The sequence below is a fragment of the Numida meleagris genome, chromosome 2 (genome assembly GCF_002078875.1).
Source record: "Numida meleagris isolate 19003 breed g44 Domestic line chromosome 2, NumMel1.0, whole genome shotgun sequence".
Lineage (NCBI taxonomy): Eukaryota > Metazoa > Chordata > Aves > Galliformes > Numididae > Numida > Numida meleagris.
In genome coordinates this window covers 26,886,779-27,030,957 of record NC_034410.1, presented here as the reverse complement: position 1 = coordinate 27,030,957, position 144,179 = coordinate 26,886,779, and the positions used below count along the sequence as shown (strand labels likewise).

At 35.6% G+C, this 144,179-nt stretch overlaps 1 long non-coding RNA gene across 3 annotated transcripts; it reads right to left on the bottom strand.

The window, feature by feature from the left end:
* Window positions 56,381-95,587, bottom strand: LOC110394618. 3 transcript variants are annotated; one of them, XR_002435748.1, is made up of 5 exons: window positions 95,314-95,587; window positions 94,240-94,338; window positions 61,673-61,783; window positions 57,557-57,631; window positions 56,381-56,739 (listed from the first exon to the last, which is right to left on the bottom strand). It is a non-coding gene; the product is annotated as an uncharacterized LOC110394618 (long non-coding RNA). The 3 variants fall into 3 exon arrangements; XR_002435747.1 differs by lacking the exons at window positions 56,381-56,739; window positions 57,557-57,631; window positions 61,673-61,783 and adding exons at window positions 78,241-78,511; window positions 79,514-79,651; window positions 90,509-90,651; XR_002435749.1 differs by lacking the exons at window positions 56,381-56,739; window positions 57,557-57,631; window positions 61,673-61,783 and adding exons at window positions 78,241-78,511; window positions 79,514-79,651 and having other exon boundaries at window positions 95,314-95,580.

The window sequence follows — 144,179 nt, the reverse complement described above, 5'->3', positions numbered from 1 at the left end:
AGGGACATGGTTTCGTGACAACTATTGGTGATAGGCGGACAGTTGGGCTGGATGATATTAGAGGTCTTTTCCAACCTTGGTGATTCTATGATTCTATGTTATTTTATCAGTAAGAGATGCTGGCTCTTTCTTCTCACTATATATGAAACTCATTGAGATGTTCTCAACTTGATCACATTTAGCTCAGACCTGATGAGACCCAAAGCATCAGTGAACTAACCAACCAAGATACATACTAGGAGAATCAGAGTCCTGAGTTTAGTAGGCTTATTAAATTTATGTTGCACATGTGTGGCCCAGTAACAACATGCATCTTTAAGCGCCCAGATAAACACAGTGAGAATATATATGTTTTTGACCCTACTACATATCTGCAGTTCACTAAAATCTCAAAGGAAAATTTTGGAGTAGACAAATATATTTAAGATCCACAGAAACTCAGTAGGCCTTTCTAATCTAAAAGATATGTCTTAATCCTAACTTTGTGATGCAACACTGCTGATTTCAGTAGAATAGTTCACAGCTGAAATCCAATACACAGTTTTTTGTACTTTTTTGAACTGCGGCTTTCTTATATTCATATTTTATAAAAAAATTGACATTAGTTTGGGAAACCTTTACATTTGCATTCAGAAAAGAATCTGTAGATACATATATTCAAATCACTAACAAATTAAGGAGCTTGTTTCTTGCTTGTTGATTAACTTAGGTTTATCTGATAGTTTTTTGATATATATTTTTCTTTGCACTTACTTTTTGGTATTATATCTGAATGTCCTTCATAAGTGCATTAAGCAGTATGGACTAATCTCTGAAATACAGTATGTACTCTGGAAAAATTTTGCTTTGTATATGGAAAAAAACAAAACAAATTACTAGCATGCAGAAAAAATCTAATCAGTATAAATCCCTCACTCTTGAATAGAGTTGACAGGAAAACAAGTATTATCTTTTGTGAAAATGCCAAGATATTACAACTTGTTTTATCTTCCATTGGAACAAAGAAAACTAAATACAGCTAGATAGATCCCACCTCACCTTATTCAGGAGTGTGTGTGTAAGTAAAACAATTTTAAACATTCTCTTGAAAATGAGAGACATAGATAAAAATTCCATAGATTAGCTACCAAAGACAAAAAAGTTTCTGCTATGAAGTATATACACATCATTCCATCATTTCACTGCTTTTTAAGTTCCAGTCTGAGGAACGAGCTCTTTGAATTCGTGATGGAATTGAAACCTCTCCTGTGGTCAGTCTGCTCCAGAGGATGTCATCTCTCTTCTCATGTGGCAGCAGCACAGACAGAGATAAGGAAAAGCTAAGACCTCAGTATATTTGGAGAAGTTACGTATCATACAGTCTAAAGATGAATCATGTGTTAAATTATCTGAATATATTAGTTTGGGTGCCTTGTTTTTTTAGTTATCTACTACGATTCTTTCCATTTTAGTCTACACATCAGCTAATTGAAATAAAGTAAAAAAAATTATGTTTAAATTTTCTGCTGAAAATGTATCTGTAAAGCAGTTTGGAGTATTGGAACACTTATTTCTGTTGGAAATAATAAAGAGAACTTTGAATTTTTTCAACAAAAAATTCTTCTAAAATATTTCGCTATTACATATCAAGTGTGAAGCTAAAGCTAACACAAAATTATTTGAAAGTTGAAAGAATATTTAACTATGGGTTTACTTGTAATCAAAGGAAAAGTTTCATCAAAGACACTTTTACTACTGACATATTTTAGGCCAGAATCTTATGCTTTAATTTGAATAGAACAGATTATTTGATTGAAGTTAATGCTTTTAAAGCCCCAGGTAAATCATTTAATCTCATTTTTCAAGTGAGAATAGGCTGATCTATATTCTGTTACCTGTGTGTATCTGTACCCATTACTTACAATTATTTTTAACTTAAGGAAAGAAATCTGTCTGTTAGTGATTCTCAGTACATGGTCTTTGAAATCTCAAGTTGTCCAAGTGCCTTCTAAAGGTGATTCTAAAGCTTGTTTTCCTTTAAAAAAGTAACAAAGAAAATCAAGCGTGTTGCCACATTAGGCTACAGCTCAATGTAAAACAATTTTCTCTGCTCAAAATATAGGGATTGGCAAACTGGTTAAGGTGTATACTGTTAATTTGCAAATTAAAATGTACATATAATCTGAATTTAATTCAATTCCAAAATGAATTCAGTGGCCTTCTCATTTTTTGTGGTGTGCTATTAGTTTCAAACACTTCTAATAGAACATTAATAGAGATGCTAAAAATAATTATTTAGTCAAAAATATGCTTTTTGGTATAGTGCACTGATTTTTACTCCTTTAGATAAAGTGAATATAAAAGCAATATAAACGTAAAAGGACTTAAATCATCACAACAGAAATAAATATCAAATAAGAATAACCTATGATTGTGTTTCATAGGGAAAGGAGACCTGAGGTGACTGGATACGTACCCACTAGCTAACAGTGTATGACAAATGAAACATATTTAAGTAGCCTAATTTTCTTTCTGATTTAATAGGATCCAATAAATGGAAACTGTATGGCCAGAATAATGAAAAGAGCACAAAATTTATCTCATTTTGTTGCGTCCTCTCTGTGTTCTTTTGTCCTTTGATTGCACTGGTGGATAATATTATTTTGTTCCCAAGGAAATATGTCCCTTTGATTAGGTTGCAGATATTCTCTCATTTGTCACTGTTCTATCAAGCTATGCCATGTAACAGCAGGAACCCTTGATTATTTAATTGCTTGTAAGAACTCATTAAATCTTACTATCAATCATTGGACATATGGCAAATATCACCCAATGGCATGAGAGGTTTTAACAGTGATCTGTCACTGGGGCATACCCTTTCTTTAGTATCACAGGCCCTTTGTTTAGTTCTCAGATCATGATAATTTTTAATTAATATTGATTTGCAAAAGTGTTCATGCAGTGGCCTAAATCTGTGAGTACAAGGATAACCTTCTAATAGGAACATTTATAATTCCATATAAATAGCCAGAAACCCCATATAAGAAAGTTGAAGCATTTTACAGCGTTTTGTAGATGGTGTTAGTCTGATGATAATCTAATTTATTCTTCAAAATGGTTATGGCTCATTAAGAAAAATATGTCACGCAATAGGCATTGCATCAACACCTTAATGAAAGTCTATGAAGTACCTGTGACGATATGAAGGAAAACATTTTATCAAAATATGGAACACTATAACCGTAGCCAGTAGAGACAGCAACCTATACAGCTACTTATTTTGGCTATAACAAAAAGAAAGTCAAAGAACTAGGAAGAAATCATGTCAAATACTGTTCAGTTTCTTCACAGATGCCAAAGCTTTAGAGATTATATAGAGAGAGATGGATAGAATTTGAATCATGAGAAAAATCTGTGTAAACCCTATCCTGGGTTCACATGAGCAAAATTTAGACTTCATTCTTTGTAATCAGAGCTCTATTGGCAATTAATTTTACCTAAAGAGACACAAAATAAGCAATGCCCTAAGGACAAATAAAATTTCAGTGGTGAGATTTTACAGCCATTGTCAGGCGAGCTACTTCATATTTACAACCATAAAAATTAGAGTAACATTTGAACTTCTTTTTATGATGAAAACTCTACCTGCCCTGGACCCAAAATCTTTGAGTATTCTTTCTTGTTTTTGTTTTGCTTTGTTGTTCTTTGTAGTATTTACTTGAAAATCACATTATTAGAAAATCAAAGGAAGGAAAAAAGTCACCGCAAACAAAGAGTAACAACAACAAAAACCCAATCAAACAAAAACAAACAAACAAACTCTTATTTGATCAATATATTCAACAAAGCACTTGCCTTCATCTTCCTTATTTTGGCTATGCTCTTACTTGTAGAGAAACCCATGAGATCTAAGCAATTACTCTGTAATAACTTTGTTTTTTTATTTTTTATTTTTTTGACTACCATGTTTACAAAACATAAAGAAAAATTAAAAAATATAGAAAAACAGCAACTGGAAGAATTCTCTGAGTCAGGCTTCTATTCATGTATGCTGTATGTGATGCATTATGCTCTTTATTTGATGTGTGGCTCTGTATCTTTTTCAGATGACACGTAGGTTTTGCCATAGCAACAATTTTGGTTTGGGCATTGAAGGGTAAATTCTAAAATGTTATTTGAAGGTTCTTGGAATAAATTTTTGGATATGGATCACAGCTGGTGTCAGTTTGGTTTGTGGTTTTGGTTCAGTGTGTGAGCTCTATAAAAGACAAAGTGGAGATTTGAGTCACCATAAATAGTAAAAAGCTGCAGACATTTCGCTTTAAAATACAGCAGAAAGGAAGTTGTGAGAAGAAAAAAAGAGCAGCAGGACCTAATTACCTGAGATACGTATCTGCTTTTAGGCATGTAAATGATGAAGAAAAGAGTCAGAAAAGGAAAATAGACATTTTTGTTTTGTTAATATTTCAGGCTGCATTTTCTTTTAGTTCTTTTGTGAACTAAAGCTTCTGTATGTTTCTGTATATCCATCTCTGTCATGGTAATAGCAGTATTGCACCAGAAACACATCCGTCACTTGTTTTATGGTATGCTGTTTAAGGATTATAGCACAGTTTTTGCTATAAAAAATTACAATTTTTGCATTTTTTATTAGCACATGTTAAGATTCCCATGTTTTCAAACAATTGTAGTAATCTAAAACATATATTTATAATGTTAATAATGTTTTACCTTCTTCCAAAGAGCATTTATCTTGTCTAAATAAACATATGTAAAATAGAATTATAGAATGGCTTTGTTCTTTGTTCGGAAGGGACTTTAAAGATTATCCAGTTCCAAGACCCTGCCATGGGCAGATTTGTCAACTAATAAATCAGGAACAAGATCAGGTTACTCAGGATCCCATCCAACCTGGCATCCACAATTTCTCTGGGCAACCTGTACCTCACTGCTCCCTGAGTAAAACATTTCCCCTAGCATCAAACCTACCCTCCCCCCCACCCCCTTTTAGTGTAAAATCATTCCCCTTTGACCTATCACTATCAGGTTATGTGAAGTGTCTCTCTCACTCCTGTTCATAAGCTCCTTTTAAGTACTGAAGTCTGCAATTAGGTCTTCCCAAAGCCTTCTATTCTTCTCCAGGTTGAACAAGTCCAGCTCTCTCAATCTTTCTTAATAGGAGAGGTGCACCAGACCTCTGATCATCTTCACGGCCCTCCTCTGGACCCGCTCCAATATCTCTGTGTCTATGTGCTGGGGTGCCCAGGGCTGAATGCAGTACTCAGATGGGACTTCGCAAGGGCAGAGTAGAGAAGGACAATCACATCCTTCTCCTTGCCGGTCATCTCTCTTTTGATGCAGCCCAGGATACTGTTGGCCTTCTGAGGTGCAAGCACACACTGCTGACTTATGTCCAACTTTTCATCCACCAGAACCCCCAAGTCCTTATCTTCAATGAGTTCTCCCAATTTAGAGATAAGGATGTAGAGCAGGATCATGTCAAAGGTCTTGCACAAGTCCAGTTAGAAGACATCAGTTGCCCTTCCTTTGTCCACTGATGCTGTCACTCAATCATAGAAGGCCACATAGAAGATCAGTCAGGGATGATCAGCCCTTGGTGAGGCCATGCTGGCTATCTTGGATCACCTGCTCATCTCATGCCTTAACATATCATCCATGATCTTCCCAGGAACAGATGTGAGGCTCACCAACCTGTAGTTCCCCAGTTCTTCCTTTGTCCCTTAAAAGTGGGAGTGATGTTTCCCTTTTTCCATTTACTGACAGCCTTGACTTTTCAAATATGATGAAGAGCATCTCAGCAACCATATCAGTCAGTTCCTTCAGGACCCTGGGATACATATCACCCAGACTCATAGATTTGTACGTATTCAGTCTCATGAGGCTGTCAGAGACTTGATCTTCTCTTAGAGTGGGAAGGATATTCCTACCCTGACTGTACTCTCTAAGTACAGATTATTCAGGTGTGTTTTGTTCTGTACTAAATTAAACTCTATTTCATTCCTCTGCAGGGAAAATTGAGCCCTGAAAGGCGAAAATCCTTCATGACATATATTCAGCAGCACCTAGTATATGCTTAACAACATTGTAGTAGTCTAAAGAATGTAAAAGAGTCATTCTCAGAACAACTTTCTTGGAATACTCAATTAGACGGTCTGAATATTCCTCTTAGCAGTGCTACCTATGGAAACTATCCCAAGGAGCAAACCATAAACCATGGCTCAGGAGAGGCTTGTCTGGAAAATCTTTCAGTGATAAATATCTTCAATTTACATGTTTTGTTTTGTTTTGTAGTTTACACAAATCCTTTGAAACAACAATACAGACACACTAATCGCAAATTTAAGTGGTTTTATAAGCATTCAGTTCATAATTTTCATCCTTATTCTTCCCAGATTCCTTCGGAGTCTAAGATGTCAAGCAAATTCAGGTCTTCTGTTTTAAATTCTGAACATACTCAAGCTATTTGCTTTTTTCAGAATTCAGAGTAAGAATTTCCATTGTGTCTGTCAACGGTTTACGGGCAGGTTCGGCACAATTCTGTGACAAATGGGGCAGGGGACCCACGAACTCACACCCTGGAAAAGGGAAAAGGGAAAAAGGGTAGGGAGATGGGCCTGAGAACAAAACAGGAGCAACAATCTGAGGAGAAACAAACTAATTTACTAAATAAGATACCGGAATGCAAAATAACACACTTTAATACAATATAATTACAATTTATGCTAATAAATCCAATAAAATGAGAGAGAGTGTCCAAAATTAAGGTAGGCCTTACTCTAGTACTGACAGTGAGACGGCTGGGGAGCGAGATGCTGCCAGGACAAGAGACAGGATGAGAAGAGGGAGGTCTCGTGATCTGCAAGTTTCTATCTTTCCCTCTGATTGGAAAACGGTAACAGGGTAGCGAAGTTCCCTGGGGAATGTAGTAGTTCTTCTCTTCTGAGAACCAGGTACATACGCTACATGATGTTATGATGTGGAATACCAGTAACCAAAAATCATAAAATCATGACAGTGTCCCATAAGCCTTTACCTTTATATTATTGCTACAATTTCTGCAGGATTTTTTAACTGACAGCAAATTCTGAGTATCAAAGACAGGTTAATGAAGTACTGCTTGGTATTATAACATCATAAAAATAGTTACGATTGAAGTTCTTTTTAATTAAAACCAAGCAACCAACCAAACACCCAACATGATAACTCTCAGATTTTGCGTTATAATCTCAATATACTTGTTTGCTATGTCTCAACACAATTGCTTCATTACTGTCTATGAACTGGCCAAACTTCTTTCCTTCTGTGTAAAACAGTCAAATAGATCTTTGACAAATAATTTGAGATTATGCAAAGTACTTCCTTAACCAATGAGAGCAACTGCAAAAAGCATTACTTTCCTGAAAAAAATATTTTAACTGAAGAACTTCACAGACTTAGTCTATAAACAAGAACTATAATAAATTACAGTAACTTCTTCACTTCCAAGATACGCTTGAACAAAGCACATCAGCTCAGGAGTAATGAATGATGCTTTTGGGTAATAGAATTATATATGTCCATAGTGATATTTTGGTGGAAGCGTACTGAAGACGCAGTGAGACTATGCCACGAAGTACAGAAAGTCTTCCAGGAAGCAAATGAATAAGCTTTGCTCTGTGAGTGTAGAATAAAACCCATTAAAACCCATTAAAGGAACCCAAACTGTAGACAAAAGGTAGGGGAGGATTGATTTTTTATAGCTGTAAAGGCAATACAATGTCCATTTATTAATTAAAAGTACATTTCATGTATTGTGATGTGATAAATAGTTTGACTGTTTAGGTTAATTCCCTCAGAAATACACTGAAGGCTATTAACACTGATAAATTATGCCCTACTACTTTTTACATTTCTGATAGACAGTCTTCACAAATATGCTCCATTTTATTTTCAGTTTTAAACAGCAGTTTTGTCTAATCATATTTGACATTTGACTATTGCCACTAAAAGCTTCTTAGCCAGAGGAAAAAAAAACCTGAGCTTTCACAGTTTTAACTCTGCTCTTTTTCTTTGTTTTCCTGTCAAAATTACATACATATGAAACAGTTTCCTGTTTTGAAGGACTCCACTAAAAAGAAATAATGTACTGTTAACTTTATATTCTCTTGAATTTATACTCCTTTAACTTGAAGATCACAAATCAAGTAGCTCCTGCATAGAAGAAATGTTTAAATTATGATAATAATATTTTTAGATATAAAGAAGTAGAAAGAGAATACTGAAGGTATATGTGCATGAATAAATCTATGTATTCCCACATCAAAGTCCCGGGAAAAATATATCCATCTCCTTTACTTCTTGTAGGATATTAACTAAATCAGCTACAGGTGAAAAATAAAATAATTTTCAGAGAAATTCTGTTTCTTTGAATACATAATGTTTTAGGTCAAATATCTATATTTTTACATGCACATGTATAAATACAGTGTCTGTATTCTGATATACACGTATCTATATATATTCTGTGTATTCTGAGTACTTAGTACTAAGTCTGTTTCTGAATAAACAGGCATCTATGTGATACCCAGCTAATAAAAAATCAATATATTTGCATTTTCTATATATTTGAATGCTTGATCACAGGTATACTTGAGTGTGCACATATGGCTATGTTTGTGTGTGTGTTCCAAAAAATAGCTTTTTATTGTCACACTGTGATGGTGGTGATGGAGGGATACCTTTCTTTCTCCATAATTTCTAGATGCATTTAAAGGGTTTGTTGTTTCAAATCAAACAGCTATTCATAATAACTTCCAATAAAATGCAATCCATCACAGCTCTTCATGAACAGAAGCTTTCAGCTTGTGCATATTTTGTCAGGAAGGCAATTTAAAGCTTATAAACACAAATCATATCTTTGGGTTTTAACCACAAGACATTTACAAAGTACTGACTTACCACCTTCAGTGTCTCAATATACAGCCAAGAAATAGAGCACTCCACCTGGAATAGCAGGAAGGAACATGAAGGAAGGACTTGGAGACAGTGTTTCTTTTTTTTTTTTTAAGACAGATGTTATAGAGGCATCAGTGTATGGATAATGAATACATGGATATAATTCCTGAATCCCAGTCATGAAGATAGCGAGAAAAAGACATTAGTTTCCTAGTGTTTGTATCACAGTGTTTATTAAACATAATAGTGAAAAGAGTCATTTTGGTGGCAGACATAGCTGAAGTAGGTTTCTATATCTAGGAAAAAAGACCTCTGGATCTCTTATTTATCCCTTTTTATGCATACATTCTATAATTGTGCTTGTTAACTAATAACTACATTGACCAGGCCCACAATTGCTATAATACCATAGTATCTCTGCTCAGTTGATAATTTGGTTTAGTCTGTAAAACAAAAACAAAACAAAAAAATCCCTAGTGCATAAAATGAATGACTCTTAGGAAGAACATAAAGAAATGTTTACACCTGTTTACCAGGGGAAAATTGGAGCAGAGATATTCTATTGTTTACGAATATTACAGCAGTTTAAGTGACTTACTCAAAACAGTTTGAACCAGCTCTCTCAATGGGGTAGCCTACCTTGATGAGAAAAGATTGCTTTTTTTTTTTTTTTTTTTTTTGCAACTCCTCTCTTATTTCCTATCTTGCAAAACTTGAAAGAATTGAAAGATTCATCTTTCCAGGTAACTAGAATTCATAAATTCATTAATCATTGCATAGTCTTAGCTGAAAGGAACCTCTGTAGCTTGTCTGATCAAACCACCTGTTTGAATCAGGGCCAACCTAGAAGTTAGATCAGGTTACTAAGGGCATAATCTTACTGAGTTTTGCAGGTCTTGTGGAAAGTCCACGACATGGCAGCCTGTCCAGCACTTAGCTTTTCTCATTGGGAAATCTTTTCTCCCTGTAAGTCCACATATAATTTCCATTGCTGCATCTCGTAATCACTGCCCCTTCTCGTTTCATTGTTCATCTCTGAGAAGAGACTACCTCTATTTCTTCATTATCATTCATTGTGCAAGAAAGCAAAGAAATCACCTTTTTCTTCCCCCAAAAATAGGGTAACAGAAGATTATTTGAGATAGAGTTAGTTATATTTTTGGAGAAAGAATATATTCAATGTCCTCTTAACATGAGACTACAGTCTAACAATTACTAAATATCTTCAATTTCCCATTAAGATTAAGGGAAATTTCAGCTTACAAACAAACAAACAAACAGAAAAATGATTAGTAATAGAAAACAAAGTAACTACGTAATAGAAAAGTAGATAGTTGTTGTAATGTATAGTGAAGTATTCATTAAAAAATGGCATTGTTTGTCTTTCCAAAAAAATTCCAATTCAGCAAGTTGATATCAAAATGACATATTTAGCATCACCTATAAGTTGAATCTGTCTCTGGGAATTATAACTCCCCCGTACAACTGGCTGTTTCCTCCTTTTAATTCATTATTCTCCTTTTTTTTTTTTTTTTTTTTCCTGGCCATTTTTGCTCCATGTGCCCTTTGGCTTTTCTAAATGGCTGCATATTGATTTTGGAATTGTCAGCTGTTACTAGTTTGTTTGCAGAATTGAATCAAGATCCCAAATGAATATTTTGTGTTATGAAATGTTTTCCAAAGTATTAAGCAGCCAACCAAAAATGAAAAGGAATGGCTATTGTAAAATCTTGTTCTCGTTCAATGCTAGCCAAATTATTTTAAAAATTCTAAAAAAAATGGAGCCTGGTGCCAGCTGGAGTGTTTTTAAAGCATGTATAACTCTAACCATTCTTAATCTAATCTAAAAATGTTTGTGGCTCTAATTCAATCCATGGTGATCCTGCCATGGATATGCGGGAGTATAATGTTTAAAATAATAATAATTCTTTTCTCTTTCAGAGAGCCAAGTATAGAAAAGAAGAGTTCAGATTATGTCCGGAGAAGAGAGAAGAAAGGCCTGAATTCATTCAGTTTTTGGTTTTTTTTTCTAAAGTGGAGACACATACAGAATCAGTATATTCACAGTGGAAGTTCTGAACTAGAACAGATGAGCTGATAAATAAAGGAAAGAAAGTAGTCAGAGAAAACTGAGCAACTTCCATGTTGTAGAACGTAGCTGCACAGGGAAAAGACAGTGACTTGTTGCCATGAGAGCAGGGATAAGGATAGCTGGTACCCCGTATGCAGCAAATGGGGGACAAAAAAAAACAAAAAAAAGAGGAATAAATGTTGTATGTATATAGAACATACTCTCTTGTGTTTCAAGAAGCCTGATTTGTCTTATTCTTAGTTTATGTAATCAGATATATAAGAGGTTGTCAATGGTTTATGGGCATTCGGCCCGGTTCCGTGAAGAATGGGATGGAGGACCCACGGACCCACACCCCGGGAAAAGGGACAAAGGGAAAAAAAAGGGTAGGGAGATTGGCCTGAGAACAAAACAGGAGCAACAATCTGAGGAGAAACAAACTAATTTACTAAATAAGATACCGGAATGCAAAATAACACACTTTAATACAATATAATTACAATTTATGCTAATAAATCCAATAAAATGAGAGAGAGTGTCCAAAATTAAGGTAGGCCTTACTCTAGTACTGACGGTGAGACGGCTGGGGAGCAAGATACTGCCAGGACAAGAGACAGGACGAGAAGAGGGAGGTCTCGTGATCTGCAAGATTTTATCTTTCCCTCTGATTGGAAAACGGTAATGGGAGCAAAGTCCCCTGGGGAATGTAGTAGTCCTTCTCTTCCTAGAGCCAGGTATATGCAGTACATGATGTTATGATGTGGAATACCAATAACCGAAAATCATAAAATCATGACAGAGGTGAATTTGTAAAACTCTGCAGAAAGAAAATATTAAGAGACAGTTACAGAAATAGTTGTTTTTTTCTGACCAGTTCAGAATTCAAAGCTCTCTCTTCCCTTTGCACACTTTTAAAAATACACAAAGTACCCAAGATGCAAGGTGAATATCTGTACTCAGTCACTGGTATTTTGTGGATCACTACGAAAATGATAGATGCATTTATCCCTGGGAACAGAAGATTCACAATTTCTTGCCCTACTAAGACATAGGCTGGCTCATGGGAATGTAGTAACAATTCTAATATTATTAGGGTTTAATTTAGGAACAGGTACTATTTCTAAAAACTTTGCTCAATACTAATGATAGTTTTCAGTAAAATATAGCAGAAAAATTCAAGTCATATGCATGGACACAACAACAGTTCAGAAGGGATAAATTATGCTTTAGAATTTCACCACGTATATTTTAGTTTTAAAGTAAGTTACTTCTAATTAGGTTGTCATTTTCCACTATCCCAAAGAGCAGGCATTAAAAAAATATATCAGCTAAAAAATAGAGTCAGAGGGGCTATAGTTTATTATATTTGGTAGCTTAGTTAAACACCAAACTTTGGATCTTCTGTCACACAAATTACCTGCAAGATCTTGTTCTCTTTTTTGTCGCATAAGATTGTCTTGCACTCACCAAATCTTTCTCTATCACCTTATGGCATGATCTAGTTCTTCAAAATCTGTGAGCAAACCCCCACTTTGTAACCCTTTCTAAAAGAGTAAATAAATAAACACAAGCAGGACTTCTCAGTGCAGCTTAAAAAATAAAACTGTTATATGCAAAGCACATCTTTAACGATGATTAAAAAGGAGCTAAACATCTCTATGGGAATTCTTAAAACACTTATCTCTTAGGCCCTTATTTAGTTTTGCAAGTCTTTGTTGTTTAACAAGCTAGAGAAATGGGTCATCTAATGTTATATTAATCAGCAAATTAATATTTTAATTTGATTTTCTTTATAGTTGAGATGCTTGCGGCATCTTCAGTGTTTTCTCTCTCTACATGCTGATGTTAAGCACTGTCATTATCATAATGTACCTTGGGGTTGTGATATAACAGGGTCCAGTGATAGCTCTATTCTTAGGAGAGTGGGAGGTTTATGATGACACTTATACATTTTAAATGACATATGGAGGCTCTCGTGTAATGAAATGTCTTACAGCTGAGTCATAGGCTTTTCTACATTGCACTTTTCTGTTCGTACACTAGAAATCACAGTTTTAAGGTCCAGGAAGGTGATACATTTTGTCAATCTTTTGATAAGATCTTTATATTGTGTTGAGTATCTCCCTCATTCATTTATTCTTTTAATGAATAGTTGTATTTTGAAGAGTTTTGATAAATTGCAAGAGATGACTGTGATCAGATGAAAAAGATAGAAAAAAGAAATTATTTCACTGTTCGAGATTTAAGTTCTAGTTTAATATATATTTTTTCAAATAATCAGTAAAGCAAATACAGAAGAGACACAAACTGTTATGGAGGACTGTGAGCTCTAATTACTTTTTGAGTTCTGCTTGGAAAAAATCAGAATTTGTGATTAGATTGGACCAGATTGTCTCTGGCCCTTCTGCATCTATACAGCAGATGATAGTGAATACTTTTCTCCTATTTGCTGTCTTATTTATGACCTTATAACAGGTCAGAATAGTGCTGACAGAAATGGTCCACAGGTCACTCTTAGGTGAGTACAAAGGAAGAAACAGTCTTTGTTCCTTTTACCTCCTTAGACAGTCACAATCTGACCTTCTGACCTTCTCCTTTCCCTCTAGACTTCATAATTGAGGATATTTACTGCATCAAAGATCTCATGCCCAGTACAGGCCCCCTACCTCTGTTACAAATACACAAATCACATGTTCCAGTGCATGTTTGCTTTGGTCCAATGGTAAGTTATATGTCTGAGAGAGAAAAATATATACTTGGTGATGCTCTCACCTATCAAGGTCAAAGAAAATCACATTTCATATTATAGTCATTTTACTGGCCTTACTTCAGCACATCCACCACAGGCAGATATAACTATAAAATAGACAATTATTTATAATTTCTTGAGTTTCATTGTCTTGGTAATGCAGTCATTCACAAAAATACATTCAAATTCAGGTTCTACTTATGTTCACAATTATTCAGTTACAAAATGGGCTCAACAGGAGTGCAAGCGTAGTGACACTTTCCTTCTCTCCCCCTTCTCCATCTTTCTCTTTCTTTTTTAAAATTACTTGAGGCCTGGAATGTGAGATGACATTTTAAATATTGCACAGTGGTGGACATTGGCATGGGGACCCAGTCATGGCTCTGAATATCTCACCATACATAGGTCCCGTCGTCAGATTTTTCCCATTTCAGGATACTGCACCAACATTCCTGGAAGTAAGCGTGCCTGGTTTCAACCAGCCTGAGATGAAGGTTTCAGAGACTGGAAATTATGTGTGGGCCATTGGCTGGATGATTCTTACCAAAATATTGTGAAGTTAAAATTAATTCAAGAACCTAAATGAATGAACTTGTACAACAATAGTTAATACGTAATCAGATATGAGATTTATGAATATCATGTGTGGTACAATGAAACATTTTTCACACTGGTTTTGATTGGTACTGGTGTTTTCTCCAAGGGAAGTACTATTTCACTTTTTTTTTTGTCTTTTTAACAGAAGCTTGTGAGTAGGATAACAAACCTCTCAGTAGGTTTTAAACAAGGATGAAGTTCTGAGCCAAATCCAATATCAGAATCCTTTTGAATTCAAGAGTAGGTTTTACTGCAGTTTTAACATAGTAGAGTTTTAAACAACTTCAGAGGTGTTTGGCTTAACTGTGAACATTTCTTGCATCTCCATGATAAGGTCAGTATTTACTAGTACCAACAGAACTTGCTTCTGCTGCCAGTCACTCATCGCTGAAAGTTGCAGGGACAGGTTTGATTTCCTATACGACCTTTAAGCTCGTCCACAACAAATAACATCTTTCTTCAGAGACAATCTGACTAACATCCAGAACTTCTGAAGGAGAATGTCAATGGACTGCTTGAGCAGAGACGGAAAAGATATCATAAAATTATGGGTGCTCCAGAAGTGAATATATGCAAAAATGAATGAAGTGATTTGCTTAAGGAAAACAAAATAACCTAAGGGGCCTGGCTACACTCCCATTTTTACAGTGAATACAAAAACAAGTTAAGAAGATGCTTGCTTAACCACTTAAAACAGAGATTGAAATTCCAATTTTTCTGTCCCAGAAGCAGAGCAATCTTTTTTTCCCCTATTGATTATCATTCGACTTGAGTTGAAACAGTCCTGACTAAGATCAAAATCTCTTTGAAAAGCTGATTTTAAACCTAATGAAGTACCAGCACCATTGCACTGTGCTATCATATAGGTATTTTTGGAAAATGAAAGTAAATCAATATTAATAACACAAACCAGAATTTGATTGATTTTGCCATTAAATTATGTAATGGTGAAAAGCCCATATCTAATGATTTTTGTTAAAGTCTGTAAGTAACATATTAATTAAACTGGACACATGAAAATATCTGAAGACATTTGTAAGACTTACTTGGGTCAACCAATTTTTAAAAGTAAAAGTTATACCATTAATAAATTGGAGAAGGAACATAGTCATTAAGCAACAGGGATGAAAGTTACATGAAAGGATGATTATGAGAAATTCAGGAAAAAAAAGAGAATTTGCAGCCTCCATCATTCTCTGTCCCTTACAGTCTAATAAGTTAACTTATACTGACTGGCAAGAGAGGCGATAAAAACTGATAATTCTTTAAATGACACTAATTCCAGGATGTATGCAAAGCCTCACCAATGCCTTAGCATCTATCAAGGACATATTAAATAACTCAAGATAGTGGATTAATATTGTGTAACTGTCTTCAGAAATTCTAAACCATCCATTCCAACATCCTTACTAGCATTGATTATGAACCATTGAATCAGTACTTTATGTTCATTTCCTTTATTTTACACCAGGGAGTATTTGCATTTGTACTGCATTCCTGCTTCAAGTCAAGCACACTTTAAAATTCATACCTGCCTTAATGCAATAGTAACTTTGTAGCTTATTTTTATCTTTGACAACTATGTCTATTCCCCCTAAATTACAAAAATGTCTGTGATTTGATAACAAAAGTAATATATTAGTAGGTAACTGGGAGCTAATTTCAAATTATCTTCTAATATATATAAATAATGTTCCAGTAATGCTTTCCAAAATAAAGTTAACAAAAGCAGCACCAACAAAGTAAGGAGTTAGAAAACACACTACAGTAATCAGTAAATCATTTTGAAAAAGAATCAAAATCACTATACAAAAGCAAAAACCACTAAGTCAATCCTTATTGTCAAGCTTAATGTGATCCAATGTACTGTAGTGAGGGAAGAGGAAGGAAGTGTCTACACCACATGTTGAATTAAAGGGAATCAACCAGCCATTTACTTTCATTTATTTAGTAACCTTCATGATGAGATCATCAAATATATCAACTCCTCAGGAGTCATAGAAGGCTACTATCTCATTGTCTTTTTTTCTAGCCCACCCTTTCCAGTCTTATTTTACTGTCAGACTGTTCAATCTGTTAGCATGGGTTTGTCTGTCTGTTTTTTAGGGGGAAGGATGTTTCTAGTCTCTACATAGTAGAAAAATATGCATATAGATAATATTCTAGCAGATTAATATTAAGTCACTATGAAGGATACTCTTATTGGATCCCTGAATATTACAGCAACATGCTTGTAAAGTGTAATACTATTGTTAGTTAACTAGGTTAACTGAGACCAATAAGAAATTATTTTACTGTAGGGAGCAAATACAAAGAAGCAAGATGTTTCCTGATCTGCAAAAACAAAATCAAACACACACGAAAAAACCACTGTGTTAAGCAGCCCCTTGGTATGCAAGTCTTCTGCTGTTGAAGTAATTTTCTGCCTATGATGGGTCAGACAATCTGCATTCATCTTTCTTCTTTCTCACTTCCACAAAAGGAACCTGAGGCAACAGCCTGAGGTGTAGATTCATATTCTGTACTTACCTAAAAGTAAGTGAACTGAATCTCATAAAGGATAAGGAGACTTCTGTTCCCTAAGTTGGTTATTGTAGCCAAAAAATCATTGGGACGCAGGCATCTAAATGACTCAATGGGAACCTGCAGTTCAAGATGAATGATCTGTGCTACCTATCATTGACTTACTAAAACTTACACAAAACTTGTAAGAACATCCACAAACATTTTCTTTTTGTCACTGTAGTCCCCTTAGTACTCTTACTTTGCCTAGACAACACTTCCTATTGTGGTTTTGTAGTGAATCATATTCACTCTCCAGGTGTTTATGCATGTATTGAAAGCAACATATTAGCTACTTTATCTTTGCAGTTTCCTTCATCTTCTTCAAATCTACCAGAGTTCTTGTACATTCAAAAACCTGGCTATTTTTCTCAGCTATGGAAGTTGGTCCAAGTACAGATACTATCACACTTCGCAAATCTTATCTCAGCAATATCAGAACACTGTGGCAAGTGTTGAGAGTGTTTTCCTCCTTAGTTGTGTACATGTAGCAAGATTAAATTTGCACTTCATATTATCTTTAATACTTGCACTCCTACGTAGTTTAAGATGATCTATTTATTGAAATGTGAAAGGGATAGCAGAGATAGTACATCGAAGAGATTTACTTATTTTTTTTAAGAACTGTGCTTAAATTATCTTTCTTCTCATAGGAATAAACTGGTGGTATGAGTTCTGTTCCTTAACCACTTTCATGAAAGCAGCAACAAAACCTCAAACTTAAAATTCAACTAAGACAAAAATTAATCAAAATAAAAGTTAAAAATGCATCATGTTTTTGTAACCCAGGTTATTTTATTATGGAAGAAAGTCACAGGTCAAGTTCTTCATTTCTTTTTTGGAATAATTTCAGGGGCTTATTTTCCTCTCTGAAAGAGCTTCTGTACAATTCTTTGTAGTTTTAACTTGGTAGTGGTGCTATGTGTAACTGAACAGAGTTGGATTTTGAAAAAAAAAGTTAATAGAATTTTCAATTTTTTGACCAAACAAGGCCAAATTATTATTTTTACTTTTTAACACAGAAAACTTCCAATTAGTGAGAACTGAATTATTCATAGTGCGTAAATTATCTAAAATAGTATATTATGTTATGCTATTCCAGATTGTTAAAGAACTTGAGTTCCTATGAATTTATTCATTGTTTTTATTAGATCTGTGAAGTTTATGTACTGAACGTCCATCCATGGGGTGATTTGCTGACAATTTACGTTGACTATTCACAATTTTGTTGAGCAAAACTGCTAGCTAAATAATTTGCTTTGGCTTTCTAAGTAGGCAAATAATTTTTAAACACAAAAATAATAAATATTGCTCAGCCAATAAAAAATAAAAAGAATTCATACTCTTTCAGTGATTTCTGATTCCCTTCTTCCTCATATTTGTGCAACAAAAGATGTATCAGTGAATATTCAAAAATAAAAAAAAATAAAAAGCACACAGGAAGAATGGATTTTCAATTGGTTACTTAAAAGTCTTCCGTTAGGTGTCAGCTGCTTACATTTCTAAACATTACATCCCACAATAATGAATGAAAGAGTTCCTAATAAAAGAAGGCTTTTTAGAGTGAATGTTATGAGTACCTACTGAAGACTAAGGTTAATTTCGTGCCTTGCATGAGCACTCTGGCTTGTAGATACAGAAAGAATTTGATTTAGGAATGGGTCACAGTCCTCAGACATGCAATATCCATCTGTCATATGAACAGTCATACTCGAGAGTGAATGAGATTTCTCTGACCAGATCAGAAGAAAATAACTGAGAATTTTTTATATATTTGATCTCTCCCCCAGCTGTGACGACCTATTGAAGCAGTTCCACTTATAATACATTTGTCAGAATGCTAATTGGAAAAATGACTTCATAGTATGAGTCATCCAGTCACCTCTGTGGACCTCATTAGATGTAAATGAGCAGGCTGAAGGCCTGACTGAAGAGCAATCACTCTAAGCACAACCATATGTTGGTGAAGATCTCTCAGAAACAGGCTCATAGCCAACTTTGGGTGCTTGCAAATGACTAGATGGAAGATGGAAGTCTTGTTGGCAGGAAATACATTAGAAATACTCACATATGAACAGCGTTCCCCTTCACAACTAAGGACAATTTTAAAATATATCTTCTTTTAAAACAGCAGATTAGCTAGCTAGTAATTTTTAAATCACTTGCAATGTTTTGAGGACAATAATTTGGCATGTAGCTGTGTGGTTCTTTGTAGGACATGTCACAGAACTGGTTAGAAATGTTTAGGAACACAACACGTTTTTTTCTATGCAGTGATGTCATTGTAGATAGACGTCAAAAATTATCAGCAACAATCATAATAAATTATTAGTTGACAGTGATTCACTTTGAGAAGCTAGATTTATGGAGCTTCTGACCTCCTGCATTTTAGAATTAGGTAGAATTAGGTCAGAATTAGTAGAAAATGAGAGCTGTTTCCCACCTGACACTTCAAGATGTGATCTCCAGCTACAGAACTAGTGCAAAGAGAAAAACAACCTATTGCTTCCTTTACTTACTTATTTCTTTACTTAAATCAGAGAGATTCCACTGGTATTACAGCAGATTCAGAATGGTTGAGGTAAATACTATTTGAAGACAATTCACGGTAAACAATACTTGATACTAAATGCTAAATAGAAGCAACAAGGAATAGTGAATAATGACTTTTGAAGTCATCTAGATTTAATATAAACTTGGAATGAGGTTGGAGCTTACAAATTTTGATTAACAAACGGAATTAAATTATGTTTACCTTTTCAGAGAAGTAAAAAAGAAAGAATGCAGTCATTAAGATTTATGGAATAATCTCATCTAAAAGTTATTGAGCTACAAGATTTTTATGATTACAGACATATCTTACCTTGACTATATATTTTTGAAGCTACAGATTAAAGGCATTTATGTAGTTTTGAAAATATCACCAGCTTGACCTTTATGAATTTTATGTCAAATACTCATATCTGACTGCACTTCAGAAAAAACAACACATTTTGCTTTTTGAGTTAATGTGAACACAGTTCTTCTATTTGACTTTGAAATAAACAACCATGAAGAAAATATTTTCTAAAACTGACATTTATCTACAACTAAGCAGAAATAGAACAAGAGACTTTTAAAAACCTACATTGTTACTACAACATCTAAACTAGCAGGTGAGGTTCAGAAAGCTATTTTAAGTAGAACTGCAAACAAGAGTGAAAAACTTGACATTCCCATCATCACTTGAGACAGAGTTATATCTACTCAACTACGCCTTTCTGCATGATAAAAAATAAATCTGAGACATGACCTCAAAACACAAACCCCCCAAAAACCTCTGCTCATGTGAGTTATGTTCTTACAGAAGTGCTTCTATTGCTCTTCTCAGTGACATAATTGGTAGGACAGAAGTGAAAACCATCTCAGAAAAATGGCCACAATTGCTAAGTTCCCATATAAAAAGCATACAAGTCACAATGAATTTGTAACAAAACAAGAAGAAAAAACTAGGAATCAAATGCATAGGCCATTGAGAGGCAGAGGCCTCACATCCAACCAGCACATGAATCTAGCTATATTTTACTTACCCAGGAGATAGAAACCAGTGACTAGAACACAAGACTGAAAAAAATCAATTTTTGAATACAGATAGTAGCCTACATATTTGCACCAAAACACTGGATACTTAGAAGTTCCTGCAATAAATTCATGAAAGTATTTGGGATTCGCAGGGGATACTTCGTTTTCATTTTTCCTAAATATCTGAACAGTTCCTAAAATAATCTGCTATTTCTATAGTTAACTATGGAGTTAAATATAGTTATGTCACTAAGATGACTGTTATCACCTAGGCAGGTACACATTTCTAGTCTTCTCTTTCAACAGTAACAATTTTTCACAACTGTAGTGAGTCATCTCAGATATAGTATGGGTCAATGGGAATGTTTGCATAAACAGCCTGTACAAAGGAACTTGTGATCAACTGCATAATAGTCTAAACAATGTCTCCTTGGGGACATCAAAAGGCTATCACATTTACAGATTACTAGCTACTTGAAAGATGTGTAGCTTTGTTCTCGGAACCTTATGTTATAGATATATCTCATGTCATCCTGTCAATCGTGAAATTGGTATGAAGCCTTGAACTCATAAATAGAGCATCCTAACACCAAATTGGGTTTTGCTTTCACTGGCTGGTCCAGGGGTGCTAGCTGGCAAACAAGACATCTGACATCATGATGGAGAATATGAGAAGGTGACAAATGTCCCTACTGTGATTTATCAGTGACTAAAATTAATCATTATCAATACTGTACCTTGTCTACATGGCCAGTGTTTTTTCTTTTCCCTTTGTTTAGGCTTATATTTTTAATATTCTGCTTGGGCTTAATTATACAGGTAATCAGTGTGTGTTACAATAAAATCAATCATTCTGTGGTCTGTTGTCATTTTGTCATCCAATATCTGAAGAATTTTGTCCTGTGAAAACAACCAAATTACCAAGCCAAAAAGTTGTCATCTGAGTAACGGTTTCTTCCTTAGTTTTAAGTCTCTTTGCACTTAGAATGCTGCTTACAGAGTAAATCTGGCATGCATAGCCAGTTTCACCCTGAGTGTTTCCAAATTTGAGATTTTTCTAGAAACAGACCCAGGAATAAACAACATTGAAGTTTATATGAAAAAATTGTTCATGTCAGTACTACAACATTATGGTGATATCACTCACTCAAAGCATAGTATCACAACCCTTCTGGATAAAAAATTCTTTGACCTTGGTATACCAACAAATTTGTTTCTTCCTTCCAGTGTCTGTCTTTGTGTCCATCGTGAAATTATTAACAACTCATGCAGTGTCTCCCTTGAGTATACAAAAATTATCTACCACTTATTGTTACACAAATAAAAAAATGCTTTTTTCATAATCATATTGCTAAAGAAAAATGTAAATATCTGCTTGGTACAACCTTGTTATTAATGAAACACTGATTCAAAAGCAGAGCTGTCCTTTCTTGAAGTGGATTTACATGTTTAATATCTAAATTTTTCTTTAAGTAATCAGCAGAAGTTATTGGAGAATGTGTTATTTTCTAAACATAATTTGTCACTCATATAACTTTAGTTCTGATAAGTATCAATAAAATGGAACTGTGACCATTTGAAAACACAGGTTCAAGCATCTTCAGTGTTGTGTTTTTTCCCATTTTTCTTTTTTGTTCTTTTAGCAAGAAGTACTCTTAATGATGAATCTCCCCAGCTTTTTATCAAGCAGGATAAATGGCAACATCAACATGGTTCTCTGAGGCAAAGTTTAGGATTATTTGTTCCCCAAACTTTGTAATAGGTAACAGTACAGAAGGTAGTTATCTGTTTACCAGCTAGCCTTAGTAAACTTCCATGTTTTTTTCTGGAGTTATCTACTTTTTAATAGCCCTGTTGCCTATATACATATTCTTCAGGCATATTGCCACTTATCCAGTGAAGAAATGACATTTGAAATCAGCAGGTGGAATTTAGCCCCCCAGCTACAAATATGTAGGTCTCTACTCAGCGCACTGTATCTAAATTTCTAAACTTCTGACACTACCAGTGTTGTTCAAAGCCCTTGAACTAAGTATAAATTTCCATTAAATTGAGACATAATGCTGTACATGAAAGTGGATCAATTTTTAGAGACTAGCCCTTACAAATAGTCTCACAAGTCTCACATTGCATTAGACACAGAAAATGAACTCTCTCTCTGATTTGAAGTTTTCTTCAGCCTGATCACTGTCTCTATCAAATTTAAACAAATAAGGAAATGGAATGCAAGAAGCTAAAACGTCATGCACCATTAAAGACATTAAGTAGTTCTTTCAGAAATTCTGATTTCTTCACGTAGCATATACAGTGGGTTTAATTTAGTATTAGTTATGTTATTAAATTGACTGAAAATGTATCAGAATGCTTGAGTAAATCTATTTTAGATGTAAAATACACTCTTAACTGCAGACCCACAAGTGATGGTTTCATGGTGTAATACAGACATAGACTACAGAATTAATGTACATTTCAAGTGTTCATAACATTTCTAAACTTTTGCAAATTAAGAGATGCTAAGATATTATTTTGATACACACACACAGCAAAAAAATATGTAGCTTCTTCAAAGTTTCACATGTCATACTGCATTTCAAATAACGTTCCTCTTCATAACCTTAGCTAAATGCTTTCAAGTTCAAAACAGTTAATTTTCTGTTAGTCGAACTTATTTCACAAATCTGCAAAATGCCTCACATAACTGGCAGGCAGATACTACAGTTGGTATTACATACATTTTACTTTACCTGTCTGCTTGTTGTCTACTGAAGAACCAACATAGCACCTATGAAAATTAATCTATGGTAGATAAGGTTATTCCCTCAATTCATCCACTTTACCGCATGGAAATAAAAGATATTCAGTACTGAAATCTTGCTCACCCTAGGTCATGAATATTTCTATGTATATATGTTTCTACATGTATTGTTTAACTCCTGCTTTGTAGTAGTTTTTGGTAAAGTTTAATTACATAGTAATAATTCTATTGATATATCAACATAGATTTCAAAAGTCTCGGAAATACTTGCTGTAATTAATAAAAAGTGTTTTGCAACATTGCCTTTTTTCTTGTTTCCACATTACAGAAATACCCCAAACAGCCACTTTCCCCAGCTAATGTCAGTTGGTGTACTTCCAGACCTGTGGTGGAGGCGGTTTGGTCCTGTTCCCCAACTGGCTGCTAAATCCTTTTCCTTGCAAGCTCCACTCCTCACACCCAAGAGCTGCTGCACACATGCCTGCCTCTTTATTCAGCTTCTCTTCTTCCTACTCCCCATCTCCCTGCCCTCCCCACTCTCCCCCCCCACCCGCAGCAAAGTCCATTGGTAATTATTTGGCAGAGCAAGGCTTGATGAGCTCCACATATCTGGAGCTACAGTGCGGGGCACAGAGCTGGCTTTAGGCTGCAAACTTCCACTGAAAACAAGGGGATTTCTTCTGCCAAGTGGAAAGCATGCAGAAGAGTTTTCAGGATCAGGATCTAACGTACCACACAAGAGCAGAAAAAGGAAAATAGAAATCTTTCCAATGAGTCTGTTTTCTTTGTAATATAAATCTATATAATGGAAGTACATTCACATCATTGTAATTTTCTAATGTTTTGTACTTTAGTCTTATTTTTCATAGCTGTTCCTCTGATTTATCCACTTCAATTTTTTCTGTTATTTCTTTTTTTTTTTTTTTTTTTTTTCCCTTTTTTTTTTTGGCATATATTTTTAGTATTTTTCCTTTGGATTTTTTTTTTTTAAATTGACAAGATTTCATCTCTGTTTGTTAAAGAGAACCAGCTGTTTTCTTCAAAGATAATTTTCTGAAGCTGTTGTGCGCCATAATTACACTGCAATTACACAGCAATATCCATAAAAGAAAATGAGGATTCTATGTGTCCTTCTGACTCATTAGAAGTTGCAAAAATGATGGATGCTGTCTTTTTAGTTTGACTATTGCCCTCTATTGGCAAACCCAAGTCTTGTCACGTCAAGAAAGAATGAAAGGTTTTCTCTTATCCCCTGCTTTAAAAGTGGATAAATTTCAATTTTGGTAATGGGAACACTGAAACAAAATTGAAGTTAAAAAATATTTTCTAAGTGCATATAATGGAGAACATTTTGAAAAATTTAGTTAATGTTAGCAATAAATCAACATTATATATATTCTGCACTCTATTTTCTGACAAATTATTTTTTTCTTAAAGGTCAATTATTCGAGCAATCCTTCTTTTAAATCAGTCTCAGATCCATGTAATTTCCTTATGAAAACCTTCAAACAGTTGTTTGTTTCCAAATATGTAATCAGATTCTGTTTAGTTCTGTTCAGCTGTTCTTAAATGCATTAGTTGCTAAAAATTGAAAATATGTTTCTATGGGTTTGGAATACCTAAGACTTTAATGCTGTCTATGTGGAGATAAATAAAACCAGTGAGCTTTTTTTTCTTCTGATCAAATCTATTTCCATCCAAAACAACAGTCTCAAAAGAATTTCAGTTTGAAATAAGTTATCAAATCTTTGAAAAGAGAGAAGATAAATTTTGATTGGGAGAGAGTAATAGGGAAAGTTTGAGGGTTTTCTTGTATTGCTTTTTTGTTGTTGTTAATATTGACTCAGAAGAGCTGAGTTTTCTAGGTTCGTTTTCTAGTTTGGGTTTAGGTGGGTGATTTTAAAAGATCTTGCATGATGAGCCTGAGCCAAGGCCAAGAGAGGCAGTGAAAAAACCTGTACTCACTTTCAACACACTCTTATCCACTCCTGTCACAGCTGACATTGAATCATCTCTGACCTTAACTTGTAAGAGACTTCTGGATGGGGCAGAATGTAAAAAAAAAAATAATAATGAGTTTCATTAGGACCTTGTAAAGCTTAATGTGAGTTGCAAGTCAGGAGAGACCTATCAGCACATTCTCTTGCATTCTTTCAGCTTTGACCAGAGATGGATACTGATGGAATTTCAAAACATTTACTTTGGCATGGGCCATGGGGAATATTCTGCTTTTGTAGCCAACTGATCAACCACAGCATAAAAGTGATTATTAGTCTTCTAATGACTTTTAGCAAAGGGATCTTGTTTAAATATCAAAGTTAAACAAAACTCAGTTGGGAGAATTAAAATAAAGAGTGAAATGAACACATTTTCAGCTATATTTCTAACTGCTATACCATCTACAATGCATCTGTTAGCTTGCAGATTTTTTGTAGATACTCAGAATTAAACTCCAGGTAAGGGTCAGATTTTGTTAAGGTTAACTCAATCAGAGGGGTATATTTTCTAATATACTCAGGTTTTTTGGTATTGATAACTTAGGAAGCTTTATAGTTCAATTGCTTCTTGTTTAGCATCACCAAAATGACCTGAAATTATTCTGTTTTACCACTTTCCTTTCTTTTCAGAAACAAGTCATTAATGTTTCTTAGAATTTCCCCATGAATTTAGACTTGTGCACTAAGACACAATGAAATTAAAAAGAGACCTACTTGAGAAAAAATTGAATTTTGGACAGATACTTCTTTTTAATACAAAGAACTAGCTATCTTTGTTCACTGCAAATATACCGTCAATTTTCTGTTTCTGTGTAGGGTAGTGGTTCTTCCAATATATAAGACAATTGCATAATTGCAGGACTCAGCTTTTCTTCCGTCTAGTGATTGTTGATTGAACTGTCTTGATTAGCTTTCAGTACAAGGTTTGACAATGGTTCTACAATCATTCCCCACGGCTCAAACCAAGCAGTATCTTTCTTTGTTATGAGAAATACCTGATGAAGTGAATTGTTGCAGTCACAGTTTTTAATCTGCTAGTCTTGTAGAAGCCACCACTTTTGGTGCTGAGTGAGTTTTCTGTAGTTCCTTTGCCATTTGCTTCTACAACCACTTTTTATTCAATACTTGATTTGGGGGAGTTTTCTTTTGTTAGCATAATTATTTACAGAAACAAAAGTAAAACAACAACAGGACAAAATAAAAAGATTTTAAAAAACACTTAAAACAGTATATTCTCTGGTCTGTCAAATCTCCAGTAACAAACAAATAAGAGTCACTTTCCTCTGCAAGCTCAGTTTGAATATATTTGGCATTGTATACACTTAAAAATGAATAGATAGGAAATTATAATTCAGCCACCAGTGTCACAATACATTTTACAATGCATCATAAAAAGAAAAAAACAGTTGCATAAGTAAGAAAAAAAATATGCAGCAATTAGACTTTTCACTTTCTCCACATTCACAGAAACTACCTTTTCTTTCTAATTGTAAATAATTAAAACATCACCTGTAAATACTCATCAAAACTGAGCTGAGAAGAGGTTGATCCAAAATGCCTTTTAACCATCAGTATCTGATGCAAAACGACATTACAGTTAAATGCAGCTGTTTTAAAAAAATACTGAAATGTGTTTAAAGGCTTCTAAGTTATCATAAATCCTCATTTTTTGTTTTCATATTTTGCATACATCTCAATATAAGAAATTTAAGGAAAAGTGACTGGGAGATATACACTCTTGTTTTTGTATAGACGATCAGTAAGGGTCTTCATTCCAGAGATATGAAAGGACACCCTACTGCTCTAAGTATCACAGGCACTGGGGAGCAGAAATTCAGGCTCACTGCCAAAGTAAGTGATGTTTTATATTTTTCTCTGGTTGTACTGAGATTGATATACAAATAGAGTTTTTCTGGAAAACATCTTACAGAAAACAGTGTCGTCTAAATATTAGAAACTCATTTTGACAGAGTGCTTCTGTATCCCCATACCTGAAATCCTCAGTGGAAATCATTTGAAGATGGGAGCAGTAAAATTAAAGTGCCAGATGCTTAGCTGATACATGTCACTGTAAGTCAATTGACTTGGAACAAGTAAATGCCAATTTTCACCATCTTAAAATGTGGTGAAGATCCTCCCAGATAGTTACATACCTAAAATCTGTCATCTATACCCATAAATTATCTGCTTATAAATGAAAGATACCTTTTAATCCCTTTTAAGTGGAACTAGCAATGACTCTTCCAGATGTATGACAATGTATATGCTATTCAACAGTTCAGGATACTCTAAAATATTTTACTTTTCCTTTTGAGAGTACATAATTCACACTAAATTTTTTACTATTTCTGCCATCAGATTATTTTCAGTTTCTTTCTAAACTCTCTATGGCACTAGTGTTGTGTATTTAATGATGTTATATATATGTACAGTACATTGCTCACAAACACCATTAGTTTCATTATTTCTGATTTAGGGTTAAGATTTGTCTTTCAAATTCACAGTTTCTGTCAACTGCAATCATTTTCTGCCTGCCTTTACACATAAGATCAATGCTTTTAGAGTTCAGGTTTCTGCGAATGTCATCCTGAACTTGATGGTATTTCTGGTTCTTTATTGCCTTCTGACATATCAGTACACTTATGTACAATTTTTCTCCAATGCCTGAGGCTGAGCTGAACTGAAGTGGTCCTTCAGTTGCATTCTGTCATCTGTGTGTTGACCATGACCTTCATGGTTTATTTATGATCAGGAGGTTATGTCTTTCCTTACTCTTGCAGTGCTATTATGCTCTGGTCCTTTACAAAGTTTCTTACTTCTGCAAATAATTTGCAAACTTGCAGGCTCCTTTGCAATATTCTCCAGGAAATACTGGGAAGCTGGCCTGAATTTAAAAAAAAAAAAAAAACAAAACAAAAAAAACATTTCTACATATATATGCAGTGTTCACATGGTCAGCTGCCCTGCAAAATCAAACTGATAATGAACTTTTCTCTTTGTCATCTCCAAATCACATTGCTGTATGATGAGTTCTTAGATGAGGTCTTACTGTGAAGTCTTTTCTGATTTGGTAACAAATCTTCTCAATTATGTATCACCAGCCTGAAAGAGTTACTTTCTGCCTGGTAAATACTGAAAAGCTATAACAATTGAGTTATGTAAACTTCTGCATAGGTGTCATTAGTGTTTCAGTCTATGTATGGAGCTGAGTGCATTTGAAGTTTCATTTGGGATTTTTGCTATTGTTTAAACTTACATTTTACTTAAACTTGAGGAATAACGCTTCCTGAGGCAAAAACCCTCAACAAAATTAATAATATAATTCATGATAAATTTACTTTATAGTGTATTATTCAGATCAGGATTTTTCCATCAAAAGAAAAAGGACAAGAGTGAATAAAAACTTGAGAAGATATAGAAGTTACTTGTCTGCTCAAGTAAGTAACTATGAATAGCTTTTCACTCTTGCACTTTCACACAGACAAATAAGAAAAATCTGTAAAAAAAAAAACAAAACTGTTGATGTCCTAGAAAGACATACTTCTTTATAGATAATGTTTATAAAGCTAGTAGATCATATCTTAATGTTGCCTCCAAATTATTATATTTGGGGATGTTAGGTAACGCTAGTGCTAAGACCTTTACCTAAGCATTTTTTCTGCATGCAAGTTTTTTTTTATTATTATTATCTCCTTTATGTGGATGTTTTGTACGAGTGCTCTGCATTCCCTTTAGCAGTACTGAAAGTAAACTAACCACCAACTTAAAACTAAGTAAGCTGGCCACAACTCTGCTATGCTTTGTTCTATGCACTTTTCCAAGTTCACAGTGTAATAACCTCTAAATCTTGCCTCTCTTTTTAGAGAGCATTTCATGACTTTTCAAACTGTTATTACTCAAACACTCTGCTGAAGATCTATAGCACACACTTTGATATTATGCTAGGTCCAGTTCAAATGAAAATCAGTAAAAAAATAATATTTTTGAGTAGGCATAAAAAGAGAAGTTAATCTGGCAAAGGATATAAAGGATAATAAGAAAGGCTATTTAAGCATACCAACAGTATAAGGAAGACTAGGGAAAATGTGGGTTCCCCTGGTAAGAGGGGATGCCAAGAAGGCGGAGATACTGAACACCGTCTTTGCTTCTGTCTTCACTGCAAAGACCCCCCTTGGGAATCTTGGACGCTGGAGGTAATTGAGAAAGTCTGGGGAATGGAAGGCTCCCCTTTGGTGAGGGAGGCAATGGTCTGAGACCATCTAGGCAACATCAACGTACATAGATCCATGGGCACTGATGGGATGCATCCACGTGTGCTGAGAGAGCTGGCAGAGGTGGCTGAACCACTCTCTATCATCTTTGAGAGGTCTTGGACAATGGGAGAGATGCCTGACGACCGGAGGACAGCCAATGTCACTCCAGTCTTCAAAAAGGGCCAGAAGGAGGATCTGGAAAACTACAGGCCAGTCAACATCACCTCCGTCCCTGGAAAGGTGATGGAACAGCTTGTTCTGGATGCCATCTCCAGGCAACTGGAAGAGAAGAAGGTTATCAGGAGTAGTCAGCGTGGGTTCACTAGGGAGAGGTCATACTCGACCAACCTGGTAGCCTTCTAATGATGTCATCACTGGCTGGGTGAATGGGGGGAGAGCAGTGGATGTAGTCTACCTTGATTTCAGCAAGGCATTTGACACTGTCTCCTACAACATCCTTATAACAAAGCTGACGAAGCGTGGAATAGATGAGTGGACGGTGAGGTGTGTTGAGAACTGGCTGACTGGCCAAGCTCAGAGCGTTGTGATTGGTGGCACAGAGTCCAGTTGGAAGCCTGTATTTAGTGGTGTTCCTCAGGGGTCAGTGCTGGGTCCAGTCTTGTTCAACATCTTCATCAATAACCTTGATGAGGGAATGGTGTCCACCCTCAGCAAGTCTGCTGATGATACGAAGCTGGGAGGAATGGCTGACACACCAGAAGGCTGTGCTGTCATTCACTGATACCTGGACAGGCTGGAAAGTTGGGCAGAGAGGAACCAGATGAGGTTTAACAAGAGCAAGTGTAGAGTCTTGCACCTAGGGAGAAATAACCGCATTCACCAGTACAGGTTAGGGGATGACCTGCTGGAAAGGAGCTCTGCAGAGAGGGACCTGGGTGTCCTGGTGGACGACAAGTTGGCCATGAGCCAGCAGTGTGCCCAGGTGGCCAAGAAGGACAATGGCATCCTGGGGTGCATTAAAAAAAGCATGGCCAGCAGGTAAAGGGAGGTGATCCTCCCTACTTTGCCCTGGTCAGGCACCTGGAGTACTGTGTCCAGTTCTGGGCTCCCCAGTACAGAAAAAGGCAGGGATCTCCTGGAGAAAGTCCAGCAGAGGGCCACAAAGATGATAAAGGGCCTGGAGCACCTTTCTTATGAGGAAAGGCAGAGTGACCTGGGTCTGTTCAGCCTTGAGAAAAAAAGACTCAGAGGGGATCTGATTAATGTTTATAAATATCTTAGGTGCGGGAGGCATAGGAAAGAGGCCAGACTCTTTTCAGTGGTGCGTGGCTATAGGACAAGGGGAAATGGCCACAAACTGAAGCATAGGGAATTCTGCACAAATGTGCATAAGAACTTCTTCACAGTAAGGGTGACAGAGTGCTGGAACAGGCTGCCCAGAAAGGTTGTGGAGTCTCCTTCTCTGGAGACATTCAAGACCTGCCTGGACACCTACCTGTGCAACCTGGTCTAGGGAGCCTGCTTTGCAGGGGAGTTGGACTCAATCTCTAGGGGTCCCTTCCAGCACCTACAATTCTGTGATTCTGTGAAGTCTTCCTAAAGCAGGAATATACATTAAGGTCCTGGTCTGGCAGCCGGCACTCACTTAACAGAGCATATAAACCACGATTTTACTTCTGGCATGTTAGCAAAATTCCACTGAGAGATTTCAAGAAAAATTAATGTATGTCTTTCAGTTGTGCCTGGAGAAATGAAAGCTGCAAATCAAAATGCCATGTAGAAGAAACAATCAATCAACACCATCAACAGCTTCAGGAAGGTCATCTGCAGACTTGTCTTGTCACTAATTCCTACCTCTTCCTCCTTCAAACTTCAGTACAGATCAGTGCTAATCCTGCTACAAGACTTGTGTGGGTGTGAACGTGTTTTTCTGAGGATGAAGGCCATACCTCTTTCTAGAGCAGCTTCCATACATCTCTCACAGGAGTACCAGAAACAGATCTGCTTACCTCAGTTTATAGATCTTGAACTTTATCTGAGTAAACTCATCAGTGGTTAACTCTTCCCATACCATACTGTCTGAAAACAAAGTATTAGGAGCTATCTGCTTATCTGTAATGCGGAAGTAATGCTGTCTTAAACTCTTCCACTTTCTACACTGAGAAGGTAAAGCACACCCACCAAAAACGCATGATCTCTCAATGTGAACATATTTATTAACAAAGAAAAACTGAAGTGACAAGTCCAGTAACATGTGTCTTAGTCTAAAGTACATAAGCACAGCTAATTTTTAAAGCTGTTAACACACATAACATTTACTATCTTATTTAAAAATCTAATGTATTCAAAAATTTTAAGGAGAGAAAAAGTCAATAATATTTGGTGATTCATTAGTCTGAAAGACATACGTGCTCCTTCTTGTTAAGACAATTAAAGCTTTGGTCACAAATCTTTCTTTGGTTTTATTGATTTGCCAGAAATCATAACTCCAGCTCATTTTACACTTAATACTGAAGGGCTCTGAACAAGCGGGAAGACAGCACAGAATAATTACTTAACCTATTTATATTGACTTGATCCTTCTGTTTTGTAACACAGTCAGTGTTCAAATGCTGTATTGTGATATAATGTGGCCACATCAACTGCCATTCACCTTGCTCAGAGAGCAAACAAAATTTCTGTATTAATAACTTGAAAAGTTAATAGGATGTAATGACATTTTTGTGCAGATTTCTCAGAGAACACCCTTCTACACAGTTGCTTTGATTTTTTAGTCATCTAAATAAGTAGGCTGCCCCAAAAGTAATGTCTCCTATTTATTTCCACAAAAACTACAACAGACAAAGTACACAATAGCACTATTTGATAGAACAAATTCTCAGCTACAAAACACTATTTTTCAACACAGTCACCACCATTAGCCAAGTACTTTCACCAGCAATGAACAAGAACCTGCATTCATAAAAATCTGCACCAGCAGAGGTGACCCACAGTTTCACAGCTGTTATGGTGTCATTATTGTTAGGAAAACATTGCCCATGCAGTCCATCTTTCATTAGCCCAAACAGATGGAAGTTAGAAGGTGCCAAATCTGGACTATGCAGTTGGTGTGGTAAGACAGTCCTGCCAATATTGGCAGTGTGCTCCATGGTATTCAAACTGGCACAGATCCTGGAGTTATCATGTTGCAAGAGAAAGTTAGTCTTCTTTGGTCTGACCCTGGAAGTTTGAGCCTTCATCTCAGTCAGGCTTACAATGTAGCAGTCAGAGTTCATTGTTTGTCTGAATTCTAGGAAATCCAGAAGGATGATCCCTTTCCTATCCCAAAAGACAGTGCACATCACTTTATCTATGGAGGGCTGCATCTTGAGCAACTTCTTCAATGGGGAATTCACACGTCACCATTCCTTGGACTGCCCATTTTGTCTCTAGCTCACTGTGACACCACTTTTTGTCACTAGCAATGATGTGATCCAGGAAACTGTCACCTTCAGCCTCATGTTGGTTCAATCAATCCTCACAAATGTGCATACAATGTTCTTTCTATTTCTACGTGAGTGTCTGTGCAACCCACCTGGTATAAACTTTGTGCCTTTCCAACATTGTCACCATAATTTCCAGTTCATTGAAGCAGATAATCAGCTCTGTACACAGTTCCCCAGTTGTAATTCACCAGTTTGTGTGGATGAGCTGATTGAAATGCACTTCATGTTGTGGAGTGACTGCTGTGCATTGCTGTCCAGAACATGGCTTGTCTTTCACACCCTCACCAATGCTAAAGTGCACCACACACCAACTATGCTCACATCCACTGTTCAATCTCTGTAAGTGTTCAGCAAGCTTGGATATATGTCACTGAGCACAATTTTTTCCACACAGAGGAATTCAACTTCTGTGTCAGATGGCATTTTTTCAGACTACTCCTCTGCTGCCATCTGTCACACAGCAACAAAATATAATGAAATATTGGTGGAAAGGTTCAACCTCTACTGCCATACCACCAAAATCCACCTCTGATGTCATGGGCCACTGTAACAAAATAGGAGGCATTACTTTCAGAGAAAGGATATTTCCTTTTCATAGAAGGTAGAAAGCATTACTCACAGTGTGCCACTTTACTTTCTTTGTAAAACCACTCCAAATAAACTGCTGAAATATACCTTGCAGTCACTAGATTTTACTTACGAAGGGGTTCTATATTTTACTTTCTGTAAGCTCTGTGTTGTCTCAGGCAGATGAAAAATTCATGACTGAGAGTTACTACTCAAGAAAGAGAAGCCAGAGCCATCATGGATACCTGTAAAATCATAGGCTCAAAGTTCAACAAATGTCAAAAAAAAAAAAAACCAAAACACTGGGCATCATTATGTCTTTTGAGAAAGGACAGAAATTGTCATATTGTCACTACATGACTGTGCACAGTACTGATCTCCATATCAAGGACATAATAAAGTTAACAAAGGTAAAAAGATGGACAAAAAAAATGGCTGACAACATAGTGCAGGTGTCTTGACAGATAGACGGTCCAAGAAGGGTTAGGACTTTTCAATTTGGAGAGCTAAGGATGAGCAAGGATATGATATGAGAAGGGCTGTGATAAAGGTAATCAGAAAGATGAATGCAAAAATACTGAAGGCGTATGGCCTTTTATTGCCTGTGCTGAACAGTGAGCAAGATGGACTTATGGATCAGTCCTGCTCAAAAGCACATTTGTTTGAGCAAATGAAGGGATATCTTACAGTCTCCTTGATTCTAGAATATTCTAGAATTAGATTGACTCTAGAATTCCTTGATTCTAGAAATATTTGTGCTTCCTGTCCCAAAAAACATACATTCACTTCAGAAAGTTCAGTGAAAGTAAATTTATGCCATGCTTAAGCAGATTTCATAAGATACATTTTGGTACTAATTTCTACCATTGAAACATCAAATAAATTAGATGCGTAATGAAATGTGTACAAAAAAAGCAAATCATTTTTGACAGTTTTGTCCTTTCCTGTTCATTTTCTATCTTTTGTTTTCACAGTAGTATAAAATATGATTGTCAAACTATGACAGTTTAAGCAAGCATTAGGGACTGTTTTAGGAAATTTGAAATTCACTACTTCATTTTTATTTCTTCCTGCAGAAGCCAGTTGCTAGATGTTCTATTCAGAATATTAAGAAAACAGAATAGTGTTTTCTAGTGAGGGGAATCTGAATGTTTAGAATTAATTCGAATTTTTTAAAACAATCTACAATCTCATTATTTAAATTTTGGCTAAAAACAATGAGCTGTATCCAGGAGAAAGACAATTCAAAACGGAAACATTTGCTGTTTTTATCTCCTGATTAATTTGTTATGGATTATGAAGCTAGTTCTAAACTTATTGTGTGAGAAGTGTTTTGAATAGAGGAAACTGGCACTGTCTAAAATACTTGTAATTAAAAGTAGGATATGCTTCATTTTAATTAACAACTAAAATTATTCCATACCAATGGCAGGGTCTTTACCAGCTCAAGAAGTATATTACCTGAAACTTCGAGTACTATCCAGCCTCAATATCTTAAAATAAGTACGAACTTTGTCAGAAGAAAAAAAAAGTGGAAAACTGCAAAATTTAGGAAATAGATGCAAGAAAATGTCTCTCAGTTCCTTTGTATTGACACTGTATATCTATTTTGATTTGTACTTAAACCACATTTCAGGATTTACCAGTCCTTTCCTGTCCCAAATAGTTTTACAAGTCTATTTAGAGCCCTTATACAGATTTGTCCACAGAAAAAGTCTTGACTTAATGATCACCCTGATGCTGTGTTTGCCTTTCATGAGATGTCACAGTGACAGTAATAAGTGCTGAGTAACAGCTTTATTCATGTTCTGTAAGAAAAGACAAAGCTGCCTGCTTGTAAGAGTAATAGATTTTTATCTGAAGACATTGTCATGGCCAGGTAGATAATTAAAAACTAAGTTTTCCAGAGGATAACACACCAGTATTTTAAACGTAGCACTAATCTAGTTGTATGTTGTGAAAGATTTGCTCATGTGATCAAGTTTTCTTCTACATATACATTTTACAGGAGCAGCTTTACAAACAACAGCTAATGGTAAATGTAGGTAAAACTAGGTAAAACATGCATATGAACTGAGTTGCATTAAAAAAAAAAAACAAAATAGCTATAACTTAGCTGTCAGAAGGAGATGTAACAGCAACAGAGATCATATAAAAAAATAAAAAAACAAAATACTTTCAATTTCATTTGAATTTTGAGTTGTATATGCGTAGAAGCTCACTGAAAAAATTTTGTCTCATTTGATTTAGTAAAGAGGCAAAAAACTTTTCAGAGACATTGCATATGCTGAGTACCTCTTACAAAAAAAATCTAGAAAATATTTGAAAAATGATCTTAAGTGATTTCATTTATCAAGACTTACTTTCTATGGGACATCAAAATCATCCTTGTGTGGATTAACATCAGATCTACAAGAACTGGAAGTGCACATCTTATTCTTGTCCTCCTTGTCCTTTTTAAATTACTTTCTTTCTGATAAAAGTCATTATTTATTTCTAAACTTAATTGCAAAGAAATTATCATTTCTGGCTGCATCCTTTTCAAGGGCTATCATCATCCTTTTACACTCGAGCTTGTGGCTTGCATTATTGTTTGGCAAAATTATGAAAAATTGGAAACGTGTCTATAGCTGAGGATCTACCATACATAAAAACTCATTCAAAAAGACTTGCATTTCAGTTTTGCCATTCTGTCACTGTTTGAGTAAGACAAGATGATTGAGTGGCAGATTACTTAGAATTAAGGCCTTCTCAGTCTCTAGGAGACTGCATAACAAAGCTTTCACCGGTGCTGGCACTTGGACTCACCTGAATCTTTCACAGGTCATGTGAAATGTTCGATTAGTTGGCTGCAGAACAGCTATTCCTCTTAGTTTCTTATATACAGCTTTCCAAGAAGTGAAACTGGAAGAGTCTCACAATAGCCAGTAAGTCAAGCACTTTGCTTCAAGTATCACAAACATGGGTCTGGACAGTTGGTTCACAAGTTTATCTGACTTGATCAGAGCAACAGCTTGAAGATTTTCTATTCATATTGTTCTCTTTTCCTACTAGTTAATTTGAGGCAGAGACTTCCAAGATTAGCAAAATTTTGCAGAAACATTTTTCCACAGTAATAGTTTTAAAATCTATACATTTTTAAATTATTGCTAAACATACCAAATGTAAAAGTGCAAAGAGCACGTATCTGGTACCATTCAAAGCAAAAGTAATGCAGCTATTCATAGAAGTCAGGGGAAAATGTTCTATCAAGAGAAACAACACATCAAAGTAACGAGGTAACAAATGCATACACAAGACTTCAGGGGACTTAATTCTAGTATAGGGTTTCTGTGTGTACTTTGGAGGAAGCAACACCACCTGTTAAAACGTACTCTTTGGGTTAGTCATATCTTAGAAGTTAATAGGGAATTAATCATCTGTACACTAGGGGAGAGTGGTTTGATCAATACTGAAAGTATAATCTTCACCAAGGCAACACATCTAATAAGTACATCTTGAATAAAATTCCTTCTTGCACTGACTCATTTTTCTTAAAACATGAAACCAATAAGCATTAGAATCCGTTTGGAGTGAGGGTGATCTCAGCAACACTTCTAACTGGTCTAACCAAAGTGTACCCATCTATACATCCACAGATATGCAATAAGCACATCTAATACATTATTAACACAGAGCAAAAATAATAATGGACCAAGAATTAATCTTTCATGAGCACTATGAATGTCTGGTGTTGTGCTTATAAAAACAACAACAAAATTGCAGTTATCTAAATTAACAAAAAGAGAGACTTCCTTCTCAATTGAGTAACTACAAAAAAATTATATAATTTGAGGCTATTTCACTGTGACAGCAAATACTGTAAGTGGTATTTTTACACAAATTAATTGTTGCATTCAAAGAAGGGAGTAATTAGATCTCAAAAGTGTGATACAAATGCAAATATATCCTTTGATTAATTCCCCCATTTTTCTATTTTAAATATTTTTTAATAACTGGGTAGAATCTTAGTTGGAGTAGAAACTGAAGACTGGCAGTAAACCACATTTTATTTAGTATATCCAAGTGAGCACAGAAGTATGATCAAGTTATTCTCTGAGTCATCTAAAGGTTATTAAGTAGTCAGAGAAGTTACTCTGATGATATAGTTTCCTTGGGAAAACTTAAATACACTGTGTCTTTGATGCACATTCCATATTCTATAATAATGAAGTTAAGAGAAAAGAGGTGTAAATGTTGAAAGTTATGTAGAGGGTTACAAATGAAAAAGGCAATAAAGCTACGACATTTTTAAGCTGTTCCCATACTTCCATGCTTTCTGAAACCACTTCACCTAATCGAGACTGCTTTGGTGAAACAGATTGAGTATAGGCAGATGACTTGCTCTGCATTTTTCCATAGAGAAAGTTGAAGGACAGAGATAACAAAAAAGAAACCATGAAGTCAGCTTGGAAGTTCATAGCTCAACTTCTGCTGGCCTCATCAAGACTGAAATTCTCCATGCTGCTCCCTCAGAAGTAAGTAAAGCTTCATATTTCGTATTTTGTCTGCTTGGTTTGACACATCAGTTTTGCAACTTAGAAATACCGTTATATGCATGTTTAATTACAGATACATCTATTACTGTCTTCAGGGTACTTTAGAATTCCTGTATTTCTACTGCAAACCATTCCAATGGAATCTTGATGCCTTTGACAAATGTCTAATACAGTCACCTCCTGACACATATTACCAAAAGCTTGCCAAGAAATCCTGCGCTGATTTTCCCCTAACTGCTACATTTATTCATCTTTAATAGAAACTGTAGCAATCAGAAAGATCAACAGGATAGAAAAGGCATTGCAAAAGAGATGGAACAACCAGCACAATAGCAAGGTGCTACAAAGGAAGGGAAGTTGATCGCTCACCCGGATCAGAAGACTCTGGGTTCGGAGGGAAGAGCTTCCATCAAGGAGGGATCTCCAGAAAGAGATCCTTTGTCAGTGGCAGTCAGCCCTTAAATGAGGCCTAAGAGGGGAGAAGCCAGGCTTCCAGTCACACAGGTGAATTGCCTTCACCTGTGCTCCCAGGGCTGACTGGGTCTTTCCTCCAGGTGCTCAATCAGCAGTTCAGACTGTTGACTCAACAGCTCTCATACAGAAACTATTCAAACAACAAGTGGGTAGTAGCAGTACAAGGACAGAAAAGCAAATACTTGAACATAGACACAAAGGGGCATCAGTTTTGCTCGTACCTTAAGATTTAAGACGAAATAAAACAGGAAGCAGTAATGGAGATTGAAATGAATGTCTCTGATCTGTCACTGGGAAAAATTATTTTATGACAACTGTGTGGCACTTCCCCTGTGCAAGGACAGATAATCTGCTCATCTAGAAGTCAGTGAAACATCAGAGTTTTCAGATTATGTATTCAAGAAAGTGGCAAAATTGATAATTTAACTGAATACCCTGAACTGTAAATTGTTGTCACTTACCTGTCTTTATAGTAACAGCCAAGAAAAGGCTGGAAGCTCTGAAGATAGGATAGGGTAGACAGTCAAATAAAGGAACCACTATGGTTATACAGAAAGGAAAGCTATTCAGTGTCAAAAGATGTGATGACTTTGTTCTTACAAAGTGAAAGAATTTTATGCCAGAGAGAAGTAAGGATCCTTGGAGTGGGGGAAAAGAGATAATAAATAGTACTGCTACTAATAAAAGGATATTGCTGATGTTTAGTGAAGGTAAAGTTTTGACAGTGTAATAGATAGAGAGACCTGGCATACCAGTCATAAATCCCAGTTCACTGTTCAGAGAGGTTTACTATTCAGTTTACATACACAGAAACTTATACAACAAATTATTTCAACGTCTGTCTTTTACTGAACTTTGTATTACATAACATACCTAAGATCTCTATGCCAGTAATGTTAGGGAAATGGATAGGAATGGATTTTTAAAAGAAACCTCACACTTAGGAAAATCTAAAAGGACTACCGTGAGCAGAAGCAATCCTCCCTGGGTGGACAATTTATTGTTCTCACTAGACAGACACTGATACACCATGTGTGTTTCACTTCTTCAAACATAGATATTTCAATCATGAATGTGAATATTAATCATTCTATATTAAGTCTTAAATATGTAATGGTCCCAAACAAGTTTCTGTAATGTATTCCTGAGTAAGACTATGGCTGGACTGCATAGGACAGAGATGCTCGGCTAGGGAGCTAAGTCTCCTGCAGCTCACAGGGAATTCAGAACTGTTTTAGTACTCAGGCTCTGTTACATGACAGGCAAGGAAAGCTGTGCTGCAATGGTAGACATCAACTAAATGAAATCAGCCAGAAGAAACGAGCACTGCCATTGGCTCAGGTACACAGTGAGTGCTGTGGCTTTCAGGCCTGTGAAAAACAGAGCTTCTTGGAATTGTAATGACTAGCAGCACCTGCCATTCATAGAGTGGATTTATTTATTTGCAACAGCATCAGAATTTTTTTTTTTTTTTGTACTGCAGTGATATGTAAGGATATGTAAGTGTGATACTTTGTGACAAATTATAGAAAGAGGCATAAGCTGCATCCTGCAAACATAAAGCACAACACTGAGATATGATTGTACACTACACAGCATTATTTGTGCATATCTATAGATAGTTACTGTTTCATATTGTCCCAAAATCTCCACTAAACTAGCTGAGCAGTACCATGTTATTCTGTTAAGCAATTATGAAAGTACACAGTAAAAAATGTAAATGAATGGAAATAAGTAACTGTTGTCAAAATTCTTTTAGTTTTAATTATTTAAATTACAACTATTAAGAAAGTGAGACAAAAAGTCAGAAGATTATCATCTTGCCAGTGTCTTGTCTAATGATATTTTCAGTCCCACAATCATCTTCACTATCTCATGCTGTGAAGAGTTTGTCCTGTCAAGTTGAGATTAACAAACTCAGTAAGTGATGCAATATCTCACTGCTCCTGTTTTCCCAGCATCAGATAATAAATACTATCATTTGCTGTTAATTCTACACACGTCTCTTTAAATCCTGTACCCTGTATAATCTGATTTTTTAAAATATGATTTTCAATAAATCAATCTTTCAACATAATATGTCATTTTTATTACAATATCTCCACTTCTAAACAGCTTTCCTTTTCTTCCCTGACTCATGTTTTAGATTAAGGCTGAGCCACATAATTAACATCTTTACACTTAAAAATGAGCTCTGTATAAAGGAACCTAACTTGCATGCAACCAGGTACAACTTAGTATATAAAAACAGAAAATGATGGTGTCCAAAGCCAGACTTTCCTTTTGGCCTTGTTGGAGGGAAATGCCACTCAGAAGTTGGTAGATGCAACAGGAGGAGAGGATGAAGAATTTCAATAACTGCCAGAAGTACGTGCACTGAAGAAGACATCAGGGTCCTTATTAGGTATATGCTGGGCATTCAAACCTCATCATTTTTCAGAATATTTAGGACATAAATGCCTCTCTTTCCCCTCTTTGAGGAATGCACTAAATACCCTTTATTACTTAGGAGGACGAGACTGTTGAAAAACGTATTAATTTACACACCAAAAACATTTTTCTTCCATTTTCATCCCCAGGTTCAAGAACTGCTTTTTTTCAACTCTTTTTTTTTTTTTTTTAAGCATTTGAAGTGTGGCAATGAGATCAATTCACTTAAGGAAGATAATACAATGTTAAAATTGTTGTTTCAAAGAAGGCTATTTCCATTCTGATTTGAGTTTCTCTAAATGCATATTGCAAACTTGAGGAAAATGAGCCAATGTTATTCACTGGGAGAAACCAACTGGAATACCCCTAACTGCCAGCATTACAGACTTCTTAGTTTGCTCCAAATATAGTCTTTAATAAGATATCACAATACATCTGTTTGAAAGTTACTCGACTCATCTTTTGCAAAATCTATATGCATGAATACCTAGAAGCTATGCATTAAACATGATCAAAAGCCCATTTCAAAAATATCAGTTTACACTAATGAGAAATTTGTGCGGAATCACCTGCCTGAGAAAAATATATACATTAAAAATCCATGAAGGAGAGGAGAGAGGGGAAGAGAGGAAAAAATAAAATCTACACCTCAATTTAGTATCCAATTGGCATTTAATATCTAAATTTGTACTTTGGTCTGGTAAGAGTCCTCTAAACACACCAAAACTGTCCACTTCCACACAACATAGAAGAGTCACTTAGAACAGATTAGAGCTATGAACCTTGAAATAAAACATCCTCTTCTCACAGAGCTGTAATCCAGAAAGCTGAGTCAACTTGAAGCACTCTATCCCACTGCCTGATAGCCTACAAGCCAGCAAAGCGGGACCTCACCAACTTTCCCTCTGAAGTTTTGTTACTATGAAAAACAAATAATAACAGGATGCTAATTTATAGAATCATAGAATCACCAAGGTTGGAAAAGACCTCCAAGATCATTCAGTCCAACCGTCCACTTACCAACAATATTTCTTCACTAAACTATGTCCCTTAGTACCATATCTAAACTTTTCCTGAACACCTTCAGGGACAATGACTCCACCACCCTGCGCAGCCCATTCCAGCACCTGACCATTCTTTCGGAGAAGAAATTTTTTCTAATATACAACCTTAATCTCCACTAGTGCAACTTGAGGCCATTCCCTCTAGTCCTATTGCTAGTTGCACAGGAGATCAACCCCCACCTCACCACAACCTCCTTTCAAGTAGTTGTAGAAAGCAACAAGTTCTCTCCTGAGCCTCCTCTTCCCCAGACTAAACAATCACAGTTGCCTCAGCTGCTCCTCGTAAGATTTGTGCTCCTGACCTTCATCAGCATTGTTAAATTTCTCTGAACAAGCCCAAGGGCATCAATATCTTTCTTGTAGCAACAGGCCCAAAACTGAAGATGCAGCCACACCAGAGCTGAGTACAGGGGGGCTGTAACCTCCCCGCTCCTGCTGGCAACACTATTTCTGATAGAAGCTAGGATGCCATCAGCTGCCTTGGTTACCTGGACACACTACTGACTCACGTTCAGCTAAGAGTTGACCTATACCCCCAGATCCATTTTCTCTACAAAGTGATACATCACAGTGTATGCCTTTTATCTATTGACAATATGACGTGAAATACAGAAATACAACTCAGAGCATGAATCCAAATGCCTCTTCTTTTATCCAGATCCCCTGACTACTAGACTATACAATCAGGTGTACATGTAGTTCATTCCTGTGACCTAACACATAATTGATTTGTTTCTAGAGAGAAGGGAATTGAACAGACGATCTAATCTCTAGGACTGTCTATAAAAAGATAATTGCACCACCACATCAGTCTTTGTGCTTTAAAAGAAAGACATGAACCTTACCTCATTTTCATGAGTAGAGCAAAGATATCCCCTTCTGAAGAAAGGTTTCTGAGACTTCTTGTCCTCCATACACAGAAGAGAGGCATGATTTACCACTTAACATTGTCACCAGAAACTCACTAGGTGAAAAGTTAGGTTATTCATTGGAACATTGCTTAATCTTAATCCTTCCCATGCCTTCCTTACACAGGGCCACTAACAGCAAGCCCCTCATACTGAGTGCCAGGTGCCCATGAAATCAATGGTGCAGCACTTGTTGCACTTTGCATTTTGCTCTTACAGTAGGATGGGATAGAAGTAATAGATCCTTAACACTAACCAGCCAAAAGTATGCATGCTTGTATGCGTAACTCTTCCGAAAGGATTTAGTGGATCACCTTAGTTCAGTTTTTCCATCCTCAGTCATCTCTGTCCAGACTTACAAATGAAGCTTGCCAGAACTGTGTAAATCCTGAGACTAAGGAGCTAGAGTTTCTGCCTTTGCCTGTAAATGCTGCATTATTTTACAGCATGAAATCAGAGCCTGACTTTATGAAATTCTGTCCTTTGCCTCTCTTTCCTCCTTCAAAGCGGGAGTGAGAGAGAGCAAGAAAATAATTAAAAGAAACCATAGAAATCAGAAACATAACATTTCTTTCAGTTTACTTTGTGAATTTATACTTTACCAAGCATAAATATATTCATCTTGAAATGCAGCCAACATACATAATCTTAACTGCTGTTCTAACTTAATTTTTGCTTAGTTTCCAACTGCAGGTGTTTGGTTTTTTCCTTCCCCCTCTACATTTTAAGAAGTTATCTGTTGTGTGCTCGTTGCATCAGAGTAACTTTACCGAGCTACTGAGTTCCTTTACACATACAAAAGTACAATATCACCTCATAAAACACTTCTAAGCTTCATCATCTGAGCAAAGATATGGCAAGGCTGTTTATCAGTAGGTAATAAGACAGATAATTTAACTGTACAAGCTCTAATTGGTCTAATTCACTAACTGACCTCTCACCACTTGATTCACTAGTACAATTGAGCTCTGATAAAGCCTTTAATTGTAAATTGCACACAGCTGTGAGCTGCTTCTCACGCTGGCACAAAAACACTATCATCGACTGTTTCATCTCTGCGACCTGCTAATTTGGAGCATATGTAACTGTTTTTAATGCTGAAGGCTTGACATACCACAAACAGCAGATGTTGCAGCTGCCCCTGAGACGCTTTATTTAATTCAATTACGTCTTTTGGAGATATGTAAAAAAGCTAGGCGAGATGAGAGAGGGCAGGAGAATGTTAAAAATGGAGCCCCTGGTTGAGGCCCAGGTGGCTCGATAGGCAAATGATTGGGTGAATGTCTAAATGATCTTTTTAATTGAGTAGACTGACGGCTAATCAGGGTCATGAAGTGTTATCACACTGATGAGCTGAGTGGAGCCCTGGGCTGCTCTGCAATTAATGCTGCTTTTGTGAAGGGAGAAAAAGGGAAGATAATGTATACCATCTGGCAATTGTTTATGATAAAAGCAGCAGTTTGCTACAAATTCAAGTTAAATGCTATTCATAGCATTATTTCTTCTGCTGCTGTGGAGGGCAAGGACATAGAGCTCAGGTCTTTGTCTGACTTTCTCATTCTCTTTCAACAAGCAAAACATTCATTTGCTTCCACGTGTGTTGTTATTAATTATTCGCCTGCTTGTTAATGTATGGCCTGAATGATGCTCTCTTCAAAATGCCATGAACAAGTTCAACAATCTATATTTCAGATGCTTCATGCCAAAGCATCCCATTAAGGGAAAACTAAAGAATGTCTGCATTTGTAGTTTAAAAAATGGAGAAAACAAGTCAGTTGTTTTGCTTGTGGTGGGTTCCCCCACCTCCTCATCTCATTTTAAAGAGCTTTCCTCTCTGGTAGACACATAAGTTTCAGAGAAAATCTCCTTTTGGAGAAAGAAGGGGGATAGCTGAAGTCTGTGAACACCTGTGCAAAGAGCTTTTTCTTGACATAAAAAGGCCAGATTTACAAAAGAGAAAAACAGACAACTAGTGATCCAAGGGACTTGATTCTCTAGAAAGTTATTGAGGAGTAGACAAATATGAATTATAAAATAGCACATAACTCAAAACTAACATCCCTATAAATAGAATACTATTTTGCTATTAGATACAAGGATGTGACTGGTGAAAAATGTAATCCTGCCAAGTATTCTTTAGTTTTTAACTTAGATGTAAGCTGGAAATAATACTGCTGGTTGCCTACCTAGAAAGGACATCTAGCAATTGAGTTAGCGAAAATCAACCATATGTGGTATCAACTTCTTACAAGTACCTGGAGACAAAAATATGAAGCTTTGGTGTAGAACTTAGATGTTAAGAATGTATTTGTTCCTTAGGAATAACTTCTGAGAATCAAGTGTTCAGATTCTATTCCCAGTTATGTCGCAAATATATAGTGTTTGTTAACAAGCATGTAATTTAACTTGTATGTGATTTATCTAACAGAGATCATAATTAGGAAATATCCAGTTTTACTTTTCTTTGCTTTAAAAATTAAACTAATAGCAACAGTGTGTCTGGCCCTGCCACAGAACATGGAAGGAACTGATCTTTTTAAAGTTGCTTTAATGCTTGGAGAAGTCTGCAGTACTTTCACTGAGTTTTACACCTTTCTACCATGGGACAGAGTTTAAGCATTCCTATCTTGTATAGCTTTAAAGGAAGATGCTGCTGAATTGTAGACTAGTAAAAGGAGGCATAGCCTTAGAAGAAAAGAATATCTCAGCATCAGCCTCAAGCTTAGATGTTAAGATTTTCTGTTAGTTTTTAGGTTCCATGGAGGACAAACAAAATATACCAGTAACTATTTGTTTTCATTTGTTATTTTCTGTGATTACTAGCTACTGCATACTTCAGATGCAATAGCAGTAACGTTTATAGGCACTATGTACTGACATCCAAATACAGAAAATAAGATTATCCTGCTATAAGGATTTCATTGTGTAGTTTTCATGCTTAAACCAGGCTTTCAAACAAACTTGTAGCTAAGATTAATAGTCTTAAGTTGTAATTATATACTACAGCCTCCCTAGCTACTTCCCACCTTCTCCCTACTCTCTTCCAGATTCTTCAGAGTTTAGAACTGGCTGGGAAACTGTTCTCTCTCAGTGAAGGAAAGTTTTAGAAGATTTCTTAAGTTTTCTTGCCTTGAACCAGGAGAATAACAACAACATCAAATCCAATCAAAGGGAAACAGAGAAAGAAAAATAAATGAAAAGAGTGGGGAGAAGGAAAAGGTCAACACAGTAAAGCACAATCCACAACAGGATTTATCTATGTATTTAACTATCTACTTATTTATTTATTTACTCACTCACTTACCTAAAGCTGGTGAAGAGATCCTGAGCTTCAGCAGATGTAACCAACATGGTGTACTATACAATGACACTACCATAAACCTACCACACCACTACAAATAGGCTGAAAAAAGAGTAACATGATTTTGAGCTAGTATCCTGAAATCCTCAGCACAAGTAAGTTGTGTCGGTCCAACAGCAGGATGACAGAACCATACTCTTTTTAGATTTTTATTAGTCCATGCTACTCCATTCTATACGTAAACAAGCAGTCATGGCCTCTGTGGGATCCAGTAAACCCCAAATTATTGGTAACAGTTGAATTGATTCGACAATATTTAGTGAAATAAGGCACTTTAAATTTCTATTTGTACCCAGATTCTGTTCATGAATTTAAATATTTTATACGAGCCAAGTGAATAGTGAGTCAGTGCATTTGTCTTCTCTCTGATTAAAAAAAAAATCCTTGCCTTATTAAAATAGTGTAGTACTTATGATCTTAAAAATAATTTCAAAAGTTTCATTTTCAGCAAACTGTGTATTCTGAGAAAAACATTTCAGAAAAAAATTCCCAACTGCATCTCTTCAGCAACTACTGCATCACCGTTGTGCTGATACCAACAATAGCGGGTTTGCTTGGTTGTTCTGGACAACTGAAATAGAATATTGCCCTACTTTATTTTTCAAGAACTGCAGAAGGAGAAAACATTAGGGAGAAATACTGTGATAATAATACGTTGTGAGCTATGTTGGGAACAAGTGCCTGCTGAGGGTGTTTTGACAGTACAGATAGTTTTCAGATATCAGAGCAGGCAGCTACTCTTGTTAAGACAATGGAATCAGACAGAAACGTTACTACTAACACCATGCTTTAGAAGATAGCTCAAAATAATACTTAAGATACTCTTTGTGGCACTTTGAAATCACTGTATTGAGCTCAGAATTATGGATGAATGCTGCTTTACTTTAGTTTAATAAAGGTATCACACTCCGTCTCTCAGGCTAGTATTAGACACAATAAAAAAGACATATTCTTTCCAAGATTTAATATGCTATTTGAGTTCTCTTCTGTAATACAATTTCCTATTCCTTTTCTGATATTTCAGATATAAAAAAGAATTTGTGGTAAAACTTCTACTTGTTTTTTGAAGAGTTGAGTAGTCCTATATTTCACATACATATGATGAGACAGTATGTGAATTCTACTGCTTTAATACTGTTGTGGTGTGACAGATTTTTTTTCAGGATGACTGGGACTGTAAGAATAACCAAATTTTCATTTTGATAACAAGTACAAGTATATATGTATACCATTTGTAATGAAATAGACAATTTGTTTCAGCTCAAACAAAGAAAAAGAGATAGAATTAATCCCTCTCAGCAATTCGGGCAATCCCCTGGAAGTGTAAACTCAAATTCCAGATTTTGTATCCAGGAATATTTGAATACTTTGTGAAACTTATTTCAGTACAAGAGGCTGAGAGAGAACTATCTTGACATATTCCCTTCCAAAATAAGTCCAGCGACTTATTTTCTATCCAAATAAAGAATGCCTGTGCTCCCATTCACAGACTTGTCACATGATTCTTAGGTAGTATTACAAAAATTTAGCAAATCAAACTAAATTTTTTGGTTGATGATGGTATTTGGGCTTCCTTGAACAGGTAATTGATGTGCTTTGCATATAGCTGGGGAACAAAGCAAGATACAATTTACAACCCGTAGGCCTGTCCAATGGGTTCATCAAATGTATTCTTGTGGCCCAAAGACAAAAGAGAAAGCAGTCACTCTGGGAAAAACCCTTCTGAATTGTTTCTCCAAGTAGTGGGGTAGCCAATATTCTGATCCTAAAACTACCACTGCATGTGTCTATGGGCAGTGCCAGAGCACTGTATAAGCAAGCCATTTCAAGAATATAATGTTTTTATACAGCGAACTGAATTCCAGGCACATAGTAAATCACATTCAAACTCCTTCTAGATACAATATCTTCTCTAAGGAAAAACACTGCAAACAGGAAATGTAAGGTAGACTTACACTGCTGCCCCTTTGAACTGGAGAAAGGAGATATTTTTGCCATGTTTTCTTCCAAACTCACTCAGAAATGGGAATGTTTAAAGTGAACATAAATGCCACATGGTGAGGAAATATTCAGGCTGTCTTTTTTCAGGCACTTTACTTAGTTTGTTGGAATAATATTCTGGAAATTCTCATGTCCCTCTGTTTAGTATGCACACCTAACTTTAGTCTACTTTAGGCTCCTGACGAGGCTGATATTCAGACCAGCTACAGGAGATTGAATACTCCCCATGGTTCAAAATGCAAAAGGTAGCTTTGAAAAAATCTTGGTTGTTCAGTTAACATATTCATCTAGTCAATTTAAATTGGGTAGAAAAAGGCCAATTATGTTTTGCTATGCAGAGTATAATACTAATATAAATCCAAGAACAAAAATGTCCAACTGTAAACATAGATTGATATAACTCAGACATTCTAGTTGCTCTTGGAAACTTGAGTCTCACACAGGACTTACAAACTCTGTCATCATGACAAAAAACACCCGTAGATCCTGGAGTTTTCTACTGAGATTCTGTTTTAAGTTTATGCTAAAATACAGGAGAACCATTTTCAAAGGCACAGTAGATAGTTAGATGTTTTACTCCAGACAAAGAGAACACCTGAGATGATATTTTAAAAGATGATTTAGTTACCTTGGGAAGATTTCCAAAGCCTCTAAAAAGAGATAGGGAGAATTCAACCACTGATATCTAAGAGTGGTTTTGTATCCTATGTAAGACAATTTAAGACTGTTCTTGTGCCAAAAAGGCTATTTACAACTTCTCACTATCCCATGGCCATATATTTTATTGCATTTCTCCAGTCCTGGATCTAGACAACATGCAAAGGTTTTTTGTGGGATTATTTTTAAGTTAGTCTATAGGCACATGCATGGAGGAAAGTAGGAATACTATGGCCTTAAGATACTTCTAAGGTTGAAGAAAGTGAAGCAAAATGTGACTGATTACATTTGGAGCTCAAAATTTCCTGTGATTCTTGGTTAGGTCTTCAGAAGGGCTATTAGGCATGTATTACGTATATTAATAAGGTACTAAGCATACTGCATATTTATATTAGATATACTTGAAGCTTTCTAGGTATTTCAAGATAGAATGGGTATAGCAACATAGAATTTAATCCTTAGCAATTAAGTTTGGTGATAATGACTTAGGCATTTGCTGAAATTAAAGAGAAATGTTATTTCTAAGTCCTTTAAAAAAAAAAAAAAAAAGAGGAGGAGAGTCAGGAGGATCTAAAATGTGGATAGGTACCTAAGGAGAAATCCCAAGCTGTTTATGGATCTATCCTCAATTTTCAAATACAATGATTTTTTTTCCAAAGTTTCTATTTCTGTTTTATGGTGTGATACATTTTAAGAGTAACCTTTTAATCTTTTTTTTTTTTTAATAATAATTTTTTTAAAAAAATCTTGATTCTAAGAGACACAACAGTACTCATTTTACCATTACCTTGCAACTCTCTTCTCATAATGGAATTGAAATGTTTCTCCTCAACATTTTCAAAATAAACATATTAATTTTTGAACTCATCTAAGTTTTAGTTTCCTTCCATAGTATTTTTAAAGACATTTTTTAAGGAAAAAAAAAAAAGGAAATTATCAAAACATAATGTTTTAATTAACATTCTGACTTCCTCTTCCTTCTATTTTAAAATGTAAGCTGACAATGACAAAAAATATGTATATATATACATTTATGCTTTCCCATATAGTTTCAGCCTTTCTTTGCATTGGATACAGTATTTCAAACTGTTTTCTATGAATTATAGCTCAGTTTCGATAAGGTAACTAAAGTTTAGTCTTCATTCTCTGAAGAAGGTGTATGTATTCGTGTGTCAGCTGTTCTAGCATCTGTGCTCTGCCTAGCTTTAAATCCAAAGTTTCCTTTCATATGCATTAGATGAAGCACAGATACAGGTTGCTTTGACAGTTTTGGAAATTACAATTATTAATGTCTGAGAATAAAATTTGAATGCAGTGAAACATAACAGTATACACAGTGCTAACAAGTTTGCAAAGTAACTCATCTAGGAAACATGTTTTTAGAAAGATATGGGATGTAAGCAACGCAAGGCTTGGAGAAAGTCAGCAGTATCAGATGTTTTTCCAAGAGGGCTGAGATTGGATTGCAGCAACAGAAGGCAATATCAACTCCTGTTTAGCAAGTTGCTAAAAGAAATACAATCCAGGTCTCTGGGAACGCACTTATCTCGAGTCACTTCCACAAGAGACCACTGGCAGACACTATGCAGGATGAGGTTCTGTAAAATACTCTAGTGCAGAGAATGTATACTCGCTATTTATAAGGGGAATCAAGCCCAAAGCCTTGCATGGTTTCCTGTCCAGAAGAAACTACAAAATATCCAACTTCATATTATGAATGTATTTTCAGGCTACCAGAGTTTAAATAAAAGTTTTCAAAAAATACTTTGAAGCAAAACAAATGAATTTTTAATGACAGACAATTTCTGTGATCTTCTCTGTATAGTTACCCTACTCAGTTCGTTTTAGGGTTAACAATCAAGGGCTTGAACTGTCTGCCACCCTGAAAAGGGTCACAGTGGGAGCACAGCTCTGTTCCCTACCTCACCACTGATTCAACAAGGAGTTGGCTGGCTGCCCTCCCTCTCCCCTTAGTCATTCTGCAGACTGGGGATGTATGATTTGCAGTGGTGAGAGAGAGCTCATGCTAATGAACCCTCCTCATCATGCGGATCTTTATGCCTAATTCATCAGGCACTTTAGAGTGTGATCAACTCATCAACAGCCACACACTGAATTTTTTAGCTCAAGGCTGGCGTATGCTCTCTTTTCTGAGCGCAACTGTGGTTAAAGAGATTGAGTAGACCAAGTGTATTTTAATAAATGAAACATTAAAAACACTTCAGCTCACTGGCCTACCACCTGATGGACTTCTTTCTCCCTACTTTCTGGGGGACTTTTTGTCCTTGACTGCATGAAAGGGCAATGATGAAGAGAAGGAAAGAAGGAAAGGAGTAAGGCAAGAAGGAAGGAAAGGAGGAAGGCAGGAAGGAAGGAAGGCAGGTGGGAAGGAAAGCAGGAGGGAGGGGCAGGCAGGAGGGAGAGGGGAGGGACAGGCAGGAGGGGTGGGGAGGGGCAGGCAGGAGGGGTGGGGAGGGGAATCTTTCCTAATGTATATGTACCAATGCATTAGAGGTAATTAGAGAATTCCTGAATGGTTTGTTGGGTTCTGGGAAAGTGATGAATACACTTCCACTGTGATTGCATATGTGCATACGTGCCCTCTCTGTTTTGTCTGCTGTGTTTTTCTTGCTATATAGTTTCTGTCAGTTTGCTGTCTGCTAAGCTCTTATTTGTAGTAGCCCTTGAGTCTTCTCAGGGAATACTGGAGGCTTTAACATTTAATTTGGTAACTTATTGATAATTCTTTTCCTGTTGTTATTGGCAAACTTTAGTCATCATTCATTGGAAAAAAAAAAACATTAAGATACAAGCAAACAATCTGTACAACTATTAGGAAACTAATCTGATTAGCAAGAAAAACAATGCATGCCTAGAAATAGAAATAAAAACTGTCCTAGTTCTGTGACCTGCAAACTCTCCTATGACTTTGAAATGCAAGAATAAACTGTATTTGCTTTTAGTTTTTGCAATTCAGCAAAATATTTATTGAAACACAAAAGGAAACAAATCTGTCCCTGCTCCCCCATCCCACAAAAGAAAAAAAATCCCACCAACCTTCACAAGGCAATGTTTGTATGAATTTACTTGTGTGAGTTGCATATAGTTCTGGATTCTCCATGTTTTCACAAAACACTTATTCCTTAGTAGATTAACATATCCTTTGTTGCTGTTGTGGCTCATAGCTACAGCAAAGCAGTAGATCTTTGGAGGAAGAACTTTAGGATGTGCACATCTCTCAGGGTGTAGATCTGGTGCTCATAATTTGGCTGTTTAGCATGGATGAACAAGGATAAGGTCAGACCCTTTCCTCACTTTCATAATACAAGAAGGTATCTGAGGGGATGTTGAAATGCTTATCTTCAGATGGACATGAGGTTTTTGAATCCGTCTGGCCAGCTTAAGTTTATAAGATTATTATATACATATAAAAACATAAAATATATAATAAACATATGTATGTAAATATATGCATTATGTAAAACTTCCTATATGAATATTCTTTCACATCCTTTTGAAACTGATAATATCAAGAATTTCTAAATTGCCAAAGCACCCAAAGACCAGTCTGAAAAAGAGCCAGGTCCCACTGATGAGGAGCTGCTCTAAGTTAGGTATCTGAAGATGGAACACATGATCAGAGATGCTCACTGTACTCTCAGAATTTCCTTTCTGTCCAGTTTGGGGTCTGGGTGCCCAACCTGGCCAGCACATTTTTTCTACCTGCTGAATTCTGCCTGTCTTTCACTGCATCTTATTCCCTCGTGGAAGCATGAAGATTTAACTGGTATCTTTGGTAAAAGTTTTCCACCAATCTAAGCAATGAAATCCTCTGGTCAGTTCCAGATGTCTGATTCTAAAGACATATATTGCCATTGTCCTTTGAAAATTCATAGTTCCAAATTTTATTCTGAAAGGGTTTGTAGCTGGAGCAAAAGAAGAGCATGTGTTTTTCAAAATGTCTTTGCAAAATGAAATAATTAGTTATTTATTGAATTTATTAACTTTTTTTTTAGATTATGGTGTGTCTTCAGTGATTTAAAAAACTTGATTTCATTTATAAGTGCAGAGATATTCAGTAAGGCATTTCTTGAAAAGGTAAATCGTCTAGGGACCTAACAGGAATATCTGTTACTAGTTTTATGGCTCACAGATCACTCTCAATACATTCTTTAAGACTTGAAATAACTTTTTATAATTTTGACTGCAGAAGAACCAAGTTGAAGCAAAACTGTTTGCAAGAGTTGAAGAAAAGCATTTAAGTCTACTTGGCATTATTTCAGTTCTTTACAAATCTATTACATGAAAAAATCACAGCTCTAGGGAGCTAAACTATTGTGACTGAACTGGAAGGTCTGACCCAGATATGAATTGTACCCATTATGTATAGACCATCGACTGACAAACAGTTGAAAGTGTTCAGGCTGCCAACAAGAATAAAAAAAAATATAAAAAAATCCATTGGCCAAAAACTTTATAAAACATCTGAGAACTAACAAAGAAGCAAGTGCTGTTTTATTGTGAACAGATATTTTCAAGAGTCTTGCAGTTTTTATTTTGTTTTGTAACAACCTTAGTGGAATTCAAAAAAAAAAAAAAGAAAAAGCTCCTGGCTCTCAGATATAATGCTTCTATTAGGAAAATCTAGAAAGTTATGCAATGATTCTGGATGTATAATCTAGGCCTTTGGAGTACCAATATAAGCAGGTGAAGATCTGCATCATACATGAAAGTGTTGCTAATGCAACATGCCTTGTACATACCTTGAAATTTTTTGTCTGGCATTCATACTGAAATAAAATATTGCTTTCCATTTCCCTCAATTCAGAGTGGAGATAAAGACTACAGAAGTCAGGGGAGTCTTTCCATTGATTTCAATGGGATTTCATTCAACACTTTCAAAACAGCCTGGATTTTGTGTCCTAATGTATAAAGCAACCTAAGTTGCAAAATCCTTCTTTTTGAAGATGTTAATAACTTCCTGAAAAATAATAGAAAAAAAAATTTCTACAGAAAAATCTCCTTTGAATTTTTCCCCCTGTAACTCCCTCTGTTGCAGTCTAAAGTAGAGAATGAGCTGCAAGCTTTCTATGTGAGCATGCTATCAAGCACCACAAATGTTCAGCTTAGAACTGTCAAGCCACACATAAAATATTGATACCTCACATTGGCAGGGTTAATACAGTGTTATTTTAATTGCAAACACGCTGTGGGTGATTAGTCAAACTTGGTGCGTCTTGAATCCTAAGATAAAGATGCCTTCTGGCTGGACCTCCTATGCAATTAGCACTATGACCTTCATGTGCTCTGCTCTGTTATTAATATGATTGGTCTAATATGAGATATCATTCATTAACCTGTTGTGAACCATCTTAGAAACCATCTTTGAATAATAGACTGCATTTCTTTCTCTAAATCCATTTACTAGCAGGGACAGAGAAAAGGATGAAGACAAGCTTTGTCCATTAGACTGATTGGTATAGTGTTAAGAGCAATATATAGTGTATGAAATTATGAAAGAGCAAATTAAATAACAGGGCATATCTGGCTCATTAGTAATGGATGATCAGGTGCTCATTATGTTGAATTTCCACCCTGTTCAGAAGATGAATGCACATGCCAGAACAGAAATATGCTAACTGACTCTGCCTGAAAATAAACTAATGTACATCTGGAAGTTCACTGTTTTGCCAGCTTACTACTGTTTGTGCTTTCTTTCTTTCATTCTTTTCTCTTCCTTTATTTCTTTTTTCTCTCTTTTTTTTTTTTAAAGCAAGCAATGAGAATTTGAGTATTGTTATTAAAAATACACTTACCTACATGTTAGTTATTCAAAAATGCAGACTACTATTAGCATTAGGTAACTAAACGAAAAACAGAAATGTCTCTTAGTAGAGGCATATGGTCATAATCTTAGGGCCAGATCTTCAGCTACTACAAGTCAGGTACTCTGCTGGTTTCAATAGAATTTTTTTTTTTTACATCAACTGAGGAAAAATAAAAACAACAGAAAAATAACATTATCAAAGGACAATCAGATTGTTAAGTGGAACTAACTTCCCTGGTTCAATATTTTGCTTTAATAGCACTCTGAATTGAGTATTGCTGTTGAGTTCTTATATGGAAGCTTGATCGCTTCAAATTGTTTACCCACCTGACACACATGACATTCTTGGCTTCCAATGTGTGAGGCACTCCTGGCTGTTCTTAAGACATGGACACACATGTGGCAGGGTGATTGCCTGAGAAGAGTGTTGAGTTTATCTGAGCTCCATCACAGAGGAGAGAATGATGTTAAACCACTGAAAGCAGGTTTCAGTGGGATGAAGAATGCTCCCTGGTCTCTGAACCCATTTAGGAAGCGCTCACTAGTGGTTTTGTGAAATGCCATATACTTTCTCCTGCTTCATTACAAGGGGCCAGCTGTGTTCTATGCACTGGCATAGTACTGGGGTTGCAAATGTGTGAGGTGCATACAAGCATGAGAAGGATTCTCTCCAACACAGCAAACTCAATGCTGAGACCTGGCAGTCAAGTGTAAAAGAAAAAAATGTCATCCTGCATAGCAGAAATCAGTGTCCCTGTTCCATAATCTACATTTGTTGTTTGAAGTGAGATTCTCAGTATGAGTTCCAACTAACATGTGAACAAAATTTCTGTGTTTTTAAAGTGGATGAGCCTTCTTTCAAAGAGTATGTATGTAATTTAGTTATGCAGCATGGTGTTTTTTTAAGGGTATATCAGAGTGATTACCTTTGACATCTGAATACAAAACATTTGATAAAGAAATAAATAGTGTGTCCTCATCAAATGAGCATTGTGATGTTTTCACAGAGGTTTCCAGGGCCTCTTAGAAGGGAAGACAAGTGTATTGCTTAATTTAAACATTGCAAATTATGACTTCTGCAGAGATTATCTGCTAATGACTTAAAACAATTGTTAATCATCTACTAACAATCTAGAGACCAGATCAACTGTTAAGAATTCTAGCAATACCAAAACTACCACTGTGTTGAATTATTAAAGTTTTGTATCAAAGAATGAGCTTAAGTTTCTTTGGTCTTCTGTAAAAATTCCTCTGATCTTTGGCAATCATAATTTATTTACAGCTTCCATACGTTCTCCTTTCACAAAGAAATAGGGTTTCTTAAGTATGGCCAGGAGGCACTGAATTTTCATATGTAGTACCGTCTTTCAGTTAGAAAGATAGCAAAGAATTGCTGACTTGAAGGTTCAGCAGCCAGTTTTTCTGTGTGAAAGGCAGGTTATCTAAACATTTTCTTCCCCTGAGAGAGATATTCATAATATTTATTCTAAAATACAAATATTAGGGCTCTTTGCTCCATGTGAATTATCCTTAGGTATAGTAAATACCGTTCAGGTTAAAATAAAATCAGAGCATAGCAACAGCTAATGTTTACACTTACAAAAAGTACATGTGGAAATTATTGGAGGAAAATATTACAGAATTTATTAAAAACTCTCTCTTTTAGCAGGATAAGAAACATTTTAGCGTTTGGACTTGAACTCAAGTTGGCTGTAACTGTGCATTGTGGCTCCCACAGAGTATCTCTCTGTTTAAAGTGGACATCTTCCCAAAAGTTGGGATTAGTTCATTTTGCAGAAAATAGATTAATTCCAAATGTCTGGGTTTATAAATTACACAGGACAGGATTTTCTTTTTTTTTTAGTTCAGCTCCAATCTATCAACCAATGTCTTGACGGTCCTTTAGAGTCAAGGAGTGATAGGATCACCCGTTTATCAGTGTAACTTGTCTGCATTAGACATATAATTACTTGAAGCATCTGGTCAGCTATAGCAAAAATGGAACAGAGGAAAGGAGAGGAACATATTTAATATACCACTGCAGATCATACTTAAAACTGTAATAAAATATTTAGTAGTGCATGGCACTATTTTACAAAGAAATGTATGTAAAAATATACATTTTTATTTTTAAAGATAACTGACACTACACTATAGCTTTGAACTGATGTCCTTCTGTTGATAACTTGTTCACAATAGATATGTACAAAGACTTGATTTTCTTCAGAAGCAGGATATAGCAAATGTTTCAAGCAAAATGCTTGCCAAACTTTTATACAACTGTCCTCCTTTCTGACAATTTTTGTTTAAAGCTGCTTGTACTCAAGCAAATAAAAGGAATGGGGTTTTTAGTCGTTCTGCCTTTCAGTCGCTAGAGAGTAAACCAACTGGGAGTGGACAAGAGATCCTATAAGGCTGCTTACTAATTTTGTATGGTCTGACTCAGATTCTTAGCAGGGTTTGGTGGTTCCAGAAGTAAGAAAAAAGAATCACAAGGATCCTCACTGGCTGTTTAGTTAGTATATTCCTCTATCAAACCAAACCGACATAAAATGGCACTAGACTCTTTCTCAAACCCTTTTTCTTATATGCTTAGCATTTTAGTCCTAAAGATAAGTTCTGTCTTCTCTCTATTGTATATTTTACCACACAGTTAGACAATCTAATTATATAGGAGGGTTGTTCTTAATTACAACATCTACTGCAATGCCCCTGGCCTGCTTATTTTTACTCGATAGTGTTCCTCAGGAATAGATATCAAATATAAACACTTTCAGTTCACTCTGTCTCTCAAGAAGTCTTACCTATGATAAGACAGCCACAGAAGTGTTCACCTGGTTTTTAGAGCAGAAATCCACTTTTCACTGAATCGACAGCTCCTGGCATGGACACATAGGAAAGGCACATCATTAACAGGCAAAAGGCACTACATGCTGATAACTCCAAGCATTCATGTAGCGTGCATCTCTATAACTTTCCCTCACTGTGCAATTCTTTCCAAAATGCTAAGTCTTGAACCAGCATTATTTCCCCTGAAATAACAGCAATTAAATTTCCATTGCAAGGAAAAGATGAACAAAGCTGAACATTCTTGTATAAAAAGTGTTCAGATGAGGAAGACAGCTTTAAATGGCTGAGAATCCTGTCAAATCAACATCAGTTCTCATCAGATCACTATAACATGTTTCTCTTTGCAATAACAAAACATATTTCACTTTCTGTCACTTGCAGTTTTCCATGCTTAGAAAAAAAACAATGCTACATGATTATTTTCAACCTTCAAAAACAGCAACTTCTCCCCTAAATTTCTGTACTAAAAACCTGTACAATTATACATATATATAATAGCAAAATTAAAATAAAATGCTAAGCAAAAGTTAAATAGCAAAGATGTCAGGAGACTATATCTTCCCAAAAACATCTTCTCAAAATTAAAGACTTTAGAATGTTAGGAGCATCAGCTGAAGGTTAAAATGAATTCACTTTTAAATGTTATCTGTAATAATTATATCACTGTCCTTCAGCACTCAATTACAAAACCACTTCTTATATGATTCCCTATCTTAAAGCTGAATTACATATTTAAATCCTCTTGTTCATGTATGCAAAATGTAAAAGGATACTTCTTTTAAATCTCTACAAGAGAATGACCTTCATGAAGGTAGCTTCTTCAGATGCTGAAAAAAATAGGAACACCTCTATCTCTTAAAATGTGTGGATAATTTTAGGGTTTTTTCTCTATTCTCAAGAAATACACTTTTTAATATATGCTGTTATATGATTACATACAAAGAATTATATTTTGTTTTACAATATGTAAGTACAATGCGTTTATCAAAAGCAATCCTCAACACTTTTTCTTTCATTTGAGAAAATTAAAAGAGATATTTTAGAGCTAACTGTGCAATATTATTGTACCTTACATGATTTCAGCTGAGACAAAACCAACCAGTGTAAGCTTTGGGAGAACATTTTGAAAAAAGGCTCCCTTCATATTTAGAATAAGTATAGTGCTTTGTTTGCAATCAAGACAAATACTCTGATTAACCACAAATGAAATTAAAACTCCTCTGTCATCTGAAATAGAACAGCCCTACTTGTGATTTTCATTAAAACAGCCCAGAAAAGCGAGGTTTTAGATCAGAATCTACTTTCACATACAATGAAATGCCAGATGTCTGGAAATCAATACAACACACAAAAAAGCAATAATTGACATCAAAATCAGATAAAAAAATAATAATGATATGATCCTTCACTCACACAAAAACTCCTAAATCCCTACCGGTTTCTTGCAGATCAACTACACAATCAGTCTGCCATGGAACACATTGCACTGGACTTGAGACAAGTTTTAGCTGAGTGTGATTTCAATATGAAGCAAAAAATTGTTAACCTTTCTGAAACTCAGAGACAAAGTTTTGTTTTTTTCTTTTTATATGTCAGTATGTAACTATAAAATAATGCGTTTACATTGGCATACAAAAGAGAGACCATGTGGTTATTCAATTACTCATGTTAGAAAAGGGATTGGTATTCAGATTAGGGCTAAGACATGTATTTAGGCTTAAATTTCTTTTTTCTTTTTTTCATATGAGCCATCCATCTTACATTCTGTTAATTTGAGACAAAATACTCCAAATCTGGTTTATAATACATGCTTTCATCTGACCTCAATTACAATCAGTTTATGCAAGGATAAATGTAGGACAACATAGGACCAAAGTTGAAGCTTTTTGAAGTTGATCATTTGATATCAAATGTTTGCATCATGATGCATGTGCCAGCACCACTTCGTTAAACAAAGGTCATTTCATTTTGCTTAAATACAGATTACCAAGAACAGTCTTGCATTCTTATGATTTTTTCTCAGAGGTACGAGAAATAAGGACGGCCTTGCTCATTAAAAAAAAAAAAACAAAAAAACCTGTCCCAAGTAGAACACAGCCAGCACTGAAGTCTTACTGCTTAGGAAAATCAGTAAACATGATTTTTGAGTTTTTATGTACTGATTAAAGACACAGCAAGCAGGAAGAGTTGGCCATGTAGAACACTGAGTTCTATAAGTTCATCAAATTAAAAGGATTCCAGTTTTTCCCTATTTCTCCAGTGAACTTTTTTAATAATATAAGTAACTTCTGATAATAAGTGCATGGGAGTCTGACACCATCAAAGCCTCACTACTCAAGAGCTACTTACATTGAACAGTCTCTGTGTAGGATGGGAGTCAAATGACTTCTAAAAACCCACTAATGTCAAAATTCATTGCAGACCCATTACGGGAATGCATATTTTCTTCCTGCTACTTCTGGCCTTACAAACTTTTCCTACTATTACAATTTTTGTGAAAAAGTTTTATTCATTCATTAAACTGAGAGAAGAGGAAGAAAGTTCCAAAAAAATGTATATGACAGTGTTTGTAAAATTAATAAGAAATTCAGGGAACCAAAACAAAATGTTAAAAACAACCTAAGCAAAAAAAAAAAAAAATCATAAATTTAATTCAAGCTTTTGATCATTTTTCAGCCATTTCTCTTGGGACTGGGCTTTATCAACACATCTCTCCAGTAGTTTTACTGCAAGGCAATATAGCATTACATTTATGATGACAAAGTAAATTATTCAATATAGAAATTCAGGTCTCAGTAATGTCTTTTTTCCTCTTAAATTTATGCAGCAGAGTATATTTGCACATTGCTATCTATCTGTCCAGTGAGACTTTCTTCTATATGAGTGCTTCCTAATGAGTAAATAGTCAAAATCACACTAATGTGGTGTCTCCTTCCTTCTACTTTCTCAGTTGATTAAGCCTACCCTTTACTTTTCTTTTTTTTTTTCAGTATCTACGCAATTATTCTTTTTCTCAACTCTCTTTCTAAATAAGTTCACTCACACACATTTCTTATCTTTTCATTCTTAATTTTGATTACTTTATAGGCAACTGTAAAACAAATCAAAAATGTACTTTTTCTTTCCTTTTGGTATTAGTCATATCTATGACAGCTTAAATTTCCTTCACCAATATAATTCTTGGAATAGTTTTTGCCCTCTGGACTAACTAGACTTCTAGATTTTTCTGCTAAAATGGCTGAAAAAGTAAAAGTACAACTGGAAGCTAGAAAGGTAAAGATCAGCATTCCCATGTCACCTGAATGGGTTTTATGAAAGTCTGTCATTAGCGTTCTGGTCAGTTACAGAATACCATTAGTTATTTTATCTCATACTCATTTAAACATGTAGCATCAACAGCATAGAATCTAGGCAGACTCAGGATATAAATCATTCCACTGAACTAAGGGAAAAAAAACTATTTTTAAAATGATCAAAATATGTCAGTCTTTCCACGCATACTCCAATTTGTTTTCTTCAGGACCAAACTCAGCAGCTGTTTTCATGCAGATATTAAATTCAGGCAGGTATGAACTTATTTAGTGAGTGGTGTTTGCAGCAGATGAAGACAGGTGTTGTCATGGGACCCTAGGATGGAACAGCCATTCTGAGGATGCAGCCTTCAAAAGTTACTGTGAGTTCTAACAACGATGATTTAAAAAGGAGCAACTCAAGCTTTTCAATGTTCTGGACATAAGGAAGCATGGCAAACAAACAAACAACAACAAAAAAAAAGTAAACAAAAAAACCCCAAACAATGCAAATCAAAAAACATCATTATATTCTGTGTTTTGAGAAGTTCCTTGAATAGTTAACGCAACCTGATCTATAGATGTGCTTGCATGTTCTTGAAGATTCATACAGATAGCCAATACAAAAACATGTACAAATACCATAGACAGAGCTGAACATATGTACTTCAAAATAGAGAAAGATCATTCTATAACTAGTGAACTAGCACTTTTACATTTTTTTAAGCAAAGATCTGTAAATTTTTTGAAAAAATACTATTAATTTTTTTTTAATCTTACCTCTGTTTAAATCAAATTGCTTCTCCTCTTTTATTTAAACTCTCAGAAGAAAAAAAAGAGAGGGATAAAATCTCAAACCTTTAAATTTTTCCTCATTCGTAAATGGAGACACTAAAAAAAAAATGAAGAAAATATCATTTCTATTAATCTGCAACTCATTACTTAAAATATGGAATAAATTTTATTTGCAAATCAAAGAATTACAAATATTATTTCTTCTGATTGATCTTTTATTAAAGTTAGGCCTTTTTCCTCTGCTTCTAAATTCAGTAAAGAAACAATACATTGCAGGTGATAGTCTTCAAATGTTTCGGAATTCAGAAATGTTTTTTTTTGTGTGTGAATAGAGTCTTACATTGCAAGACAGCAAACTTTTCTTCTTTTCAGCTCAGGGTTGTAAATCAGATAGGTAAATTCTTACTGAGATAGGTGATTAGGGTTCTAACTCTGAGTTCCTGTTTTTGTAAGTAACCTGAAGTCACAGAAACACTATTTTAAATGTCACATCTTGTTTTACAGTGGAGTTGTACAATGATTTTGTTTGACAACAGTGGTAATGCAGCTTGCCATTCATCTTCCAAAAACGGAATTAGCTGTAGAAATCATTACAAAATAAATAAATGTAATGTCTTTTACCATGACTGATATGCAGAATGGGATATATGCAAGATATTTTTTTTCCTGAAACAATTATTGTCTCCCAAGATCAGCTGATCTTTTTCTGATTTTAAGATCTCAAGTACAATTCAGAAAAAAGTAACTTCCTGCAGTTCCTGCCCCTGCTTCTTCCACTTCAATATTATAGAAAGAATAAAGAAATTAAAGCACAGTCCTGCTGTTACTGTTTATTAAGTAATATCTTAACCTGGAAAAGGCAAGAAATTCATTGCCTTGAAATAATCAGAGGCTGTGCATATATCTCTCCTGTATATTCTTGGAACAGGAAGCAAGGGGAAAGAGATGGCAGTGCAGTAAGTTTCCCTTTTCTCCACATTTCTTACTCCTGGGGAAAAATTAAGTTGGATTATCAGCAGATGCATACTTACATACTACTCCTGAAAATAATATAAATTTCTTTGGAGGAATGGACTGGATATAGCTCACTATAATTTTTATCTTCATCATGGCAGAATCTGGGTGGGTATTTTTCAGGTGTATCATCAGCAATCATGTTACTGTTTCATGAGACAGCAAGGAATCCTGACTGTTTCTGCAAGGCCATAAGGCCATTTATATTTTATGGCAGACTTTAAAACTGAGTCCTGTTTTTTAAGAAATTATTTTCAATAAAGATTGATGTATTTTTGTTTTTTTTTTCCTTGTTTTTAACTAAGGAACAATAGAATTATAAAACAGAAAAAAAAAGGGCATTCAAACTAAGAATGTATGTCTTAGTACCTTGCCCTAGCCTTCCCTCCTCAAATAAGATGAACAGAAAAATCACACTTTGATCCTCTTAGAAGTCCTTTTTATTAAAAACTAGGGGAAAGTGAGAATTTTTATAGGAATAGAAGCAAATGGAAATTATTTTAGGCTTAGCTTCAAGATGAACAGAAGGAGAGAAACTCTCATGGGACAAAATCCATAGAGCTATAAAATTTCGATCCCATATTATTCCACAAAAGGGTTCAGGCACCCCAACCAGTAGAAATGCCTTTGGAACCCTGCTAAAGTAGGGTCTCACTTGCTACAAAAAGTGATACATGTAGAGGTTCATTTTTTTTTACATTAGAAGCATTTGTTCTCTCGGCACTGAATTTAAAGACAAATTTGAAAGGAAGCTTTTGTTAGATACACAATCTGAAAACATTAAGAATTTTATAGTACTAATTGCCCCATGAAGTAAGTGCTGTCTGTCAGTGTTAGAGATGGTATCAGAATCTGTTAAAAAGTAGAAATCTTAGTGCTTCTGAAGACATAGAAAGTGTTTAAGTATCTGACTGGGTGAACGGAAATTTGGAATTGATTTACTAGTTGAAAGTAACTATTTAAGCGCCTCAATTTTAAATTTAGGCCACAAATTGGAAAATTCCCAGTTTCATCATGACAAACCTAAAGCTTTTTAAAATGTAGATCATAAAAATAAATAAGGCATTCTGGAAAAACTGAAAATTAATACAAGTATGTTCAATATATTATTCCAAGTCTTGGAGTTCTGGCTTGGATCTCAAGCTTTCCTACCTGTTACACATCAAAAGCATTGGAAAAAGAAGTTTACAAGATATATCTGTCTCAGGGAAACTTGTTGCATAGTTGGAAAAAAAAAAAGCCACCCTGAAATAATTACCTATTTTCACATGTATAAATTCCTCAGGTACTAAGCATCCATTCAAAACTACCATTTCTTGAAAATAATTCAGACACTCTCATCTTTACATAATGTGAAAAATTGATTCCTGACTGGCAGTAGTTTTCTTCTGGAGTTATGACATCACATGATAAAGCAGCCAAAATTGTTCTCTCTCATCCAGCTTCAAGGTTTCTCTTACTAAGAAATTATCAGCTAAGATATCCTTCAAGTGGCTTCATGGAGCCTTAGTTCCATAGTGAAAACAAGCTCTTTTTTGTAAATTTGACCTTATAATATTTACACATATCATAAGTGTACTTGCATTTTTTTTGTTTGTTTTGTTTGACAGGGAAGCAACATGTTACGCACATAGAATACGGGCTATTTACATGGCTGAAAAAAAAAATGAACTGATCGCTAAAGTTTCTGTCTTTTGCCTGTAGGAGGTGATCTAGACTAAGTCCCCTTTTTCAAAATATTAAACTATTAGTACAAAGTAAATATATATATATATATCTTATGTCCATGAAAAAAAAAGCAAGGCATAAGCCCACAGGATTAGTCTCCACACAAATTAGTTGTACAGCTTATTTAAAGGTCTTCCTCGCTGTCAACTCCCCTGCTCTTTGAGGAAGCAGGTAGCTGATGGCATTCAGGTTTTAAAACATTTCATTATGATGCTACTGCTAATTTAGACTCTATCTTTAGTGATCAGCAGCATTGTTCATAGTTGGGGATGTAATTTTTTCTTTGCTAGGTTGTAGGAACATTTCATTTACCTCAGTAGAGAAGTACAGAACAGTCACGCAGCTACATGGTACCTGGAAGAGCTTAGCAAGATGGTCCAGAGGAAAATCACTTCTTGGCGGCACATTTCCTTATCTACCAATATATATCAGGAGAGCAGCATTTCAAACATATGTTCGTGGTGTAATTTGCTTTAGGTAGGTAAAAGGACAAATACGTTTCAGGTATGTAGTTTACTCAGAAACAATTATTCACTTATAATAATTAGCTTCACTAGTGAGATTTTAATAATTCCATTTTTTAATACAAATATTCGGCTAATAGATGTGAAAGGTATTTATTTTCTTTTCACTTGGCTTTCTTTCCTAGGATTAGTATAACGTGACAGATGGCTGATGTCATCTTTACTTGGAAGAACTCAGCTGGCAATAATAGCATGGTACATTTCTGGGGATTTGCGGTACTGTATGTCATGAAGCGGTTTTCAACCAAAAAGAGTCCAAAAGGGAATTCCCAGAAGTAAATATCTGCCTATGATATCCTACTGAGTCTTGTTGATGCATCACAAACAGAAGGAAGCATAGAGTCTTTATAAAACTCCATAAATATTTACAATATTGTTGGAAATACATTGGAAATGCTACAGATTGCAAATGGTATGGGTCCCCTTGGCACTGTATCTTTAATTTCGCTGTTGAGTGAGAACAACAAAAACTGGTGCTTTATATACATCAAAATCTGTTATGTATATATTTGAAGTTCAGTGATTTTTGTCACATCTGACATTTGTGTGTAATAGAGTGAAAGCATTAATATTATTAGAATATAGATAACCTAGTTGATTGTTTTTCATTTTGCTAATGATTGCAGTGATGAGTAGACTAATGTCACGGTCGGAGGGTTAAAGCTAATGAGAGCTTTCCATTGCACCATTGATTAATAGTGGGTACCATACTGAAAGATTTTCAGATTTCTCTTTTATATAAAGAATGAAGGCACAAATGGACTGACACCAATTTAAACAATGACTATCTACAAACATGTTTATAAACCTTCAGTCATAATTACACTTAGGCATGACCAAAATTGTGAGAAAACATATAATATATAAATTTTATCAGATATGATTGACAAGGATTTTAATCACCTTTTGCTTTATAAATCTATATTTTCTCCAAGTTATAATTGATTTTATATTCCTCTACCTAAAAGCATGTTGAAAAGTAGCTTATTCTATAGGTGCAAGAATATGATATCTTATAGCACAACATGTTCTTTAATATTAAAAAAAGATTTTTGAAACAGCTGATTTTATAATTATACTTTAAATATGTTAACTCTAGCTGATATTTGCCACTCCTTAATAAAAACACAGGCTTTATTGTCTGAATTCCAAAGGGAGTGCATTCACTGACATCCGTAAAACTCTAATGCTCTCAGACATATGGTTTCATTTTTGAGTGGTTTGGTGCGGAGCTGGGAGTTGGACTTGATGATCCTTGTGGGTCTCTTTCAGCTCAGAATATTCTATGATTCTATGATTCTCTGACACTTGTTAAAGAAAATAGATATAAATGTAAGAGTGAAGACCTATATCCAGAACAAATTGCACAAATATTTTAAATAGTGATTTCTTACTTCAACAATATCTCCCGCTCTCAGCTGTCACAATAATAAGGAAAAGTTAGCTTGGGAGATACTGGAAAAATAGATCTTTAAGAAAAAAATGAAATAAACTAACGTTACTTTTAAAATTTCATATTGTTAAACAAATGTGTATGTCGTTTTTACAGTCCTAAGTACTTTTCAATATAGATTCTGTTTGTTTCCTTTTAGTAAAGAATATCATGTGGCTATGACAGGTAAAGCATGAGAGAACTTAATGACTTAAAACAGATGTCTATACCTGCCATATTAGCCTTTCCTTATATATCTGAGAAATGTAAAACAAAATATGACCATTATATTTATATGAGCATTTTTATTCCTTTTTCATATCTTACTAGGGAATATAATTAAGTGGTTGCATGTACTATGGTTAAGTTAAATCCTGATCCATCACCTGAATATTATAGCCAATGAATGATACTGGACCCACGATGCCTATTAGTACCGAACCAAGTAGGTTTTGCCCATTATATGAACAAATTTGAAACAGGTCAGCCTTATAATGGACAGCATAAAGCTATCCTGTTCCAGTGCAGTTATGTTGATGGTGCATTGAAGAGGCCATCATGCCCTGCAACACTGAAAATTGTAGGCTTGTAGGATTTTTAATGCTCTTCTTTTGTGGTACTCTGTATTTCTTTCCAAAGCATGATTAAATAATCATAAGAACTCCTCTAAGGGCTAATCTGCGTTATTTCCCAGATTTTCACCTTGGGGACATATTGTCCCTTGTCACTGAAACCTCAGGGACAGAAGGGTACGCCACAGGGTGGCACAGCAGGAAGCTGAGATACTGATGAAACACTGTTCAGTTAATGAAGGCATGGCCCATGGCCTCTGCTGGTATGCCATATGTTTGAAGAAATGCTAATGACTACAATTCAAATACCTTTTTCATCTTAACTATATGTAAATGTGTTTATAAATGCTCTCTTATAAATATACCATCACATTTTTAAAAGCTAAGTGCTAATGTTGCTTTCAACATCTATAATACACAATAATTAAAACTTTAGCAATTCAGCTTAATTATACCTTATGGGAAACTGTACAGTAATTTATAGAAATTAAGCAGAAAAACAAAGAACAACAGAAATAAAGCAGCGGTAGAAGAACAGAATAATAAATCACTTAGATCATTAATTTACAAAAACAAAATCATTGTGAAAAGACAACTTAGGGCCCAATTCTCAAACAGCTGAGGTCTGCAAGGGGAAGATCAGTTATAAAACTCAAGGCATCCCATTAAAAAACTCCTTTAGCAAGTTGCTTTTTCTTCCATGTGACTTTTTTGAACTGACAGATCATTTCTCAAGAAAAGCAAATACAACAACCAACAGTAGAACTAGGGAATTTATAGCAAAAAATATGTGTTATTTTAATTCAGCACTTTCCTCTTTGCTTTGCTGTTGTTAAAACCCTGTAACACTGCAGGCGATCATTAGCCACAAATGGCATTTTGCAGTGAATCATCTCCTCCACAAGTGGTCAAAACAGCATCTCCACTGGAAAGGCAGAAATGCTACTCAGGAAGAGCAGTTGGTGATCAAGTTAGAACATCGGACAGAAACATTTTTCTCCAAGACAGAACACCATGTTGCAATCAACTATTCCAAGGAAGCTCACTCACACTCCAGGCTAAAGCATAGCATTGCTAACCTTTGAATCTGCTACTCAACCTTTGAATGTGCTACTCATCCATTCCTTCTTGTTTCCTTTGTTGATTTTTTTGTTTGTTTTTCAACTTAAGTTCCTGACCTAAGTCACTCAAATGCAAATACTGCTGTTAATATGTACTAGAGAATTCAAGCAAACTTAAGATGAAGAAGGGTAAGCTACACTGATATCTCTGAGGAAGGCTACTTAAATATCATCCATCTCACATAGGCAAACCCATGAAACTGCCTAATTCCATTTTCTAACCCCAAACCCAGTTCAAGTAATATCTAAACTAAACAGTAACTGCTTGCTAGGGGATTGAGGTAGAACATCTTTTTTTAAAGTTCACTTATTTTTCTCTTACATCTTAAGAACTAAGGAGGAAGGAGTTATGTGAACAACATTTACTTGTCCAATTTCAGCCAGAATTGTCCTTCACAAGTGCTGCTCTCCCAGTGGAAGATTTTTTCTGCTTTCTTTTTACAAAATAAATAAATAAATAAATAAATAAATAAAAAAAAATAGTCAAAAATGTAACTTCAAATAACAGAGAGGATAACTGAAAAAAAAAACCTATACTATTTTGCAATCTTCTTAGTTAAAAATTAGGCAACAATTTGAAAAAATATTTTCTGTCATTGTAAACATACATCGAACATTCCATGGGAACTCATACCAGTCTCGTCTTTGACTGATTTACTTAGTGAGATGCTGGAACCTATTTTACAGTCATGGCACTGAATGTCTTAACTTCTGTAGCAAAGAATTTGAAAGCAGGCTTTACAGAGGAAGATACACTGAAGAAAAATAAAATAAAAAATCAGAATATCTTCAATTTCTGGGAGATTAAACTGCCTCAACCAAAGGCAGTTTTCTGCTCTATGTGCTCTCTTCAGCTAGGCAAGACTTTCCGTGAGGGTCAAGAATTTCCCCCTACATATTTGACACATATGCTCTGAATGTCCCATTTTTTAATCATTAACACTGACTGGTCTGCAGAAGTGTCACTCTCTTCTGGAAGGCTGGTGAGGCATGGGTCTTTTGTTGGCCCTCCATACAGAAAAGAATTTCACACTCTAGCTGTACTTTATTTTTTATTGACGAAAATGTAAAATATGGAGGGCTGTGTAATTGAGTAGAGTGTGTTCTTCACTTTGGCAATTCAGCTCCAGCTTTAGAAAGTAGAGAATTACTTTCACACACTCTGTGGAGAATTTGTTTTGAGGATCAAACTAGTCAGCCTCTTCCTATCTTACTATTATTTGCAGTTTCTAGGTGATATGGAAAATGATTTAACAAGACTAACACATGTAGATAATTCAATCTAATTCAAAGAATAGTACAGTTTTCTTATAACACAACCAGATGAACATATAATTTGTTTAGGTTAGGAGAAAAAGTAGTGATGGTGACAAAGAAAGATTAGTTCTGTGGAGGGCTATAAAGATTATTAGAGGCCTGGAGCATCTCCCTTGTGCAGAAAGATTGAGAGACCTGGGGCTGTTTAGCCTGGAAGAGATTTATGAGAATCATTTGAAAGTGTTTTGAAGAAGACAGTGACTAGAGTATCATTCTGGGATTTAGCGACGTGATCTTGGACATTTGCAGGCAGCTCTATTCACAGTAGCTCTCTTAACGGTGCATTTGAGAATTACATAAACAGAGGGAAATATTGGCCTTTCTGGTCTTGTTGCATTTCAACAGCCCTAAGTGAGCACATATCAGGTACATCAAAACAGCTCTTTAACTGTAAGAGAGAATTTTGAGCCTTGGAAGAACACAGGAGGCTTACTGTCCTGAAGCTTTATAAAGCTTGGAAATGTGCTGTGCATTCATTAAGAATCTGTAGCTGCAACCTCACATACCTTCAATTTCATTGCCATTTCAGAGGTGTCCAACTCCCTTAGCACTCTGGGAAAGAAGCCTAGATACTTGCACCAGGGATTCCTCTTTGGAGGGCAAGGGCCAGCAGGCATATTTGGCTTCATACTAGACATCAGCAGTAGGTGACAAGGAAAAATAGTGGACCAAATCCTCAGTCGTCTACTAAAGAAATTTTAGTAAAATGCTTTACAGTTATTTGTAGAGATGTTGAAAAGCTGTAATCCTTGGGGAAAATTCTTGCCTCAGCCGAGCAATACTTGGAACATCAGTGAGATCCTCAGTGAAACATCTGGACATTGAGAATTAATTTCTTCCTGTTCACTTCTTTCAGAAAAGTAGACTACCCACGAGTATTGCTACTTACTCCCTCTCTCTAGGTAAGAAATTGATTATGCATCGTTTCTCCTTTCCCATCCTTTCTCACAGACTGTATCTTTGGGCCTCCTTCCATGGTGTATCTTGAGTATTTGGTGCTCTTCAGACTTCTCTGTATAGGTAAGTTTTTTATTACTAGCACTCTTTAAAAACATCATCAAGCCTTCTTCAACCGAAGTGTTGATGGCTAATAAAGCAAAAGTTTGTTGGCTGAATTAGATAGGCTATATAACCACTGGAAAAAGATAACTGTATTCAATTTCACTAAATTGGTGGGAGCCCTTCAATTTGGTCGCCAAGGTTAATGTGTAGACATATCTTTTTACAATCAGTTCAGTTAGGTCAACTGTTCTTGTTTCAGAGGAAAAAAATAGTACAATAATTGGTTAATTCTGGAATATTATAGGAAATTTTTGGCCAAGCATAATAGATTTTTGACCAAGCAGAATGAAAATAAATTTTGAAGTTTCTTACAATACAAATTTTTAGGGGTAAAAGAAAGCATTTAATGATCAATGGAAATATTTTATTTTTATTATATAGAAACATTTCAAAAATATTTCAGTTCTTGGTTATGTATTATATCAGTTTTCAGTGAACTTGGAAGTGAAAATAAAATTTGAAATAAATGTCAACTTTATACTCCAACATATGTAAAGAATGCTGTGAGAATATTGAGATACTTTGTTTCCAAATGAAAAACACTTGTCAAGGAAATTTAATCAAAATTTATACTGTTCAATCTTGCCACAATGTTGTTTCTTGACAGCTGCATCTATAGTTTATATTTAGAATCTTCCAAAACATTTTCATTCTGAAGTTGTTATACAGAAAATTCTGGTGCTGGAAGAGAATATTTTGAACTCTAAAAGCTTAAAATAGTTTTTTAGAAAATTAGAAAACAAAAATTAGCAAATTAGAATCAAAAGGTTTAAAGTTTGCACCTGGATATGGCTGGTAAATTCTTTCACTAAACAAGTGAAGTATGGAAAACACCAGTTTTGCTAAATCAATACAAAGACTGAAGTCTCAAGCATTTCACAAGGAAAGACACTGCATCATAACCTCCTGATTATTCAGTTGCCATTTATTTTGTCTACTTACTCACACAGATCATATGAGATCCTAACTCTAGGGTAAAGGTAAGCTTACTTCAGCAAGGGATGCTGGTGCCTGGTGAACACCTTTTATTTATACTAGAACTGCTGAAAGATGAAAGGGTATAGAACTAGAAGATAGGAAGAAAATGCAATCTTGATAACAGAATAAATACATCTCTCCCTCTTTCCCTCTCTAATGTAGAAGGCTTTTAAGCTATGGTTTAAAAGCATTTTCATGCCACCATTCCTTGGAGTCTTCAAACACATAGTACCTATCCTTGTTTAGCTCATTTCACTATAGGTATCCAGAAAGCTAATAATCTCCCAAGAACTTCCTATAATTCTAAGGTTATGCACAGTACGTTAACTAATCACACAGCTCCCAGATATTTGTAACATGTAGCATATCTCTGTGGTTGCATTTAAATGAGAGACAGGCGTGACTACTGATGTGTTGTTTGTTAGTGCTGCTCAGAGAGCAAAATGCTACATTACACATTGCCAAATTCACAATACTTCATTGGTTATGCTTCAGAGATAACAGAAAGCATACAACACTTAATCAGCGTTCACTGTTCCAGAGGCTATATTAAATAATAATAATAATAAACTGAGAAGTACTTCAGGAAAAAATAGACTACAAAATTAATTACAAATTGCAAATACGATGCAAATGGATGCAAACAAGACAAACAAAATGTGTATTTTTCTACCAAACATGGACTTGATATGAAAAACCCAGACTCACTGAGAAATGAGGGCCCGCAGATCAGGCCTCATATTATCCAAACTGGTTGAAAACTGAAAAAGATCAGGATGTCCAAACTCGAAATACAAAACTCCTCAAGTTGTTTACATGATTTCCACTGATAAATATACTCCAAATACATTCTCAGACAGTATAGAATTGTTACATTTTATAAATGTAAAATTAAAAACCTGTAAAGAAAACATGTATTTAGGACTTTCCCCCTATTTTTGGAAAGGGGTGCACAAAAGGAAATATGGATTAATGAATTTGAAAGTAATAATAATGACATCTGTGGAAACTATTGATAACGCTGCTGAGTGTGGATTTGGGGTTTTTTTGTTGTTTTTTTTTTTGTTTTTTTTTCTTTTTTTTCTGTGAATAGAAGTAAAGGCAACCAGCTAGTCATTTTATGACAAAAGCTCCCTTTAAAAAAACTGTAATTTAATACAAACATTCAGTCAATAGCCAAAAGTGAATATACTTGTTTTCTAATCTATAGATAAAATATCTATCTATATAAAGAAAACAACAACAAAGGAATATAAAAATAATAATATATCGTTCCTGCAAGAGATAGCATTCTTTGCCTTTTCAATTTAAACAAAATTATGATAGATAAGTAAAATATGATAGATAACTGTTGCTCTTAAAATTCTGATGTGAATTATTTAATTAATTGTTCCTATTTTATGCTACAACACTAAACATATTAGTAGGTCGATATGTATTTCAGTTAGTGTATCTTTTAAATTTAGGGCTATATCATTACCAGACTAAATTAGAAAGTAGATAATTAATATTTGACATATGTTAAAACATCTTGGCTCTTGTGAGCTTAACCACTGTCCCTCATTTAATGGTTTCATGAAACGTCTATTTGTAAATTACCTCTTAATTTTCAAAAAAAAATGGATCACCAGTATAACTTCACAGCGAAAATAAATGTCAAAACCTCAAGTAAAATAGCTTTTTAGCAACACAAGAAAGGCCCATCTCCATGAGAGCTCCAGAATTTACTTCTTGCTCATCAAGTCAAGAAAGAACCTCAGAAAAACTAGAGGAAAATCTACTGAGATTTACTTTCAGAACATGTCTAAAATCTGATGTGGATTTTCAGTTCAAGCTAACTTTAAAAAGAAATGGCCAAAAACATTCCAGGAAGCTATGGTATTTGCCATAGAAATTGAATCTCATCTTGAAGCAAGAAGCAGCTGTTACTGAGCAACTATTTACCATAAGAGGCAAATGCATGAAGAAAAGAGATTCTAATCTGGCATATGATATTATTGCATTATTTTTAAAATGTCAGAAAAACAATAAATTGGCAGTAATGCAAGCTGTTAGAGAGAAACGCTGACACAGTGGGGAAAAACCATTAGAAGAATGCTAAGTTAATAGGACCGTCCATAACATGAGTGGAGGGTCTAAAGTGCTTAATGAAACTTGTCTTCAAGATCAGGAAGAGCAGGCCCACAGAATAGAAAAGCTGTTTACTTTCAAGGATGAAATTCTAGGTCAGAAATGTTCAAGATCTGAAAAAGTTTGGAATCAAACCTGGGAACTTTTAAATGGCTATTACTATTTAGGAATTGTGCCCACCTAACCCAGATTTCTATTCTGCCTTTGAAAAGTGAACTGGAGAAGCTCAGGTAGCTAAATGTATCCTGTCCCAGGAAAAAAGGTTCTAACTTTCTGTGTTTTAGGTGATAAATGAAAAAATATATATTAATAAAATCTACAGAAATAGTCTGATTCAAAAGCAATATTTTTACCATCTCTAGTACTCAGTTTGAAAAATCTAGAGGAATAATCAACTTTAAACCCACCTCTCTTCAAAACAGAGATTTCTAGTATGTTATTTAAAGTCCACAGGCCAAATTGTCTATCAATTAACTCTGACTTCAGAGAATCAGCAAAACTGCAGCTGCAAAGATAGAAGCTCACTAGGATGAAAATTTCTTTCCAACTATGTGGTTTTGAAAGATCCTCACATCTAAGGCCTCATTTCTGGAAAAAAAAAAAGAAAATGACGAACTGTGTAGAACCATAGAATCATTTGAATCAGAAGAGACTTTTAAAGGTAATTTAGATCTGCAGCTTGATCAGGTTGCTCAAAGCCTTATCCATCCTGACCTTGAGTGTTTCCAAGGATGGGGCATCCACCACATCACCAGACAACATGTTTTAGTGCCTCTCTACCCTTACTTTACCCTTACTAAAAAAACTTCCTTATATCCAGTCTAAATCTCCACTCTAAGTTTGAAACCATTTCCCTTAACCCTGTCACAATAGACCCTGATAAAGAGTCTGTCTCCTTCTTTCTTGCAGACCCTGAAAGGCCACTCTCAGGTCTCCCCGGTGCCTTCTCTTCTCCAGGCTGAACAGCCCCAACTCTCAGCCTGTGCATTTCTGCTACTAACCAGTCTATATTTCTTCAACATGATAAAGGACACTGAAGGACATACTAAACTCCACTCAAATCATTAAAATTTAAACACTTGTAAATAATTTCATGAATAAGGGCTCATACATACACAACAGTTTTTATTTCTTTAAACTGTGATGACTTCACAGTTCATTTTCAAGATGCCAAATATGAAGAACCACTAATATCAAGAGTAAAAGTCATTACTTGCTTACTATTTCCCCTTCTATGAAATCTTATAACTTTTCCTTTTACATAACTTTTGTCTGTGGTGCTTTTTTCCCTGCTTGTTTGCTTGTTTTGTTTTGTTTTGGAAATCTATATTATTGCATCATGTCACAGTCAACCCATATCATTGTCTATCAATTAACTCTGAATTCAGAGAATCAGCAAAACTGTAGCTGTAGTTGCTTTCTGATGTGTTTGGTGCTGGATTATATTCTTTTATTTGTGTATTCCTGTATGTATAAAAATAACAGCTAATACACATGTGAATTTGGATGCCATATTAAAAAAAGGACAGAAGACGGAGTGAGAAAGAAATTAAGAATTTATGCATGACACAGATTCACAAGGTTCAATGGGACAGCTCAGTCTGTAAAAGAAGCTCAGAATTTTGGATGATTACTTAATTTTTTTTCTGAAGAAATTTAGAACTCATTTTCAGAAAGAGCTCAAGCACAGAGAGACACCTAATGGAATTATTACTTCCTAATTCCTTCAGAAAGTTTGGAGCTGAGTTGAAATTAAACTGTGGGTGACAGTTCAAATGTGTAATTTTCATTTTTGATGTCTATAGTAATTTAATTAAATGATCATAACTGTGGTAGCTTCTTTCAAATACTTAGCTGAAATCTTACAGAGATAAGCTGATGTCTGCTAGCAAATTCCCTTAGGCATAGGGAAAGAAAGCCAAATATGGCAAACAACCAGAGCACTGCCTTGCAAAAGGGTATCCACATTTGTTAGATTGCTGCAAAGTGTGATAGGGACTAATGGAGAACATCAAGAAAAACATATGACAAAGCTGAGTGACATTCAACATTTGGGTGGCTAAAGAGCAAAGCTGTAAGAAAAACAAAGTGATTGCCTGGGGTGCAAAGATCCTGTCAACATGAAAACAAGTTAAAAAAAAAAATTTACTCTTTAAATTCATATTGTCATCATGATGTAACTGAACTCAAATCAATCAATTGTTCTGCACTTTGTGGAAGAGCAAGAAGCAGAAAATAGGAACTTGACAGACTGATCTACCTTTGCTCTGATGTTAACTTGTCAACATTTATAACCCCAGAAGGGTAAATCAGACAATTTATAAATTATTCTTAACAGTGGTGACAGCTGCTGTCCTTTTTCTCACAATGCATGCAAAACTCACTGACTTGATTTCAGTACTACCATTATTACTCAAAAAAAAAAAAAAAAAAAATCACCTAACATCATCTTCAAGAGATAGAAAATAAAACTGTTTTAAATCCAGAAAAAAAAAACCAGCTAACTCTTTGAAGCGCTGGAGTGGTTTCATTCCACCACCAGCAGGTAAACAATGAAGTGGTTATTGGCAAAGATGGCATTGGACAGGAGCATGACCCCTCACTTCTGAGGTCAAGAGCTGTCATTAGAACTGAACAGAAATGACACCAATGCATTGAAATGATGCCTTGAGCCTTCTGGGACATGGGAACTTCAAAAGTGCCAAAAAACAGTGATAAACCATCTCCGCCATTCAGGGCAGGAACAATGTTACCAACATGTCTGATTTGGTAGTGAGTCATGGAATTATGGAATATCCCAAGATGGAAGGGACCTACCAGGATTATTGAGTCCAACTCCAAGTCCTTCCTGGACTGCTCATTGAAAGAGAAAAGAAACAAGTGAATATTTTCTTTGTTCCCTTTCCAGAACTCAGAAAATACTGAACAACAAAAGTAACATTTTCTCTTATTTTGGTACAACAAAATCTTTCAGTAACTTCTGATGAATTCTGAAGTGTAGAAAAGTCAAGAGTTAACTGGAAAAACCCTCAAACTCAGCTTGGTTCACTGCAGTGTGGCTAAGATTAAGTAGATATTCTTAACGTCTTACAAATCTTTCAGACTTATTGGCTGAGTGGTCTCAAACCTGAAAAGAGAGGAAGTCTATCAAGTTCCAGGTAAGGCAGAGTTCTTTCAAGATCTTTCAGGTCTTTGGGGAGTTCAGTATAATCTTCAATGGTTACAGTCCAAATCATTTTTTACATTTCTCTTACTGCAGACTGCAGATGTGTATTTCAAGGTTTTAGGCACTTCAGACAAATATGTGGCTATATTATTCATTTTGGTAAGCTGCTGCTGTTGTTCAAGAACTCAAGTAAACAAAATTTGGGTATGTAGTATATGTAAAGGATTTTATTTTTTTGTAAATCTCAGAGAAAGCTCTGTGAATTAGATTACTATGTCTTTGGAGGTGAAAACAACTAAAACAGTTGAGGGAGAGAGAGTATCTAGGCATGTTAAAGAACAATGTAACTAGGGAGCTCTAGAATTTCACAATGTCGAAACAATTTGTTGAGGAGGCTGGCAATAAGAGTGAAAAGAGAAAAAAAATTTGGAAGGATAAGCAGAGAAGACTGAGGTGGAACACTAGCTGTCAAACTACAGAAAGTATTTTAAACTACTGTTAGTAGATGCCTCAAATATCATTCAGAACAGACAAAAAAAAAGCATGCATGTACATATGTGTGGACAGGACTATAGCTCATTAGAGTGAGAAAGAGAATAGGTGGTATTGTAGATAAGATAAACTAATTATTGATGCAATTTTTTTGCTGCCTTTCTCTACAGAAGACAAAGGTTAAAACTGTATGTGGAACCTGCATGTAAAAAGTTAAATATTTATCCAAATAAATCAGAATTGTTAGTCTAGAAAATATACAGAATGTCTCATCTAGCATTTGTAAGCTGGATCTTCAGAACAAGTACAATGCAGTTTCTTAGTGGTAAACATGACTGTTTTCATCTCTATTCTCTATAACTCTTAATTAAATTCAGGTCTGTCTCAAGAAACTGGATGTAAAATACAACAGTAGTCCCTCAATAGCTAGAAATAATATGCTTCCCTTTCTCTAAAAAAAGTGAACTAGGAAAAGTAAATGCTTTTGCTCCCACAAAATTGTCAAATGCTCTCATAGCACAGAACAAACAGGAGGCAGTATGACCTGTTGCATAACAGGAACAGAACAAGCTGGGTGGATTTGAATTCATACAGAATAGAGAGCTTTGCTGTCTGGAAATGCTGGTATTTCAGTCTGTCATTCCAACTCAGCTCCTCACTGTACCTTCTCATTAAAATGGGAAAGAAGGTACGGAGCATATATGATAACAACAAATATGAACAACGATTCTGGATGGACACAATCTTCTAAAGAGTAATAACTGCAAATTCTTTCATTGCTTACATTCAAACAGTCAAAAGCAATCACATACAGCACATCCAGTAACATATTTGCTAGAATAAATAAGGAAACAAATACACACAGATTGCCGGTATGGGATTAAGCAAATGAAAAGCCGCAAGCATATATAAACCATTTTTTCATTTGAAACACTAATTTATGATGTCTGGTATAATTAAGATTGTGAAAACTTAAATATCTTTCATATACTTTACACATTTTCAGCTAAGCAGAACTGTGTCTTTATTGGCTGTCTTTTGTAAATGTTGAACATCAGCCCTTTCTTGTACCTTTTTTCCTTTCACCAACTGCTGAAGTCTTCATTTACACTGCACAAATTATCCTTAGCAGCAGGTAGGAAGCAATCAGCAAGGTGTAGCTGGCAATAGGTCTAATTTTCATTACAAGATGGATAGAGCCAGGGGACATGACATTTGTCCAACCTAGTCAGGGAGGACTCTATTAGGAAAATTGACTCTGGAGGACTGTAGTTTTGCTGAGAAGACACTGAAAGAGGGAATATGGGAGATAGGTATTATTATGTTTGTTTGTTTCTTTGTTGTGCTTTCTTTTAATTTTGTGTTTTTCTTTTTTTGTGTGTTTTTCTTTAATCATTTGGATAATAAAAATACAAAATTCAGAATTAATTTAAAAGCATATTAAAATGCCAGAAAATGCATATGATTCTCTCACTCTTGCTTACCACAAGCATAACAGAATGAAAAAATTTCACAGCAACTCAAAAATGAAACAATCAGTGACAAACATGGAGGAAGAAAACATGAAGTTTTTTTGGATGAAAAAAAAATCCTGGCTAATTGAATCATTGCACTCTAGTTAAATTTTTGAAGAAGTAATGTTATGAAACAAGGGCAGGGGAAAAACTGACAGATCGAAATTTGGATACCAAAATAAGACTCAAAAATTTGGAAACTGAATGCTCCAGGATGTCTCCTGAAGTTGACTTAAGCACCCTAAAGTTCTTAATTATCTTTTAAAGATGATTGTCTCTCCTCTAGAGTCTCAATGGCTGGAATTTTCCCATTATGTCCTGTTTCAGTTTTCCTTTGAATAATCACTCTGGTGCCTCCCTTCAGTGAGAAGGAATGTTGTGCACTTTAAAGCGTGAAGTGAATGTATTACAGGGATTTTGTTTTCTCTAGAACTGTAAATACAAAGAATTCTTTTAAACAAATGAATGTCCAAAGGGCTGTATTTTGTTTCCTCTTTAAATAATATATTTGATTGCTACTGGCCTTGGAACTAAGTTTCCTACTTTACCCTGAAGTTGGAATACAATTGCCTTGTTAACTTTCAGAGTAATGACACATCTTTTTACTCTTACTCAAGCAAAATTCCCAATATAGTCAACGCTATAAATTCAGATTTTAATATAGACTGCAGTTGCTGGTTAAAGGAATTGAACTCTATGTACATCTTGAGAAATAATTATTTATGTATATCTTAAATATAATGTTCTCAAGGATATTAATATTCATGTATATTTACCTGAATAAGATCTCTGGAGTATAGGTGAATAGATGTCTTTTTTTCAGAGATGTAGAAATGAAACACCAGATTGATTGCCCATGTGTCTGTACCATGGCAGGATATTGAACCCTTCTCTTCTGAAAGTTGGGTTAACATCTGAACAAGAGGAGGAGTATACAACTACAGTCAGTAAGTTTTACTTTTAATTTAAAAAGGGAAATGAAAGATTAATCCTTGTCCCTTCACACAACATTCATCTCTCTCAGAGGTGCAAGAGGACTTCTACAAGCTTCTCAAAGAAATTCTCTCTTGAGGCTTTTTGATGGGCCATCGAATTCCAGGTCTCTGGAGTTCTAGGCAACTGACAGTCAATATAAACATGTGAAGAAAATGAACACTGAGTGGATAAGTTAAGTCGTTGCAAAGCTTTTTTTTTCTGAGCACTTTTATTTAAAGTCTAAAAGCTATAAAATGTAACATCATCAAATGTAACATCAAATGTTAACTATCTCAAACAATTGCATAAAGCGTTACTACTAGTTCATAAAAACTCAAATACTCTGATAAGAATCTTAGTGTGGCTGCTTATTCACTATAGTATGAGACATGGAGAGCTGCAAATCTGGGGTAGGGGAGGTGAAAAGAAAGAACAAATACAGAAGAGTGGAACTGACACTTTTCTTCGTAGAAAATATCCAATCTGAGAGAACTACTCTGAAGAGCTGACTCAGTCCAGAAACGTTGATTCAGTCCTGATTTTAGAAAAAGAACACTCTCAAATCATTTTGAATATTTTTTTTTCTTCATATACTACAGGACAACGCATTTCACAGAGGGCACTTAATTACTCTTTAAATCTCTCTCAAATTCCATCTAAAGTCAACTATATGTTGCAGAAGTTCATGCTGTGAAATACTGGACAATTAAAAAATGATAAAGCTGTCAGATGCACTGACTACACAGAGAAGTCAAGTTGTAATTTCACCTTGTTTTAATTGATTCCTTTATCCCTATATTTCCCTTTAATTATCTTTTATCACAATTAATCTTAACTGCCTATGTTTTCACATAGTTTTATCAGGATCTACATTACAAAGATCAAAAAGAATGGAGCACAGTTACCATTCCTTTATCCTCAGTCTGCTTATATCTCCAAATAACACTAACTATTCATGATTTTATGGAGTTATTTCAGCAATATGAGTTATTATAGGATAAAGCTTCTTGCCATATCCATACGCCAATAAATTCCTTCACATATTCCATAAATATAGTTCATATTTCACAATCTAAGTTTAACAGTTTCAGAGAATCCAATCAAAAGTCTTGAAAATAAAGAAATTAAACATTATTATGGTGAAATTAACTGTCCATAGACAAAGATTATATTATGGATCTTCAACAGCTTCATTGACTGAGCTATGTTTAAGAATTTCCAGCCCAACCTCAAATCCTTTTTATTAGAGTATGCATTATATTCTCTATTCTCTTTGTTGCATGAAGTAAGGGAAAACAGAACAATGGTGTAAGTAAAATTAAAGGTTTTGAAATGAACATGGCAGTCTGAGCTTTCCAGCCGATAATTTTTTTGTAGCAGTGTATTAACTTCGGTGAGCTGCGCTTGAAATTATATAAGTAATTCTATGAAATGAATCAATGGCAGAAATTCTAACTGCAGCAAAACCTGCTAACCTTCAGTTCCATTTAATTTCCAAGAGAAAATGATTTCATTTTGCACTTCATGTCAACAGATTTAGGTTAAAAGCTTTTTTATATTCTCTAGTAAGTGAAGCAATTTTTGCTTTTTGCTTTCATATTAGTTGTGATGTACATCTCTACTGCAATATACCTTTTGTTGTACCAGTTTAAGTATCATCCACACATGAAATGCAGAAAGGCAGTGAAATTATATAAGCGAGTCTTTTCTGAAAACAGAGTTGGACCAAAATGAAAGCAGCAAATAAATCTATCCCGATCCTCTTCTGCTTTCTTAAACTTTTTAAATTTCTGAGAGATACAAGAGAAATGCAATTAAAACAATTCACTAAGTGCTTTATTTGCCACCTGCCATTCATTGAATACCTGCTGGTAAAAGTGAGTTTTTTTACTTGCAGATTTGCCCTGATAGACTGGAATTATAAAAGTTCGTGAGTGCTCCAGGAGACACATGAAGATAAATATAGATTCAATCAAATCAAATCAAATTTAGCAATACAGGAGTAAAAAGTGAATTACTTTCAGGTTGTCCCAAGGATATTTTTGTTTAACAGAACCGGGATAGTATATGAAGGCATTTTTGTTAAAAATGTAGAAAAGCTTGTAGTGGCTGATTCTACTATTACATTGTTTACTATACAAATTGCAAGCTGTTACAATTTTCAAAAGTTGTTTTTTGTTACAGTGTTTTGTGTTGAATTTTGTGTTTTGTGTTGTTGTCATGGTTTTGTGATTTTTGGTTATTGGTATTCCACATCATAACATCATGTAGTGAATGTACCTGGTTCTCAGAAGAGAAGGACTACTACATTCTCCATGGTACTTTGCTCCTCTGTTACCATTTTCCAGCGGGAGGGAAAAGATAAAAACTTGCAGATCACGAGACCTCGTCCCTTTTTTCCGCCTGTCTCTCATCCTGGCAGCACCTCGCCCTCCAGCCGTCTTATCGTCGTAGTAGAGTAAGGCCTACTTGATTTTGGGACATATTCTCTCTCTGTACTGGATTTATCAGCTTAAATTGTAATTATTGTGTGTTGTACTATAGTGTGTTGTTTTGCATTCCGATATCTTATTTAGTAAATTAGTTTGTTTCTCCTCAGATTGTTGCTGCTGTTCTTTGCTCTCAGGGCCATCTTCTTACCCTTTTTTCCCTTTTCCCTTTTCCCGGGGTGTGGGCCCGTGGGTCCCCCGACCCCTTCGTCACAGAACCAGGCCGAACGGCCGTAAACCATTGACAGTTGTATTTGTTGATCTTACCATACAGAGAAGCTTATAGAATGTTATCTTCATTAAATCTTTTAACTGTCATTTTTTGAGGTTATTTTTAATATATTTGTGATTCGTTTCTGTATGACCTACTCCTATTTTAATAACAGGAGACTTACTGGCCAATTTCAGCAAACATGACAGAAGAGATCCCAAAGGTTTCAGTTCATGGGCTGAAGTAATCTGAGATACTCATGCTCCTCAGATCCCTCTTCATCATTTGTAGTGTGGTCATTAGATTCTCAAGACAGTTATTTTGCCTTACTTATTTACTTTTGCTGAGTTCCACTAGTAACATAAGTTACTATACATTTGGGAAAAAAAGAAAGAACCTTCTACCGGCTAGTACTGAAAACGCTGGAGGTTGCTGGCCCTGCCTGTGGAAGGGGGTTGGAACTTGATGATCCTTAGGGTCCCTTCCAATCTATGCCATTCTATGATTCTAAAAAGCCCATTCCTCACTAGAGAGGGAGGAGAGGTAAAAATAGAACAGAAATCATTTTCCTTTATTTCCTTTGCTTATGGTTCTCCTTGTGAAGGAATCAGAGAGTACAAGAGCAGGTGATACCTATGGGAAAGCCTAAAGTAGCTGAGTGCACAAGATTTGAACAAGTCCAATTATAACTGCTAATACAAGCAACTAATTATAGTAATATAGATTTATTATTACAGTACAGAATTCTTTCTATTTAAATGCATCTTCTTCCTTCTTACTGTCTTGTGTTTTTTTTTGTTTGTTTGTTTGTTTGTTTTAATAATGTGCTTATAGAGAACAACTGAATGTCCTAACAGTGTCAGGTTCTACTTGACTGTTTGCTTGTTCAGTAGAGAGACATTTAGAACTAATTCCCACACTGTTTACTAAAATTCACTTCATCCTTTTGATCAAAGATTTTGGAAGATCTGCTATGTGATTCATAAAAACAGGTAATTGGATGGTGTAAAACAGAAACACTCTCTAAACGCTGAAGTATAAGTACAACAGACAGTGATTATTCATCCAGCCTTATAGTTCAATGGTCATTGAATTGATTGAAATTCAGACATCAAACACACAGCACAAGTTACCTTAAGAACAATGTAATTAAAGCTTAAAAGCTTTGTTGTATCAAGAAAAGGCAATTCAACCATACTAGTCAATTTTCATTGTTTTTACAGCCAGTTTCTTGCAGATCTATGAGAGAACAACTAAAAGTACAGATAATATCAGCAACACAGTTATGGCGAATGAAAGAGTACACATTTAAAAGCATAGGAATTAATCTTGGTATACAAAAAATTCATTGCCTTTTGAGGATGTTAAACACAGGCATGATACGTAGACAGAAACTGATGTCATTCTGATACAGATTTTTGACTTCATTTAAATACTTCCAAAATTTAAGAACTCAAAGTCAGGCTGAAAATAATGGCAACAGCTACTTGGCATCATTGACAAGTGAGGATTGTTTGGAAAAAGAAGTCAGAATTAGCTAAGTAAATTTCATAAACTAATTTATTTTATGTTAGTATTCTTCTGAATCAATTTAACTTGCTGAGTTTATAATGTCAGCATTTACAATGTCAATAAAAATATAGCGTTATACTATAATGTTGGGCAGAGTTTCATTTCAGTAAATCAAAAAGATGCCACATTTTCATTTCAGCAAGCGATTCCTAGTAAAAACAAGGTCATTATAAAGTCATTCTTTAAACAGACTGACAGGAAGTAAATCTAAAATGACCCTGTAAGGATTTGAACTAGCATGTAGTAAAGACATGGGTAGGGTCTAAAAAGGAGTGGAGATGAAAAATGATACTTTAAATAGTAAAATATTTCAAATCCACAACTATCTCAGTTTCCAGTTCTTGGGTAGAGGATGTTAAATAAAAACTAAGCTAAAGACAAAGAATTATTGTTAACTCTCCCAGTGAAATGTTAAATGTTTTTTATGTGGACCATGCAAATTACATATAAAAGAAATGCAAAATAAATATTTTAAAGCTACAAGTTTCATTTAAACTTTGGGGGAAAAAAAAATGTTAAAAGTTTTTTTTTCCTCTAATGAAATGAGCTCTTTACATATAAATTATATTGTAATAACAGAGCTCCCTGGTGGAAAAGAGTTCCTTCTCCTGCTGGCAAAAATTAAAATAATCACAGATGGCTAATGATCAAAAATACTGACTGACAGCTCTGAAGTACAAGGCATAGATAATATTCTCAGAGCTACAATTTATTTATACTTAGAACTGGCTTTAGGCACCCACAAAATCTGGGTTTATGGTGTCCTATTATAAAAGAGATCTTCTAACCACCACTTCAGTTTCTGCTGCCAGGGTTTTTCCTGAAGACTAAATTGATCTCCATAATTTCACCAATATACTTGTGTTTCAGTGTACCAGTTATTGGAAAGAATCCTTTATAGTTAACTATATTTGTTCAAACTTTTAAGACATATAGACTCAATCTTTTTTATTTGCATTATACTTAAAATGTATATTTTCACTGGAGCTCTTAGAAATACTGTATTATACTTCAGAACTGATTCACTGCAGAAGTCAGTAGGCGCAAAAAAAAGGGTCCCAAAACAGTTTAGTTTCCTGTATTTAAATAATGGTGTAAAAAGTTTCCTATCTTTTTGATAGTGTTCAAAAACTTATGAGGTCTCATTGCCATTTAGGTTAATTGAAATGTTTAATTGATTCCAAGAGGAGCTAAATAAGTTTGTAGCCAATTCTGATTGTCTCAGATGTTATTATCTTAAAGATCCACTAAACAGTGTGCTAAACACTTTGTAGAGCAGAATACCTACAGTTTAAAACAGTCAGTGTTGTAGGCTGGCGATAGTTCTTACTTTTCAGTATGCAACCAACTTGCATCACCATATGTTTCTAAGAGAAAGTTTGCCTTTTTGAAGTGTAATTTCCAGCTCTTCTAAACTAGAAGAAAAAATGGAGAGAGATTTTGGATCTATTGGAAATGGTTAGTAAAAAGAATGTAAGTTATAAATACACCAAAACATTACCTTTGGGTATTTGGAATATATTAACGCAATCACGGAATATCTTGGGTTGTAAGGGACCTCAAGGATCATCAAGTTCCATCCCCCCTGTCACAGACAGGGTTGCCAACCACTAGATCAAGTACTAGATCAGATTGCCTAGGGACCCATGGAAACACTATGTGACAGTAGGTCTGTAGAATCATTTTTCCTTCCTCCATGTAGCTTTCAGATACATATAAGAAGATGGTTCAGAAAAGACAAAGTTTCTTCAAACTTCACTATTGATTTTTTTTAAATAAGCGACCACAAAACACATACCCACTGAAAAAGAAAAAAAAAGGGGGGGGGGGGGAAGAGAGTAAGAGAGTATCTTTGGAAAAGCTACATAAAATTACACATATTACTGGACACAAGAGAAGTCATGAGGAAGCAGACTTCAACATCTAAAACAGCAGGAAAACTAATAGTCAGAACTTGCACTTGCTTAGCTTTTGCAGTTTATCTCCATGAGCACCCAAACCTTCATCACCAGATCACAGAACTCGCACAAGTAGTTGCTTAAAAAACATTTTGGTTTTAAATTAAACATGAATTTTAATGTCCAGCTATTGACTACTGTGGTGACAGCCAGTAGCTCTTCTGGCATAGTGCGTAGTCTCAGATGGTAATATTAGTTCACATTCTTTCTACTGAAATATCTATCTGGACCTCTGCTATATGAGCTGAAATCTCTGGATATAAGGAGAATCATTTATCAGCACAGCTGCTATTATGCCAGGATAATGTAAATTTTACAGTAACAGGCATGGAGTTGGAGTGGTAATTAATGCAGGAACATTTCCCAATGTAGATAGTGCTACTGTAGATAAATTGAGATTCATTTTAAGTAGGAACAATTTCAGCAAGTAACTTACATTATTTCCTCCAAACACAAGTACAATGTATAAGTTATAGACAGTCTGTTACTTACTAGCATTCCAGCAGTCACAAAGCATTCATCTGCTAGCTAGCTTGATACTGTCTTTCTAGGGCAAACCCTCATATACCAAGCAAGATTATGCAATGTAAATATCCAATAAAAAAGGTTTTTTCTTTTTTTCTTTCTTTTTTTTCTTGTTTCTTTTTCCTTCTTTTGATGAAAGACGTGTTAGGGGTTACAGGGCTTCACAAACCTGCACTTTTAAAGAGCATATATTCATTCTACCATTTTTGAAATTCAGTTACAGACAAGTGAACTATCACAGCTATTTCACTGAACTGAACAACAATAAACCAAAATCAGTAAAATTATTAAAAGCATGCCTGAGGCAACAGAAACTTTGGTGTTAATTTCCATTTCTTTCAAGTGCATTTGATGAATGATGTGACAAAAGAATCCTAATTAAAGTCAAAATCCTGAATACTAAATAAATTAGAAGTGCCACTACATTCATCTTCTACAATGATAATAACTGCCTCTTCTGCTTCTTCCCTGTGCCCCTTTGCTTACATCTGTGGCAGTAATTCAGCAAAGGACACTACCAGAACAGACGAGGGAATGGATACCGTTCCCCCAAAACAGACAGATAACAAGACAAACTGCTCTGTTTCTCTTCAGCACCTTCAATTGACACAAAGAAAGCCTACCTAGAGCATTCAAAGTGTTTTTAGGAATTTATTTTTCCTCTCATGACTTAAAACCTGACGAGCAGCACTGCAGTCCCTACTCTTCAGTAGCCCTATACAAGTTGCTATGTTTATGGTCATTAATTTTTTATTTCTTTTATTACCAGAGAATCATTAAGTAAATATATACTTGGGATAATATATAATCCTAATGGGCTGGAAGGCAACACTGAAGGGATGAAATTCTATGGCTTGTGTCACACAAGCCAGGCAAGACAATCATAAATGACCTTAAAATCTATGAATCTTTCAAGGAGCTGCCCAATTCAATAAGCAGACTGGAACATGAATTATGACTCCCAGGAGACATCCTTCCCCTGCTACCCTTTTGTTCCAGAGAGTAACTCTGAAATACTTTAGGAGACGTTTATATCCCCGGTGTGCCCAAGCAGTAGGCTCATCTTTTTCCATTTTCATTCCACTACTGTTTTCCCCTCAAATACACTAAAAATCTGCCAATGCAAACAAAAGTGGTGCCTCAGCATTGCTAGCTCCCACTTGTACTAAGGCCTGTGACAAGATCAGTCCTAAGAACAGGCTGTAGTCAACCAAGAATGCAGAGGCAGCTATGGAGTCCAATCTTCCAGCTTTGACAGAGGCTAATAATGGGAGCCTATTAGAAAAACTGTGAGGACATGACAAGCATGTAATACTTCTCCAAATGATTCTCCCAGACCACATCAATTTTGATTCTGATGTGGAGTTCATGTCTTAATATAGCTCATGATGTATTGCATATATGCAGAACACTCATAACTTCTCCAAAATGATAGAATATCCATGTTACAATAACAAAGGCCAGACACAAGGTGTTCTCTTTTACCTTATCACTATGATACCCCACTTCCTGACTCTTTTTAAATATATGGGATTTTTGTATTTTCTAAATGACAGAAGAGCCAGAACCTCTCTCTCCTTTTCATATGAAACAAATCTTCACGTTGGTGCTATGAAATTATTTTTTTCAGAGGAAATGAGAGAAACATCTTAATGAAAATGATAGATTGTTTGCTTATATCTTGTCTGATATATTTTAAGACCTGATTTGACTCTTGATCTAGCTAGTGAATTCTAACAGGCTACATTTTTTTAAAAATTACTGCAAGTGAAAATGCACCATGTGTACACCCAGAATTTTCACAACTCTTGTTAGCAGATGAATTTTATATCCCTAATTTTCTCCTGTGAATTTTGAAGTGGTCTTTTAGAAAGGGTATTCCTTGATCCTAACTTTACTAGTGATCATTTCATTGATCATGGTGTGTTGTTGGACTAATTATCTTCTATAGGTAGGTATACCTATACATACCTATACATACGTATATCTATATATCATATGTACATACATTTAATAAATGTCATAAGTAGGAGAGATGTACTGAGATACATACTGTTTTGAATTAGTTATTTAGTCAAGAGTCCATGCTGCATATGGAAAATTGAATATCTGCAGCACTAGCTCTTGAATTTATACTTTGTGTTTAGATATTAGCAGTGAGATATTTTATTTCAATTTCACTCAAGAAAATGAAAATTTTCAACACATCCCAATCACTGCACAAGGAGAGAAGAATTTAACTTAATGCATCTCTCTCACACAAACATCCCGTGGTACAGGCATATGACCTACATTTTCTTGTATGCCTAAAAAATTCTTAAGAGTTTGTCAGTCATCAGGGTTGCATACTTTTCTTCCTTTTTTGAATGCATATTTGTGTTACACGGGACTTGTAACTGAAGAATAAGGTAAACATAAGTGATCCAGTCTTCAGAATTTAGTAGTTTAGGTATCTGCTTTGTAACAAAAATATGAGCAGAAGAAAGGACTTGTGGAAACAAATGCAGTAGAAGAAGTTGGACATTTACCCTACCTTTTTCATACGGTGTACCACAGAATACTATGTAGTTTAGTAAAGGCCCCTTCAAGATTTTATTTCATAGGACTAGAGTAGGTTGCATTTGGTCTCCATCATCACTTTGACTTCATTATCACTGACCTTGATACTTTCTGTCACTGTCTGCTGGGATCCATGGGGATTAAGTGCACAAAGGTTATCGACTTATCTGCATGTATGTGAATTGTCGTCTCTGGATTCTTAATAATTGATTGTCAAAGCACTTTTGCACAATGCACCTTGCCTTGTTGGCAGAACAAGTGCCAATGTTCAGCTGCTTTTCTTTGGAGTATGTGAGCATCAACGAGCGTGATAAAGCGTAAAAACACAAGCTTGTCAGTAATGACCCAGTTGGTGGCACTCAGAACTCTTGGCTAAAAAATTTAGAGAAAACTTTTTGAAGTTTTTTACTTTGTGTGTTCATTTTTGTTGCTTCATAGCATGAGGCATGGCTGTCATGGCTGACAATGGCCATCAGGAGAAATCTAGATTTCATTAGTGATTTTCAAAGGAAATTATCTCCCTGAAAAGCTAGAGAATTAAAAGATAGTCTTGTCAGTATTTTCAAAGCAGGTAAAATCTCTGAAATAATTTGTAAAATTCCTAAACTTAACTGCTAGTTTTTTCCAAGCTGGTAGTTTTGCCAAGGACTCAGGTAGAAACTATATTAATCAAATTCTAGTTATATTTCTTTTTAGATTAATTAATAAAGAATAAATTAGATCAAAAATTCAATGATGGAAGACTTTTTTTTTCTCTGGGAAAGACTAGATTACATGCAACTAGTGGTCTTGAATGTTGATCAAGTTTAGAAAGTGAGGTAAACTGAATGATAATTTGATAAATTTCTTGCATGTACTGGGAAGGTTACAATAGGTTGCTTAAGACAGGCTTTTTTTGGGGGGGGGGTGTTTTAATCTTAGAGATGACACAGCAAGGCATCTTTTTTTTGTCAATGTCTCCTGGAGTTACAGTGTTCTGACCATACAAGAAATCTGTAGCATACTGGACATAATGAACTTTTCCTGTTGTGTAACATTTCCCTATCCCTCTACAGGCTTATAACATCTTTTAACACAACACAAGGGGAAATTTGGATCTTTTATCAACTACTTCAACAAAGCAATCCATTTAAATAATGTGCTTGGAACTGTAGTCTATGGAGATAATCAGTACCTTATTAACCTTAATCATAACAACACATTAACACTATCTGGTTTCATGCTGACTAATTTGCAGAACAATGAGGAAGAGCACATAGCACATAAGACTGTTCCTAGTTCTTGGCACTGCATAAATACAGTGACCCTCACTTGAAATGTCAGAGACTTAAAAAAGCTGTATCATATGATGAAGGAAGAGAGTAGAGAAAAGAGAATCATGTAATCAGAGAGTTAGTTAAAAAGTAAACACTTGTTAAACCTCTGGACAAAGTGAGACCATCATCAAATAGAAACCCAGAGCACAGAATAAAGGTCAGTTACCTTTTATCATGTTTGTGTAGCTTCAGTTATACTAACAAGCAGCAGCATGTGCTTAAGGTCATAGTTAAGCACTTTTGCCTTGATAAATGTGCTCTGTATTCAGTGCTTCCCTTTCAAGAGCCTGGTCATATTGGAACTCTGATCTACAAAAAAACGGCAGACATCAGAAAAGGAAGCAATTTACTTGGGAACAGAAATGAAGTTACATCTTCACTCATTCATTTTTGATGGTAGCAGGAAATAATAAGTCTGATAATAAAATAACAATAAATCAAAACTGCAAAAATGCAGCGGATAATCCTCAAAAATAAAACAGTTTGCTTTAATTTGGGGGAATAAAAATGTAGAATCTATTGAATCCTTTTTAGTTCCATGAAAAATAAACTGGAAAAATAGTAATTTTGGAGATTTTAAAAATTCTTGAAGATACAAGAAGATAGTAGCTGGCCAGCCTAAAAGAGCAGAAGTGAAACAAGATAGTTGGTGAAAAAGCATGTTTTCACTGAAAATTTTGATTAAATTAGTCCTTCCACAAAGCATTTCCATGCTTTCCAAATGATATTTTTCCAAAATTATTTTAACCCTAGTAAAAGAGTTAAAGTGCACGTTGCGAACAACTTTTCTGTTCTGGCTGAAAATCATGATGAGAAGCTCACATTTCAAAACCTGTATTTATTTTTTTCACAGTGAAACAATAGCCATCTCATTCTGTTATTTCAATCCAGATCAAAATATTAAGAAATTTCAGGCTTTTATTTTTTCATTTTAAGATGGTTGAAAATTAACAAAAATATTTTGCCTTTGATTGTTTTAGATTAAAAGTACACTTCCTATAGCAGCACACTTACTGTTGAAATCCTAGCACTTGATCCTAATGAACATCTTATTTCTAATGCGCTAGAAACAGCCCAGTTTTAACCGCTTTACTCATACGATTCCCACAAACAAAGCTACTACTTCTTTAAGAAGAAAAGTATGAACTTTAAAAATATAGGAAAATTAAAACAATTAACTTACTTTATAATGTAGGGCTATAAAATATTTAGTGGGAAAAAAAAATAGTTCTAGAAAAACTGCAATATATACCTGAATAATATTCCAAGAGAAAAGAATGAAGAAGGTTTACATTCTATATTATGAAAATAATTTTGCTAAAACTGTTTAAATGTGAAATTCAGGAATTATAAATTCCTCAAAATGTATAACTAGAACCAGTTCTGCTACATCAAACCGAAGAAATCCTAACTACTCTGCCTTTTAACTGAATTATACCATTGCATAACATGGCTTTAAGTGTATACTGCACCAAAAATGGTCATTGAGTCACAGGATAGAAATGGCTTCTTTGTATGATTTACACTTCATGGAAAAGACAGGATTCTGCTATAGGGAAAACTTTTTTTCTGATGCCTGGTTGTAGCTATTTATGTTATTGAGAGAATAGTATCAATATGTTTATGTTTTGATAAGAGTTCAAAAACAGTTTGCTGCAAATCACAGCTGAAAGGAGAATACTACTAACAGTGGTAGTGCTGTTGCAGCTGTGAGGATCTAAAAACAAAGGTGATTAGATTTTGTTTGCAATAGATCAACTGGTCAGCTTGAAAAAAAGTAAAATTAGAAAAACATTGAGGACCAACACTTCAGGTGTCAAATACAAGAGAGAAAGAGGAATGTGCTATAAAAGTATTTGTTAAAATGGAGGAAGCATTCACGCTTCCTTTGTAACAGAGGTTTCATCATATATATGAAAATTTATTAAAATATTAAATTAGTTCAAAACTGCAGTACATGTTCTGATATTAAAGGAGCTGAAAGCAATATAGAGAATATTTCACCCCAAAAAAATTACTTGATACATCATAATGAATTTGTAATGGAAGATTTAAAGGAGGAAGAAGAAAAATAGCATAGGAGTGGTAAGCAGCATACAAGCAAACTGGGAAGAGTAACTGAGATTGATGGAGAAGGACAAATCTCAGGATGCTGTGTAAATAATGGTAAAGCTAAAATGAAGCTTAAGTCAACTGTTCTTGAGAGAAAATAAAACAATAAGGTTTTGGAGAAAGAATTACTTCAGCGAGACCTCATTATTTCAAAAATACAGATTCACAATTCTCAAGATGAAATTATTGCCATTTTGTTGCATGACAGGTAGAGCTAAAAAGGGCTCTACAAAACAGAACTCCTCCACATTATCCTGATATCTCCAAGTCTCTGACTCAGTAACAATGTTTTTCTCTTGTACCTCATAGCCCTATCAGTCTTAGGTCACATTTGTGACACTGTAGTAGCCTATCTGAAAAAGTTTTGTGGCGACCCAGGTTCTAAATCTGCTAGGACCTAAACAGGAGAAATAAATAGTAATTCAAATGGGCCACTGAATATGATTTAGGCAGAAATGTTTCACAGATAGTATACATAAGTCAATGATCACACAAGAAATATTAGCTCATACTGGAAAAATAAACTTGCAGAGCTAGGTCTCTGGAAGCAGCTGTCTACAGTTACGTATTTATATCTTCAAATTGTTTCATGATACTGCTCATAAATAAGCAGAGGTTCACATTATCTAAAACTGTATCTTCATTTTACAGCAGTGATGAAATTTGCAACTCGTTTTGTAAGGCTATACAATTTGAATATTACTAACTGTGCAGTGAACAGATTCTACCGTTAATGTACGTATGCTGGTCTGATCTGAAATAATGTGGAAAATGCATCTGATTATGCATTACTCTAGGCAAATATTGCCCATAAACTTAAGCGACTAAGATTTTATCTAAACGGCAAGCACTAAGTATAAAAACTGGAATTAGCTTTCTGGATGTTATTTGGTATCTAACACTAACAAACTATGAAAACATTTCAGAGTGAAAACAAAAGCTGATCTCATCTCTTATTTGTCTGAATCTTAGTCCTTTACCTTACATTTTGCTTATGTAGTTGAACAATATCAGTTTTGATAAAATTTTAACATGACTTCACTAAGTAAAGAAATCATGTTTTTATTCAGTGTTAATGCTGCTATCTTAAGTATCACGCACACTGCCATGTAGTGACAAGACCAACTACACTTTGGCTTAGTTTCAATGTAAAAATTAGAAGGTGTTGATTTTAATACCACTCTGGCAATATATTTGAAAGGATATTAATGAGTATTAATATCATGCTTACTCAAAAGAATTCCTGATGTCAGAGTGCTATTTTATCTGCTTTAAAAAATTACCAGTAAGGAGCAGAATAGAGCTATGTATTTTGATAAGCATTCTGTAGCCTGTTAGCCAAGGAGTGGATACAATTGAAAAGTGTACCTACTGTACTCAAAGATCTTTTGTTGCATTTTTTAAATCTGACAACAAAAATAGCTGAATTTCAAGGGAAATTTTCAAGATTATCCAGACAAAATTAGAAGGAATTGAAGAATTTTTCACTTGTTAAGATAAACATTTCTTGAGAACATATTTGGATTATTTTAAGAAACCCCAAGTAATCAGAACAATTAATTGGACAGAAATCACTATGAAACTATGTTTTCTTTAACAGAATGCTTCATATTTTTTCCTTAACATTTTTTTTCAATCCCTAGGAGAGTGAATTCAACAAGGAATTAGATGAGAATGGGAGCTTCTGCTTCAGAAAAAAGAATGACAGCTAGACAACAGAAAACAGATGCCAATTATCTGCCAGTGTCTGCTATAGAACAAAACATTTTATGACATTTACTTTACCTTAGCAAAGCTACAGTTGATGTCAGAGAAGCACCAGTCAGCAGGTTCTGAAAGCAGGCTCTCCACAGCTCAGGATCTCAAATCATTTCTTACACTTTTCTAAAGATGACAGGATAAAAAATATTACTTTGTATAGTGTAGCAACAAAGTTAGATGTATTAGCACAGTCGTGAGTATTGCTGTCTTACACTGTGAGACTAGACTCACTTAATAGACTAAGTGAAAATAGAATTTGTGCTGCTTAGACTTAGGAACCACAAAATGGGATTTCTTTTGTCGCACATTGAACAAGGAAGAATTCAAGCTGTGCAACGGAGAATAAAACCAGCCTTTTGCCACTGTATTATCTATCTTTATTTGGCCTGAGTAGCGACGTGTAAAGTGGACTAGTCTGCTTCTGTTATCCAAAGAAAAAATACTAGAGTTAGAGGTACTACTTCAAGGTTAACTTAGCAGTAATTATTAAAAATAAATGTTAAGACAGACAGGAAGCAAACAATTCTCTTAATCTAGGCTGACACCCAAAACTTTTAATGTCATTTCAAGGTAATTCTGTAATATTTTTACCTAGCAAATGTTTTAGATGATTACACTGACAAAACACAACCTACTGCTTATGATAAACCTTATACCAGCATGAACTATACAGATGTTCTCTGGAGTTGGAAATTATACTGATATTACAGAACTACACCAATTAAACCTTTGTAGCAATTAACTGACTAGATCTTAGGTAAAGAGCAAAGAATAGCTACCCAAAGCACTGTACCTTGAAGAGCAGTGCTGGCAATGGAAGGTAATGCAGTTTAACAAATTTGGCACAGAGGTATCTATACTAAGGGGAATACTACATGTAAATACATGAGAATTAATGAGAAAAAAAGTATTAATTTATATTCAATTTTTAAAGAAATCATATGACATACCGATGCAATTTCTTGTGGGGAACATCTATTTTCCATTAAAAAAAATTACAATATCATGTACTCTTTTAGCTGAAGAATTCATTGTAATAGTGAAGGTGGTGAAGGTCAGACATTATTCAATGAGGACAAGCATTTACATATGACTTACCAAACATTGTTTGTCACACTAGTCCTCATACACCTGATTCATAAAAGACATCTTCTGAGGCATTTCTGATCACATCTGTCTTTAGATCAACAGTCTTTTGTTATGATGGGCCTACTACAGCTCCATCAGGGACTATCACTCACGTGCAGCTTTAGCTCATTCTCCTCTTTCCATTCTTCATTCTAGAATACTAATGACTTCAAAGTACTATGACATCCCGACTATATAATGCCCCAACCACCTCTCCATCACGGTACCTGGTGACAAGAATAAATGGCCACATTTCATTCAAAATACTATTAACATGAAGATCTTTGTGCTCAGTGTAAGCACATTAACAGTTTTGGAGACTGTGTTTAAGAGAAGTCAAGTAGAGATAAGTTCCTGTCAGATTTTAGCACCGCTTTCTGGGGGTCAATTTACATTATAAAATAAGTCTTAACACAGAAAACAAGATAGAACTGACCAAAGCAGCTCCAAGGTTACATTATTGCAGTGCAATGCCAAAACCTATTGGTTGTTATTTCACAGGTAGTTCACTACTGTTTTTATTTATGTCGTGACTGAATGTTCCAATGTATATATATATATTTTAAAATAGACATTTTTATTAATATTTAACAAAAAAAGATATGATAAACTCAATATTGACTTTTTCAAACATAAAAGAAAAAGATTCTGCTAAGCATGTTGAGCTATAGCTTCACCAATATAATTTTTTTTGTATGAAAAAAGTACACTTTCTCTCCTACTAGTCAAGAACTCTGATTATAAGGAATCACTCTGTCAATTATTTCATTTCTCACAGACTTAAAGAGGGGGCTGAGCAGTGAAAGAACCAAGACTGAACTCATCCTCCCTGGATGATGAGACAGCATGTAGAAGAGCAGAGGCTGATGGCTTGAGAAAGATTTAACAATGTCACAAGGAATGTTCTGTATTTCAGTGGCCCACTAGTGCAGTTTTTTCTCCTGTGAATAGTTACACTGATTTCAGGTGAATAGTTCTGCAGAATTAAGTCACTGATGATTAATAAGTGTTTGAAAACAAGTCCAAAGCCACAGTCTTATTTTAAGTCTCAAATCCAAGTAGTTTCTTTCTAACTTAATAGATCAGAACCTTGACTTGCTCATTAACTGAGAACCTCTGCCCTCCTTATTAGGCCCAATTCTCTCAGATGAACTGTCAGTTAGAAGCTACTACAGTTGTACACAGGTAAAATTCCATGTCATTAATGAACCTGTGTGTTTAATGATTTTGGATGCATCAAGTTTACCCAACCTCTTAAAAGGTTTTTTCTCAAATATAATGATGGCTGTGGCACCAAGGATCATTTGCAGAAAATGTTGGTACTTCCCAATCCATCAAAACATCAGCTTTATGTAGTTATGTGGTGAATTTGTGACAGAGTTTGTACTGGTTTCTTAAACAATGGTTAGAACTGCTACTACTAATGCTGATAAGCAAGTAATTGAGATTCACTGAGATCAGTAGGAGCTTTAAGTAAACAAGGTCCACGAAGATTTTAGAATTCAGATCATTAGCTGCAATATGCATATTTCACACAATAAATGTTACGTTTGATTTAGAAGCTTTATTTCTTCAAGTAAAAGTTAATAAGCCAGGAATGTTTTAACTCATGAACATCTACAAGTAACATTTTTATTTTTGTCTATTATGAGCAGATGCAAAATCAAGCTTTACAATAGAAAAAGGAAGTTCTTTCTTGACTGAAGTAACGTAAGCTATATTTGATACTTGATTTTAGCATATTTTATGGCTAATTTTATCTAAACTGCCATATTCTCTCTGGTAGAAAAGAGCCGAAGTGTTCAGTATAACTGAACCTGTCAAGTTACATGGCACCCTCTATAAGGCAAAGGGAAGAGGAAAGAAACATTCTTGTACTGGACTGGCAGAGATTTCTTTTGCAAATCTTTTGCATAAAGAATGTAGATAAGTAGAATAAGAGATTTTTGAAGTAAAATTATCTCAACCATATCCTAACTACTAAACCCCACTCAAAGAGTAATGTAGAGTTGCCATGTCTTATTGCTGTTACAGCTACAAATTTCTGACTTCCTTCAACCTTTGGTGTCAGTGTGAAGGATCTTTGCTGCCTACAAGGAGTGGTGTCATATTAAAAAGCTGAGAAAATTAAACCCAAAAGGACAAGTTTTGCTAACAACAGAGACTGTCTGTTCTTCATTATTTAATCATGCCTAAATTACAGTAAATTCAGGATAACAATAAACAGGTGATTTCCATGCAGAAAAAAAAAATTATAATATGAAAAAGCACTCTTTTTTAAAAAAAAAAACAACAGGACACCATCAGGGTACACGTAGAAGTTTTTCAGGAAACTACATGAAGTTGCATACTTCATACAACACATTCATGTCTCAGCAGCTCTACACAAAGCCTAGCTCCTTAACCCAGACTGCCAGTGACATTTCAGCCAAGCCACTTTGCTCTCAAGTGATTAATTTTCTGATCTGCAAGCTTGGCCATGGAAGTAGCCAGAGATGGCCAGTATCTCAGCCACCACAGCTGAACAATACATCAACAACTCAGCCATCAGTCTAAGAGAGCTCCTTACTGGAATTCTAAAATGAGAGATTCCAGAGAAGTTGAGTGCCATTTTAGGCAGGCTAGGAGCTTTGATACTTCCCATTATGGTGGCAGATATGACAGAAGAGAGAGAGAATAGCATTACAGACCTACATGTAAGTATTTTAAAACTGTTTCACTGCTCTAGATCAGGCAAGAGCGTGGGTGGGAATCTTGTGTACTGAGAGTATTGAGTGACATATTGTCATGCACCAAATTATATCAAAGAGAACTTTTCTCAGTTCTCATAAAGAAAGAATACTTTTAGCCTTAGGCCAGCCATTACTTTTGCCCATAATGTATCTGCTGGTTTAACTAATTTAGCATGAGTGTATAGCCCCACCATGTAGGACTGAACAGTCTACTTTCTGAGAAACATGATTCTCATTCCAAAATGTTTAGTTATTTGATTTTCTAATGGAGTGTCTGTATAAAGAACTCTTCCAAATACCATATCACCACTCTTGTTCTTGCAAAAGGCTAAATTACTTGGTTCACCTAGCTTGAGTTTTGTGAAGTCTGGGCACTTTAAGACCATCAAGAGACTGACAATGAAGCAAGAGCTGGCAGTTCCCATCTGAGTGGTTTGTTTTGTTTTGTTTTGTTTTTTCTCTCAAAGGTAAAATACTGCCTCAAAGAAGCTCTCTCCAAGTTCGTAATGCATCTACTTGCCTTTTTGCAAAGCCTAATCACTTGTTCACCCAGTATTTTGAACTCACTGATATCAAGAGTCCTCAAATCAAGAACTAGCCTCTGTGAAAGCAGTTTGTAAAAGCAGTAGTTTTCAGCCCTCCTCAGTCTACTCTGAAGTTAGCACTGAAGGCACAGGACAACCTGTACTATGGAGATGTTCGCCTTCTGCATGAACTCAGAAGGTGCAGGAGATTTTTCTGCTTACAAGCAGCATTCTGCTGACTGGCAGCAACTTTTCTCCTCACAGAGCAAAGGGCTGCTTTGAAACTATTCCCTATCTTTGTCATTCCTGTTTTTTGTTTTTCTTTGATTATGAATAAAAAGAATATTTCCTGTACTGACACTTTTGTGTAGAAATTATTCCAGCTCACAAAAACATACATTTTAATTAAAAAAAAAAAAAACTTTCTTTTCAGTGTATACCATCTTGCGGCTCATGTTGTTCATTTTTATCCTGATCTTTACTACTCTTTGTCCAAAGCAGAATATCCTTGGCCAATTTTTCATAGCATCTCCATCTACACAGAAATTTGTTTTTCACAGAATCTACCATTCTCTTCCATCATTCCTTTTTTCTTCAGATATCTAAAAATAACCCTGTTTCACCAAGCTTCTTGGGCTACAGTTTGGCAGCTGTTATGTTTCTGATTTCTAGATTCTCATAAAGAAAGAAACAAAAAATGTCTATATTTCACATTTTTCTTCCTAGCATGAATTTTCTCCTTTTAAAAAAAGAAAAGAAAAAAAAATACTATTTACAGTATGCATTTTCCATATATCATCAGAATAAATACAAGTAATTACATTCATGGACTAAACATGCTTCTTCATTCCCAGTGTTACAAATTACAGAAGCAGAGAAGTACTTTGTTTATGGTGCTTACTCTCTGGTTTAAATATGCAACCTTTTCAAAAACACCTCTTAATGGCTGGCCAGCATCATTATTTTGGCATCTTTCATGACAAAGAAGTTCCTTGTGAAGAAGGGGAAAAACAAAACTTCAGCTGATAGAAATCTCTAAGGGCAATCTTCTTTGTAACTTTCCCAATTTGACTATTTGTGTTTGCTGATTTGGAGAGATACGCTACAGTTGCTCCCTCATCTCATCCAATATGGCAATGAACAGAGTTTTCTTTTAGTTATAGCACTGATATTAAGAAACTAGTTGAGAGATCACTTTTGGCATATCTCCCCCATTCCAATGTTTTATTTATAGTTCTCTTCTATGCCACTATTTTATTTATGGTATTAAATATATAAAGAGATTATAATGCAGGGGGAAAAAAAAGTCTATTACAAAAAAACAAAAGGTGCTTTTGTCTAAGAGCTATGTTTATGAACAAGGCTGCCTGGCTTAATATGTACAGATATTCGACCATATACAGATCTTTTCTTCTCTTTGTTCAATCACATACTTTATCTGTGTAGCCTTATGGTGAATAAAATACAGCACATTTTCTAAGAAAGTTACATTAATCAGATCTTATAACTTTGGAGTGAACAGTGTTCTGAGTTTTGTTGTTAAATCAGAGCCCTGAATATCTTTGCTGCCTGGAATTGCAGTAGTATTAAAGCATTTATCCCACATGTTATTATGTAACCATTGTAAATAATATATAAATACTTCAGCTTTATCTTAGCCTAGCACTATGATTAGTACTGAAGTCGTTTTATTAACACTTTTTATTGGAAATGTTAGTAAATCCATCCACCACCTTCTCTTTAAGGTGGTCAGCTCCTCCTAGTGGATACCTACAACATGCAACAAAATGTAGTTGGATTTTTTTGAGTTCGTCCAGTCTTTGCTAAGAAGAGGTACAAAGGTGGAGCTCTAATTTATTTTTCCTCCTTAAAATATAGAAAGGAAAAAGAAAATCTTTTCTCATTTAAACTTACCAGTTATAAAACTGAAAAAATACATTTCATATTACTTCTTGCATTAAGGCTTTCCATACTACTCATAGCCTGAATCTTCTGAGTCATATCAATGTGAGATGTAACAGTCTATATTCTTTCATTGCTCAGATGCTTGCCTCTCAGCTTGGCAAACTTTTTGAAGTATTTCACAAAGCTGTGCAGTAAAATCCAAATTTGTATAAAGAATGAAGTATCAAAGTTTGAAAAAATATATTTGTAGCAATATCTTTCCTTTTTAGTCATTCCCTTAATTCAGCAGCACTGCTCTCCCGAGTAGCTATGCATGACTACATGCTTACTGGAGTGGGTCTCTGTCACTCAGCCAGGAACACATTTCTAATAATCTGCCTGCTTTTCCTTCCTCATTTTTACTGCCTAACTTGCTATTTCTGTCATGACATTTCACCTGTCGGAACTGCCCAGTGAAACTTTTGAAAGGAAACCAATGTTGTCACTACAGGTTTTTAGAATTTTCCCTTTCTTACATGCGAGCACTCGCAAGAGAAAAGTACAGTATCTACATTGAAGACTCGGAGAATGTATAAATAAAAATACACCTGCTGAACTGCAAACTGTCAGAGCAGTGAAAGAACAGCTTACACAATGCTACCTATATATTGAATTTATTATACAAGATCTCAAGCTCAAAATTTAGATATTCCCTGGTATGTAAATCTTTTTTTTTTTTTTTTTTTTTTCAGAAAGAAATTAAGAAGCACTGAAGGTAAAAATAGAAGAAGCTGCTGTACAGTCCAGTAGTAACAAACTGTCGACTGCACAGAAGGATGCTACACATCCAATATAGTAGCAAAGGGCAAAACATCTGCTGCCATTGCTCCAGCTATTCCACGTCATCAGCAATTTTTAGATTTTAGGTTCCTACAAAGAGGCACTACTCTCAGCTAATTGGTGAAGATGGTAAAGGTGTGCTCTTTGTGCCTATCTCTAAGTACTAGCAAAAGTCCTAATTTTCAGAAGTAGGTATTTAATGCTTTCTGAGAAATAACGCACCATGCATCATACCAGGCACCTATGGAGAGAGCCAACCCAAATCAATAGCTAGGATCTTAGCAGGATGTTAAGAACCCACGCACAGCACAGCAAGCAGACAAGACAAGCTTCGTTTCTGATATAAATACACAATGCACTGAAGAAAGCCTGCAGGCATTGAATCTTACGGGATCAGGGTAATTAGCCTACTCAACTATTTTGGTATTGTAAGACACAGTCTTGTGTTCCAAAGCACATAGGCAACAATTAGCCAATAATTTTCCATCTCTAACTATTGATAGAAACTTGAAGGTGCAGTCTTCAATATTAATAAGAGAACACAGAAAAGAGGTTTCTGTCTGCACCCCTTATGATTTTTGGAAAATAAAATTGGTGGGATATCTGTGGCCTCAGGCTAATTGCTATCATTCTTAAATTCACATTGATACATAATCTTCTCTGCAACAATCTAGACATAGAAGTGGTCCAGTGCTTTATTGTTACACGAATTTCCAAGACTGGGTTTTTAATTTTTGTGTATATATACTTTTATATAAAGTCATCTGACCAATAAATCTTTATGTAGTTGACTGCTGAAGATGGCTTCAGGCCAATGATGAAAAATGTTCACCTTAAAGTAACCCTTTTTTTCTTTCTGTAACAACTTATTTTCAATTGAGCAATTATTATTAGTTATTATACTAGTGTCTTAATCTAAACTGAAATCAAGGACTTACTGCATTAGAGGTTGCCCATAAAATCTCTAAGTAACAGTAATTGAAAAAAAAAAAAATTAGTTTGTAACTCATATAGGCAAGAGAGATTCATATGAAATTTTTTCCCTTTCCCTTTGGAAATTGAGGTTCAGGAAACTTGAGTTGAATTAAAATCTTCATTCTATCCTCTATCAAAAGACTTTTCGGCTCTTAACGATCATTAATTATATTCATAGAGTTGCTTACAACAAGGACAGTAGTTCTAGAAGATCAGTCAGCATTTTAAAAAATACACGCCAAGTTTGAATGAAAATCTGAAATTTTGTCTTTTCCAATAAAACTCACAGCTTGGATTTTAACTCAGGATTATCAAATCTTTCATTAAAATGAATTTGGAAAATCAACTAAACAAACAAATTAACTCTTTATGAAAACGCAGAACACATTAAAGACTCTGCAAATGGATAGTTTCAGAAACAGTGCACAGTCTATTTGTTTGCTAAGCTACCGAAAATTATTTTGAATCTGAATGTGGTCTTTGAAACCAGTTCAACTGCAAAGAAAAAGAAAGGAAGAAAAGGAAGAAAAGAGAGAAATTCTGTAGCTGCAAGGAAAGTTGTTGTGCATTTTGCTCAGTGCTTCTGTCAGGACAATTTCTAAAATAACAGAACTGCAACTGATTCAGAACCCTCTCTGAAGATCCCTGAATTCAGTATAAATCCTTTCATTGAGTTTAATGGGCTTTGAGTCATGGCCTCATACATTAAAATAGTTTTTAAAGAAAAAAAATCAATTTCCTTTTACTTTCAATTAATGAGAGGATTGGGTGTAGCTTATTGGTAAATAAAAGTTAGTTGTACGGAGTGACTTGGATCACTTGGAGAGGTCAGTGCGATGCAAACATAGGTTTTAAAACAGCCAATATACAAGATCAAACAAGAAACAAAAAACATTTGTAACACAAGGAAATCTTCTGTTGACAGCAACAATTCTGTCTCCAGATTAATAAAAAAATACTGCCATGGTAGGTGACTGGTAAGTTGACATGGTCTTTAATTGATTTACAAGCAAGAAAATATTTGATAAAAGTGGTAAGGGAACATTAATCATACCACTACTGGAATTCTATGTTTAGAATCTGTATCTATAGTTCTAAAAGTTGATCTGTATCTATAGTTCTAAAAGTTGAATATAATTATAGGTAGCAATAATATCTTTTACTTAAAAATCTCTGACTTCTCAATATAAGGCGAATGCATAATAGCGATTTGCTGAACCACATGTTGTATCTCTTCCAGGCTAGATTCAGTAGGTAGCCCATCCAAACAAGACCATACCGATCAAGAGTTCCTCCAGCCCCAAAAGCCAGGTCACGAGACACAAACTGAGATGCAGCATACGTAGAGGGCTGAAGAAGATTAAGCATCTGCGTGAAGAATTTTGCTCTGCCTTAGGGATATGTTAAAAGCTTATAAGGAACATGCTAGAAGCACAGAATTAACAGTCCATTTTGGCACCAAATAAATCAGGATCTCAGGCAGGAGCTTATGTATGAGGGACCTCACACAGAGCTTGTGTGCCGGGACAGTAGCCAACACAGCACAGAAGCAGGCCTACCTAGAGGGACCACTGGATAGGCCTTCACCAGCCTCCGTCAACTGTGAACCAAGAGATCTCAGTAAACCCAGCTCAAGGCACTTGGTTCAGTGGCTACATCATTTCATGCCCAGTAGATAGCATGGGAGGACATTCCCCATTATGAGACTCATCACAGTGCAGTGATAGTTGTCAGAATGTGTCAGAAGGCTCTAGAATTTTTGCCGTGAAGACCAGGAGCATTTCCATATGCCTGAGGCAGAACCACTCCTTTACTTGGTGCACAGATCAAACACCTTGACAAGGCAAGGGAAGCAACAAGTACAAATTTCCACCATCACTGCTGGAAAGGCTGCGCATTTAGTTCCCCCATAAACATATTCAGTGAGACTATCTGGGGGGTAACATAAGTAATTCAAGTAAGAACTGAGAATCATAGTTACACCTGCCACAGGTATGCATTTCTATTCTACTTTACCAATCCTTGTCATAATAATTACAATGAATTAGACAACGATGAAAAAAAAACTAAAAAGCTAAAGCCACTAAACACGTAAGAAAACCTAAAGGGCACTTAATAAAACTCTTTGATTTGCTATTTCAACTTTTAATACGCTCTATCATAATTAATTTTGATGATCTTAAGCTAAATTAAAAGCAGCGGGTAGCACTGCATGGAAGGAAAAGTATAAGGATACCTTAATGGAGCCACCCAACATAGTGCCCTGTAGGCAACCATAACTTAATTTAAAAGCACACTTGATATGCAGCAATACACCCAAGTAAAATGGCAGGTGATCCTCAAAACAGAATAAGAAGTAGCTGTTGTATCCATCGTCAGCCACAGTAAAACTGTGCGAACGCAATGCTTTTCATTAAGCAATCAATAATATATTTTATTAGTTCCAGAACACTGCATACAACCCACTAGAAGCAATCACACTACACAGTTTTGAGTGTGAATACCACAATTAAACTGAGAAAAAATAAATTAGTTTTTCTTAAATCTGGAGGTTTTTGAGTTGTAAAAGTCCAATTACAAATTAGCAAGCTGTGAATAATCAGATAAGAAAATCCCACAGTTTCAAAGATGCATGAGCTTTACTTTTAAAATCCCCAGAGATTTATGAAGTTAAACAGTAATTGGTCACAAATGAGACAACTGATGATAGCTAACAGAATAACTGTTTTAACCTTTAGTTTGGGGACTAATACTTGGCCTTTTGGGAACACCAAAATCTTTCTGTTTGAAAGATATAAAAATAACTACATGGCTTTGTGTAATTCCAAGGTATCAGCAAATATAGCTTTGTTCGGAAATATCTGATATCCCAGTCTCCTTCCAATACAGCAGCTGACTAGATTTCTAAATGTACTCATCCACCTGCTCCTATAAAATTTGGGAGACACTGGTTGTTAAAAATATTTGGAAATCTCATTCTGTTACAGTGCTAGAGACAGCCATGTATTCAGTCTCACCTAGATCTAGATGTTAAGGACTTCTGAAAATCTTCCTGTATCCAAACCAGCATACTACTATTAACTTGCATATATTAATAATATTTTGTATGGGTAAGATGTAACTCTTCATTGTGTCTATTATTCTATCACAGTATGCTAATTACTAAGTTCTTAGAAGAAAATAATTTTGTATATTGCTCTCCTTTTAACATGTAAAAATTAAACAGTGAATTTATCATTCAGTTGCAAACTCTCACTGAAGTGAATGACCCTTTAAAATATTAGGAAACTAGACCACTGAGAATATGAGAGGCCCATTTCAGTGTGGTTGCATCGGAAGTACTCAAGAGTAAGAGAGACTGGTGAGGAACATATTTCAGGCTTACAGAGCACCTGTATCCTTGGGGACTAGATGAAATTGTGAGAAAATTGACCCTATGAAGGACAAGCATAAAAATAAGGAAAAATGTGTCTTGGACACTTCATAATCTATTCATTAAATCCTGTAAATACTGTTTAAACAGAACTTTAAGTATACATTGAACATGAGATGATTATTCAGAGACTGAAAGACTGGATTCAAGAGTAAATGAGTGTAGATTTAGTCCTCTAAAACAGAGGAAAAGATAGGATATGTAGGGACACTCTGAGACCAAAGGAAAGGTATGGTTGCTGTCTAAGGAGCCATGCTGTATAAGTTCCCGTATAGAGCCATCAGAAGCAAAAGAAAGGATGGTCCAGCAGCTAGGACATTAGCCAAAGACTTAGAAGACTTGGGTCTATGTTTGTACTTAGCCATAAAATTTCAGCAGGTGACTTAAGGCACAAAAATCAACTTTCATGCTGGTTAATAAAAACTTCAGCTAGACTCTTTTCTGCCATTGCAGAGTCTTGTCCAAACTGCTTACTGGTAACAGTCATTGGTCTAAACTCTTCCAAACCATGCTTAACAATTACCTGTGAAAGATTGAGATGATTCTGTTCAAAATTGTACCCATGAGTATGCCAATAACAGTTAAACTTGCTGGATAATTGGATGCCTTTGTCTAAGCCTGTATCCCATCCCTATTTAATCTACTATTGTAGTAATATGCACTGAGAATGAAATGAGGAAGGGAGTGCTGTGAATACAATAAGTGATTTCTGTGAAATAATGAAAATATCAGTGATGTAGTCATGCACCCATGAATTACAAGACATTTAAACTTCTCTTAGATTCTGCATTTCCTGTTATCAATTCTGCTTCATGTAATAAAATATCACAGGGCAAATACAAGCCTGATATTGACACATGTGCTTTGTACCCCAAAGCACAGAAGTCCACAATTACATATCACATAGCCACTCCCAGATTGGTAAATTGTGTTTTCCCTGAGAAATGTGATGTATCCTTCCACAGTTTCCATACTTCCTCACTGGATCAACCAAGCTCTTCATAAGTTTGTCTTCAAACTATCCTTCAGTTCAGTAAACAGAATAAATCCCATTTGGTAGGACTAAGAAGAATTCAGCCTCTCTGAAGCTTGCCCAAAGAAAGATTTTTAAATGGAATTTTAGTAGCAACATACTGCATTTATACCCTGACTTTCAGAATAAATGAAAACTGGCAAACAGTTTTCAGTGACATAGGTGATATTTGATTATTTATCATTTCTGGAAAAAATAAAATAAAAATAAGGTCACTCGATATAGAGTTACCACTTAACTGATATAATTTCACCAAGAATTTTCAAGATTTACATTGGTATGACATTTGCGCATATTGCCACACCTCTAATACATAGAGTTATATCAGTGCAAAAAAGAGATATGACTGTTTAAACATTACTGGTTTTACCACTAGTTTTCTTTGCAAACTTTGCTGATATTGCAGACTGAATCCATGCAGTGCAAATTATCCTCTATTTCAAAGATATCGGCTTTTAAATGAAGTTCATTTTCTTGCATAAATAGGATACAACATAAACAAAGGTTCTTTGACAGCTCAACATTGAGACTGAAAAATACTTTCAATCTGTGCTAGTTAGCATAAAACATTATGTTTCCCTGAATCACTATACTAAACATTTAACAAAAAAGTCTACACTTAGAAGGCCTAATTTGACTGGTTTCAGTTGCAAAGACTTGTGATTACTACTATTAAAAACTCACCATGACTCATGCATATTTCTGAAGAAAAAAAGGTGGACTGAAACAAAGAAATAACAATACCTCTTACATTTTTCCTTAAATTATGTTTTTCCTATGAATTTGGGAATTTTAAAAGTTTTTAAACTAAAAATCATTGTTAATTTCAAATTTAATCCCACTCTACATGTTATTATTTTTTTTTAATCATCACAATGAAGAGAAAAAGAAGCACAATAAAATCAGAATCTAAAATGGGGGGGGGGAAGGCAAGACTTTAGTGGACCTTTATTAAAAATAAGTATTTTTAAGAGCTACTTCTCAGTGAGGGAAGAATTTTTAATTAATAATTCTACAATTGTGATTAAATTGAAAAGTCAGTTGCAACCAATATGTAGGAAAACATTATAGTGTAATTTTATTTGCAGAACTTTCTTGTTTGTTTAAGCAAAGAAAAATATCAGCCACCCTAAAACAAAGACCAAAGAGCAACATTCTCCAGAACAGCACAGAAATCTCTGATGACATTGTAGTCATCCAGCTATAACTTCAGGATCAGAGGATCACTGAGGTTGTTGAAGGAGAGCTCAGGTCTACCTAGCCTCCTGCTGAAAGTAAGCTCAGTTCAAACAAGGCTGCTTTGGCTTTTATCCAAGAATGTCTTGAAAACTTCCAGGGATGGAATCTATCACTGACTTCTCCAAATAAAGAACTTCCTAAGACAGAGAGGATACTCTTCTCTGAGAAAAGTTTTTTCTTTCCAGTTATGACATACAAACGTACAGCTCCAGCTTCGTGCACTTCTGCAGTAAGTCAATTGTTTCTCTTCTCTGAGTACAAGTAGACTAAGCATAGACTGTAATTTAGACTTTCCAGTGATTCTTAGATCAGCCTTATTCACACACTACATATCAACACCCACAAGTTACTTGCAAGTCTCTCTTTCTAAAGGCTTGGCATTGAGAACTGATTAAAAAAGTAATTTTGCATGGGAGGACATGGTTTAACATCTTCTTGGGTTTACAAGATGTGGCTATTGGTTATGTAAGCATCATTCCTTGGTGTGTCCATTATGGCTGCTTTCAGCTGTTGTACACTGGAATATCTTAATATTTTAGGTATATTTCATCTATATTGTGGAGTCACATAACTCAGATTGCTGCTAAAGGCAAGAACATAGTCAAGATTTACTGTCTTGGCATCCAAGAACATTCTTTCCTGTTGCATGCAGAATCACAGAATCACTGTACTGAGTTTGTGTGGGAAGATTTTGGTGAGGAGGTATGAGAGGAGGAGATGTGAGTCTGCAGGAAAGCCCTCTGGAAGAATATCCAGCAGCTGCACCATGTAAGGACAGAGCCAGCTCCAGCCAAGTCCAAAGGGTTGGAGCCCTGGTCCAACTGGCCAGAGCTCCACCAGTGAATGACTCAGGGTGTGTCTCTGGAAGAGCAGATTTAAGAGAAGAAAAAACTGCTCCACAACAGCAGATGGAGAGAGGGGTGAGAAATGAGAGAGAAACTGCGCTACAGACACCAAGGTCTGTAGTGGAGCTTACCTACATATCCACAAGAAAACACAACAGTCACAGACTCATAGAATGGTTGGGGTACAAGGGACGTTAAAGTTCATCTAATTCAACCACCCTGCCATGGGCAGGAGCATCTTTTACTAGATCAGGTTGCTCAGAGTACTCATACCTGAAACATACTTGGCACTATGCTTCGATACAACAAATCCTGAACAACAGCTTGGAAAGGAACAGCTTCAGTATCTTAGCACAATTATCTACCTGAAACTCATAAATAATATGATCTCTAATTTAAATTTTCAGATTTGTTTTAATACATATAACAGTCTATTTTAAAATATATAATTTAAGAGCTGTTTTATTCTCTGTGGAGCTTTCAGCTGAACAATGTTATAATTTTCAAATTTTTGGCTACTCTAATTTGCATACATAAATGGAGGCGTGGAAAATCTTAATGAGTTACATTCGGTAGTTTTATGGTAATGTTACATTTAACCTGTCTTCTCATACTGTTATATTTCTTGAGATTAGTATATATATGTGTGCATGTATGTACGTATATATAGACATATATTTGTAGGCCACTCCAAAAGTAAGGCCTATTATTTATTTCCATGGAAACTACAGAAGATACAAAGAGCACAAAAACACTGTTAGATACAGCAAATTCTAAGCTACAAAACAGAGTTTTTCAACATAATCAGCACCTTTGGCCAATTCACCTGAATGAGCTCTTCATCTTGTGGTGTGTCAGCTGCACACGGCCATCCAGAATGTGGCTTGTTTCTCACATTGCTATTTCTACAGCTGCCTCACTGTGCTCACTGCCTCACTGTGCTCACATCCACTGTTTATCTCCATAAATATTCAGCAATGATAAATGAATGTCAGTGGGTGCCTTTTCTTCCACATGGAGGAATTCAGTTACTCATCTTCGCTTCATACGCACTCTCTTGTCAGACGCCATTTCTGTCAGACTGCCTCTCTGCTGCCATCTTTCGCAAGGCAACAAAATGTAATTGGATATTGGTGGGAAGGTTCAACCTCTACTGCCATACCACCAACACCTGCCACCTCTGATGTTGTGGGCCAACATGAAATAGGGAGGTATTACTTTCAGAGCAACCCTCATGTGTGTATGTGAGTATATATTCATAATGTTTACCTCAGTTCATAATCTGCTTAATAAAAGATTAATGTTGAGTAATACTGTAGGTGTCATTACTAAGGTAGTTAACACGGTCATTAATATTAAATTTAATTTACTTAATGCTGAATCAGCAGCCTTTATTAAAGCATCAAAGCTATATGATGAGAAAAAAAGTATGGATCGCATTCCCTGGCAATACAGAGTTCAGGAAATGAAAAGTGCTTCAATCACATATAACATAGAAATTAGAGTATTTTTAGTGCAGAAGTCTTGCACTTCAGTGACCCACATAGTAGTTATATTTCCATTGTTTTAAAGGCATTATGACTTAGAGCTCTGCAGCTTGAACAGCATCATACACATGAACCAGAACCCCTGTGCCTCAGTTAACCTTTAACAAGTTTCTAACAGCAAGACAGACAGATTTAATTGATATGGCGTCATTTCACAACATCATACTGCCAGAAAGAAATAACAATATAGTAGAATATCAAAGCAACATAAGAAAGCTATCTTTTCACTATTAAAGCTTCAGAAAAAACTAGCCAAACCTTAGAATAAAACAGTGGGGTATGCATCCTAAAACATCAAGGTATTAAAAATTTTCAATCCTTTTCAGCATTCTGTATTAAAAATCTGATGTTCTTCTATCAATACCTGAAAAAAGTATTTTAACTGCTTCTGCAACCTGATACTGTATGCACTGCAGTTCACAATGAAATCTTCATTTACTTCATTGTATTTTTCCGCTTCACTTTCTAACTGGCTTCAGTGAAAAAAAAGCCTTCAGTTGCAACAAATATTTGCATTCTTGTTTATGATACCAACGGTCTCTTCCTGCTCTTTTGGAAATTACTATGGCCACAGCTTTAACTCAGACTGTAAATATGGGAATGATTATGTGATCCATATGAACTCTATCCAAGTTCCGTGAAGCCAAAGGGAGACTTTCTACAGTTTCCAGAGGGACTTTACTAGATGATTCTAGGAGTACGTGATCTTTCAACTAGACACCTTTATTCTGTTCTTTCCTTACTTTCAATGAAAAGTAAATGGATTTGAAATCAAGTGTCAGAGGCCAGTATATGGCATCAGGTACATGCTATCTGATAGTGAAGTCTACATATTACGAGGTTTTAATTTATCTTCTTTATGTAAATCAGACAGATTGATAAAATGCTCTGAACAGATAAGATAATCCAACCTGACAGCTAAAAGTCCTGTCAGCAGAGACCCTGTAAAGAGGCTGGCTGCCTCTTGAGAACAAGAGCAGGAACTTTGAAAACTGAGGAAGGAGTTCTAAAATCTCTGCTAATACCACTGACAAGAATATTTTCATTTTGGTGGATGAGTCCACCTTAGCTTTGGTTGTCATTTCCAATATTGAATGCTCTCCATTCTGAGAAGGGATAGTTATTGATTCTAATGTCAGCAGCTTAAATGCTGTTAGCTAGGAGCAGCTGCAAAAGGGAAGGCTGCAACACCAATGCTGTACACTCCTGCTATGTAAGGCTGCATCTTCTCCTATTCTGTCTAGGAAGGCTCGAGGCTCAGAATAACCATGGATCTCATAATCAATCATATCTCTGTTGTTCTTTCTACTTTTAATTTAGGAGCAGGCAATACATGTCTAAGATACAGACTGTACTGGATCATTGGGATGCCTGAACTAGCTTCTTCTTTTGCTTCGGTATCACAAGCAGCAGTGTAGCTGCAGCAGCATGGAACTTGGTGCAGGTCAATATTCCCTTGGGAGAAGGAAGGACACAAGGTGCTTCAAGTGCTTGCATTAACTCTTGTAAAGCTAATTCAATTATATCCTAAATAGCCTGACAAAATCACATTGGAGATAGCACTGACCTGTGGACTCCAGGTCAGTTGATTTGCCAGTTCCTTCATGCTGTGATTAGCTTGAGATTTTCAAAGAGTTTGTTATGAGTTAATTCTTTCTGTCCCAAGAACTGCTAAGAGTGCACAGCCTGGCTCTTCTCTGTCGAGTTAACAGCCTGATATTACAAACATATGCATTTAATATATGAGAAGGTTGACTATAACAATGTAGAGCAATAAATACATTTTATGAGAATAGTTCTTGGCACTCCAAAGACTCAGCCCTCATTTTTGGCCTCCAGGAGATCAAAACATTTCTAAATATCAATCTGTATTTGTTCAAGATCCACATACATGATCTGAGTCTGAGCTGCCTGCAATCCTATTTCATTTCTAATTCAAAAGATCACTTCCTGGAAGCTTTGAAGGGAAAACAGTGAGGCATTTCCTTCCTCTTTCCTCCTTCTTTGAACCGTTTCCTATTGATTGCACCAGTGAAATGCAAATTCTACAGCTAATTTCCTTCTCAAAAAAAAGTGTGCTTACCTTCACTGGGAGCTACAGATCTACACTTTCTCTCAGAATTGAACCCCATCAGAGGGGACAAGGAAGACTAGCAGATTTATGCCTCATACATGGGAGTTTTTCTATCAGAACTGAATGAAAATTTTTCTCTTACAGCAATCATAAGGGTTAAAGGTAAACATATCTCTGCTTTTTACCACTCAGTCCATCTCCTGAATGAGAGCTTCTTTTGAGCTGCTGAGCACAAAAGTGTATCTGGAAAATGTCAACTAATGTATTTCAAAGTTATTACGTGAAAAGAAAAAACCCTGAACATTTTTTTTTTATGAAACCTTCCAAGCAAATTCACTTCCGAGATCTGGCTTGAGAATGAACAGGAGACATTTCTCATCCCAAAATAATTTTCTGAGAAAGGTTTAAATGTTTAGAAAATATGTTGGAACTGCAGTTTCTCCCTTAACCAATAACCTCGGTGATGGATTACATGACTGATAGAGTGAATATATGTGTATACACATGTACACACATCATTTCACTTGTTTACCTTTGGATCAAAAATAGAATGTTACAACATTTGTTTTATCATTTTCGATCCCCCCGAGGCATTGTGACATTTGGCGCATTTATTTTTCCCGTTAAGAGATGATTCTTTAGTTCTTTGAAGCAGGTGCAGGAAATATTTAGCAGAGTGTTTACAGTGTGACAACTATATATCGGGGGGAATAAGGGGGAGCGTGTGTGAACATGCACAGAAAGTCAGAAGTTGATTACATTTCTTACTTCTACACAGTCCACCATACAAGCTAGAGAGAATTTCTGTCCTCATTGCAGCTAATAACACATACATAGATTTCAAAGGGACCAAAGGCATCTTGTCACTAACTTGAATTGCACACCAAAGTCGTGTATGCGCGAGCCCTTATGTACATGAGTAACACTCTTACTGTTCAGCTTTGAACACTAAGCTTGAGGATCTTCCTTGTAGTTAACAGAAAAAAGTAAATATCTCCAAAATTCCTTTCAGGGAGTCAAAAGTAATTTACTATTTTATGCCAGAAAACTTAAAGCAATGGTCTTTGTCTATAGAAAATATCTATGAAAAAGCAGAGTTTAAAATTAACCTCTGTACTTTTGATGTTTATGTTCCTGTTGGTACAAGTTTTATGATTAGGAGTATGAAGAATAAACAGATATTGATGAGCTCCTGAACTCCAGTATCCTACAACCAAACTGGACAAAACTGAACTAGATGTATTAAAATACAGTTGTGCATGTCATGCAGGTTTTGCTAACTTAAGGCTGGTATGGGAAATCTGGGAAAAGTTATTTCTGTTTTCTTAGCGAGAAAAGGACAGAGCTCCGAATGACACATCAAGAGTTTTTCTAAACCTTTATACTTCATTGGTCAATGAATGGAGAAGTTCTCCTAAGACTCAGATGGGCATTGGTGTCACTATGCACTAAAAAATATTTTTTTCTGGAGTTAGTGAATATTTAAATGTTGATATGGGAATTTGAATACCTCTCATATAAGAAAATGCCTTATGAAGTCAGAGCTTTATGCATGAGACATATGATGGCCACTTCTTTCAGAAAGAGTGACGCAGCATATCTGTAATTATGTTTTTCTCTTTCCATATCGCAATGCAAATGTCATAAATAGTACAACCTGAAATAATTTGCTTCTGACTTTAATGAAGAACATACTTCTATTTGATCTGTCCCAGTGATGATTTTTTTATTTATTCCAACACAAAAATAGTTTGATTATTCAGTCAATTTGCTACTCATACAAACTTACGGTTTCAGTGATCATTTCTAACTGTATCTTTTTTTTTTTAGCTAGATGGCTAGGAAGCAAATGCTTAATTTGGCAATGCTGTCTATAAAGCATGGAAATATATAAGGAATCCATGTCACACAGCAGTGGCACCCACAGAAGGCCAGTTCATATTATTGCTAATGAATGATGGAATTTTACATTCTTCAGGCTCCATTCAAAGTTAATCTACTACTCCACTAATCTTGCCAAGTCCATAATTTGTTTCCATACTATGAGGGCTGCTCTGGAAGTAATGCCTCCAATTTTATTACGTCGGCTCACAATATCAGAGGCAAATGTTGGTGGTATGGCAGTAGAGGTTGAGCCTTCCCACCAATATCCCTTTACATTTTTTTTGCTATGTGACAGATGGCAGCAGAGGGGCAGTCTGACAGAATGCTGTCTGACGTGGAAGTGCATATGAAAAAAAGGTTTGTCATTGAATGCCTTCATGAGGAAAAAATGGCACCCACTGACATTCATTGATGATCCATGTTTATGGAGACCAAACAGTGAATGTGAGCACAGTGAGGCAGTGGATGGTGTGTTTCAGCAGTGGCAAGCCAGCAAAGGTCACCTTTGCTGGTACAGACTTTTATGAGCAGGTTCTTGTTTGTCGCTGGCAAAAATGTAGAGTTAATAAAGGTGACTATGCTGGAAAATAGTGTTTTGTAACTGAGAGTTTGCTCTATCAAATATTGTTGTTGCACTCTTTGTGTCTGTTGCAGTTTCCATGAAAATAAGTAGGAGGCATTGCATTTGGAGTGACCTACATACTTTGCTCTTGTTGACCACTGAGATGATTAGCAGCAGAAGTTACTATTTAACAGGAGTAAAGCTGATGCAATCCATCCCAGAAAAATTTCCATCTTTCTAAATCAAATATAAGGATATACATAGGAACATCCTGTATTAACAATTTAGCCTGACGATATGACACTTATTTTGTGATAAACTTCTTTATGATAGAAATATTCTGACTTGTTATGAAAAGAATGTCAAACATAACATCCAGAGTGCTATCACCTTACACATATTTAAAAGGCAAAAGCAATACTTTGTAAATTATCCAGTTCTTAGCAGCATTCACCAGAATCCCAGGCATCCTCTCTGTCTCATGAAGTTTTGGTATTGCATTGTATCTCTCCACTCAATATGTTGATAAAAATGTTGCAAAACACACTCAGGAAAATAAATTTGATTTCATGAAGGAAAAGCATTTTCTTTTTCCTGTGTAAAGCTAACTTCTGTTTATGTAAAACAACTGTTTTTTACCTCCTGAACTACTCTTGGGAAGCCTAAGCATTTAAAGTATATTTGCCTACTTTTTATGTCAATGTTCAAAATCTTTATTTCGTACATCTTCAAATTCTATTTTGAAGTAGCACTTAACAGATCAATACATGTGTTAGTAACATCATGGGTGCCATGGTGTAACAAGGAGACAGGATCAAATATCAGAAACCTGGATTCTATCCTTTGCTTCATCATTGACAAGCTCTACGATTTTAGGCCGACCTACTTTGTTTTTCTGCCTTGCAATCAGTCATTAGTTTATCTACTTAAAATACTCCACTGGGATGGCAACATCTTCTGCTGAATGCAATTACACAGTGTTTAGCACTCTGGGGCTCTACATTCATTTGAGTCTTTTAGACAAGGTAGTACTAGAAATAAATCATAATAATAATATTCTTAATTGCAGTTAAGATTAAACCTAAAGTTACCTTATTGGAGTGTCATCCCGGTTCCTGTGATATTTGTCTGAACCTTTCTTCTTACGGTATAACACATGTGCTTCAACTCCATTGGTCAGCTTCTTCCTCTAATGCAGACAGCTTAATGGATTTTTCTTACGCACAGTACAGCTTGTTTCTTAGTATTAATTTCAACTTCAGGTTATTGTGCAAATTATGTCTTAGCTGGAAATTGAACCACGTTGGCCACTGAAAAAGAAAAGCCTAATATATGACCTGTATTAGACAAATTTGCCCAGCCAGCAAAGTATGGTTGGATTGATTTTCACTCTGTCATAACGAGACAGTTTGTTAGACAAGTTCTCCACCCAGTGGCTGCAAGCGTTAGTGAAAGCAAGAACATGATCCCCAGTATACCACCGAAAACCTGGAGAAGTAAATTCTGCTTCAGTATCTCTGTTAACTCAGACAAAAGGATGCTTCCTTCGTTTAGACCTAAGAAATCTTCAAAACAAAATGCTTATGGCAAAAACAGACACCAGTACAATAGATGAAAATACTGACCCTTCCCTCTTCTCCCACACTCCCTTCTCCATACAAATGAAACATACAAAAAATTGGCACTGTTTTCTACAGTATCTGTTTTTCAGATGACTTATCAATATGGGCTCAGAACTGTGTTTTTTTTCAATTGCTTGTTTGCTTTCAGTATAGAGCAGCAAGTCAAATATTCCCTCTCGCTGTCATCACTGGGCCCATTTTAAATCTTATCAGAGTTATTTGAAATAGGACTCAGCATTGAGAAGAATTTGTTTTATACCTACAGAATGCACAGACTCAACAAATTATTGGTCATTGCTTCAGCACATGGATCCCTTTTCACCCTAATAAATAAGTGTCACACAGGTCTAAGATTGACTAATACTGTTATGCCAAAAAAAAATTGGGGAAGTGGCATTAGATGGGAAAGCTGTTTTTTAGAGGTGACTGACACATGGAATGGCTGCAGGACCAGAAATGCTTTGTTGAATTTTTTCTTCAAGCTAAGAAGAACAGTCCAACTTATTTCTGTCTTTGGGAATCTCTATCAGTGCCTCTCTCCTCTAACCACTAAAAAAACCTGTTCAAATATCTTTTTCCCTGAAAGAATCCCAAGGAAGTTAGGGACCTGGACAGATCCTGTTTTGACAGTACACTAATCACAAATAAAATCTGTTACTATTAGTCAGGTAGATCTGTTGGAAGACTATGGGACTTGTGACCATCTCAGTTAGCACCCGCCAGGAAAGTGCATATTTGCAGTCCTGTGTTTTTCATTTTCCCCCTGTCTATCACAGCCTTCTTTGGTCTATGTCCTCAATATTCTAGCAGAGAGGTATTTAACCAAAGAACATATGGTAAGCTGCCTCAAAAGAATTACTATACTTTCTATGTTATTTTGTGGAAAATAACAAGAAAAAAAGAAGTTAAAAAAAAAATTCAGCAGCAGTATGGGTTTATACATGCATATAATTTGAGAGTGTCTCTGTGTCCCCTAGTACTCTTTCTGAATGTTTTGGGTTAGTTCCATATACAGATATAAAGAGAATATATTATTTGGGGAACTCGAAGTTACTGTATTGTTATATATAAATATTTGTTTATTGATTATTTAAGAATTACTTGTGTGTATATAACGATGTGACTTAAGTACCACAAAACTCAGGAGAGAAAAATGAAGTTTACAATCAGGACTTTGTCCTGCAAATTTAGGAAATAATTACAGTGAACTATAAACTGGAAGGAAATAATTAAACACAATTTATTCCCCAAATATTGTTTGCTTTCCTTGCAAGACTACTATATTTACTAAGAGTAACCTACTGGTCAGTTAAATAACTGCTTTTTCTAGTTTACGACACCGCACATTTTGCCATGCAAATATTTGTGCTATTAGCCATCATTAGTCACATTCCAGCTCCCCTAAATCAAAACCCAAAGCTGAACTATATATATATATATATATTTCCAGTAAGAACTGCTATGATTTCCAAAATTTTGTTCTATCAAAAATCACCTTTAGGCAATCATCCTGTTTATGCTAAAATAAGTAAGTTTTGGTTGGTTGTTTTTTGTAAAGTATTTCCTGAAATGGAAAGATGGTTTTTAAAGCACAGTGAGGTTTTTTTTATAGAACACTGATGAGAGAAGTTCTGGACGCGAATCTTACTGCACAGATTTTAATTGTAAAAGATTGCAGTGAAAGAGGGAAGTAGCCTTACTTTGAATCCCTTTTTTGCTTTTCTCCTAGAACCCAAATTATGATTCATTTCCTGCAGGATATTTAAAGTCTCTCCAATAATCAGAGAAAAGTGCAGAATAAATCCGCTGAAGCTGACGTTTCATTTTGTACAGATTAAGTACAGCAAAGCACCAGGCTGATGGGGACTTCCCATGCAGACAGGACTTAGTTTTTTTGGTGAAGAACCAGAAGACCTGCAAGCCCATCCCAACACCGGGCTGGCCAGCGTGTCACATCCTACGGGGCTGGAATCCCTTCATCCCGAAAGAAAGTGCTTCAGTTTTTCAATCTGTTAGCCGACTTTACCACCTAGTGGAGGTACAGTAAAACTTCTCAAGCGAGTGTTGGCAATTAACTCTAAGAAGTAAATTGCAATGAAGAACAAATATTCTACCACAATGCTATGCTGGAATTAGGGCTATGTAATTGCACAGATTTTGCTCTTCAGTGCAAGTTTCTCAGAGCACATTTCTACCTGCCTCTTCCGTACTGCTCCCTTCCCCATCTTTGACAGATACTAATGGTTGACATTTATTCTGTGCAATGTCTTTTCTAATTATCTCCAGGTGACAAAGTACTTCCCCTGCCTAATACAAATAAGTGGCTGAGCCTTGCCTGTTATGTTTTTTTCCCCTTCTGTACATTAGTTATAGTGGAAATACATAGATGTCACATGGCTACAGGTCAGAAAAAAAAAACCTGAAAATTATACTATCCAGCTTTCCTTAAAAAATAGCAGTGTGAAAAGCAAATAATTTAGTATAATTGACTCTAAAGTGAGAAATCAGAAGATTTTATCAACAAATCTTTCTCAAATAATTTTGCTCTAACATCTCAGTCAATTTGCTCCTCATCTGTAGGATAGCTTGCATTTAACAAATTTTAGCTAAAGCATTGGTCATACATGGTTTCTGAATTCAGCTTTATGTGTATTTCAATTTGCCTGTCAATAAAATAGACAAATGCTTTGCAGAGTGCAACACCAAAGAATACATTGTATTTTTACAATCCTGTATTCAAAGACAAAAGCAATTCACCATCAGGAAAAGGCTCTACGCCTCATATTATGCGTTAATCAAATGATTCATTTTGTACATCACAGCAGTACTTAGGCTTACCATTAAATACAGATAGCCTGTAGGTAGCCTCTACCCACAATGAACAGCTGTAATACTAGTCCATATTCTTTGCTTCACCCTGCAAAGTCTAGCTAGCAGAGGTATGGTTTCATTACCTGAATGAGACTGTATTTCCATCAGTTCAGTAGGTCAAGAACTAAAAATTACAATTGTGACAGCAGTGGAAATATTTTAGAGAAAATATCATAGCCAAACATTTACAATTTTAAATGAAGAAGTCCAAGATGATTTCTTCAATTAATGGCCATGTTCACACCCAAAGTATAAGCTCCTACATACAAGTTTTTGTTTCAATGAGAAAGAGTTCTCCTGGTAAAAAACTGATTTTCCTCTAAATTCCAAAGGGTTTCTGTCCATCTTATTAATTCACTTCCTTCTCATGACTGACAACTGTGCCAACCTCATTTCCAAAATGGTGTTTCTAGGGGTGCAAATCTCAACCTTATGATCATTTCAACTTGATCTGCTCTGCTTTTGTGGAATTTGGTTCCTCTTGCCCTTCACAACCTTCCTACCTCTTCTTGCTCTCATACTACAGTTTAACTGACCTCTCAGAGATCCTGTTCAGACTGCAGAGACAGGAGAAAACTATTCACTTTTTTTTTGCTGGTTAGAGTTTGATCAATATAGGTTCATTGAAGACAATGTTATGAAAACTTTCAAGAACTTTTGATTTAACCCTTGGTCTATGGACTTGAGGAGAGACTTAATGGACTGTCACTAAGGATTTATGAGAGTTAACTATTCTTTTAGAACAAGTCTACCTAAGTCTATTTAAGAACTCTAAAATAAGTCCCTTATTTTTTTGCTGGTTAGAGTTTGATCAATATAGGTTCATTGAAGACAATGTTATGAAAACTTTCAAGAACTTTTGATTTAACCCTTGGTCTATGGACTTGAGGAGAGACTTAATGGACTGTCACTAAGGATTTATGAGAGTTAACTGTTCTTTTAGAACAAGTCTACCTAAGTCTATTTAAGAACTCTAAAATAAGTCCCTGATGAGGGAACAGATGTTGATCTCTGCTCTCTAGTAACAGCACCAGTAGTCGAGGGAATGGCATGGGACTGCATCAGGGGAGGGTCACACTGGGTATTAGGAATAGGTTCTTCGTGGACAGAGATGTCAGGCACTGGAACAGGCTCCTCAGAGTGGTGGTCATGGCCCCAAAACTGTTGAAATTCAAGAATTGTTTGGACGATGATCTCAGACATAATGTTTAACATTTAGTTAGTCCTGTGTGAAGCCAGACTGGATCCTTGTATGTCCATTCTAACTCAGAAGATTCCAATTCTATTCTATCCTACTACAAATAAGCTCAGACTTGATATTCAGGCAGAGCACCAAAAATGTTTGAATTGGCAAATCCATAAATTTGGAATTGCATTTCATTTACAGAGACAAAACTGTTTCTTGACTGTATGAATAATAATAATAATAAAAAAACCCACAGAAAGTAGTTACTTTCTTTTCAACAGTCATTCTTACTATAAGCCTCCATTTTTGTCAAAAAGCAGGTATTAGATTACATCAACAATTGTTTTTTTCTTCTTAAGTATGCTGTCAAAAGAACTCAAGCACTAGCATAAAGCAGCTCCTTCTTACTCTTTTCTCTTACACAGACAGCTGCTTGGATTCTTTACACACTATTCTTTGGATTTAACACAATAATAGCAGAATACAACACAGACACAAACTTCATTAATAATTACGCTGGATGAGAATAACTGAACTGTCACCATTTCCTGGTTTATGTCTATTTATCTGCATCAAGAAAAAAAAAGAAAATTAGCCAACAGATGATATCACTTAGGAATATTTTATAGTAATTACACCATCAGCCTTCAAGGAGGAGGAAGAAGCAGCAGACTTTTGTTCTTATATACAAACCACAATAAATAAATAATTGACGATACATTCAGTACACAACATCTCACTGGAATCAATCAGCTCAAGCTTGTGAAAGTTCGTACCACCAGCAACAGAGAGAATAGTGCAATATAATTGCTAGAAGCTAGCCAGTAGCAAAGCATCTGAATTAACAGGAGGACAAAAAAAAAAAAAGCCTTGGATGTGAAGAGAACCACCTCTGTCCTTTGCAGTATTTTTTACTTAGAATTTCACATATGCACCTTTCCTTCGTGTGAATGGATCCATGAACTTATCCTTGCAGAGATTTTTTTATTAATATCTCCCACTTTTCTGTGGCAGTCAAAGGAAAAGATTAATCCTGATTCATACAGGTTCATGGTATGCAAGATGAGCTAAAAAGTCCCCCAGCTAAAACCCCAAGGACAGAAGAATACCTATCCGGAAAATAGAACATCAAACTGCAGTTTTTAAAAGCTTTTGTGACACGTTAAGATTCCCATCCTCAAATATCTCTGCCCAGAAACGCTGATAACCTCCAGGTGTCAGTATGGCTCTACTGCAATTTAATTCCCTTCATAAAGCCCAGAATTGAGACAGAAAACATGTTTAAATATGACAGCTAATATGCTGCCTAGGGTCTGGGACTTCAGTATTCTAGTTTCTTAGCAGTATTAAACATGATTTCTTCAAACACTCTGTGTTACTGCCACAGCTCATGTTATGAATGTGATGCCCTGCTAGTGTCCTTTATACTATGCAACCACTTGTTGGCATATAATTATTCCAGTAAAACTATACTATTTGCCACGGTATTTACCACAATTTTCACACAAGAATAACTGTAGCAGCAAAGCAAAGGTTTAAGCCAATTACAAGTATCCATCCACCTTCTCCCCATCCCAGATTAATCAAAAGCAGCAGCAGCTGAACTAAACTATCCTGAGACATTGCTTCTCCTACTTAAAGAAAAGTAATATCCAAGAGTGGTTGCATCAAATTATGAATTTCATTCATCAGCCTCTTCTTCAACAGTGTTCACTTATACCCAAACATCAATCCAGCAGCATAGTGTCAAAGATGGGAGGGCATGGCAAATTGCTTATTTTGATTATCTTTAGGGAAGGTGACTTTAACTGACCTATAACTTACACCTGGAACTATTTATACTTGTTCTGATACTAAGGGAATATGCAGGAGGATCCTCCCTCCTGGTTTTCATTTTTTTTTCTCTTTATCTCTGCTTTTCTCTACATTAGTAGAAAGACAGAATTTATCCCTTATCTCTTTGCAACTTGAGAAGAAAATGAGAGTTGGAGGGGTATTCTTGCACAGTTGTTGAAAGGGGTGAGAAGGAAGATATCTATATGAAAAAGTAGAGGTAGGTACTGAGTCCTGAACAGAAGCGATTCTAAGAATTAAGGTGAGAGGAAAGTGATTGGGTTCCAAATATTTTCAAAAGCTTCTAGCCATTCTTCACCTTGAACCCACCCTAAACCAAGACCTTCTACTAACTGCTCCAGGCCCGTTCTTTCCCTATCCTTCTCCCAAAACCTATCATAATATTAAGTTTTACCAGCAATACTGTGAAGCATTAGATCAATTCTGGGATAACCCGCTGAAACATCCTGTGCTTATTTGTCTGTGGTAATGAGTTTCTTCTACTTCACATCTAAACAAGTCCATCTTTCACATAACGCAGCTCTCCACCAAGGATGTGTCAACATAAGTGCTTTCTGTTGTTTTTATACTATTCTCCACTAAACAATGGAGTAAAATCAGCTTTGCATAACTCTCAGAACCCACTTATCAAAATCACTTAGAATTAAAGTTTAAGTACTTCTTTGTGATTCTTCCTTAACGGGGAAGAGGAGTAGGTAGTATTGGGAAAAAGGAGGTATCTCTTGTTTTAGATTAGAAGATTAGAATCACTTTAAATAAAGCAATTTGATAAAGTGATTGTTTTCAGGAGCATTGTGCAAATAACTACTAATTAAAACAGCTAAGTTCTACCTCAGAAGCGCTCATCATTATGAAGTTACTGCACAAAGAATGATTTTAATAAATTCCTAAGGATGTTATGGAGAGCAATTCTGTTGCTTTGTTTGTTTGTTTGTTTGTTTGCATGCTTTTGATTTGGTTTGTTGTTTTTTTTTCCTGTTTTTACTATCCAGAAAGCGAATGTCCACTTCAGATTTAACAAGCCAGTCAAGACTTTCTGTCCGTAAAATTCACTGATGATTTTCCCACAGGGATCATGATACACTACACTGAACTTCCTTCATTGAATATTGTTTCCAATACATCAGTTTTTCAAAGAGACTTTAATAATATTTTGGCAGAATGTCTGTTCAGCAGGGGGTTCCTAGAATATCAGACAATCTTGGGGTCTAGAATTACTTCATTGTTTTCCTTTGAAGTAAAACAATAGTAGGTGGTTCACTGAAGCATCAATAATACTGCCTCAGAAGCCACACAGAAAAAGAAAAAAAAAACTACAGAAGTTGTTTTGGGGTTGAATGTTTTTCATCCAAATGTTAGCTTTAAAGTAACAATTCATATTAAAAAAAGGTTCACCATCTCAACCAGAGCCCAGGACCTGAAATCTGATCTAACTCAGGTGGTCATGTGTTAACCTAGACAAAATAAATGGGTGCAAAGCATCTAAAGACAAAATGTGTCTGTGCATCTGTACAACGTTAAAGAAGGTCTAGAAGTTCTGCCAACAAATACCTTCAAATTGACTTAATCTGAGAGCCAAAATTTGCTTTAAAAAAGTGGTTTCTCAATAAGCAAGAATATTTTGGGGGTGCATTTTTACTAAAGAATGGACAAAACATTTGATAGCTTAGGCATTAAATCATTAATTTTATTTTCTTCCTCCTTAATCTTCAACTTTAGCTATGTAGAATTTTCCTAAGGAAGAAGCACCAGGTGAGAATCTAAACAGTTAATATTATCCTTCCTAGAGAGTTTGATATTAACTGGAGTGCCTTTGTAAAGTGATTTAATTTCCTTCCTTTTAGGAAAAAAGGACAAAAATAGTGCTAACCAGAAAACTCAAAGAAAATGAATGTCACCTTTCTGGTGCTGGTGGCCTGGTGTGTCCTCTTACCTGTGTTGAGGACTCACTCATGACAGGACAACACAGCACAGATATATTACCCAAGTTAGCAAATCTGCACTAAGATTGAGGCTTCTTCGACCCTTGTTCTGTACCATTCTCAATCACTCTCTTGTTTTGATAATTCAGACCCTACCTAGAACACAGTGTAAAAGAGGGAAACAATCCATCCTTCATTCAAGGGAAATGGGTGGAGAACAAGAAAGGGGGAGGGAAAAGGAAAAATGAGGGAAAAGGGGAAGAGGTAAAAAAAAAGGGGGGGGGAGGGAAAAGAGAGGAGAGGGAAAAGAGAGGGAAAGGGGAAAAAGGGAAGGGGGAACGGGGGAAGGAAAAAGGGAAAACAGTGGTGGGAGAACAAAGACAAGTTATGATCAAGGATGACACAGCTCTCGTGTACCAGCTGTTCTCCAGATATGTTCTTCCTTGGGTGTATAGGTTTGTCACCTGGTTCCTCTTCCAACCACAGTGGCAGTCTTCCTTAGTTGAGGGGATAAGGGCTGAGAGAGTCATGCAGTCCAGGAACTTGCAGGACTTTCCAAGAAAATGAAGAGTCTTCCATACAGGGTGAGAGAACTCCAAAGACAGAAAAACCCAGTTGTTTGTTCTGGAGCTTCTTTAATTAAATTTTATTTCTAACACTAATTTTGGCATGCAGTTCAAGTTCAGTGCTGCTCTGAACTTGATTCAGACAGCTCAATCCACCAACTACGCTAATAAGTGCTTTGTCTGAACCAGCTCCATTTTTTCATTCTTGACCTTCTGCTGAGTTGCATAAACAATTTTATAGGCTAAATTGGACTTCTGTTGCACTGGAAATTGGGAGCAAAGACTTTAGACATAAAGGAGTCTCTAGTCTGACCTGCAAATGTACCAGTGATGCTTATGTGTACACGTGGCTCTGTTGCAATACTCAAGAGCTTTATCAGATTGGGGATGATTTGGAAAGCTTCAAGAATGCCATTGTTCTGTGAAAAGCCTGGATATTCTCATTTTCAGATATTTTGTTCCCTCTCACTTCTGAAACTAAAAATGTCTCCAATAACGTTTAAAAATGGTATTTCCAGATTTCAGGAGATCTTTCTCTCAGTTGAAGGCTATGAAGATAATAACTATACGCATTTCTATTCTCCCTATCATGTACACTGGCGCGTATTTTAGGAATCACAGCTGTAATGTAGCTGAAGGATAGCTACATGCTACAGTGAAAATATTGGCTATTGAAATGTGAGCAGTAGCTCGTCTCTCTCTGGTATAGGCAGGGTTGCTATAAATAAAACATCTTTTGTCATTGCAGCGTTTCTCTCCTTGCATAGAAAGCTCACATGAAATTTTTACTGCAGCTTGGATAGCGTCAAAGCCCTGGTACAGTGTTCCAAATGAGTAATTTCATTATAATTAATCCACAAGGGATGTGGTTACTCCAGAGCTGCTGGCCTTTTGATCTCAAAGAATATAACACTATTGTAGCAGTGATGCCTCAAAGGCTGTAGTGCTTAAATAATACAGTCCTTATGTCTACCGCCTCTTTAAAATCTAAAGGTCAGTATTCCAAAATACTGGAATACTTTAAAATAATCTAAATAGTGTCTAATTATAAAAGGATTTTTTAATTGTGCACTAGAAGTATAGATATGTGGGAATATATGAGCTGATTTTAATGTCAATATTAAAATCAAGATGTATTTTTACAAAAATATGCACCTCTTTTTTCACAGCCACCAGATGAATATCTTTATTTTAAGCAACCTCACAGAAAACTGGAGTTGCTGATTTGACACTAATATATTTATGCTCCTATAAATGTGGCTATTACACCCTTTAAAAATCTAGCAATAAAACTTATTACAGTGAAGAAAATTATTGCTTCTAAGGCAGAGAGCTCTGAAGTCCAAGATTTGTAGAAGGAAAAACATCTAGACTGACTTTGCCATTTAAAATTACTGAGATGTTTCAGTATTACCAAGGGTTATGAAGAAATAAATCTCTATAGCCTTCTGTTTTTGCCTAGGGGAGGCTGTATGCATTTTTTGTTTTTGGAGAGGAGGCATAGCAATCAAAATCCAAAGCCAATACTTTGGATGAAAGCTTACAAGTCTCCAAATTTTCAAGATTTTTTGAAAGATTGTGAGTTAATTTAGCCTTTGAATCTGTTATATTATTTTGGGGATCTCTAGGCTTTATTCTTTTATTTGTTTTATTCTGATGGTTTTTAGTGATACATGCTGAAATTAATGTATTTTATTAATCTCCTGCATGCACTGGAGAATCACTAATGTACTATCAGTGGATGCTTTCCTGTTTTATTGTATTGACATATTTCACCATGATTTTTTAAGATGCATGAACTAGAGTAAACTCATACTACTTATTAAAACAGGAATAGAACAACTATATAATAGTAATAATAACAATCTCTCATATATCCTTTTATTGGGAGTTAAAGGTAACCACTGCCCAAACTTTAGATTTTTTCACTCTTCTTAGGAAAAGGTCTATTTTGGTCTCCATTTGAGGGAAAACACTAAAAACGTTTAATATGGCAAGCACAGTGCCAAGAAGAGATTGCTTCCTTCTTTAGCTCCCATAGCACACAGATTCTCAGATCTTTAGGGAAAAATAAAACTGGGGGTACACACTAGATATCAGTGAGACAAGAGACCAAAGAGACAGAAGCTCTTTGGTCTCCCTGAGACCCAGTATGGATAGTTTAGTATATCACATAAGACTTCTTTCATCCTGCCTGTATCCACCCTCCCTTGACTGCTTTTGTCCATATTCTAGTTAAAGGCATACATCATACTTGACACAGCAAAAGCAATTAATTTCTTGGTATTTCTCTTTGCCTCAGGTTTGGTATCCCGGTGCCATGGGCTTGACTTGTGCCTCTGTCTCTCCTTATCTGCCTTCCAAGAATACTCTCAGTGTTTTAAAATTCAATCCATCTTGAATTATTCATGCTTAGTGCATTGGTGACTACTGTATCTTCACTGGTCTAGTCTAACAATGTTGTCTTAAAGACGCAGAGAAAGGAGGTCAGATTCACACACTATTCCATGTACCCAGTAAGCTTTATAGCACAGAGAGAGCACACACCTTAGGAAAGTACAAGCACTGCCATTTGCACACAGACTGCAGGAAAAGGTGTCATGCCCCCTCTTTCTCCTTATCTCTCTTCTGAATGAGGATTTCCTCATTTTCTAGTGTCATGAAGAAAACGCAGCTATGCGCAGTGTCCAAAAAACACCATTCTGGCCCCAAAAGTATTGTCTGACAGCCTATCAGGCCAAAATGTTTTCCAGCACAAAGGAAAAAATATACTCACTTGAGAAATAGAGAATAGGCAGTAGCACTGCAGGTATCTCCCTTACAATTTGTCCATTCGCCACTATTGTAGATTGAAGAAATTGTCTCCAGGGTCCAAAGAATCTCCAACTCTCAGCACATTAATTCTCTGATGGAATTACGGTAACTGCTACAGTTTATTATGCAGTTATCTAATTAAGCAGGCACCTTTAGAGGAAAAAAAAAAACCTTTCATTTAGCTCAAATAGAAAAAAATCAAATGAATACAAGGCCCTAAATGGTATCCCAACATCTTTTCCTCAAATGAGGGTAATATTATAGAAGACGTATAAGTCATTCCAATGATCTGTAACTGAAATGTGAATATAATGTTATCCAGTCATTTTCATTTAATTATTTTTCCTCTGTTTCAATAACAACAGTGACTTACTTGTTGAAACAACCGCGATTAGCTGCATCAGTTTATTTCATTTGTATTACACTCCTTGGCACAGAAAGGGTCAGGTCATGTACTATCTGTCAGCAACTGTTTAATATATAAGATGTTTCGTGATGTGAGAATAGTAGTTTATCTGTTCCTAATACATTTTCCTTATTAAGCATGTATATTTGTACATCTTTTTAGTAAGAGATATGACTTTGTTCTCAGTATAAATACAACAATCTTGTTAAGGAGGTTTCACTGCCAAGCAACGTCACCTTATTAAAATATAAAAAAAAATGCAGTGGAGGACAGATTACCCTATAATGCAGGCAACTGGCTTTCATATTGTAAGCCTTCCTATCTCTGGTAACTTGAATTCTTGTATTTCAGCAAAATGTGTGCATCCATCTTAATGTCTGTCTGACTCATGCTTTGTGATTATAAAACTGAACGCTACAGAAATCAATACCAGTCTGTTAAGATTGAATATGAAATTACTTAGGACTACCACAGAAATAATCTTTATCTTTTAGGCAACTAATACATCACATGCACAATATTTCTCCTTTCATTTCAGCACTGCAGATACATCCTGAGACACCTTTTGGTTCTTAAAATCTGAGAGATTCATTTGGATTCATACGCTCTTTCAGTCAACAGAAATATAAGATAAGAATTTGCTGCAGTAATATTTTACTTTCTGATCTTATACACAATCACAAGTAATAAATGAGATCGCAGATGTCCCAATATGATGTTTTGTCAAGAAAAAATAAAAACCTTAGAACATCTTTTATCAATTATGACATTCAGATGAGAAAAAATCTGTAGGTAGACCTAATCTTGCTGTTTTCTCAGTGGATTCTACTCCCAAGAAGCATATTTAAATACGGAAAAGTATCTCAGTGGGCTGTGCAGGAGACCTCATGAGCCTTTTATTGTAGTCAAAATGCGTAATGAAAAGCTGGAAAATTTTAAACACATTTGCACAACACATGTTGTGTAAGATATGTAACTTACACGTAAAACCCTACCCAGAATAATTTCCATGTATTGATTCTTACTGTTGAAGAAATGGGAAAAGAAATGTATCAACATAGATATCTGAGTTTCTGAGATTGAGGAGGCAAAAATCAATCCACTAATTTGTAAAGATAACACAAACCGATATTATAGATGCATCTCTAAATACTCTGAATGGCAAGACAGAAGTTTGAATATTAAGATATCATTCAGTTTAATTGAAAAGACAGTTTTCTGTGGAGCCTGCTTTAGAATAAAATCCTAACCTGCCTGCTTTATACTTACTGATGGAGAAGTGTGGGAAACTATCTACGTGACAACGGGCATGTTTACTTGGACGTGCTGGACTCTTGAGTTGTCCTTGATGCCTTGAAACAAGTAACTTGCAAGAACAGCAAGAAGCAAAGCGCTGGGAAAAGCAGGAACTTTGAAACAGCAAGAGCATACAGAGACTTGCTTAAGCCAACCAATCAAATAACGCCATGTTGCAGCACGCCTTTCACAAATGCATAAAAGTCTGATTGTTCTATCAATAAACGAATCACTTGCCTAACCATATTGGTATTGTCTTGTGATCTCCGGTGTGCGTGCTGCAACAGAGAAGCACACCTTTCTTTGTTTGCTATGAGGATAACCTCATTTTCTTCCACTTTTAGGATGTGATAAATCAAGGCCACTGCAGTTGGAAGTCCCTTTCCATATCTGCTAGTTAAAGAATCTCAGCACAGTGCTCTGTTATCCTTGCATTCAGATTGCACATGTGTCTTCAGTGGGATTTGTTTTGTAAAATAACCATTACTATAATAGCACGCTGCTCTCAAGTAAGCCTTGAGTGGTAGCAGCACACTTCTGAAAGGAAGAAAAAAGTGAGGGCCAGCTGTGGTGGAACTCACAAATTCATCCAGGTGTTCAAATTCCTACACTGGCAGACTGAAGAAAGTAGTGTGTCTATGCAGTTGTAGAGCAACCTGTTATTTGAGAATGAGGAGATGTACCCAGATCCACATGAAAAAAAAAGCAAGGTTGGTCCGTACCCACAATGACACATGTATAGCCATGTAAACTATTATGACTGTGCTTTGTGGTTTCATTCCGGCAGACAGATAAACACCCAACAGCTGCTCACTCACTTTCCCTACAGTGGGAAACGGGAGAGAATTGGAAAGGCAAAATTCATATGTTGAGATGATGAGTTTTCTTGATAAAACAGAAGCTATGTGAGTAAGCAGAGCAAAACATGGAATTCATTCACCACACAAAACATTTTCTTGGGAAGACAAATGCCAGCACTCTCAAAGTTCCTCCTCTTCCTCCTTTTTTACTCCAGCTTTTATTGTTGGGCATGACACCGTGTGTTATACAATATCCCTCTGTTCAATCTGGGTCAGCTGTCCTGGCTGTGTCTCCTCCCAGCTTGCTGTGCACCCCCAGCTCCTCACTGGCAGGGCAGTGTGAGAAGCAGAAATGTCTTTGGCTCTGAAGTGGAGGTATTTCTCCTCCTAGTACACACAGTGATAAAGTAAGGCTCTTAAATGTAAGCATATTTCCTCAGTAAACAATTAGGAGTACTATCTCTTAGGTCAAGGAAATCATGCCTGAAGCTGACCATAACACGGAATGAGAATGGCTGGAAGAACAGAGAGCTACAATCAGTGCCATGCAAAGCTCTGATGCCTTGAATTAAATGCTTTCACCTCCATGTGGTCCTAAGTAACACTTCATGATCAAAACCTAATAATTAATACAGACACAAAGAGAACACATAGGTAATACAGCTTTTCTAAGTTGCCCTAGAAAGTCGCAGATGTGTAATATTCTGATCTCATTTTGAAAATAAATGATGGCTATCCTTAAGGGGAAAACATAGAAGTAGAAACATCTTAGTGAGATATTCATATTTCATATTTCTATACCTAAAATTAGCTGTGAACAGATGGACAATGAAAAATTTCGTTCTCCACTAAATTATTTCTATAAGAAGTTCCTGAAAAGCCATGAGTTTGGCAGGGGTTATCAGTTTTTGCTTGGTTCTATAGGATTGTAAAAACAGCAGTAGCCTTTTTGTTACTGATTATATGGTTCATAATAGAGTAAAAGAATGTTTCCTGAGATGCTGAGACTTGTTGGCTGCATAGAAACCCATGTGATTGCTTAATTTTTTGAATGTAAAATGTAATTCTATGAAGCATGAAAAAAAAAAAAACCTATCAGCTCTTCCAGTTTAATGGTCTCCCAGTTGAAATCTTCATGAAGCATAAAAAATGAAAAATAAATACATTTCTTATTGAAAATAATGCAACAAAAAAAATGCAAACTAAATTCAGACCAAAACAACAACATAAAAACAACCACCCCCTTCCCTCCCACCCCCGCAATACACAGACTACTTTTGCTGGCTGTTGACATAGATTTTCTAATTAAAAATATATGACAGTGTTTAGCACATGTTATCCTTGGGGCATGATTGCTGGGTAGAAAGGAGTTTTTTATAGCTGCCAAGGAAGTTGAATGTACTCATTGATCCCAGCGAAATCTGATTTATATTTTGCTGAAGAGTTGCTGTTCAACCCTACTATACACAATCATTAGAACAGGTTCAGAGAGAGCAGAAGCAGCATGCAGCTAAAATGGTCCTTTAAGAAAGGATCAAAATCTTAGCTCTGCTTTAACTTATTTTGAAACCACATACTGAACCACATAAAAACATCTTACACTTTCAGACAGTCTTCTCAAGTGTTAGGAAATACAAATAAGTCCTTCTGCAGCTACTTGAAGCTGGTAATGCTTCATTAAAATCATGCAATTCTTCTATTTACTTTTTGTTTGTACCTCTTTACTGTCTCCAAGTACTTTAGAAATCAAACCTGTAAATGTCTCTTATTCTAAAATAAACAGCACACAGTATGCCACAAATGACATTTTGCAAGGCTCCAGGAGGGAGTAAAGTAGCACTGGCACACAGTTTCCTCTTCCTGTCTAAATGTCATTACACTGTTTGATATAGCAACAGAAATCACTTAGCCAGTCGGACAGCACAGCGGGTCACTTTAGAAATGATTTTAAACCATTTTAGAAAAAAATGTTTCACACTCGCATAAAATAAAAATAAAAAAAACAAAACAGTCCCAAATGGTTCCTAATAGTTTACTTACTCAGCATTTCATTTGCCAAGATTGTCTATGTGCATAATAAACTTAATTGCATGCTGCAACAGTCTTGTTTATTGATTCAAATGCATAAACTCATTACATATTTATTTTGGTGCTTTTCAGGTTTTTTGTCCACATCCTATAGAGACTCCAAACATATGAAATAATATCACGTATGTAATTCGTGCTGTGTATATGAAGGTCATATCAAAATTATTGCCCCTTGCCTGAGTTAGAGCAAAACAAAAAGCATGTTAAACATTCATGCAGTGCTGTAATTTTCTATGAATTTTAAGAATTCTGTTGATTCCTTTGTCAGGTAAAGCAGAAGTACAAAAGCATTAGATGACATAAAGCTGGAAGGACCTGCTGATAACCATAAGGCTGTTCTGCCATCGAGAGGGTCTTGGACAGGCTGAAGAACTGTGCTGGCAGCAACCGGATGAAGTTCAACATGGAGTTTTTCCACCTGAGAAGGAAAAACTCAGGGTTCCATTTTATTCTGGGGACACCCGACTGGAAAACTGCTTTGCAGAAGAGGATCTGAGGGTCCTAATGGACACAGCTGAACTGGAGCAAGCAATGTGCCTTCACTGTGAAGAATGCTAACATTCATAACTGCATAAGGAAGAGTGTTGCCAGCAGGTTGAAGGAAGTGATCCTTCCCCTCTATTTAGCACTGGTGAGGCCACACCTCGAGCTCTGAGTCCAGTTCTGGAGCTCCCAGTACAAGAGAGACATGGACATACTGGGGAAAGTCCAGTGAAGGGCCACAAAGATGGTGAAGAAACTGGAGCATCTTTCCTAAAAGAAAAGGCTGAGAGAACTGGGACTATCAAGCCTAGGGAAGAGAAGGCTCAAGGAAGTGTAGAGGGGACACAGCCAGGCTGTTTTCAGTAGTGCCCACAACTTAAAAGAAGCAATTGAGACAAACAGGCACACAGGACTGAACACAAAACAGCTGCTTGTGAGTTATCTCCAGAATGAGGATCTGTACAAACATATTAAGATAAGCCTGCCCCTATTTGAATTTCCTGTGGTGAGAAGCAGAGCTCACTAGCTTTACTAGGAAAGCAGACATTACAGTGCTAATGTCATCATGTTTTGTCACTAGGGCTAGTATTCCTCTGTGATTTAGAGAAAGATTTAGAAGCTTTTTTCTTGGTTGTTTTTTTTTTTTTTTTTTTTTTAATTATAGCTTTCTGTTTCCAGTATTTCAACTTAAAAATATTGTAACATCTATATATTGCAACATCTGTTAAGAAATGTTTTTAGGCACTATAGTTCCAAAGCACTTGGGATCTCCAGATATTTTTAAACAACCCATATAAGTACCTTTGTTGCATTCTGAATTAATAATCTCTTGAAGCATCTGAAACATCTGAAATGTATCTCATCTAATTGTGTAACTGCTCAATACATTTCTTCCATAACTTCACATAATCTCCTTGTCAAGTTGTTTCAGGGAAATAAGTTAGTATTACTGGTTTTCCAACTAAATGTATGTTGTGCTTACTTAAAACATTTTGAAAATGAAAGAAATGTCAACCAAACTCCTTAGAAGAAACATTTTGGTAAGAACATGGACTCAAAATAGACTGTAATAGACCACTGGGATATTGTGGGTTTTGAAACATGTACAATGACAGATGACAGCACAGCACCATCTATAAGCTTTAGTTAGTTTTTATTAAATTGTTATATTTTATTTATTATCCGCAGACATGCATGACTGAAAGCTTTCCCTTTCTCAGCCTGAAGCTAGAATGAAGATTTTAGCTTAAAAAAAATGTTGTTCTTCAGACATATTTATCAACTGACTTGCTTGTTGCCCATTTGAAAAACAGTGGAATTATTGAAGATATAATGTTCTACTCATGAGGATTTTTTTTCTCTGTTTTAATATCAGCATATAATATTATTACAATTGGAGAGTAGTTACGTTTTTCAATACTCTTACTTTATTTAACATCAGTTAGTGATACAGAGGCAGCACACCCATAAAACTCATCAGAATTTCTGACTATGGAAATTGTAATTTCCATTTTTTTTTATGTCTTTGGTGTACAGTTTTCTAAAGTATTAGCCAGTATTAATAGGTTTAAGAGAGGAGACTGATATGTGAATGAACCTGGAAGAAACTTGCACACATTGCAAGAGACAATTCTACAGTGGCACTAAAAAGCAAGTCTGCATGCGTATGGTCTGCATGTCAGATACTATTGTAGAGTTACACATGCTTTAGTTGTTTAAAAAAAAATGCCATTGCATGAGTGAGCAAATGACTGATGAAGCACAAAGGCCTTTGATTAAGTGCTGGTATTAGATTAGAAATGGTATCTGAGGTCAGCTAGTTGCTGACTGATTTTTTATTGCCGAAACAGCAAAAAGAATGGGAGAAAGGTAAGTTACTTATGAGAAAATCTTCTCTAGTTTTCTGCAAGTGTCTTAGAGCTATATTTGAAGACTTAATCTATTACTCTTATTCTACGTATTCTATTATAAAGCATTAACTGCAGTTGCATGTCAGGAGCTGGTCTGCCTGCACAGTTCTCAGAATGTAGTGCCCAGATTATCTTCCGATGATGTTGGCTACTTTCATTAAAAGTGCTCTTTCATGAGAAGAGCAACATAGAGCTCTATCTTGTCCATCTCCAACAGAGCTTATATTGAAAACCGTGAAGCCAAGTCTAATTGAAGACAGGAAATGAGAATAAATCATTACTACACACTTTAAATGCATTTTAGATCTATCACATTTAGATCTATCAGATCTAAAATGAACCAAAAAATATTTCCTGCTCTGACAGCCACACAACAGAGAATCATTCCAAGTTCTTTCCAAATTTGTACCCTTAATAACATCAACTCTGCTCTACCAAATTTCCACTTTTATATGCATATTGGAGTGCTGTTAGGCCTTTGTTTTGTTCGAGTGATGCTGATTTTTTATCCCTTGTATTTTTTTTTGGCCTGATTACTACAGGAGAATGTTCCCAGGGGAATCTTTACGTTATTTCAGACATCTTGTTTTTTATGCTAAGGTTGGCATTTTTCAAGGCTATGAGTTACATATCTTCTTGATACTAATTTTAAAGGTATCATTTGCTAAAATACTTTCAGCTCTGCTAATTTTACTGCAAAGGGAGAACAGTCTTCTCCTCAAACTATGTGAAGAACTGTCACCTGGGAAACAGACTAAAGTGCTATTGTAACACTCTACTGCGTAACTGATGCAGCAAAAAATATGTTTATTTAATAATCAAAAAGGCCCATACAAAATATAGCAAGCATCAGGAGCACAGATTATTGTCTGAATACTCCATAGTGATTATAATACATCCTTCCTTTAACAAATAAAAAAATTAATAGAATTCAGAAAGAAATAGCATCCGCCTTACCCATTTTAGAGGATTTTCGCTTCTCTTACCATGTAGCATACATGAAGATGATGGTAGATAGAGAGAAGGAATGGGAAGAGTAGAACCACTACATTTACATCTACACACTGAAAATTTTCCCTTGCTGAGAACAAGTATTTATCAACTATTTAGGCAAAAGTTGTGACGTCTGCCTTTTATAACCACTTTTACCATCTGTCTTCTTCATCCACTCACATTCTACCTATGGAGTGTCTTTTTGATGAGTGTTTTACACAGAACTTGCCAGAAACCCTTGACATAACTATCCTTTACCTAATGACACCACAGCGCTAAGTTTTCTGGTTGCAATTCCATCCACTAAATTATAATTCTTGTTCTTATAACAAGGGAAATACTGAAATTTCCTTTGCCACCAGTTTATTCACTGAACCTCACAATTTCCACTGAAGAAAAAAACAGAAAACTGAGATAAACTTTTTATTTTATACATGGATTGCTCCGAAAGTGATGCCTCCTATTTATTCCATGAAAACTACAGCAATGTTGAATTTATCTTAATTATAATGTATATGTATTATGTATATTATTATGTCACTTTCTGATGTTAAAATACATTAATGATACAGAAATACTGTTGCACGACATACGTTATACTATGAATTGGTGTAAAAAAATCAAAACAAATTAAAGCTACACAAATTCACATCTACATGTTAAGGTAAAATGGGGATAAATGTTTTATTTGTAAACAAAAAAGTTAAGAAATCCTAGATTTAAAAGGCTGAAAGTGCTATATGAATCTTATTTAACATTTTCACTATAGATTAACTAAATCTGACATTACAAATGCAAATATATCTTCATTTTTATGGAAGTAAAAAAAATTTATTTTTCCTCTTTCATCTCCCCTCTACCCATTATGAAGACAATACTAGTTGCTACATTTTGATTTTAAAACCAACATATTTTAGAGCTATGAGTATTTACAGCTGAGAATAATATAAGTTTTTGTCAGCAAAATGGAATTACTGAATTGGAATACAGCAGATTCTATACCTCACAAGAAAGACTATACAACAGGAAAGTTGCTTTTACAAAGCATTCAGGTGGATATTTTATCTGTTCTCAACCCTTCAGTAACTTCAAGGACATGAACACACATCTAACTGCTTTGTTGCATAATGATAGGTTTAGTCAAATGCTGGGAACAAAGCATCTGTTTATGGACCATACACAATATGAGCTATGATTTATTTTAACATGTTGGAATGTAAATTATGGGAGTTTAGAAGAAATTCAGTAAGCTGTGCACCTGATGACAAGGCAGAAAATAGCAACTTGGCCAACTTTTGCAATGTAAATTGTTCTAACTCATGAATCCAAGCAATTAAGGTACCTGCATGCTTCTTTGGACTGAAATTTCCTAGGTGGCTGAAACTGTTCCTACACATGCTGCACAAACCGCCAATGTCGGAACAGGCTGATAGCAGTCTTTTACTTAAGACTTGCTGAATCCAGGAACTAAAGAATACTGAACTCTTCCCATTAGAAGTCCTCCAAAGGTTTCGAATCATACTGAATTCAAGTGCAAAGGGTTGTTCTGAAACTACTCTTTAAGAAGCTGTTAGCATTGATGTAAGGTTGTTTTTCTACATATTTAAAGGAACTGTATTCCAATCTTGCAATAAGTTAAGTTGCTCTGGAAATTTGTCCAGGCTTTCAGACCTTTTGAGGATGACGGTCCTCAGGTACTCAGTCTTTGGATATGGACAGGGCTTTGGCATGTAAAGAGCGAGGTTCAGTTGTGTCAGTACAGAGGAATGCCTGAGTACACGGTTAAACAGAAACAGTTCTATAGGAGACTGAAAGCATGTACAGCAAGTCAGGAGCTAAGTGGCAGTGAACTGAGGTTTCAGAGCTCCTTTGAAAATAGGTGGTAATACAATATATAAAAGCAAATGCATTTCCCACATGTAAATGTAAGTAAAAGTATTTCTTTGCCCTTAGAAGATATCAAAATTTCTGCTCTGACACTTTGCAGATAATAAGTGCTCTTGTTGATTCCCAGTCTAATCAAGTGGGTCTTGCAGTTGTACAAGTGATATTCTCTGATGCTGTTGGCCCACGATGTCAGAGGCAGGTGTTGGTGCTATAGGAGAAGAAACTGAATTGAATTTAGAAGTTACTGTCATGCTAAGACTTAGATCAACTTGCAAATTGGTGACCTATTAACATATGGATATAAAGTCAGCTGGTTAAACATAATATATTTTCAAGTTTTCTCTGAGGAAAAGTTACAATCTCACATATGCCATATTTCCTGAAATAATTAATGCCCTGCAATTAGAGAATAGCAAGAACATTCAACTGCTTAATCCAAGAAATTCCTGCCAAGCTATCTTTTTCATTGATAATAGTCTTTATTAATCTTTCATGCAATTAATATTCCCCACAAAATGTGTGCTTTCATTTTTTTACTCCTCACTAGGCATAATTACATTACCACAAGGAAGCAGTAAGTTTTCAAATTAAAAGCATGCACAGAATAAAAGTGTAGTCCACACCAAATATTCTACTGGAGTTCAGAACTCCTAAAAACTCTAATAAAACTAAATTGTTTATTGTTCCTGGTCACTCAAGGATAGCTCCTAAAATATATTCAATGAGCTGATTAGCACACATTCATTGTATCCTGTGTTCCAAGCCTTTAGTTCCTATTTCACAAAGTGATATTTACATTTTGGCACAACTTCACAGAGGAACTTAGAAGCTGTGGTTAGATACATCTGTATTTTATGATCCTGGAAGCACAGCATCATCCCTAGTTTTCAGCTGATGCCCCGAACAGTCTGCAGCAAGAGGCACCTCAGAATAGGCTGCACCTCAGAACTTGACAACCTGCTCAAGGATTCAGCAGCAAGCTCTGTGGATGATCTGACACATTTCTGTTTGAATGAATCCTTAAGCTTTTAATGTTGTTAACCTGGCACACCCATCCAGCCTGGTAGGGAATGACTACTGGGAATCAGCAGAGATTACACTGTGTAAGAAAAAGAAATGAGCACAGACATTTTCACGTCCATTTCCTTCTGTTCTTAATGCAAAAAAAAAAAAAAAAAAAAAAAAAAAAAAAAAAAAAAGTGACTATAACTACTATCTGTGCATGCTTCAATTGGTGTACTATGAATGTACTATCAAATCATCCCTTTCTTCCTTTTCCAACTAAAATAAATGGAGAAATATCTCATCTGTGAACTCTGCAGCCAAAAGGCTTTCTTAATCTTCCAACTCTCTAGGCAAGTTCTAGACTCACAGTATCTGCACATGGGGAGTAGCTAATACTGGACAAAATAATGATTTTATTCCCTCTTCTCTGGCAAGCATTCCTCTAGCACTGAAATCTGTAATTGTTCCAGATTTCTAGGACTGCAGTGTTGCAATTCTGAGAGATGTAATAACTTCAGGACTTGTACAGAGACTTAAATTAATCTGCTGGAAAATAGGAGAGTGTAAGTTCAATCACAAACTAGAAACTTACATCTCCTCTGCCTGTCATAATAGCTGTAAGTGTGGAAAACTGCATGATGGGAGGAAATCTGAAGGAAAAAATTGTGAAATCTAGAATATTTAGCCTATTTCAGTGGATGATTTTTGGGTTTCTAATGCAATCATAAGACTGTAGAAGTTTATAGTAGTGCCCCCACACTGTTTTATTCTTCTTAGATAATTAGAAACAGTAGCACATTTAGTATTTTTATTTACACTTCAGTCTAATCTAGAGCCAAATACATCAATGGTGTAGTTTCACTCCATTTAATGAGGCCAAATCTCAAGCTGGCCTTTTGTAATTCTTTCCTGACAAGACTTTCTGCAGGATAAACTGTGCAGCAATATTTATAGTTAGCGCTGCAAGTGCAGAATCAAAATTATAATATACAGTTAAAAACTAGATGCCTTTGGTTGAATTATCAAATCTCTTTGTTTCAGACATAATTGTTTGAAATTGACTCACTGTTCTACTTAAGGAGTAACTAAAGACATGCAGTATTGAGGAATCACTTCAATAAGCTGGTATTACACTTTCCATTAAGGAAGCAGAAAACTATATTATAATTCATTTACAATTTGGAGTGCTAGAAAAGAATTTTGTTGTAGATTGTTTGTAATTTCACATTTCCAATTCTTACAAGAATTTTTCTTTTCATAAAAATATGCCTTTGTATGCCTTTAATATCTAAGACCTGATGCATTCTTTGCATCTATACAGATGGAAAAGTCAGCCACCAAAACTACTCCACACAAATCAAACCCGATTGCCATAAAAAACCAAGTACAAGCAAAGAAAAATCTTAAAAGCTCTTATATATTGCTGGTGGCTAATACTGCCATCCAATTAGACAAGCTTAAACTGTTGTAAAAAGGATAAAAGAAATAGGCCAAGCCATCCGAACAATAAGAAAACCATTAGGAAATGCACTTAGCTCACCTGTCTTCTTGGTCAGCCAACTCTATTAACCAGCTAATCAAAGGATTAAAAATAGCACAAGAATGGAGTTTTAAATAGAGTCCTTCACATCTCCCATCTTCAAATCAGAACTCACAGATGTGAACATTCAGCCTTGTCTTTTGGGATCCAGAGCAGAAAACAGTCTATTTTCTAAAAAGCAATTAACTTTGTGCAGGGCTTTTCCTTAAAAAGCTCCAGCCAATGACAGTGAACCAATTTCAGTAATTATGAGCTATTAGTAGGGCATCAGCCATGGAATAAGCCAGCCATATATTGCTATACCTAGAATAACTTCACATTCCCTAACTCAAAAGAAAAGGAAAAAGGAGTAAGTGATAACAAAAATTAAGAACACTCACCTAGTGTGAGAAAATACTAGCTATCCAATGTAATCCACTGTCTTTAGTGATCCAGTGTAAAAGAACCATAATACAATAGCTAACTGCTTTTGAATTTGAAGAGCTTTGTATCAGAAGGAATTCATGAAAATGTTTGCATACAGTCATGTATTTACACTCATAAATGCTATCTGCTTGCATGCAACATAGAGCCAGAAATAATCCTGTTTTTACAAAGACAGAGTAAATCTCTGTAAAAATATAATAACTAAATCTTCTGATACTATAAAAACCTAGCTAGAGTTCTACCACTTCAAACTCTGCTACTTATCTGTGTTAACAGGATAATTCAAATACACTTTTAAGAAATGGGTAGTGGTTAAAATCTGCAGCTATTTGCAATGTGAAACATATACATGGATGAAAACTTTAAACAGGAGCTTAAAAATAGTGTTTGGTGCTACAAAGATACTGTATTCTGTGGCAAAGCAGCTTCAAGAATATCAATGTATTCTCCAAGATTTATACACAATACTCAAAAATATGCATAAAGAACATTTTTCCCTCCTGATATAATTCATTGAGAAGTCTGCAATCTGTTCTCATCCATTTCATGGTCTGCAGTTGTTGCTGTAGAGATTCTAAGCCTGATGGTGTCCCTAACGTAAAATTATATGAACGTAGGGACAAATCATTTTCACCTTTGAAATAAAAGACTTGCACTGCCAGTTATTTTTTGATCTAAACAGAAACTCAAGTGGTGAAATGTAACTATTCCACATATGGAAATTAGCAATACAGTAGGCTAGCAGTGTTGTATCCAGACTGTCACAGCAACTAAGCTGCTTCCATCTTGTCTGTTCCCTCGTTAGCTTTGAACCTAACAGAGAAATCATTAAAAACAGACACAAAATCAAATGAAAAAATAAGGAGTTATGAAAAAAGGAAAAGATAACAAAACAAAGCATTTTGCTACCATGCAAAATCTGTGCTGCATAAACATCTTGCAAAGTGCAGTTCTGATCACCATCACAAAAGGTTTCACAGAAGGCGATATGGCGGCTTATCAAATGCATGAAATAGCATCAGAATGGGGAACATCTATGCATATCATAGATTTTCAGCTTGGAAAATCAACAAACCCCTCTTTATCTATGTCCTTCTATGATTTGCCTTTAAAAATTTTGGCCGCTAATTATGAATAGACACCAAACAAACTGAATCTTTGTTTGGCATGCTATACTCTTTCTTACAGAGCAGCTGACGTAACTCTGATGACTGCTCATTCTATATCCCCAAGTATCTAGTCTCCTTCTCAAGCAACTTCTGCATCTTGCATTAGCTCTCTTTTCTGAATCATTTGCAGCCTAAGCTAGCAAGTTTAGACAGCTCTTGTTTACCCATCTTGCAGCAGGTTGATTCATACAGTGGAAGTGATTAGTCTCCAGTGCTGAAAATCCTAGCTTGGTTTGAAATATATCATACAACAGTTTTTCCAAAGGGGATGTGACACCATAAGTGTTCCGGCATAGACCAGCCAAGACAAGCTGATTCAGCATTGCTTTCTATTTCCGTACTCAGTAATTTCTAAAATTGGGGTCTTCATTGCAATTCTTTTTAATATTCTGAAACCAACAAGAAAGTAGTAATAGTGGTCTCCCATGGGGTCAGATATCTGTGAAAATTGCTCAGCTAGGTATAATTCCTTCCCTACATTTTTCTCATCTGCCCAGTCTTAGCAATAGGCACCAATGCCCAGTGCAATCCATTGGGAATTAGCTGGCCACAACTCAGGCCACAGAATTCTCACAACGTGTTTAGAATTCAGCATGGGTGAATGATAGCAACTGTTACATTAAATATTAAAAAAAAATTAATCTTCTCTTATTAGATCTTGGAGATTTGTCCCTGCAATAAATTGCAATCAAAGACTACAAAACAGGCAGAGCCGTAACAGCAAAATTCCCCAACAACTTTTCTTGCTTCCCACCCACTTGTCACACAGATTGCAACCATTTCAGAAAAGCTGTAAAAATAACTAAATTGCTTAGGCGGGTTTTGCGTACTAAATGTAGAATGAAAAATCTGTGTTTCACTGCTTAGACACTCAAAAAGTGCTTTGAAATTGCAAACACTCATCAGCTTTCAACATAACGAAAGCTTGACAAACACAGTAGTTGTTTTAACACCATCTCCAGTATTCTTCTCTGATTCCAGAGGACAACACTGGAAGGAAAGAGAATTTGTTTTTTTCATTAGTGGAGGATACAGCTGTGACCACTGGAGTGATGCAAGGGCCAGCAGTGCTTCTCAGCTGTGTAATTGTAGACACTCTAAGGAGCATTTACCTACTTTCCAGCTGCTTGTTCTTTTTTTACAGAAGAAGAAAAAGGGACTATTCTATCACTCTCCATTATACTTTATTAGTAAATTAGCCAAATTGCACATTTGGTGTTTCTACAAAAAAGAGAGCAATGAGGTCAAGGAAATCAGCAGGGACATTATCAAAATGTGACACAAACCTCCAGGCTAGCACCCAATTATCTAAGGCCTAATCCTGACAGTGCTGAGTGCAGTGGCTCTTTCTTCTGGGTAGACACACTCAGCTAGAGCCCTCTTGTTCAAAGTCATTGAGGGTCAAACTACTGCTTCCAGGAAGCGCCCTGATTCTAGAAGGCCACTGATCTCAGCATTTTGAAAGATGTAGACTTCTCTATGGAAAAAAAAAAATCTAAACTAGAATCTTTCCTCCAGGCCTCACTTACAACCAAGCTTATGGTTGTTGGAGGGAACTATAAATATGAAAAACAGAGAGTGTCTAGACTGGTTTCACAGTGGCTTCTCTGTGGGGGTTACCCAAGATGCACGTACACAGCATGCAGGAAACATGAAAATGGCAGATATTTGTGTATTTCTACTGCATGAGTCCTGAATGTACAGATCAGACACCAGTGTAAAACAACAAATGACATGAGAGTAACTGGATGGGGACAAGCTGCATTCTGTCTTTGAGTTAGCAAGCTCATCATCCTTGAGTCTCAGACTGGAGTTTACACTACAAAATTTCAGCCCCCATCTGCAGATCAGTCCCCGGACCTCAGTCCCTTTCCATCATCATACATACCAGCCCAAACTGTTTGGCTGGGTGCGTGGCTGCCTGGCATGCTGCATTACAGAGAGTGAGGGAAGAGCTGGGATGCAGCACTTAGGCTGTGGAACATCAGAGTCATTAGGGCATTTCCTTGATACAGCCTTGCACTTTGGCCTCTCTCCTGTGTGACACACTCCCATATGCTATTGCCTTAGGCAGATACTTCAAAGATTTGTAAAAGTTGTTAGCAGCATTCTCCTCCAGAGACTATTCTGTATCTGCTGCCATTACTGGTCTGGCACTCCCCACGCAGCTTGACACACTGCAGACAGCAGTCACAAGCATTAAATACTTCTACTCTAGAGAACTGGTAAAATTGTTTTTTAACAATTTAATGCAGCACTTAATCTACTCTGGAGACCAGACCAGTGGAGAGTTGTCACTAATGAGGACTGTTAAAACATAAAGTCATAAAGTTTCTCTGTAAACTATCCAAGTGGCAGAAAACAGCCTGGAGTTAAAGCAAACAAGCACATAGGTTTCTCTGGCTGGACAACTGTTCCACTGGAAT